The sequence below is a fragment of the Danio aesculapii genome, chromosome 7 (assembly GCF_903798145.1).
Source record: "Danio aesculapii chromosome 7, fDanAes4.1, whole genome shotgun sequence".
Lineage (NCBI taxonomy): Eukaryota > Metazoa > Chordata > Actinopteri > Cypriniformes > Danionidae > Danio > Danio aesculapii.
In genome coordinates this window covers 5,962,921-6,072,920 of record NC_079441.1, presented here as the reverse complement: position 1 = coordinate 6,072,920, position 110,000 = coordinate 5,962,921, and the positions used below count along the sequence as shown (strand labels likewise).

The 110,000-nt window shown below is 37.7% G+C and overlaps 4 protein-coding genes and 3 non-coding genes across 9 annotated transcripts in view; 4 read left to right on the top strand and 3 right to left on the bottom strand.

Annotated features, from left to right (window-relative positions):
• The window catches only part of cxcl19 (chemokine (C-X-C motif) ligand 19), a 4,691-nt gene extending 2,750 nt beyond the window's left edge, over positions 1-1,941 (top strand). The window contains exons 2-3 of the mRNA XM_056462661.1: positions 17-152; positions 1,517-1,941. Coding sequence (XP_056318636.1) covers positions 17-152; positions 1,517-1,625 — 245 coding nt within the window. The 3' untranslated portion in view covers positions 1,626-1,941. The remainder of the gene's footprint in view (positions 1-16; positions 153-1,516) is intronic.
• A 10,297-nt stretch (positions 1,942-12,238) lies between these two features.
• trmt10b (tRNA methyltransferase 10B) lies at positions 12,239-26,393 on the top strand. Its single transcript, XM_056462660.1, has 8 exons — positions 12,239-12,638; positions 14,866-14,971; positions 17,461-17,588; positions 19,826-19,978; positions 23,143-23,221; positions 24,032-24,099; positions 24,197-24,320; positions 26,202-26,393. The coding sequence occupies exons 1-8, from the start codon at positions 12,489-12,491 to the stop codon at positions 26,324-26,326; spliced, it is 933 nt and encodes a 310-aa protein (XP_056318635.1). The 5' UTR covers positions 12,239-12,488; the 3' UTR covers positions 26,327-26,393.
• Positions 26,394-29,637: 3,244 nt separating this feature from the next.
• LOC130233030 (small nucleolar RNA U3) lies at positions 29,638-29,850 on the bottom strand. Its single transcript, XR_008838171.1, has one exon. It is a non-coding gene; the product is annotated as a small nucleolar RNA U3 (small nucleolar RNA).
• A 706-nt stretch (positions 29,851-30,556) lies between these two features.
• On the top strand, positions 30,557-30,769 carry LOC130233031 (small nucleolar RNA U3). Its single transcript, XR_008838172.1, has one exon. It is a non-coding gene; the product is annotated as a small nucleolar RNA U3 (small nucleolar RNA).
• Positions 30,770-32,916: 2,147 nt separating this feature from the next.
• Positions 32,917-33,129, bottom strand: LOC130233029 (small nucleolar RNA U3). Its single transcript, XR_008838170.1, has one exon. It is a non-coding gene; the product is annotated as a small nucleolar RNA U3 (small nucleolar RNA).
• Positions 33,130-42,437: 9,308 nt separating this feature from the next.
• intu (inturned planar cell polarity protein) lies at positions 42,438-101,515 on the top strand. 2 transcript variants are annotated; one of them, XM_056460985.1, is made up of 16 exons: positions 42,438-42,894; positions 56,606-57,165; positions 63,607-63,692; positions 69,840-70,037; positions 77,249-77,367; positions 83,911-84,000; positions 85,550-85,627; positions 86,308-86,485; positions 88,789-88,842; positions 92,914-92,976; positions 93,172-93,390; positions 95,076-95,552; positions 96,837-96,931; positions 97,082-97,271; positions 99,240-99,376; positions 100,799-101,515. In XM_056460985.1, exons 1-16 carry the CDS (start codon positions 42,803-42,805, stop codon positions 100,908-100,910), a joined length of 2,748 nt encoding a protein of 915 aa, XP_056316960.1. In that variant the 5' UTR covers positions 42,438-42,802; the 3' UTR covers positions 100,911-101,515. The 2 variants fall into 2 exon arrangements, with proteins under 2 accessions (XP_056316960.1, XP_056316959.1); XM_056460984.1 differs by lacking the exon at positions 42,438-42,894 and adding an exon at positions 43,409-43,637.
• A 2,757-nt stretch (positions 101,516-104,272) lies between these two features.
• The window catches only part of ino80b (INO80 complex subunit B), a 12,195-nt gene continuing 6,467 nt past the window's right edge, over positions 104,273-110,000 (bottom strand). Inside the window, exons 4-5 of one of the 2 annotated variants that reach the window (XM_056460983.1) lie at positions 106,646-106,818; positions 104,273-106,427 (exon numbers count right to left, since the gene is read on the bottom strand). In XM_056460983.1, the coding sequence (XP_056316958.1) occupies positions 105,963-106,427; positions 106,646-106,818 (638 nt within the window). In that variant the 3' untranslated portion in view covers positions 104,273-105,962. The remainder of the gene's footprint in view (positions 106,428-106,645; positions 106,819-110,000) is intronic. The other variant, XM_056460982.1, reaches the window with a different exon arrangement.

Genomic DNA, 110,000 nt, shown 5'->3' with positions numbered 1-110,000 from the left:
GTGTGTTTGTTTTCAGCGGTGCAGCCTCTCGGTGCAGGCTACAACAGCCGCTGTGTGTGTCTGAAGCTGGAGTCTCGGGTCATCCCTCAGGATAACCTGCGGCGAGTGGTCATCCTGCCACGGGGCCCTCACTGCAAGACCACCGAGGTCATGTGAGTGTTTCTGGAGGAATGCAGAACTCTGTTACTCATCAACAGACGGGGCACTGTAGATGTCTGAGGAGTGATGTCATAAAAATGAACTATAGATAGATAGATGGAGAGACAGATATATTATCTATCTGTCTGTCTGTCTGTCTGTCATATGCAGTATCTATCTATCTATCTATCTATCTATCTATCTATCTATCTATCTATCTATCTATCTATCTATCTATCTATCTATCTATCTATCATCTATCATATGCAGTATCTATCTATCGTTCTATCTATCTGTCTGTCTGTCCATCCGTCCACCCACCCATCCATCCATCCATCCATCCATCCATCCATCCATCCATCCATCCATCCATCCATCCATCCATCCATCTATCTATCTATCTATCTATCTATCTATCTATCTATCTATCTATCTATCTATCTTATGCAGTATCTATCTATCGTTCTATCTGTCTGTCTGTCCATCCATCCATCCATCCATCCATCCATCCATCCATCATATGCAGTATCTATCTATCTATCTATCTATCTATCTATCTATCTATCTATCTATCTATCTATCTATCTATCTATCTATCTATCTATCTATCTATCTATCTATCGTTCTATCTATCTGTCTATCTATCTATCATCTACCTATCCATCCATCTATCCGTTCGTCCAGCTATCCATCTATCTATCTATCTATCTATCTATCTATCTATCTATCTATCTATCTATCTATCTATCTATCTATCTATCTATCTATCTATCTATCTATCTATCTATCTATCTATCTATCTATCTATCTGTCTGTCTGTCTGTCTTTTAATTTGTTTGTCTGTCCATCTATCTATCTATCTATCTATCTATCTATCTATCTATCTATCTATCTATCTATCTATCTATCTATCTATCTATCTATCTATCTATCTATCTATCTATCTATCTATCTTATGCAGTATCTATCTATCGTTCTATCTATCTGTCTATCTATCTATCATCTACCTATCCATCCATCTATCCGTTCGTCCAGCTATCCATCTATCTATCTATCTATCTATCTATCTATCTATCTATCTATCTATCTATCTATCTATCTATCTATCTATCTATCTATCTATCTATCTATCTATCTATCTATCTATCTACCTATCTATCTATCTATCTATCTATCTATCTATCTGTCTATCTATCTATCTATCTATCTGTCTGTCTATCTGTCTGTTTTCAGCATCTTTTCCTTTTGTACTCTTTGGTGTCACATAACAAATCATTCTAGACCTCTTTGGAGTTGTGTAATCCATCCTTGGTCGATAAAATATTTATTATTATATTATTTTGAAGTCTAACCTGTATGTTTTATTTTAATCTTTCAGTGCTGGTTTATCCAGTGGCGAGAGGATCTGCCTGAACCCCAGAACACAATGGGTTAAAAAACTCATCATGTTCATCGAGAAAAAAGAGCGAGCCAACAAGAAACTGTAGAAGACATTTATACTCTGATCAACATTTCTGCCAGTCAGAAAACAGCACATATACAGTATATATTCAGTTTTGTCTTGGAGAATAATTGTTTTGAAATTCTTTTTATATTGTGAGTCATTGATAATAATTAAACCAAGACACTATGAACTGAAATGATGTGTCTCTACACTACACACACTGTCTTTACACTGATTTATATATCGTTTTAATTGTTTACTAATGTAATCATCATGCTTTTCTGTGTTTCTTGTCATTGTTTCACTGCAGGAGAGTTATTAATGTTTTTTTAAATAAATATTTTATATGATAAAGTCAATTCTGCTCACTTTTATTGAACATCTGTCTCACATCGTCACCAGAAAACACATTTTCCACTGGAATTTTCATGCGTCTGAAATTTCTCAATGCATGGATTCTGTCCAGATAGAAGAATTTGATTCGAATCCAAAACATTATTAACCACTTAAATCACAAGCTTCAACAGCTCATAATGCTGGATAAATAAATCCACCTATTATTTTGGATTTTATTTATCATATTCAAGTTTTATGTGTAGCACTTTTTACAATAATTATTGTTTCAATGCAGCTTTAAAGGGCACCTATGGTAAAAAAATCTACTTTTCAAGCTGTTTGGACAGACATATGTGCATGTATGGTGTATAGACCGTCATATTGGGGTGATATAAACACACCCAGTGCTTTTTTTTCAATTTAACAACATAAAAATGGTGGACCAATTGGAGCGGTTTTCAAACCGACCACAACTTTACGTAGGAGTGCGGTCCCCCCGCCCACCAATATTGATTGACAGGCACGTCATCATATCCTCAGTTTGTTGATTCACGTCCGCCATTTTCAGCGTGAGTCGAAGCAATATCACTAAAGGAACACCCTTGCTCTATTTTTAGATGCAAGGCTCATTGGGCTCAACACAAGATCAATATTCTCCACATTATCGCTCTAATCGGAATTATTGGTTGTATCTTTAGGTAGGTTTGCAAACATGAGTACTTCTCATTGAGTCTACCTTATACTTCAGCCGTTTGCGTTTCTCGCGATCCCAGAAGCTCCGTGTGATCTTAACTAGCATGCGTTTTAGAATTCTGAACTTAGGTTTCTATCAGGGTACACTCAAGTTGACGGCTGGGCACCGCGGACCGCTGCAGAAACCTATGTTTAGAATTCAAAAATGTGTGGCGCGACGATTCGGGACACTTCATGTTTCTGCGCCACAGAGAGTGTCTGGTGTGCCGTGTCGTGGCTTCGAGCGGTGCATCCGGTGCCTCTGTCAAAGTTAATTCAGTGTGGGTGGTTATTAGTTTCTGTGTACAAGCTCGGCACTTGAAACTAGCACACAGTTGGCTGTAAAACTGTACAAAGACACATATGATTTTGTACTCTCTGCTTGGTCTGTGTCAGAGTCGTATATGTACGACTGATTGCTAAACCTCTCACTCCTGCTCCTTCTCGCAGTCTGCCTGTCTCTGTTGCAAATGCAGAGCGGGTGAGCTCATGGCCCCGCCCCCTTGTTACATTGGCGGGAAGCCGAAACTAATTTACATGTGAAGCAACACACCCCTAAATCAGCGAACTGTGGACACGCCCCCAACATGACACTTTTTAACACATTATAATAAAAAAATCTGAATTGTGTTTTAAACTGAACCTAAACTGGCACACTCAGAAGAACCATAATATTAATATTAAATCATAAAAAAGAGGTAAACTATGGGCCCTTTAAGAAAGGTGCACATTATTGCATTACAATCAAATATAAGTTATTATACATAAGCATATTTAACCTGCAGTTTTACATAGAAACAAACATATATAACGCATGAAACAGCAATATTGCCACAGCCATATCACCCTGCAGCCCAAGACTGGTTACTCACTGAAGATAAGCATGGCCGAGCTTGGTCAGTATCTGGATGGGAGACCACATAGGAAAACTAGGTTGCTGTTGGAAGTGGTGTTAGAGAGGCCAGCAGGGGACAGCTGGTCGCAGTCTGTGTGAGTCCTAATTCCCCAGTATAGTGAAGGGCACACCATACTGTCAGTGAGCACTGTCTTTCAGATGAGACGTCTCTGTGGTCATTAAAAATCTGGGACTTCTTGTAAAGAGTAGGGGTGTAACCCCGGTGTCCTGGCCAAATTCCCTCCATCGGTCCTTGCACATCATGGCCTCCCAACCATCCTGTGGCCGCCGTCGCATCATCCTAGTGGATGCTGCACACTGGTGGTGGTGTGGAAAGACCCCCCTCATGATTGTGAAGCGCATTGTGTGTAAATACATTACATTACATAAAAGGATTTCTAACAAAATGTCTGGCCCACTAAGACAGGAAAAGTGTGTCCAACGGGTTTATCAAGCCCACTCACCTGCATGGAGCACACTCACACATCCTACATTTATGTGATGCTTTACTAAAAATGTGATGCATTATTAGGAAGGCTTTTCCAGACTTTAGTAGCCATAAATGAGAATGCTCGACCTCCTTTAGTGGACTTTGCTATTATGGGTGCTACAAGAAATCCTGAGTTTTGAGATCTACTGCTAATCAAATCATTCTAGAAAAGGTAAGTGACATTCTAAGCCAAGGGTGTCCAAACTTGGTCCTGGAGGGCCGGTGTCCTGCTAAGTTTAGCTCCAACTTGCTTCAACACACCTGCCAGGAGGTTTCTAGTATATCTAGTAAAGGCTTGTTTAGCCGGTTCAGGTGTGTTTGATTAGGGTTGGAGCTAAACTCACCAGGCCCTCACCGGACTCACCGGCCCTCCAGGACCGAGCTTGGACATTCCTGTTCTAAGCTGAACTCTCGCTTGTATGTTGTATCTAGTGGGCGGCACGGTGGCTCAGTGGTAAGCATTGTCTCCTCACAGCAAGAAGGTCACTGGTTTGAGCCTCGGCTGCGTCAGTTGGCATTTCTGTGTGGAGTTTGCATGTCCTCCCCGTGTTAGTGTGGGTTTCCTCCAGGTGCTCCGGTTTACCCCACAGTCCAAACACATGCGCTATAGGTGAATTGAATAAACTAAATTGGCTGTAGTGTGTGTGTGTGTGTGTGTGTGTGTGTTTCCCAGTACTGGGTTGCAGCTATAAGGGCATTTACTCACCCTAAAACATATGCTGGAATAGTTGGTAGTTCATTCCACTGTGTCGACCCTTGATAAATTGACTAAGCTGAAAGAAAATGAATGAATGAATTCTTTGTAATAATTCTTACCTTCAGCTGTATTGTTGCATTCAGGACACAGATGTCTAGTTATAACATTTGTTATTAAGGCGTTTCTTATTAAGCAGATTATATATTCAGCTGGAAAATACCACTCATACCACTTTCACATCTCAGAGCTGAAACCAGCTTGTGTTTGTGTGTAAAGATCTGAGAACATTCAGCGGAAATGGATAATATTCATTCTTTACAAACACATTAACCCACAGCTTTCTTTACACAATAAACACGTCTGACTGAAATAACAACTGATTACGAAAGCATGTCCACTGGGGCTGTTTACATTCCTTTATTATCACATAGACGATCAGATCTGCAAATATTGCTGGCAGGACTTCAGAGCAGACGAGACACGTTTTTATGCTGGTTTGTAGATAAGCTTCTTTGTGAGGATTACACACTCTTTCAAACCAATTGAAAAACCCTTTAGTCAAATGAAGTGTGTGTTGATGATGTGATTCCTCAAACTGTAAAAGTCTGTCAAGTTTATGGTGAAAGAACAACAGCTTGCCAAAACTGCACTTTTACATGTCCCGTGAAATTAAAATGAAGTATTTTTTATGTTAGTATCAGTATGTTAAATTGAAGGATATCTATGCTCTAAAACCATAACAAAATTCAAGTTTGGAAGATATAAGGGAAGTTTCACAAACTAATTTCGAGAGGAGCACATGATATGTGTAGCTGCCGTCAGAAGCAATTCTTATTTATTACACTCTATAAACATACACTTTGTACAAAAGTTTGTTTAATTACTCTGTTTGATAACTGTTAATTCATTCTTTACTTGTTACGCTATTATGTGGGCGTGGTTAAGAGGTCCGCTCGCGAGTTCAATGAATAGCGTGAGAGTATTGGACACGGAAATGGAAGACGAACAGAGGAAAAGGCAGGTGCGCATTGTGATGCTCAGTCGCCAGTTTAGAGCATTACAGCCAAAAAACTGTTAGGATCGCAACTACAGCATTCCCAGAGCAAGCAGTTTGGCTGAATATTATCAGATGAGATGTAGGTGTGGTGTGATTTGCTTCGGAGTTCGACAGAACTTTATGATGTGCGTCATTGCAGAACAACCACACACATACATGCACAATCACCCACAACAACATAAACATATACAGAAACATTTAACTTCATCTGATCACCTGTTTTAACACACTCACTCCCCATAATACATTATACATTTATGGCATATGAAGATAAGACGCGGGAAAATGTGGCATACTGGCTGATGACATCATTTCGACGGATCGACTGCTGAAGTGATCACTGGACCTCCTGTTTATAAGGTGGACTTATTCTCTGAACCTATTGGGACTTATTTCATTGGAATTTATTTCACCACTATATTACAACTTCTCAGTATTGTAATTATTGTCATTCTTATATGATAATTGTTTGTTATTTACTTGGGCCTACGGTATTTATTTATTTTCTTTGATTGGTATTTTGATTATTATGTTTATGCATTAATCATAACTAAATTAATACATTGTTTGAACAAAATAATATGTGTCTGACCTCTTTACTCTTCTCCTATTCTTTGGACATCAACTGGATAATATATCCTTTAAGGTGGTATAGAACCGTACAGTAATCAGTGCATTCATACAGGCTTCCACACACACTTTACAGTTTAAAGGTCAATAAATAGTTAAAATGTTCAGAGTAATCATTAGAATAAATAAGTAATGTATATTTGTTGTTAATGCATGTTAATTCATTTAAAATTATTTAACTAAAACTATAAAGGGGAGGGGGGAACCTTTTCTTGTTTTGTTTAGCTTGGGAATTATTTCATTGTTGCAATCAAGATATTCTTGCGATGCACTACAAGTAGAACAGCCACGAGGTGCTGTGCTAATAACACCGATTAAGGATTAAGAAGTACAAAGAAGTTTGTTAAAGAGAAACTGCTACCCCTCAAGTTTATTCCTCTTGAGTTAGAGAGGCCAATGAGGTATGTGTTGTATAGTGTTAATGGATGTGAACATGTATGATTGTGTGTCCGTATGTTAATGTATAATTAGCCAATTAAGTGTATTTCCTTACATGTTGAATGTGCACTTTATCTTTTGGTTGTTTGTATGTTGTTCATTATGTGCAACATCACTTTTAAAGGGTTAATTTAAGTTTATGTATTTATTTTCATAGTTCTGACGGCATTATTGGGACATAAAGGAGTGCAAGGCTAGAATGTACAAGACATACTACAGACTCGCGTCCGAGTAAATGTCTGTTAAAATCAAAACGACTTGAGCCTTTGTTTCATCTCGAGGGGAGTAACAATATGATTGACTACAGCTGATCCTCATTGCTAATCATTAGCTAGCCTATCAGATCATTCTAAAACTACTATAAATATCCTGCCCCCCTCCCCCCTCCTCTTTCATGATCGGGCAACACGGTGGCTCAGTGGTTAGCACTGCTGCCTCGCAGTAAGAAGGCCATAGGTTCAAGTTCTAATTGAGCCAGTCGGCACTCCCTGCGGTTCTCCCTGTGTTTGCGTGGGTTGTCTCCGGGTCCTCCGGTTTCCTCCCACAGTCTAAAAACATGTACATAAGTGAAGCGTAATACAGTCACAAGCACTTAACGTATACATAGAAAAAGGGGGCACTCGAGAAACACCTGATCTCGTATCCTTCCTAATGCTCATTAGCCGCATTTCCACTATCGGGCCAGTGCGAGCCAGGGCTTTAATCGGGCCAGGCCGGGCCAATAGCCCGGGAGGTTGAGAAATGAGGCCGAAATCATGTCTCGTTTCCACTGTCGGGCTAGTTGCTCGCAGCGCGTCACGCAAACACCGCCCCCAGAACGTCCCCCGAATCAAACGTCACACAACCCGTCACACAACCCGCCCACTTCAGCGGGAACAAAAAACTCAAATTATAACCACAAACACAACCTGGCATCACTACGAGAGCTGGAAGATGGAGAACACTGAAGCGATTGCTTTTTTACTGTTTGTGGTCTGTTGGTGTAAGGCCAGACAGCGATCCCTGGATAAGGACATTCGAGTTCGGTGGCATTTACTTCCAACACAGATTTTTCTTAGTGAGTTGATCAAGCGCAATAGCAAAACAAATGTAAGGGAAGAAAGCATCTTGTCTCCTCTTTACCTGACAGGAAAACTCCACCTTTGTACGTAACCCCGCCCCGAAGCCCCAGTTGGCCCTCCTTGGCCCAAGGTATTCGGCGGGCCGAAAAAGGCCGGACGCTGGCCCCAAGGAAGCCCAGCTTTGGCCCGATTACGTCCCGGAAGTGATAGTGGAAACGCGACTGGCCTTGGCTCGCCCTGTTATAGGCGCGGTAGTGGAAACGCGGCTATTGACCAGGCGGGAACCTCGGGCTCATCTATCTCCGAGCTCAGGGTTCTCTCCCGGGACAGCATGCCAAACCTGCTATCATAGTCGAGCATTATCTAAGTGTGAACTCTTGAAACCTGACATAAACATCCAAAGCTTGCAGTTTTTCACTTCTGCCTAAATGAATTAGAGCTGTAATCGGGCCATAAAAGTTAGGCCCAACAGGACCTGAGCCCGACAAGTACATTTAGATTAGGTTAGGTTACTTTATTTACACCCGAAGGTAGAGTTGTTTTGCACCTTTTTAAAGCCAGAACCAGTTTAAGCCTGATTTTTATTGGTTTATAGTTCGCTTGAGTGCATGCGGCGAATGTGACGTCATCACTGTGTTTGCGGAGGTTCGCTTTGGGTGCGCGCGACATGATTTCGACTGGCGGAGCGCATGATTTTTTTTTTTTTTGAGACTCCAGCGAACTGTTCACGCGACGCCATGTTTGATTTGAGTTGAATATGAAACACTTTGAAGAGATTTTGTCTAAAACAGGTACGCCTGGACAGATATCTTTATGATCCGTGATCACTGAGATAACCAGATGATCAATAATTCTTCAGTGAAAAAGAAAGGAGGAAAGATTTTGTTAAAAAGTTTGGAAAAACCTTGAGGGATGAGTATGTTAAAGCCAGAACAATTTACCTGGGAAATAATGCAGGTAACTCAATGGTAAATGCCAAGTATTTATTAAAAAATACTTCCAGCAACCAGTAAGAAAACTGTAACTCAAAAGCGGCTACAACTTGAACCCCCTACAAAATCTGAATGGTTGAATATTGTTTCTAACGTTCAAAATATGGAGAGGACTTTTTCTTTAAAACTACAACTGGACAAATACTTCCAATATTGAGAGTATTTAGTCGAGAATGTAGCTATTAAGCAGTGCAATATGGCTGTATATCGTCACTGGTGGCACACAACGCATGCCTCCCACTAGTGCTGTTATACAGCCATATTGCACTGCTACTACTGTGATACTGCTCATATATATATATATATATATTTGTTTATTATTATTATTATTTGTTTTGTATTTTATTTTCCTTTTTTCCTTAAAGAAGAAATAAAAATAAAGTATAAAAAAGATGAACAAAACTCTGATGTGCATAACTCTAGCTAAAAGGAGCCGCAGTAATGTTAACGAAACAGCATATAAAGTGAAGAGTCAGGCAGGGAATTCTAAGAAAGTCAGTGTACAGTTATTCGCTGTATTTATTAAGGAAACTTACTGTTAACCAGGTTACAGATTTGTTTTACTGTAACATTTATACAGTTTTTTTACTGTTTAAACAAACAAACACATGAAAAATCCCTTTTTTCTGGAGTCACATGAAGCGTGACGACACTGTGATTTCACAATATGGACACGTATCAGAAATGATCAGCAGAATCATATGAAGAGTAATGGTGATGAATCACTATTGTTTACTGTTCTAGTTATATTAATATTAATATTATAAAAGGATTATAAAAGCAGCAAATGTAAATGTTAATGAGAATACAACACAATGAAAAGTTAAATAAGCGGGATAAATGAGCTGCATTTGTGGGGAGAGTACAGCAGAGGATTAGGGGCAACTAATAATAAAATAATAATAATAATAATAAAACCATCTCAAGATTATTATAAGATCTAAATAAATTCAAGAACAAATGACTAAAATATTGAGAAGAAACTCTTTAAATTTAGAGTAAAAAGTAGCTATTTAAAAAATAAAATTACAGAATAAAAGTCTAAATCCAATGTTAATTAATGAAGTCATTAAATTTTAAGAATAAAGTTGTTGTTTTTTAGGGGAAAAAAGTTACATTTAAATAATAAATTATAGAATAAAAGTCTAAATACAAGGTTAATTAATAAAGTCATTACATTTCGAGAGTAAGTTGTCGTGTTTCAAAATAAAAGTTGTTAAATTAGGAAAATACAATATGATAAATATGATGATAATAATAATAATAATAAAAATAATAATAATAATAATAATAATTTAATAAAATATGATGATGATAATAATAATAATAATAATTTAATATAACTATGATAATAGTAATAATAATAATAATAACAATAATAATAATAATAATAATAATTTAATATAAATATGATAATAATAATAATAATAATATTTTAATATAAATATGATAATAGTAATAATAATAATAATAATGATAATTTAATATAAATATGATAATAATAATATTAATAATAATAATAATATTTTAATATAAATATGATAATAGTAATAATAATAATAATAATAATAATAATAATAATGATAATTTAATATAAATATGATAATAATAATATTAATAATAATAATAATATTTTAATATAAATATGATAATAGTAATAATAATAATAATAATATTTTAATATAAATATGATAATAGTAATAATAATAATAATAATATTTTAATATAAATATGATACTAAAATTTTGTGTTTTGTGTTTTTTGTGTTTTGAAGAATAAGTAGTTATAATAAAAAAAGTATAAATAAAAGGTTAATTAATAATGTAATTACATTTCAAAATAAAAGTTGCTAAATTAGGAAAATATGATATGATAAATATGGTAATGTTGAAAATAATAATAATAATAATAATATGATAAATAATAATGATACTAAAAATTATAATAAAGTCGTTACATTTCGAGAGTAAGTTGTTGTGTTTCAAAATAAAAGTTGTTTAATTAGGAGAATATGATAATTATGATTATAATAATAATCATAATAACAATATAAATATGATAATAATAAAAACATTTATAATAAAGTCGTTGTGTTTTGAGGAATAAAAGTATAAAAAAAGGTTAATTAATAAAGTACTTACATTTCAAAATAAAAGCTGTTAAATTAGGAGAATATAATATATTAAACATTATGATAATAATAATAATAAAAATAATGATGATGATGATAATAATATAAATATGATAATATAAAACATTTATAATAAAGTTGTTGTGTTTTGAGAAATAAGTAATTACATTGAAAGAATAAACGTGTAAATAAAAGGTTTTTAATAAAACAATTACATTTCAAAATAAAAGTTGTTAAATTAGGAGAATATAATATGAAAAATAATAATAATAATAATAATGCTAATAATAATATCATAAATAATGATAAGAATAAAGAAAATTAAAATAAAGTTGTTGTGTTTTGAGAAATAAGTAGTTACATTAAAAGAATAAGCATGTAAATAAAAGGTTAATTAGTAAAGTAATTACATTTAAAAAAAATAATAATAATAATTAAATTTGGAGAAAAAACCCTAAGTATAAATTTTGAAAAAAAAAAAATTCATTAAGTTTTCGGTGGAAAATTAGTTACATTTAAAGAACAACTTCAGAATAAAGGTTTAATTAAAACAACAAATCATAACATCATCAAAACAATTTAAAATAAAATGTTGAGAATAAACTTACTACATTTGAGACTAAAGTCATTATTTTTGAAGGGAAAAAGTAGTTACATTTAAATTATAATTTAAGAATAAAAGTCTAAATACAAGGTTAATTAATAAAGTCATTACATTTCGAGAGTGAGTTCTTGTGCTTCAACAGAAAAAAAATTATATGAGAAGAAAAATATGATAAATAGTAATGATAAAAATAAAAAATTATTTATAAATTTGTTGTGTTTTGAAGAATAAGTAGTTACATTAAAAGAATAAAATAAATAAAAGGTTAATTAATAAAGTAATTAAATTTCAAAATAAAAGTTGTTAAATTTGGTGAAAAAAAACTCAAGAATAAATTTTTTAAAAATAAATTCATTAAGTTTTGAAGGAAAAAAATGTTTCATTTAAAGAACAATTCAAGAATAAAAGTTTAATTAAAAATAAATCATGCTTTACTGCAAGCACATCTCCTTTATAGTATAAGTTTACAAACAGCTATAATCAGGGCGCTATATTAAAATATAGAAATTTTACTTACATTTATACAGACATTTAACCCAGTTTACGAATTTTGCTACTACGTAGATGCGTGACGTCATAACAAAGCGCCAGTCTACCGACTTCCCAAAACACTTGCTGTTGCTGGTTTTCGTGTTGTTTACGATCCTTTATTTGTGTTACTTAACATACAATTGCATTTTTGTGGTTTATCAGTTACTCGTCGCTTTCGCGGAGACCTTCAGAAGTGTAAAAACACCGTACTTTCACTTTACCAGTCTCGTAATGTCTGTCATGACAGAAATATAATGAATTTTCGTTGTTCTCGGCAGAATATACGGTCTTTTATTTTCAGACATCCAACAGATGGAGGAAGAGCTTCATGTAAGCAGCTGTTCTGCAGACAATGGGTTTACTATAGTAAACGAGGCTCCGGTAGCGGATTTACTGGAGTTTCTGCACATTGACGTGGAGCTCGAGCACGCGCGTGACGACAGAGAAGAGACCGCGCGCTCGGTAATATTTCATAATGTATTTGAATATAATCTCTACCTCCAGCAATGTTAAAGCTTTAAAATCAACAACACTGTGTGAATCTTCAATTCAATTCACTTTTATTTGTATAGCGCTTATACAATGTAGATTGTGTCAAAGCAGCTTCACATAAATAGTAAATAGGAACAGTGTAGTTCAGTTTGTAGTGTTTAAGTTCAGTTCAGTTGAGCTCAGTTCAGTGTGGTTTAATAATCTTACAGTATTGTCTCTTTTCTACAATACCCAGCAGACTGTATTGTGTGTGACCTTTTATACATCACTGTGACCTTGCTTTAAGATAGATTTGAAGGGATCTTTGAAATTCATATTACCCCCTGCTTAATCTTTTGTTTCTCATTTTGTTTTGCTCTGTTGTCTATTTCTGTTGTTATAGGATTTATACAGTTTGTGTATATTTTTGTATTCCTCATGAACTTTCCAATAAAAATAATATATTTACATATATATATCATAATATAAATTGATCTTAAGAAATGTGCTTCTTTCTTAAGTAAATATGATGAGATCTTTCATACTACTTGAATCTTTATCTTTTTTATTGCATTATTATTATTGTTTTTTTTAATTATGTACTTTTTTGGTTTTGCTCTTTATCTTGTGTATCTAATGTGATTATTGTGTAAAAGAACCGTTCTCTTTTACTGTATTCTAAGTTGTATTATACAGTTTCTTGAAATTAATAAAAAATATTTCATAACATTAGTATAGATGAGAAATACCATGCACACAAACAAAAATGGTCCCATGGTAAACCCAAGATGTATTTGTTTAAAGTTGATCTTAAACAGTATATCGAAACCCTAAAAGACCTTAAAAAAAGCTACCAGGATAATAATTTGAGTCATTTGTAATTTATAGATCCCCTGTATTCTTGTTATTTTTTTATTTATTTTATAACTATATTTTTATTCTTTAGTGAGTTTGGGGTCAGTTTTTTTTTTTTTTTTTTCAGTATTTTTTATGATTTTTTTTTACAGAAAATGATTGTGTTTGGCGGCATTTATTAAATGTAAATATCTGATAAATATAAAAAAAATTAAATAACTTTTCTTATTTTATGTAGTTTCAACTGAAATTATTACTCTAGTCATTGTTGCTTTTTATTACTATTATCATTAATTATAATAATATTAATAATAATATTAATTATTATTATTATTAGAGTGATTTCTGAAGGATCATGTGACTCTGAAGACTGGAGTAATGAAGCTGAAAATTAATCTTTAAAATTACAGGAATAAATAATTAAATTATCTGATAATCAACTTTTGAACAGTTATTTTATAGTGCAATAACATTTCACAATTTTACATTTTGTACTGTATTTTTGATTAAATAAATGCAGCCTTGGTGAGCAGGAGAAGCTTATTTTAAAACACTTAAAAAGCTACTGACCCCAAACTTTTGACCGGTAGTAAATAAATGCATATATACAGTTAAAGTCAGAATTATTAGCCCCCTTTAATTTTTTTTATTTTTTAAATATTTCCCAAATGATGTTTAACAGAGCAAGGAAATTTTCACAGTATGTCTGATAATATTTTTTTCTCCTGGAGAAAGTCTCATTTGTTTTATTTCGGCTAGAATTAAAGCAGTTTTTAATTTTTTAAACACCATTTTAAGGTCAAAATGATTAGCCCCTTTAAGCTGTATTTTTTTTTTTCAACAGTCTACAAAACAGCTGAAAGGGCATCCGCTGCATAAGTAATATGCTGGATGAGTTGGCGGTTCCTTCCACTGTGGCAAATAAAGGGGCTAAGCTGAATGAAAAATGAATGAATTATTTATTATTTTTTTAATTTGTTATTTAATTAATATGTTATTTAATTTCTATTGTTCCCCATTGTTTTACTATTCTATGGCATCTAATGTCATGGTTATTAATATGATTGTATTGTTAAAACACATAATAAACAATTAAATATTTAATAATCTTCCACTAATGTTAGTTTTTGGTTGCTGTTTGGGTATTTTTTAAGGAGTTTTTTTAAGGATGTGCATTTAAAGTTTTGTTTTCCCACTTTGAGGTGAAGTTGGTTATATATTCACATTCAATAAAATAGTAAAGCAAAATAATAAAAAAAAAACATAAGAAAAAAAATTTCATTCAGACATAAAATAAAAAGATGCTGCTATTATGTCTGCTTTTGTGTGTCATTTAGTTGACAAATTATTTTTGCTTCTACAGAAAAATGTGATGCGGAAACAGCGTAACTGGGAGAGAAGACTGGAGGTGAAAAAAAGCAAAAGGAAAGAGGAGAAACTGCGAAAGAAGCTCAACAGACAAGATAAAGGTGATCAGACCATTAATACGTCACCTGTCTTATTGCGCTGTACAGTTTTATCATATCAAACTCACAGTTTTTAAGGGCACCTGTCATGCACAAATCACTTTTATAAGGTGTTTAAACACAGTTGTGTGTCAGCAGTGTGTGAATATAACCAGGTAATTATGGACACAATGTAATCATTCTGTTTGTTTATAATCAGATTCGATATAAACATTCTGCAGAAACACTTTGAATGACATTCTCCTTTTGCGCGTGTCATCAAAGGGGGAAAACCACGCCCACTAGTGACCCTCTCTCCCTCGTTAGCATAGAATGTCTTGTTTTTGAATCTGCCACTATGCTGACTCACAAGCATCTATAGCTCCGCCCACTTTTGAAAACAGCACAGTCTCCTTTGAATTTAAAGTGACAGTAACCAAAACGCCACGTTTAGGATCAGAGACTACAAGGGTCGGTTTTAAAGAGTTATAAAACATTATTTGTGGCATTTTTGAATCTTGATCATCTTATTATCATTGTTGTTGTTATTTGTATGGTTTTTTGTACAATGCATAATTATTTTAACACAGTTATGATTGCAAAGTAAAGCATTGCCATTATCATGCTGCTGATACGACAATTAAAATATACAGGTCAAAATTATTATCTCATATGTGAAATTTTAGTTCTTTTAAAGGGCACCTATGGTGAAAAATCTACTTTTCAAGCTGTTTGGACAGACATGTGTGTAGGTATAGTGTATAGTCCGTCATATTGGGGTGATATAAACACAGCCAGTCCTTTTTTTTTTCAATTTAACAACATTGTGGACCAATTGGAGCGGTTTTCAGATCGACCGCAACTTTACGTAGGAGAGCGGTCCCCCCGCCCACCAATATTGATTGACAGGCGCGTCATCATATCCTCAGTTTGTTGATTCACGTCCGCCATTTTCATCGTGAGTCGAAGCGATATCACTAAAGGAACACGCTAGCTCTATTTTTAGATGCAAGGCTCATTGGGCTCAACACAAGAGCAATATTCTCCACATTATCGCTCTAATCGGAATTATTGGTTGTATCTTTAGGTAGGTTTGCAAACATGTGTGCTTCTCATTGAGTCTACCTTATACTTCAGCCGTTTGCATTTCTCGCGGTCACAGAAGCTCCCTGTGATCTTAACTAGGTGCAGCTGGAAAGTGCGAGTGCGTTGCCTCACGTGCACGTCTCTCCATTAGAAATAAAATACTGAACTTGCCTGCAGGTCGCACACCAGAAGCGCTTCTCTGCGTAGCACCATGCATTTTAGAAATCTAAACATAGGTTTCTATCAGGGTACACACAACGGTGCCTCAAGTCATCGGCTGTCCGCAGCGCCCAGCCACGACTCAGAACACTTCGTGTTTCTGCCGCGCCACAGAGCGCCATCTGAATAGTTTCATTTTAAATAACATGCGAATGTGCATGTCTGGTGTGCCGTGTCGCGGCTCGGAGCAGCGGCTCTTGAAACAAAGCCCGGCACTTGAAACTACAAGCCCGGCACTTGAAACTAGCACACAGTTGGCTCTAAAACTATACAAAGACACAAATTATTTTGTACTCTCTGCTTGTTCTGTGTCCGAGTCGTACATGTATGGCTGAATGCTGGTCCTCACACTAATGTTGCTTCTCTCTGTCTGCCTGTCTGTTGGCAAACACAGAGCGGGGGAGCTCTTGGCTCCGCCCCCTTGTTACATTGGGCGGGAAGCTGAAACTAATTTACATGTGACGCAACACACCCCTAAATCTAAACTGTGGACACGCCTCCAAAAGGACACTTTTTAACACATTATAATAAAACAATCTGAATTGTGTTTTGAACTGAACCTAAACTGGCACACTCAGAAGAACCATAATATTAATATTAAATCATAAAAATTTTCCCAAGGGATGTTTAACGGAGAGCAGATTTTTTTCTCAGCACATTTCTAAGCATCATAGTTTTAATAACTCATTTCTAATAACTGATTTCTTTTCTCTTTGCCCTGATGACAGTAAATAATATTTGACTAAATATTTTTCAAGACACTTCTATACAGCTTAAAGTGACATTTAAAGGCTTAACTAGATTAATTAGGCAAGTTGAGGTAATAAGGCAAGTCATTGTATACCAGTGGTTTGTTTTGTAGACAATCAAAAAATAAGGGGGCTAATAATATTGACCTTAAAATAGTTTTTTTTATTTTTTATAAAAACTGCTTTTATTGTAGCCGAAATAAAACGCATAAGACTTTCTCAGGAAGGAAAAATATTCCTTACTTGCTCTGTTAAACTTTGCCTGGGAAATATATATATTTTCTAAAATTCACAAGAGTACAAATAATTTTGAATCAGCTGTAAATAAATAAATAAATAAATAAATAAAACAATTGCAGTCTTAGTTTTCATGAGAGACTAAAAAAACCTGAAACATGAACTATATGTTATATTATGTTCTGTTGCTGCTTTCTAGCTGACCTGTGTTCTGTCTTGCAGATGTGAATGATGTGCAGCTCAGTAAACGCGTCATTAAAGCCAGCGCCAAAGAGAGACTGGAGGAGGCGCGAGCAGCAGGACTGCGTCTGTGTGTCGACCTCAGCATGACTGAACATCTCACACACAAGGTCAGATTCACATGCAGGATACCTGTGCATGATGCTAGATGCACGACCTTCTATTTAAGCGCACCTATTATGCAAAAATCACTGTGATAAGGGGTTTAAACACAGTTGTGTGTCAGCAGTGTGTGAATATAAGCAGCTTCTAATGGTAAAATGTATTAATATTATTTGTTATAATCAGACTTGATAAAAACAGTCTGCAGAAACACTTTGATTGGCATTCTCCCTTTGTACGTGTCATCAGAGGTAGAAGGCCCCGCCTTCTTAAAAATATTTAATATTTAATATAAAATATTTTTGCCCTGCCTGTGACGTCACACATAGGTTTCTAAAGAGCGCAAAAGAAGCTACCAGTAGATGTGGCCAACTGTTGCCTTTTTGTTCGCGCATCATCGCACCGACCAGGGGATACCAAACAAGGGCAAAGAGGCGGAGCTACAGACGCATGCTAGCATTTTGCTTAGACAGGGTTTTCTATGGGAGAAATGCTTAATACTTCATTAACTACGACTCGTTTGTGTTCTGACCGCATGTGCCTGGTTGTATACTATAGCAATAAAGTGTTTAGACTTTTAAAAACACTGTTGTAATTAGGCTTGGGTACCGAAACCCGGTGCCATTATAGCACCAGTACCTTTGTAACTGGTATGTACCGGATCAAATCAGCATATGAAGGTGGCAGTCTTTGTACTTTATTTCGAAGTGCAGATTGCATACGCTTTATTAATATATATATATTTTAACTTTATATATAAAAAAATATATTTACTATTTTCCAAGTGTATAACTACTGTAAGAAAATATCAGCATTCTGTACATACTTTCAGTATTATCTTTGCTTGAACTGACCCGATCTAATCCTGTTTATATGAAATGAGCCTGCTCCCTTGCAGGTTTAAGCTACCAGAACTGTTGCTGACAACAAGTCTCAAATGAGTTTTGAAGAACGAAACGATCCTGGATCGTCTCAAATCGCGTCAATATCCAAATCCAGCTAATTGAGTAATCCACGTACGAAGAACGGACCCCAGGATGACCAATAACTCTCTGCAACTAATTAAATATAGAACAGAAGTGTTATTATTAGGTCCTGCTGCTACCAACGTTTCAATTAAAACGCAGCTAGTAGGAGTCCTAAATGACAATCTGCACAATCACGCCAAGAATCTCGGAGTTATCTTTGATCCACTCTTGCAGTTTGACAAGCATGTAAATGCAGTTGTGAAGAGCAGCTTTTTCCAGCTTAGATTGGTGGCTAAAGTTAAACTGTTTCTTTTCTTTAGAAATTGTAACACATGCTTTAATCTCCTCTCGGTTAGACTACTGCAACTCTTTGTACATTGGTCTACCTCAGTCAACACTCTCTCGGTTACAGTTGGTCCAGAATGCAGCCTGCAGATTAATAACAGGAACTAAGTAAGAGATCATATCTCCCCTGTCCTCGCCTCATTGCACTGCCTTCCTATAAAATTCAGAGTTGATTTTCAAATCCTTCTCTTCACTTATAAAGCATTGCACAATTCTGCCCTGGCCTATGTCAGTGAACTTATTAGGCCATATACAGCTTGTATACCGTTAAGATCCCATGACCAGTTTCTTTTGTCTGTCCCTCAGTCTTGCTGCAAATCAAAAGGTCATCGAGCTTTCTGTGTTGCGGCCACAAGGCTCTGGAACAGTCTCCCTCTGAACATCAGGATTTCTCCTTTATTGGATGCTGTTAAATCTAATTTAAAGATTTCATTTTACTCTCTTGTCTTTGAGTGACACATGCATGTTATTTCTTATCTGTAGTTTAGTATTACTTGTATATTTCCTTATATTTTTAATACCAGTGTTTTGTTTGTTTTTTTTTATTGTAAAGCGCTTTGGATCAACTACGGTTGTGTAAAATTGTGCTCTATAAATAAAGTTTGCCTTGCTTTGTCAGTGGGAATACTTTCATAGGGGTGTGAATAGTTGTGCTAGACCAGGGGTGGGCAAACTCGGTCCTGGAGGGCCGGTGTCCTGCACAGTTTGGCTCCAGCTCTGATCAAACACACCTGCTTATAGATAATTAGTGATCTTGCAGACATTGATTAGCATGTTCAGGTGTGTTTGATTAGAGTTGAAGCTAAACTGTGCAGGACACCGGCCCTCCAGGACCGAGTTTGCCCACCTCTGTGCTAGACAAATATTTAACAAAAGAAAAAACTGTGCTTGTTTTCATTAAGAGCGATTTTATTGGTGCTTTTGTCTCATAGGAAATCAGTCGTCTTGCGGCTCAGATCAGACGCCTCTATGGATCCAATAAAAAGGCCTTACAGCCGTTCCACATTTTCCTGACGGAGCTACAAGAGGACAGTCTGCTGTATAAGGAGTGTGTTCGGATGAATGACGGCTTCATGCATTATTTGGTGAGAGGATTCAGTCTAATCCTGGTTTAATATTAAAAATGTAGCACAATTTATAAAGCACAACTAACGTTGACCAGAGTGCTGTCTAGCAGTGTTTCTCAACCACATTCCTGTAGGACCACCAGCTCTGCATAATTTATATGTCTTCTTTACCAAATACACCTGATTCAGATCATCAGCTCATTACCAGAGACTGGCAGAACATTTGCAGTCCAAAACATGCAGTGCTCCAGGAACGTGGTTGAGAAACACTGATGTACGGAATAGATAAACCGCAAAAAAGCGTGATAAAAAAGCAACAAAGCATAAAGGAGAGTGTATTCTTAAAAGGGGCGTTAAAATCATGGTAATAAGCCAGATCAAATAGAAATCATTTTAATCTTTAAACATAAGATGGGCTGTTCCATAATTGATTAATCATTTTTGAGCACTTGTGCCAAAAGCTCTATCCCCCCTCGAATTTTAGTCTACTTCTGGGAACCACCAAGAGCCTTTAGTTGGCTTACCTATAGTGAAGTTGGCTTGTTCTATCAGCAAGTCAGAGAGATATGAGGGTGCTAAACCATGTAACTACTTAAAAACTAATAAGAGAATTTGAAAAAGAGTTCTGTATTGCACAAGTAGCCAATGTAAAGACAGAACAGGAGTAACACCACAATCTCTGTTTTACCCTTTTTAGACTTAAAAAGTTTAGAGACATCCATGTGTTAACATCCAAGAGGCAGTCAGCCACCTGGTCTAAATCACTCTTACGTTTTAGAGGAAGATATATTAGAGTGTCATCCACATAACAATGGTAGCTTAGCAATGGGGGCCTCAGCGAGCTTTGTGGGGGGTCGGGTCATATTTAAAAAAAGTTCTTAGCAGTGGACAATTAGGAGAATGATCATGTTGCCTTAGTTCATTTTATCCCCTAGCTCAGTGGTCTTCAACCACCGGTCCGTGGATCAGTTGGTACCAGGAAAAGAAATCATTAATTATTTCTGTTTTATTTATTATCTGAGTCTGAACGATCTTTTATTTTGAAAAGTCTTTTATTTTGAAAAATGACCGTATTGTTTCACTTGCGTCCAATGACTGTATAAACGTTTCGGTCACTTGAGCGCCCAATTTTAACCCACAAGCAGCAAAATGAGTAAGAAACCGGAGTCTTTAAAAAGTTTCTTTGCTAATGGAAAAAAAGCCAAGTGAAAGACCCGCGAGCTGCCAAGGAATAGAGCCGCAACCCACTTGTCAACAAATCAGGTGAATCCACCATGGCTGTGCAAGAAGATCAGCTGATGGAGATTGCAAATGATGGCGGCATATCACGTATTTCTAGACTTTGAACAAGTTTGTTGTTTCCAATGGAGGTGCGCGGCGTGACCATAGACTGTAAAATATATGGACGGAGTATCCGTGACGTCACCCATAGGTTTCTGAACTCTGCAAAAGAAGCTACAAGTAGGCGCGGCCAACCGTCGCCATTTTGTTCGCGCGTCATCGCACCCACGGCGGGATACCAAAGAAGGGCAAAGAGGCGGAGAGTGAGCGGAGCTACAGACACCTGCTGGCACTTTGCTTAGACCTGGCAGACAGACTTTACTTTGGGAGAAACGCTTGATACTCTATTACCTGCGACTCGTTTGTGTTCTGACCACATGTGCTTGGCTGTACACTATATCAATAAAGTGTTTAGACTTTTAAAAACACTGTAGTGAGCTACATTGAGCCACTAAACATTGCTCTTATGATGTTTTTCTACAGGAGGAAAGAGCGAATTACTTCCAAACACTTCAGATATAGTGTGTGTTAGTAAATGCAGGACTATTGATGAACTCCAGCATAACACTGTATGATAACGCTTCAGATGACTGTTCTAGAGCCTACAGCTAATCAATCTGTCACATTCTGGAGATGGTATACAAGTATATAACTTTACTCACATGGGAAACGGAGACCACATGAATGGTTTATGAGCACAATTAAGTGCACACAGCATCACATATCATCTGATAATTGTAAGAAATAAGTCCAAAAGGCAGCTGACTGTGTAAAGCCACACAAAACAGAACAAAAATACGATGAATATGCCGAGATCAGTGGCTAATCTGCCGGATTCAGCTGAGGTGAAGTGACGGCGACCAGCGAGACCTAGCTGTCACTCAAGTGGCCACGCCCTTAATTATGCAAATTAATTTAACCTAATATAAAGGAAATGGATGAGTTATAAAAACATTCACCCCCCTCACAGTTGTCATGGAGGGTAATAATAGCTATATGAACCAAAATCGTTCTTTGTACCAGGCTGTAAACACCTTTTTTTCTGCTGTAAAGTTGGCCATTCTAACAGTGGGCTCAATTGCAATTTGCTCTATTATGAAGCCAGGACTAGCGGAATTTTGATGAATTGCAGTTTCAGTTACTTCCGTATTGGCTTTCCCGAGGGAGAGCGGGAGGTTGCCGCTTGGGCGTGACACGCTCGCACCAATGAACCCAGGGCCGCGACGCGAGTGCACCGCGAGTCATGTGACAAGAATTGACAGATCAGCTTCAGCTTGTATGGAATATTCATATTTCGGTAAGAGTAATTTTCTCAGACGAACACAGAACACCCAAACGCTGCAGTACTTTGTAATTTTCTCCATAAATAAAACTTGTATCAGAGAGTGACAGCAATGTTTTGTCAGTTTGTTATCCTCTGAGAAAACGGTTGATGGTCACATAGCAACTTACGAAATCCCTTGTGAGAGCATATGCTAGTGTGTTTATCCCTGGGTTCCTCCTAATGGAAGACAATGCTAGATCTCATATGGCTGGAGTGTGTCAGTAGTTTTTGCAAGATGAAGGTATTAATGCTATGGACCGGCCCACCCCTTCCCCAGACATGAATCCAATTGAGCACATCTGGGACATCATGTCTTGCTCCATCCACCAATGCCACATTGCACCACAGGATGCTTTAGTCCAGGTCTGGGAGGGGATACAGAGGAGCAGTGAAGTTTGCCAGTGTTAATTGAGAAACTCCTGTTAGTAAGATAAGACTAAAACCAATTTAGGGCTGTACACCTGACGCCCACTACCTGCTCGAAGCGTGATTAAAGAACATTGTGGTCCACAGTATTGAATTCTGCGCTAAAAGTACCCGTACATTTATACTGTAATTGTTGCTTCATGTCCTGCAGATTGATGTGACGGAGGAAAGCTGGTTTCATCTGTTCCCCTCTGAAGATGTGATCTATTTAACTCCGGACGCAAGCGAAGGTTCGTATCATGCATATTTTAATTTGCATACAAACTGTATTTAAAGCCGGCGTGAAATCAAAGTACTTTTTAATGCACACTCTTTATTTCCGTCACCGTCCCGCCACCAGGATTAAGTTTACATCACTTTTTTGCAATTAAATCCTAATCTAATCATGACAAACGATATCATTTGAAAGGTCTGAGACTTCTGAATACATATTTCACCATTGTTTTTTGTTACATAAAAGGAGTAATTTATTAATACACATTTACTCTCACCCTACAACCTGTGGGACCATTTATGTATATGTTTTTAGACCATAATATTATAATCTAACCATAAAGCAATCATGACAAACTACGTATCATGTGAAAGCTTTAAATTTGTAGTTTCCAAATACAGCTTAATGGAGCCAATAATTTTGACCTTTAAAATGGTTTTAAAATAATTAAAAACTGCTTTTATTCTAGCTGAAATAAAACAAATAAGACTTTCTCCAGAAGAAAAAATATTATCAGACATACTGTGGAAATTTCCTTGCCCTGTTAAACATCAGTTGGGAAATATTTAAAAAATGAAAGAAATTTTAAAGGGGGTTTAATAATTCTGATTGTAACTGTATGCATATTTCATTGTCACTTAATTTTAATAGTTTTAATATTAGTTAACATCCGCCGTTGCTCATTGAATGTTCAGGTTCACTCCCAGATAAATTAGATTACTGGAGTAAAATATTGAGAGAGTGATATTAACCCAATTAAGTCATAAAATGAAGATAAACAGTGTGACCGCTGCATTTAATCGTTTCATTTTTAATGTCCTGTTAGCTCTAGAAAGCGTGGAGGAAGATAAAATCTACATCCTCGGAGGTTTAGTGGATGAAACCATTCAAAAGGTGAGATTTATGCTTGTGTTTCTATTTTAATTTATTAATAATAAGTTAAAGAGATTTTAGAAACCGCTAAGATAAAGATCTCACTGCTGTGTTGAAGAAAATAAGCTACACGAAGGCCAAAGACCTCGGTGTTCGTACAGCACGGCTGCCTATTGATGAGTACATGGTGAAGAAAGAAAACCCCAAAAACTTCCACTCCAAAATCCTGGCCATCAACCAAGGTATCACTTTCTCTGAGCTTCACATGCTACAGTGTATAATAACAACACCTGTTTGAGATAAAACTAGTAGAATATTAGTAATCTAAGGGGTTAAAAAAGTAGAAATATTGAGAAAAGTACCATTAAATTGTCTAAATTAATATATTTGCAATGCACATTACTAAACAACAGCTGAGTATTTACAGTATATTTACTGTGGTAAATTTATCAAATATCTTCACAGAACACAATCTTTACCTAATATACTTAAGATTGTTGGCATAAAAGATTAATCTATATTTTGATGCATGCACTGTATAATATGCCCATGCTACTTTTTTAATTTAAAGGAAAGCCCCTTGAGATGCAAATGTGTTTGAGATGTTATTTTTACTATTGTTTTAATTCATTTATTTATTTTATGTATAGTACATACATATTTTGTACAGATATTTTACTAATTTATTCATTTTATATGTGTATATCTGTGTGTATATATATATATATATATATATATATATATATATATATATATATATATATATATATATATATATATATATTAGTATATGTGTATGTGTATTCTGTATTTTTATTTCATATATAGTACATCTATATTTGTACTATGTTTATTGTTTTAATTAATTTGTTTATTTTATATTTGTATGTGCATATGTATCTTTTAATTTATTTATTTATATATAGTATTGTGTATATTTTTGCTATTTTTTCTATTATTTTAATTCATTTATTTTTTTAAATAGTAAATGTATATTTTTATTATATATTATATTTTTGTACTATTTCTATTGTTTTAATTTATTTATGAATAGTATATGTGTAGTATATTTATATTACTATTTCTTTCTATTGCTTTAATTCATTTATTTTATATATATATAGTACATGTATATTTTTACTATTCAATTGTTTTTATTTTATATATAGTATATGTATATTTTTTACTTTTATTTCATATATAGTACATCTATATTTTTCCTATTTTTATTGTTTTATTTAATTAATTAATTTATTTTATATTTAGTAAATGTATATACTTTTACAGTATTTTTATTTTTTATATTTTTCTTTTAATTTATTTATTTTTATAAATAGTATTGTGTATATTTTTACTATTGTTTTCCATTTAATTTATTTTATAATGTGTATATATATATTTTTTGTCATTTGTTTTAATTAATTTATTATATATGTGTGTGTGTATATATATATATCTCATATGTATATTCTTAACTTTTTTTATTGTTTTAATTTGGTTATTTTATAAATAGTACATGTATATTTTTACTATTATTTTAATTATTAATTTTATATATAGTACATGTGTATGTTGTACTATTATACTATCTTATTATTGTTTTAATAAATTAATTTATTCTTTACTTTTATTTCATATATAGTGTATCTATTTTTGCATATATATTATGTCAATATTTTTTACTATTCTTTTAATGAATTTATTATATATATATATATATATATATATATATATATATATATATATATATATATATATATATATATATATATATATATATATATATATATATATATATATAATACATGTATATTTCTTACTATTTTTCTATTTTTTTAATTCATTTATTTATTTTATATATAGTATAAGTTTATATATTTTTTTTTATACCTATATAGTACATGTATATTTTTGTTTACTATTTTTGTATTGTTTTAATTATTTCATCCATTTTATATATAGTAGATGAATATTATGTATGCTGAAAATTTGGTCAAATATTCTAAGTAGGATATTGAAATATTAATGTTTTTAAGATGAAGCTGAGCTATATTGCTGCTATCCTTCTATCCTGAATAAATATCAGTAACTCTCTGTATGCTGCTCTCTGTGTTGTCTTTCAGTGTTTGATGTCCTCCTGACGTATCGGGACACCAGAGATTGGACTAAAGCTCTTATGGCAGGAATCCCTCCTGGAAAAGGATTTGTTATAGCATCGGCAGCGTCTAAACCTCTGGAAGAGACGTAGACATTCACAGGCTGTCATTTCACAGCGTTTATCAGTATATATTAACAGTCAGTGTGTGTGTATGTGTATATGCATATATATATATATATATATATATATATATATATATATATATATATATATATATATATATATATATATATATATATACATATATATATATATATATATATATATATATACATATATATATATATATATATATACATATATATATATACATATATACATATATATATATATATATATATATATATATATATATATATATATATATATATATATATATATATATTGATATATATTGATATATATATATATATATATATATTGATATATACATATATACGGATATACTGTCATATCTGGCCTTTCTTTTATATTATATTTTTTTTATATTTTCTGACTATTAATGTTAAATATTTAGGTAGTTTGATTTTATCATAATTTATTTACAGTGATTAAATTAGCCCGAATGAATTGTTTTATTTCTAGTAATCTTGACTGATAATGTGTGTTTATTTGAGTATCATCATGTCTGAGACACAGACTTTCTATAATATAATATAATATAATATAATATAATATAATATAATATAATATAATATAATATAAAATAATATAATATAATATAATATAATATAATATAATATAATATAATATAATATAAAATAATATAATATAATATAATATAATAATAATATAATATAATAAAATATAATATAATATTATAATAATAATAATATAATATAACATAATATAATAAAATATAATATAATATAATATAATATAATATAATATAATATAATAATAATATAATATAATAAAATATAATATAGTATTATAATAATAATAATATAATATAACATAATATAATAAAATATAATATAATATAATATAATATAATATAATATAATATAATATAATATAATATAATATAATAATAATATAATATAATATAATAAAATATAATATAATATTATAATAATAATAATATAATATAACATAATATAATAAAATATAATATAATATAATATAATAATAATATAATATAATATAATAAAATATAATATAATATAATATAATATAACATAATATAATATAATATAATATTAAAAATGCATGTTTTGTATCACCTTTTATTTTACAGAAATGCTTTAAACCAGTTGTCTCAGGGAGTTTTATCACACACACACACACACACACTCATCACACCAAATGTGACATTTCTAGCCTTCCTATTATGATGATAATTTTATATATTTATTATCTAGTTAAGCTGACTAAACAGTCTTTCAATGTCAAATATGTCGGCAGTTAAATTTGAACTCATTTACTGCTGTAATTCAGTCTCAGGGACCTTTATACGTTCATTTATACAGATTTGTGTCTGCCTTTGTTTTGTTTCTTTTTTTATTTAAATTGAATTGTCAAATAAAATCAGAGCTGTTGTTTAAAGGGCACCTATGGTGAAAAATCTACTTTTCAAGCTGTTTGGACAGACATATGTGCATGTATAGTGTATAGACCGTCATATTGGGGTGATATAAACACACCCAGTGCTTTTTTTTCAATTTAACAACATTAAAAACGGTGGACCAATTGGAGCAGTTTTCAAACCGACCACAACTTTACGTAAGAGAGCGGTCCCCCCGCCCACCAATATTGATTGACAGGCGCGTCATCATATCCTCAGTTTGTTGATTCACGTCCGCCATTTTCAGCGTGAGTCGAAGCGATATCACTAAAGGAACACGCTAGCTCTATTTTTAGATGCAAGGCTCATTGGGCTCAACACAAGAGCAATATTCTCCACATTATCGCTCTAATCGGAATTATTGGTTGTATCTTTAGGTGGGTTTGCAAACATGTGTACTTCTCATTGAGTCTACCTTATACTTCAGCCGTTTGCATTTCTCGCGATCCCAGAAGCTCCCTGTGATCTTAACTAGCATGCGTTTTTGAATTCTAAACATAGGTTTCTATCAGGGTACACTCAAGTCGACGGCTGGAAGCTGCGGACCGCTGCAGAAACCTATGTTTAGAATTCAAAAATGCGTGGCGCGACGATTCGGGACACTTCATGTTTCTGCCGCGCCACAGAGAGTGTCTGGTGTGCCGTGTCGCGGCGCATCCGGTGCCTCAGTCAAAGTTAATTCAGTGTGGGTGGTTATTAGTTTCTGTGTACAAGCTCGGTACTTGAAACTAGCACACAGTTGGCTGTAAAACTGTACAAAGACACATATGATTTTGTACTCTCTGCTTGGTCTGTGTCAGAGTCGTACATGTACAACTGAATGCTGAACCTCTCACTCCTGCTCCTTCTCTCAGTCTCCCTGTCAGACTCTGTTGCAAACGCAGAGCGGGTGAGCTCATGGCCCCGCCCCCTTGTTACGTTGGCGGAAAGCCGAAACTAATTTACATGTGAAGCAACACACCCCTAAATCAGCGAACTGTGGACACGCCCCCAACATGACACTTTTTAACACATTATAATAAAACAATCTGAATTGTGTTTTAAACTGAACCTAAACTGGCACACTCAGAAGAACCATAATATTAATATTAAATCATAAAAAAGAGGTAAACTATGTGCCCTTTAATGCCAGACAAACAGGTAGTCTTTGATTATCAGCAGGGGGAGTTGGGGGGCGGTGAGAGTGCACTAACGTTTTCAAGAATTGATTGATTCTCCACTGGGGGGCGATCTGTGTAATGTAAAATCCACATGACTCATGTATTTCTCTCATATCGCCACCCAATGGTGAATCACTGAACAGGTTTTATACTCTTTCTTCTGATCTCCAGTCAGTTTTATAAATTCGAGGACAAACATGTAACGGGATATTAATAGACTTATATGAAAGTACAGCATAGCATCCGCTTATATTTGGCTTTGAAACACAATACAGGCCTGCATTATAAGAAATATTAATTACTAATTTCACGAGATATGAGGCGATTTACCTTCTATGTGTGATTTGATTGGACAGGAATCACAGGACTACTCAGCCAATGTCTATTGGAAGACATAATACAGTGACTGCAGATTCAAGGCAAATAGTGGAGTTAGAGACAACACTAACAATTCACTCCAGGGAAAGTAAAAGTTGACATTTATAAATCTACTTGGTAAAATACAACTTTTGAGGTACACTATTTGAGTATGAGTAATTTGATACTTTTCACTTCTGATCCAATCAACATTTAGCTCATATTAAGTAACATGTTAAACATATAACTGTCAATGTACATTTGTTCAGTGCTATTGTTTTAGATTATAGTTTTATATTTACCAGATTATTAAATGAACCACTCTGCTCGTGCCCTCCTCATCTTCGACTTTGTAAGAGTCGCAGAACGTTCATCAATGATAATTTTCTATGATGCAATCACAGACTATTATCTGATTTACGCTCAGAGGAGTACATCTTCACTCTTCATCGTGGTTTGGGAGACTCGACACTTTAGAAACACACTTCCTAGTTAAGAACTACAGAAATGATCCCTGTAAGTATAGTCTTAAATCAATTAGGCGCTCGGCAGCAGCCCCATCAATGACAACATCAAACTCGAGGACGGTGAGGCGATGACGTCAATTGGGAATCCTGGTGAGAAAAACAACGCCTCAAACTCTTCCGCTTAACAACTCAAGTTTCTATCAAGCTTTTATAATACTTATATGAATTTTCTCTGTGTGCTTGTGTGAGAGAGAGAAATAAAAAAAGAGTGGGGAATTTTATTGCCAAAAACAGGCCTATAGGTGATATAGGTTTAATTATTGTAAATGAGATAGGTACATTAAAGTCACATTTTAGTGGCAACTGTAGGCGTTTAAAATTACTATCTTTAAATTTATTTTGTGTTAAAAGAATATAATTAGTTAAACCATATTTGTCCAAACGAGTTGATAAAACTCTTAACCAATCATGATGCAATGCAGCGATTGAACCATCACAAAAACGTGCGTGGTCACCGCTGTTTCATCAAAAGCGAATTTACGCAGAAATGTGAGGATTTTATCTAAAATATCCACTAACAACGTTGCGTTTTACACTAAGCTCGTTCTTTATTTATGAGAGCGTGTTTCTGTAGAAGCTTGAGCTGTTAACCTGAAGAGTTTAAGGCGTTGTTTTTCTCACCAGGATGTCAGTTGATGTCATCGCCTCTCACCGTCCTCGAGCTTGATGTTGTCATTGATGGGGCTCCTGCCGAGCGCCTGTTGAAGTTAAGACTATACTTTCAGGGATCATTTCTACAGTACTTAACCAGGAAATGTGTTTCTAAAATGTCGAGTCTCCCAAACCACGAAGAAGAATAACGGTGTACTCCTCTGAGCGTGAATCAGATAATAGTCTGTGATTAATTTATGGATCTTTATCATTGATGAACGTTCTGCGATTCTTTATGGATCATGGAGGACGAGTAAACGAGCAGAGTGGTTCAGTATAATGAACAATAACAGACTGTACGCACTTACAGAGTGATTAATGATTAATAGTGTTTCGAATTTGCAAGTATCTCATAATACCTTCTGGTTAAAAGTATCGAAGTTACTCTCGATTGGTAGTAGTGTCTTGCTCGACACTAAAAGGTTGTGTAGTAATACAATACTACAGATCAGCACAACATTATAGCTCGCTTGCAAAAGCTCACATTGTTCCCAAAACTGGTCACTCGTTTGTCAAAATTATATTTCTTTCTCATTTAAAGTCAGTGCCCCCAAATTCCTTTGTCCCTTTGGCATTGTGTAAGCACTGCAAGTCAAAATGTTGAGTTGTTTTGTCACTATCGCAGAGGACCATTGAAATATCCCTTATGTCCACCTTTCAGTCTTAGCCCAGTTTTTGAAAATGGTTACTCTACAGCAGGGGCACCAATCTCGGTCCTGGAGGGCCGGTGTCCTGTAGGATTTAGCTCCAACTTTCCTCAAGACACCTGCCTGGGTGTTTCAAGTATACTTAGTAAGACCTTGATTAGCTTGATCAGGTGTGTTTGATTAGGGTTGGAGCTAAAATCTGCAGGACACCGGCCCTCCAGGAACAAGTTTGGTGACCACTGCTCTACGTCTATTGACAGCAATTGTGTATAAAACGAAATAAAATACATTTATAAGATTTAGGCAAGGTAAGTTTATTCATATAGCACATTTCATACACAGTGGCAATTCAAAGTGCTTTACATAAACAGAAATAAAATAAACAAGTATAAGAGAAATAAAAACAAATAATAAAAATTGTAAAAAGTAATAAATAAAAATAAAAAATAAAAAATAAGCATAAAAACAGATAAAACGTGTTATAAAAGAAGGAAAAGAGAAAAACATAAAGCGATCTGTCGGACGTAGCACAGTGCTCATTCAGTAAAGGCACAGCTAAACAGATGTGTTTTCAGTCTTGATTTGAACGTGCTTAATGTTGGAGCACATCTGATCATTTCTGGAAGCTGATTCCAGCAGCAGGGGGCGCTGTTAGTAGCTGAAAGCAGATTCTCCCTGCTTTGACTGAACTCTTAGAATTTCTAGTTTATTTGATCCTAAAGATCTGAGTGATCTGTTGGGTTTGTATTCAGTGAGCATATCTGTAATGTATTGAGCTCCTAGGCCATTTAGTGATTTATAGACCAGTAATAATACTTTAAAATCTATTCTAAATGTAACTGGGAGCCAGTGTAAAGACCTGAGGACAGGTGTGATGTGCTCTGATTTCCTGGTTCTGGTCAGAAGCGTTCTGGCCGCAGCGTTCTGGATGAGCTGTAACTGTCTGACTGTCTTTTTGGCAAGGCCAGTGAGGAAGCCGTTACAGTAATCCACCCTGCTGCTGATAAAAGCATAAACAAGTTTCTCTAAGTCTTCACTGGAAACAAAGCATCTAATTCTTGCAATGTTTTTGAGATGATAGTATGCTGATTTACTAACTGATTTGACATGACTATTGAAACTCAGATCTGACTGATTTATTAAAATGTACATTTATCAATAATTTATAAAATTATTTGTAATCAGTACAGAACTTATTAACAATTGTTAAACTGTTATTGTGTTACTGTTATTGTCTATAGTAGCACTTTCAGATAGATAATATAGTAATATGTACAGTAGAGCAACAGCACTAAAATATGTTACAAATAATAATTGCGTTATGTTTTATACATTTTTTTTAACATTTTTACCTAAACGTTTTTTATTTAGCCAGAAAACATTGCTAGAAATTTGTTCCAGAATGGTACAATAACACTGTAAATATAAAATAATGGCAACGTTTGACACTAATTTTGATCAAATCAAACACTGAAATAATTGTTTGTTAGTGTAATATTTTACACCACGTTGATTTATGCCATAAAACCCGGTCATTTTCAGGAATATCCCTTTAATAAAATCAACTTTACTCGCGTGTCTGATGCTGCTACTTGCTAGTAAGCGCTGGTCTGAGCGAGCAGCTGGGTCTCCGTACCTGCCGCTTCACCCAACTCAACAGCAGATGGCGCTGTTTGAGAAAATGATAAGCTGGGAAGTACAGATATAAGGCTATGCTTTGGGTCTTCAGTTTCATTTTCTCTGCATCTATTATTGACTTGTAAATAAATGAACCACTCTGCTCATGTACTCCTCCTCTATGACCCATTAAGAATCGCAGAACGTTCATCAATGATAAATATCCATGAATCAATCACAGACTATTATCTGATTCACGCTCAGAGGAGTACACCGTCACTCTTCATCGTGGTTTGGGAGACTCGACACTTTAGAAACACATTTCCTAGTTAAGAACTATAGAAATGATCCCTGAAAGTATAGTCTTAACTTTAGAAGGCGCTCGGCAGCCGCCCCACCAATGACAATAACACGCACGGGGATGGTGAGGCGATGACGTCAGCTAGAACAACCGGTAAGATAAACAACGTCTCAAGCTCTCCAGAATAACAGTTCGTAATCAATCAATACCGCTGACTGGTTTCCATAATCAGATCCTACTTTAATTAGGCTTAGAGACATAGAGATGAATGATCAATAATGCTGAAAGTTCAGCATGAGTTCAGTGTTCTCTGATGAAATAGCGGTGAGTTAAACAACACCCACATTTTTGCAGCATTACAATCATTGTTGCATTACTAAGCACTTTGCATCAGAAATAAATGTTATTTCGTCCTCAATCAGATGTAAAATAAAAATTATCTGCGCATAAGCTCCTACCCACAATCCTCCTCGGTGGAGCCCTTCATTTTCATTGGTTAGCAGTCTGCTTTTGCTATATGTCTTAAATTATATAGATCAGGCGCATTATAATTTATAAAAGTATATCTAGTGTAATATGTGTAATAAATATGCGCACCAGTACGATAGAAATACAAAGGAAACTATTTAAAAACTTTTTTGTCCATGTGTGCTAGAAAGGGATACAGCTGCGGCTAAAAGTTAACGATAATTATTTATATTATTTCTTAAAGTACGCATTAAATTGTCTTTTATTAAAGTCCACCCTAAACCCTAACCTCACAGTATTGTAATAATATGTATTATTGTTGTACAGTGTCATTAAAATTATACAGTATTGATGTGCTGTATCCCTTCTAGACTTCACCATGCATATGCGAATGCGTATTCCCATCATGCAACACGACTCCGAGAAACGTTCCGGGTGGAAATCAGCTTGTAGGTGCATTTTGCAACCGCTAGGTGTGTGGTTTACCCTTTTACAGACTATGGGTTTACCATTATTATATACTAAATCATATGTTGGCAAAAGCTGTTTTACTACGTAAACCAAGAGTAATAATAAGGCTATCCGTACCCTTTTCCAAAGAGAAATCATTCCAGTACCTTATATTCAATCTTTTTGGATGTCTTTATTAAAGGATCAACTGATTTGCTGGAAAAAAGTGTGGCTGTTACTACAGAAATATCATGTTAAAAATAAAATCAAAAAAATGTCCTATAAATTCTCCACAGATTTTATCCAGCAAAACATTATTTACAAAAATTTAAAAGTGGGATTGATGTAAATTGTATTTTATTATTATTATTATTATTTTTTGTAATGAATATGAGGAGACTGCTTTACATTTATTTTGGCATTGTGCATACTCAGTCAACTATGGAAGCCCGTTGCCGCCACTGACTAAAAAAATAAAATAAAATAAATTGGAAAAAAACAAAAGTAAAAAAATTAAATAAAAAAATCTGAATTCTGAGTTATTAAGTCAGAATTGCAAGTTATAAAGTCAGAATTCTGAGTTATAAAGTCCCAATTCTGAGTTATTAAGTCGCAATTCTGAGGTTTAAAGTCAGAATTCTGAGTTATAAAGTCAGAATTGCAAGTTATTATGTCAGAATTCTGAGTTATAAAGTCAGAATTCTGAGTTATTAAGTCAGAATTGCGAGTTATGAAGTCACAATTCTGAGTTATAAAGTCACAATTGCGAGTTAAAAAGTCAGAATTCCGAGTTATAAAGTCAGAATTGTGAGTTAAAAAGTCAAAACTCTGAGTTATAAAGTCAGAATTCTGAGTTATAAAGTCAAAATTCTGAGTTATAAAGTCAGAATTGCGAGTTATTATGTCAGAATTCTGAGTTATAAAGTCAGAATTGTGAGTTATAAAGTCAAAACTCTGAGTTATAAAGTCAGAATTCTGTGTTATAAAGTCAAAATTCTGAGTTATAAAGTCAGAATTCCGAGTTATAAAGTCAGAATTGCGAGTTATAAAGTCAGAATTCTGAGTTATTAAGTCGCAATTCTGAGTTATAAAGTCAGAATTCTGAGTTATAAAGTCAGAATTCCGAGTTATAAAGTCAGAATTGCGAGTTATAAAGTCAGAATTCTGGGTTATAAAGTTAGAATTGCGAGTTATTATGTCAGAATTCCGAGTTATAAAGTCAGAATTCGAGTTATAAAGTCAGAGTTCCGAGTTATAAAGTCAGAATTCCGAGTTATAAAGTCAAAATTCAGAGTTATAAAGTCAGAATTGCGAGTTATTATGTCTGAATTCTGAGTTAATAAGTCAGAATTCAGAGTTATAAAGTCAGAATTGCGAGTTATAAAGTCAGAATTTTGAGTTATAAAGTCAAAATTCTGAATTATAAAGTCAGAATTCCGAGTTATATAGTCAGAATTGCGAGTTATTAAGTCAGAATTCTGAGTTATAAAGTCAGAGTTCTGAGTTATAAAGTTAGAATTGCGAGTTATTATGTCAGAATTCCGAGTTATAAAGTCAGAATTCCGAGTTATAAAGTCAGAATTCCGAGTTATAAAGTCAGAATTGCGAGTTATAAAGTCAAAATTCCGAGTTATAAAGTCAGAATTGCGAGTTATTATGTCAGAATTCTGAGTTATAAAGTCAGAATTCCGAGTTATAAAGTCAGAATTGCGAGTTATAAAGTCAGAATTCTGAGTTATAAAGTCAAAATTCTGAATTATAAAGTCAAAATTCTAAGTTGTAAAGTCAGAATTGCGAGTTATTAAGTCAGAATTCTGAGTTATAAAGTCAGAATTGCGAGTTATTAAGTGAAAATTCTGAGTTATAAAGTCAAAATTCTGAGTTGTAAAGTCAGAATTGCGGGTTATTAAGTCAGAATTCTGAGTTATAAAGTCAGAATTGCGAGTTATTAAGTGAAAATTCTGAGTTATAAAGTCAAAATTCTGAGTTGTAAAGTCAGAATTGCGGGTTATTAAGTCAGAATTCTGAGTTATAAAGTCAGAATTGCGAGTTATTAAGTGAAAATTCTGAGTTATAAAGTCAAAATTCTGAGTTGTAAAGTCAGAATTGCGGGTTATTAAGTCAGAATTCTGAGTTATAAAGTCAGAATTGCGAGTTATTAAGTGAAAATTCTGAGTTATAAAGTCAAAATTCTGAGTTGTAAAGTCAGAATTGCGGGTTATTAAGTCAGAATTCTGAGTTATAAAGTCAGAATTGCGAGTTATTAAGTGAAAATTCTGAGTTATAAAGTCAAAATTCTGAGTTGTAAAGTCAGAATTGCGGGTTATTAAGTCAGAATTCTGAGTTATAAAGTCAGAATTGCGAGTTATTAAGTGAAAATTCTGAGTTATAAAGTCAGAATTCCGAGTTATAAAGTCAGAATTCCTTACATTTTTTTTTTTTTACGTTTTTTTGTTTTTACTTATTTTTTTTTCCAATTAATTTTTTTTTATTCAGAGGCAGGAACGGGCTTCCATAGTCAACTTATGGGGTGAGGTGCAAAAATGTATTAATAACAAATTGCAGTGTTCTAAACCTCTGTCATTGTTGAAGGAAAACGTACTTTTTGGTCAGAATTCTGGGTTATAAAGTTAGAATTGCGAGTTATTATGTCAGAATTCCGAGTTATAAAGTCAGAATTCCGAGTTATAAAGTCAAAATTCAGAGTTATAAAGTCAGAATTGCGAGTTATTATGTCTGAATTCTGAGTTATTAAGTCAGAATTCAGAGTTATAAAGTCAGAATTGCGAGTTATAAAGTCAGAATTCTGAGTTATAAAGTCAAAATTCTGAATTATAAAGTCAGAATTGCGAGTTATATAGTCAGAATTCTGAGTTATAAAGTCAGAATTGCGAGTTATATAGTCAGAATTCTGAGTTGTAAAGTCAGAATTGCGAGTTATTAAGTCAGAATTCTGAGTTATAAAGTCAGAGTTCTGAGTTATAAAGTCAGAATTCCGAGTTATAAAGTCAGAATTGCGAGTTATAAAGTCAAAATTCCGAGTTATAAAGTCAGAATTGCGAGTTATAAAGTCAAAATTCCGAGTTATAAAGTCAGAATTGCGAGTTATTATGTCAGAATTCTGAGTTATAAAGTCAGAATTCCGAGTTATAAAGTCAGAATTGCGAGTTATAAAGTCAGAATTCTGAGTTATAAAGTCAAAATTCTGAATTATAAAGTCAAAATTCTAAGTTGTAAAGTCAGAATTGCGAGTTATTAAGTCAGAATTCTGAGTTATAAAGTCAGAATTGCGAGTTATTAAGTGAAAATTCTGAGTTATAAAGTCAAAATTCTGAGTTGTAAAGTCAGAATTGCGGGTTATTAAGTCAGAATTCTGAGTTATAAAGTCAGAATTGCGAGTTATTAAGTGAAAATTCTGAGTTATAAAGTCTAAATTCTGAGTTGTAAAGTCAGAATTGCGGGTTATTAAGTCAGAATTCTGAGTTATAAAGTCAGAATTGCGAGTTATTAAGTGAAAATTCTGAGTTATAAAGTCAAAATTCTGAGTTGTAAAGTCAGAATTGCGAGTTATTAAGTCAGAATTCTGAGTTATAAAGTCAGAATTGCGAGTTATTAAGTGAAAATTCTGAGTTATAAAGTCAAAATTCTGAGTTGTAAAGTCAGAATTGCGGGTTATTAAGTCAGAATTCTGAGTTATAAAGTCAGAATTGCGAGTTATTAAGTGAAAATTCTGAGTTATAAAGTCAGAATTCCGAGTTATAAAGTCAGAATTCCTTACATTTTTTTTTTTTTACGTTTTTTTGTTTTTACTTATTATTATTTTTTTCCAATTAATTTTTTTTTATTCAGAGGCAGGAACGGGCTTCCATAGTCAACTTATGGGGTGAGGTGCAAAAATGTATTAATAACAAATTGCAGTGTTCTAAACCTCTGTCATTGTTGAAGGAAAACGTACTTTTTGGTCAGAATTCTGGGTTATAAAGTTAGAATTGCGAGTTATTATGTCAGAATTCCGAGTTATAAAGTCAGAATTCCGAGTTATAAAGTCAAAATTCAGAGTTATAAAGTCAGAATTGCGAGTTATAAAGTCAGAATTCTGAGTTATAAAGTCAAAATTCTGAATTATAAAGTCAGAATTGCGCGTTATATAGTCAGAATTCTGAGTTATAAAGTCAGAATTGCGAGTTATATAGTCAGAATTTTGAGTTATAAAGTCAGAGTTCTGAGTTATAAAGTTAGAATTGCGAGTTATTATGTCAGAATTCCGAGTTATAAAGTCAGAATTCCGAGTTATAAAGTCAGAATTCCGAGTTATAAAGTCAGAATTGCGAGTTATAAAGTCAAAATTCCGAGTTATAAAGTCAGAATTGCGAGTTAATATGTCAGAATTCTGAGTTATAAAGTCAGAATTCCGAGTTATAAAGTCAGAATTGCGAGTTATAAAGTCAGAATTCTGAGTTATAAAGTCAAAATTCTGAATTATAAAGTCAAAATTCTAAGTTGTAAAGTCAGAATTGCGGGTTATTAAGTCAGAATTCTGAGTTATAAAGTCAGAATTGCGAGTTATTAAGTGAAAATTCTGAGTTATAAAGTCAAAATTCTGAGTTGTAAAGTCAGAATTGCGGGTTATTAAGTCAGAATTTTGAGTTATAAAGTCAGAATTGCGAGTTATTAAGTGAAAATTCTGAGTTATAAAGTCAAAATTCTGAGTTGTAAAGTCAGAATTGCGGGTTATTAAGTCAGAATTCTGAGTTATAAAGTCAGAATTGCGAGTTATTAAGTGAAAATTCTGAGTTATAAAGTCAGAATTCCGAGTTATAAAGTCAGAATTCCTTACATTTTTTTTTTTTTACGTTTTTTTGTTTTTACTTATTTTTTTTTTTCCAATTAATTTTTTTTTTATTCAGAGGCAGGAACGGGCTTCCATAGTCAACTTATGGGGTGAGGTGCAAAAATGTATTAATAACAAATTGCAGTGTTCTAAACCTCTGTCATTGTTGAAGGAAAACGTACTTTTTGGTCAGAATTCTGGGTTATAAAGTTAGAATTGCGAGTTATTATGTCAGAATTCCGAGTTATAAAGTCAGAATTCCGAGTTATAAAGTCAAAATTCAGAGTTATAAAGTCAGAATTGCGAGTTATTATGTCTGAATTCTGAGTTATTAAGTCAGAATTCAGAGTTATAAAGTCAGAATTGCGAGTTATAAAGTCAGAATTCTGAGTTATAAAGTCAAAATTCTGAATTATAAAGTCAGAATTGCGAGTTATATAGTCAGAATTCTGAGTTATAAAGTCAGAATTGCGAGTTATATAGTCAGAATTCTGAGTTGTAAAGTCAGAATTGCGAGTTATTAAGTCAGAATTCTGAGTTATAAAGTCAGAGTTCTGAGTTATAAAGTCAGAATTCCGAGTTATAAAGTCAGAATTGCGAGTTATAAAGTCAAAATTCCGAGTTATAAAGTCAGAATTGCGAGTTATAAAGTCAAAATTCCGAGTTATAAAGTCAGAATTGCGAGTTATTATGTCAGAATTCTGAGTTATAAAGTCAGAATTCCGAGTTATAAAGTCAGAATTGCGAGTTATAAAGTCAGAATTCTGAGTTATAAAGTCAAAATTCTGAATTATAAAGTCAAAATTCTAAGTTGTAAAGTCAGAATTGCGAGTTATTAAGTCAGAATTCTGAGTTATAAAGTCAGAATTGCGAGTTATTAAGTGAAAATTCTGAGTTATAAAGTCAAAATTCTGAGTTGTAAAGTCAGAATTGCGGGTTATTAAGTCAGAATTCTGAGTTATAAAGTCAGAATTGCGAGTTATTAAGTGAAAATTCTGAGTTATAAAGTCTAAATTCTGAGTTGTAAAGTCAGAATTGCGGGTTATTAAGTCAGAATTCTGAGTTATAAAGTCAGAATTGCGAGTTATTAAGTGAAAATTCTGAGTTATAAAGTCAAAATTCTGAGTTGTAAAGTCAGAATTGCGAGTTATTAAGTCAGAATTCTGAGTTATAAAGTCAGAATTGCGAGTTATTAAGTGAAAATTCTGAGTTATAAAGTCAAAATTCTGAGTTGTAAAGTCAGAATTGCGGGTTATTAAGTCAGAATTCTGAGTTATAAAGTCAGAATTGCGAGTTATTAAGTGAAAATTCTGAGTTATAAAGTCAGAATTCCGAGTTATAAAGTCAGAATTCCTTACATTTTTTTTTTTTTTACGTTTTTTTGTTTTTACTTATTATTATTTTTTTCCAATTAATTTTTTTTTATTCAGAGGCAGGAACGGGCTTCCATAGTCAACTTATGGGGTGAGGTGCAAAAATGTATTAATAACAAATTGCAGTGTTCTAAACCTCTGTCATTGTTGAAGGAAAACGTACTTTTTGGCTTTACTATGTACCCTAATCAAGAGGAAAATAGTTTTTATTTAATTAATTTAATTATTTTGCTAACAAAATTTTACATTCATCAATGTAAATTTACCAACAAGACACCGAATTTTAAGATATTGATGACTGAATTATGTTTATATATTAGTAGTATCAGAGACCCTCTAAATAAGAAAGCCCTACGCACTTTAAACCTTTGTGAACTCTACAAAGTATTTATTCAATTATTACATATGTACATTTGGTATATTTGTATTTGATTTATGCTTACCCCCTGGCATCTATATTTTCTGTCCGGTTAAAATAAAATTCAATTCAACTTAATGTCTATAGCGCTTTTACATTGTAGATTGTTTCAAAGCAGCTTAAAATAGAAGTTCTAGTAAATTGGAACTGTGTCAGTCCAGTTTTCAGAGTTGAAGTTCAGTTTAGTTCAGTTTCTAAACTGTCCCCTGGTTATTTTTTTCTGAGCGTAATAAGATTAATACATTTTTACTAATATTTATAGACCATTTCAATGTGGTCATGTCATTTCCTGCTTGTTTTCAAACTGTTTCATACCTGAATCTAGAGTTATTTAATCATGACTTAATGTTAAAACAGCTCTTTATCATTATTTTACAATATGATACAATGTTTTACAGTATTATTTATCAATATGTGGCTCTTTTTGGATTCTCGGAAGCTGTAGACGAATTACCAGTTAGGATGCGTGCGCAGCAAGGTTACAAAAAAAAAAAACAGGAGTGCTAGCATTTACAGCCAGGGAATGACATCTGATGCGGTATACAGAGTTTGTTGTTGTATTAGAGATAAGTTATATTACATATTATATATATATTATTTACATAATGCTTTCAGCATATTATAACAGCTTGTCATCCAGTGATAAGCACAGTGATTCTGCAAAATTAACGTTTCAGTGAGCGGCGTTCGTCTGACAGGTGCATTTGCGATAGCACCCTCCCAATGGATACGAAATGGCCAAGCATCCAGCACGAAATATACAACTATCTCACTGAAGTGATTTTACAAGAGAGAAGTTAAAGATCTACAAGTCTTTGGATGCCTACAATTTTGTTCTCGTGGTCATGTGCAAGAAATAATGCTCCATGATTACCAGATTCAACACTGTGTAGTCCTAAAACCGGGATTCTGCCTAGCCAAAGACAAAGAAAGAAGACGGAGCTGTACAAGGCCTGGGTAATCATCAACAAGCAAAACAAACTGCATTCTGACAGCGAACCGCACCTGTATGGCAGGGTATGTGAACATACATTTGTACATTTCATTCTGAGCATTCAGTGTCCGCAGTTTAATTCACCATATTTAACTGTTTTCACTGAAATCATTGCTGCAATCAAAAGCAAGTAATGTGTGTGATTCAGCAAAGCGTCAACTTACCTGATATACACTGAGAACTGCAGAGTCCAGCATTTTAAATTAGGTCTTCACTCCATTCAGCTCTTATGAAGCCAAAAACGTCTGCGGTTGGCATTAAAAGCAGTGTGGTGTACAATAAAGTTTTCGATTTTGGCATCCTACACCACATATTTGCTATTGCAATAGTTTTTTTGTTGTTGTTTTTTATGAGCAGTTGAACCCGTGTGACGTAGCTTGGTAATTCCCCTACTGAAATTAATATTTATTTATATATTTGCGTATTTATTTATTGTTTTTGCAGGTTTTATACTCAGCCAGGTAAGAAGCAATGCAAAAGTAACGTAACGCATTATTTAGCCAAGTATAAAAAGTAACTAAGTAACGCAACTAGTTACTTTTTTGAGAAGTAACGCAATACAATCCGTTACTTTCCAAAGTAACTTTCACCAACACTGGTTACGAGTCAGTTGACACTTGACAGATATAATGTGTGACTTCTAGTATATAAACCAAACGCTCCGATGCCCACATATGTTTTACATTTACAGGCTATACTATGGATATATATGAAGATATATGATTTGCAGCAGATTAAATGTTGAAACGGGTAAACGATACGTTTCTGTGGCACTTATACTGGAGACAGATCACTCTCTCTCCCTCACACACACACACACACACACACACACGCTCCATTTGCTATGAGAGAAAGAGGCTTTGACGAGCATCGACCCAGTCAGTCCGTCAGTCGCAGTCTGGAGAAATACTCAAGACGTACTTTTTTATTTATATAGCCTATATTTTTAACAAACTGGATTGTCAATCGTCTGGTAAAACTGCAGCCTCGGATTTCAACAACATCTGCTTTTAAACGGAGAAAGCCCACCAAATACTCAACACTTCATCGTTGAATCCCGAATATATATATACATATATATTCAATGACCCAGGAGTTTGTTTATTATTATCAAATGATCTCTAATGACGGCGTCGATGATAATAATTAAATGCTAATTTATTCCTAACGGCGAAGCGGCTTGTTTTAAGCATGAGGCATAAATAATGTTCAGCACTTGCTCGGATGGGAGACCTTTCCAGTCTTTCTCTACAAACTTGGAGGATTTTGATTCGATAAGGAGTGTGCTTCTGTACAGGTTTGTACAAATTGTTTATTTCATCATCTCTTGTGGATTTGTTTGTTTATTTGTTGCTTTTTTCGGTTGAATTTTGAAAGCCGAGCAGTTTTTTTTCTTTCTGGCGTGCTTGAGGGGATTTAAAGACCTCGTGCGGTTTTTGGAGGCCACTCGAGTGCAAACTGAACCCACAATATATGTATATTTATATATATAATTAGTATTTACGACATTTAAATCGACATTTCCCCTTTCTTTATTTAGCATCGTCATATTGTATTTTTATGGTTACATTTAAATAACGCACACATTTTTCAGATTCAGTTTTTAATGATGTTTTTATTTATTTTTCTATTTTAAATACCGAAGTTTACTATTATAGATACCGAAGTCACCTGAGCTGTTGTCGTTTATCTTAACGCGTAACTTCTTTCCACGCTGTACAACAAAAGCTTCCGTGCTGCTATGGAAACGGCTCCATTCCACCAATCACAGTTTGAGTAGCGCGTCATGTGGCGTTCGGGCGAGACCCGTATGCTGATAACATGGCAGGACGTTGCTGCTGTTAAATAGCAGAATCCGCCTTACACGTTCATTTTAGTAGCTCCCAAAATGTTTTATTGGGCATAAAATGCTCTGATGGCTTCTGGACGGATTACAGAAGAAACCGGGACGGATTTACGCGAAAATGAGGAGGATGAAGGAGGAAGCGAAACTGATTCCGATGCATCAAGTTACAGTTACTCAGACTCAGATTACTCCGAGTAAGAAACATCAACAAACACCATATATATGCGTAAAACTTTCATTTTGTTACACTAATGAGTTATAGTTAGTCTGAATTGATGCTTTGCTTCGTGCTTTGGGTCATTTAAAGGGTTAGTTCACCCCAAAATGATAATTTTCTCATCATTTACTCACCCGCAGACACAAAAGAAGATATTTTGAAAAATGTTTCAGGTTTCTGATTTAAGGTAAAGTTGGTACTTTATATTCGCACATTAGTTCAGTGACAGTTTATGACATGCTCCCTATATTGTTTACCATGATACTTTAAATATTCGGTTTATTTTGTTGATTAAGTTTCATATTCTTAAGTGTAAATTGTCCAACAAAAAACAACATGTTTTACTGTGTTTTATAAGGAACTGAAAAATTACTTTTGTACTATTCAGCATAGTACTAATAGAAAGGCCATTAAAATGTAATGTAATGTTTTAACGTAAAGGTCCTGCTTGGTTGTAATTGTAAGAATTTTAGTTAAGTTTTTATACTCTTGTCTTTTTGTTTTATTTTATTTTTTTATGTGCTGTTGTTATATTTTACCTTTTATCACCCTGGCATTATTTTGTTTACTATATTGTCATGTATCTGTTGTTTAAAGCATTTAAAAAAAACTTTAAATATTCTGTCTGAAATCACATCGAAGTGTGACTTCAAAACAACATTAGCGCTATTTATTTGACTGAACAATGTTATACTTTGTCATTGGCTGCTAATATGATTTTACTATTTAGACAATATTCTGACATTATATTATTAAGGAGAAAGTCAGAATGTGAATATTGAACCAACTTTACCCTGATAGAAACCTTTAACCATCGACTTCCATGTTAGGAAAAACAAATACAATAGAAGTCAATGGTTACAGGTTTGCAACATTTTTCAAAATATCTCGTTTTGTTTTCTTAAAAGAAATTTTAAAATGTTTGCAGTAAAGGAAGGATTAATAAACAGTGACAGATTGTTAAGTTTTGGGTGAACTATGCCCTGTTTTTCTGTTTTCAGAAACCAAGACTCATATAAAGAGGAAGAAACATCAACAAATACCAACTATATATCAACAAATACCAAAAAAAAAAATATATATATATATATTCATAACTGCAGTGCTAATTTGGATGTCTTCAGGTTGCATGCTTCATTTTAATGTCTTTTACTTCATGAAGTTGTTTGCAGTCTGCAGTATTTAATTGGTAAGATAGATGTGTAATGATTATTTAATATGTAAAACATATTTTGTTACATTAAAAATGAGTTATAGCTAGTTTGAATTTATGCTGCACTTCGTGTTTTCGTTCATTTAAAGTTTTTTTTTCTTCGGTTGAACACAAAAGTAGATACTTTGAAAAATGTCAGAAACCTGATTGACGTAAAGTTAGTTTTATATTCGCACATTAGTTCAGTGACAGTGTGGCATGCTCTGTACATTGTTTACCATGGTACTTTGAATATTCGGTCTGAAATCACATCGAAGTGTGACTTCAAAACAACATTAGCGCTATTTATTTGACTGAACAATGTTGTACTTTGTCATTGGCTGCTAATATGATTTCACTATTTAGACAATATTCTGACATTATATTATTAAGGAGAAAGTCAGAATGTGAGAATATTAAACCAACTTTACCCCAATAGAAACCTGTAACCATTGACTTTCATGTTAGGAAAAACAAATACAATGGACGTCAATGGTTACAGGTTTCTAGCGATGTTTTAATTGTCTCATTTTGCTTTCAAAAAAGAAACTCAAAAAGTTTTGCAATAAGTGAAGGATTAATAAACGGAGACAGATTTTTCAGTTTTGGGTGAACTCTACCTTAAAGCTTTCCTATTTTCAGAAATCAAGGCTCATGTAAAGAGAGAGAGAGTAAGAAACAAATACCAGAAATAGATATATTTATTATAACGGCAACGTCTTCATATCGCATGCTTCATTTATAATTTTTTTGTCATTTACGCCATAAAGTTGTCTACAGTATTAATGAGTTTGAGTTCATGCTATGCTTTGTGTTTTGGTTCATTTAAAGGGTTAGTTCACCCCAACATGAACATTTCATCATCATTTACTCACCCTCAAGTGATTTCAAACCTTTATGAGTTTCGTTTTTTTCCGTTGAAAGCAAAAGGAGATATTTTGAAAAATGTCAGAAACCTATAACAATGGAATATATAATACAATGGAAGGCAGTGCTTATAGATTTGCAGCATTTTTCAAAATATCTCCTTTTGCTTTCAAAAAAGAAACTAAAAAATGACAGAATTTTCAGTTTTAGGTGAACTATGCCTTAAAGCCATCTTCATCTTCATGTAACTAGCCTTGGTCCATATTCTGCCCTCTCTTGTTTTTTAAAGGGGACTTTCTGTTTCCAATTTGGAAAGTCAGCCATCATAAATAATTATATGCTATTCACCATCTTTAGTGAATTTATGGACGTGGTTGCCAAGACCTAACCACCAAAGTAGTGTGGCTTAATTTAGAAATGGAGAGGAAAACATGAAGTCTGGCTGAATATTGGGTTTAGTTTTTCTGGAATGAGCGAGAGGATTCTGTTCCGGAGGTTTCACATGTGCGGCTTTCACTACTGCTGTCTGAATCACTGCTTATGGAGTGTTTAGTTTGCTCTCAGATACTGCTGTGCTCTGTATTATATTTTTATTATTGGGTCTTGAAATGCGTGTGACAAAACTGGAGTGACTTTAAAATTGAAACATTTTCACCGCTTATAAAACAGGAACGTTGTTTTATTACAGAATATAATAATGTAGGGCACAGTGACTCAGTGGTTAGCACTGTCGCCTCACAGCAAGAAGCTCGCTGGTTCGAGTCCCAGCTGGGCCAGTTGGCGTTTCTGTGTGGAGTTTGGATGTTCTCCCCATGTTGGGATGGCTTTTCTCTGGGTGCTCCGGTTTCCCCCAAAGTCCAAACACATTCGCCATAGAGGAATTGAAGAAACTAAATTGGCTGTATGTGTTTTAATGAGTGTGTATGGCTGTTTTCTAGTGCTGGAAGGGCATCAGCTGCGTAAAACATATGCTGGAATAGTTGGTTCATTCCGCTGTGGCTACTCCTGAATTAGAGACCAAGTCGAAAGAAATTAAATAAATGAATATAATGTAGTAAAAAAAATGTTGATTGTTTTTAAATAACACAACAATCATGTATAAAATAAATAAGTAAAAAAATAAGTAAAAATCATGTTGTATAGCTTGTCAGAATCAGAATCAGAAAGAGCTTTATTGCCAGGTATGTTCACACATAGGAGGAATTTGTTTTGGTGACAGAGCTTCTACAGTGCAACAGGATTACAGAGACAGGACAAAAAACAGATAATAAATATATTTTAAAAATAGAAGTAAGTAGTGAGTGCAAATATACAGATTGACAAGTGTATGTACGTGTTTATTACTATATACAACGTTATATGTGCAGCTGTTATGTGCAAATTGCCATGTAAAGTGTGTTGTTAAATAAGTGTATATGTGTATAAAAGTGTATGTGTTAGGGAAGCAGACGGACAAGTTAGGTGAGTATATAATGAAAGATGTTTATTACAGCAGAGGAGCATACGAGGATAACAAAGGGGATGTAATTGTAGTAATGTTGAGATGGTATTCCTTCTTCGGAGCAGGATGGATGACAGACACTGAGGGAGACCGAATGCACACACCAGAGGGCTTGAGGGGAAGACAGACTGAAGACACACTCGATACAGACAGGACACCGGGAACACTGGACAGACTGGAACGAGACAGAGATCAAGTAAGTTCAAGTGATTAGAGAAACGTGATAGTGACTACCAGGAGGTACTCGCTATGAGTCCGCTTCGTGGGAACGAGACCGGACACTGACTGAAGTGAGGTGTGTGCTTATATAGTGAATGGAAGTGATTGGGTGCAGCTGTGCGTGGTTAATACTCAGGTGACGGTGATCGTTGCGTGATGCTGGTGGAAGAGCCTGGCCAATCCGTGACATTACCCCCCTCCCCAGGGCCCGCTCCTGAGGGCCTAGACCGTCGACGCCGTGGTGGTCTACCTCGTCCACGAGGTGCTGGGAACTCGGGGTGATTGGAGTGGAACTCCTCCATGAGTGCGGGATCTAATATATCGGATCTGTGGACCCAAGACCTCTCTTCTGGACCATATCCTTCCCAGTCTACGAGGTATTCCAGATGACCACCACAACGTCGGGACCGTAGAATGTCCTTGACCTTGTATATGGACCCTTCTTCTGAAATCAGTGGGAGAGGGGGTTCCTCTTCATGGCCAGGCTCTGTGGAAGGAATCAGAGGGTCGTGAAAGGGTTTGAGGAGTGACACGTGGAATGTGGGGTGAATTCTGTATTGTGGTGGTAGCTGTAACTTATAGGTGACTGGGTTGACCTGTTCCAGGATGGTGAAGGGACCAACAAATCTGGGACTAAGTTTTCGGGAGGGCAGTCGCAAGCGGATGTCTCTGGTGGAGAGCCAAACTTTCTGCCCCGGAGCATAGGCAGGTCCAGGAATCCTCTTCTTGTCTGACACCTCCTTGGCTCGGCGAACTGCCCTCTGGAGATGGTGATGAGCATCGTCCCAGACCCTCTCGCTCTCCCGGAACCAGTAATCCACTGCGGGGACGTCAGAAGGTTCGCCATCCCAGGGAAAGAGTGGAGGTTGGAAGCCCAGAATACACTGGAATGGCGTAAGTCCGGTGGTAGGTTGCCGCAGGGAATTCTGGGCGTATTCCGCCCAGCCCAGGAACTGGCTCCAGGAGTTCTGATGACCGTGACAGAAGGTCCTGAGGAACCGCCCCACTTCTTGAATTTTCCTCTCAGTCTGGCCGTTGGTCTGTGGGTGATAGCCAGACGAGAGGCTGACGGTCACACCTAGGAGTCTAAAAAAGGCTTTCCATAGTCTGGATATGAATTGGGGTCCTCGGTCCGAGACTATGTCTTCAGGTAGCCCAAAACATCGAAAGACATGGTTAAATAGGTTTTCAGCAGTTTCTTGGGCTGTGGGTAGACCCTTCAGAGGAATCAGACGACAGAATTTGGAAAATCGATCTACAATGACTAATATGCAAGTATTACCTTCAGACGATGGGAGGTCTGTCATGAAGTCAACTCCTAGGTGTGACCAGGGGCGGTTTGGGATGGGCAAGGGATGGAGTTTTCCTGCAGGTAGATGACGAGGACTCTTTGACATGGCACATTCTCTACAGCCTTGGATGTATCTCCTTACATCCCTCGCCATGTTCGGCCACCAGAAGCGTTGGGATAGCAGCGAGAGGGTGTTGTTGGCCCCGGGATGCCCTGTGCCCAGAGAGGTATGACTGGAGTGAATGAGATCTACCCGTTGATTTTCAGGGATGAATCGTCGATTGGGGGGACAGCCCGGCGGAGTTCTGGACTCTGGGGTGGCGACAACTGTTGGAGCAGACCAGGTGATGGGACAGACAGTGATCTGATCTGGGAGAATGTTGGCCGGGGTCTCACTTGTTTCCTGTTGGTCATGGATTCTGGAGAGTGCATCCGCCCGGATGTTTTTGGATCCTGGTCGATATGATATGGAGAACTGAAATCTGGAGAAGAATAAGGACCACCGGGCTTGACGAGGACAGAGTCTTTTCGCTTCTTTAAGGTACTGTAAGTTTTTATGGTCGGTAATCACCTGGAATGGGTGTTTAGCTCCCTCCAACCAGTGTCGCCACTCCTCCAGGGCGAGCTTGATGGCTAGAAGTTCACGGTTCCCGATGTCATAGTTCTTTTCCGCCGGGCTGAGCTTACGGGAGAAGTAGGCGCATGGATGGAGTAGTGAGGGATTCCCATGGAGCTGGGACAAGATGGCTCCTACTCCGGTGGTCGATGCATCCACCTCGACCACGAAAGGTAAGTCGGGATTGGGGTGAGTCAGGAGTGGAGCCTGCGTGAAGGACTTCTTGAGTCTTTGGAAGGCTGCGGCCGCTTCGGGTGACCAGGATAGTGTTTTGGGTTGATTCTTTAGGAGGTTGGTAAGTGGAGCGGTGATAAGACTGTAATTGTTGATGAAACGGCGATAGAAATTGGCAAACCCTAGGAATCGTTGGAGTTCTTTGATGGTTTTTGGTTCAGGCCAGGAGATGACGGAAGTGACCTTCCCCTCGTCCATGCGAACCCCTTTTCGGTCAATGATGTATCCGAGGAACTGGACAGATGGTAAGTGAAATGAGCACTTCTCAGCCTTGAGGTACAGTTTATGGTTCCGTAGGGTTTGTAGGACCTCCGCAACGTGGTGGCGATGTTCGGCCTCACTCCGGGAGTAAATCAGGATATCATCAATATAGACAATGACGGAGATATGGAGGAACTCCCGGAGGACTTCGTGTATGAAGTTCTGGAATACGGAGGGGGCGTTGACCAGACCATAGGGCATGACCAGATATTCGTAGTGTCCAGTAGGGGTCACAAACGCCGTCTTCCATTCGTCCCCCTCGCGTATTCGTACCAGATTGTAGGCGCTGCGGAGGTCCAACTTAGTGAATATCCGGGCAGATCGGAGTTGTTCCAGGGCCGCAGGGACGAGAGGAAGTGGGTACCTGAACTTGATGGTACCTTGGTTTAGAACTCGGTAATCTATACATGGCCGCAGCCCTCCATCCTTCTTGGCCACGAAGAAGAAGCTTGAAGCAGCGGGTGACGTGGACTGGCGAATATACCCCTGACTCAGAGCCTCCTGAATGTACTCCTCCATGGCCTTAGTTTCTGGAAGGGACAACGGGTAGATCCTACCTCTGGGCATAGGAGCATCAGGAAGCAGGTCAATGGCGCAGTCCCATGGCCGATGTGGAGGTAGCTGGGAAGCTCTCTTGGGGCAAAATACGTCCTCGTATGAGGAGTAGATCTTCGGGATCTGGATGGATTGTTTCTCAACTGGACTTTCGACAGACGTGACATAGACATTTATGGGTCTCTGGATCTGCAAGGGTAGGTCAGGAAAACAGCTGGAGACGCATTCTTTACCCCATCTTTTGATTTCTCCGGTGCCCCAAGAGAGGATGGGATCATGCTTCACCAGCCACGGGCGCCCTAAGATGATGTCCATTGATGCTCCCTCCAGAACCAGAAATTGAATTTCTTCTTTATGAAGTAACCCTACTCTGAGGGTGACGGGTTCACATTTACGATGGATACGTGCCTGGGAATGGATATCGGTGGTTATAGGTTGAATCTGGTAGACGTGCGTCGAGGCTTCGGTGTGGACCTGGAGGCGGCGACAGAGGGCGTGCGAGATGAAATTTCCGGCTGACCCGGAGTCGATGAGAGCCGTGACTGAAATGGAGACAGAATGGGCAGTTAACTGAACATTGGTGGTGAGAGGGTGCATTTTTTCAACGGGAGAACTGAACACACTCACCAATGAACGTACTGGACGAATGGGACAGTCCAGCCTGACATGTCCTTCGGCACCACAGTACATACACAGACCCCGGGTCAGCCTCCTCTGTCGCTCAGTAATCGTAAGTCTACCAGACTCGACAATCATAGGTTCTGGTTCTGGAGGGACGACTGGCTCTGGCGGACGAAGGAGTGCTTGTGGGATTGATGGGAGATCATGCTGGTAGACCTTCAGACGATCAGAACATCGAAGTGATTGTTGGATGAATTTTTCCAACCCCATAGTATCGTCGAGGGCTGCCAGCTGTAACCTCAGATTGGGCTCCAATCCGAGCCGGTAAGTTGTTAGGAGAGATCGCTCATTCCATCCACTAGCAGCAGCCAGAGTCCGAAACCGGAGCGCATAGTCCTGGGTGGACATGGCTCCCTGCTTAAGATGATATAGTTGTTCTCCGGCTGCTACTTCTCCATCTGTACGACCAAAGACCTCCTTGAAATATGTGGTAAAGTTATGAATGGAATTGGTTACCGGCCCAGCTTGCTGCCAGATGGTCTCAGCCCACCGGAGAGCCGACCCAGAGAGAAGGGAGATGATGAAGGCAATTTTGGACCGATCTGTGGGGTATAAATCTGGTTGCATTGTGAATATCAGAGAACATTGTAATAGAAAGCCATTGCACTCCTCCGCCCCGCCAGAGTAGGGCGCTGGTCGAGCCATGGGACTGGATGAGTGGGTGGACGGTGAAGAAGTGCTCGGTGCTGGTGGTGCTTCGGGAAGTGGAGTAGCTGGCATTAAAACTCTCTTCAGGGAGTCCACCAACTCCTGAATGGGATCCGGAGTGCTCATGCTGTAAACTGTAGGGTCCGGTCTTCTGTTAGGGAAGCAGACGGACAAGTTAGGTGAGTATATAATGAAAGATGTTTATTACAGCAGAGGAGCATACGAGGATAACAAAGGGGATGTAATTGTAGTAATGTTGAGATGGTATTCCTTCTTCGGAGCAGGATGGATGACAGACACTGAGGGAGACCGAATGCACACACCAGAGGGCTTGAGGGGAAGACAGACTGAAGACACACTCGATACAGACAGGACACCGGGAACACTGGACAGACTGGAACGAGACAGAGATCAAGTAAGTTCAAGTGATTAGAGAAACGTGATAGTGACTACCAGGAGGTACTCGCTATGAGTCCGCTTCGTGGGAACGAGACCGGACACTGACTGAAGTGAGGTGTGTGCTTATATAGTGAATGGAAGTGATTGGGTGCAGCTGTGCGTGGTTAATACTCAGGTGACGGTGATCGTTGCGTGATGCTGGTGGAAGAGCCTGGCCAATCCGTGACAGTATGGCAAGTAGTGATGTTGGTTCCACAATTATTATCATCAAGTGTTCATGAGATGGATTGCCTGAGGGAAGAAACTGTTTCTGTGTCGGGCTGTTCTGGTGCGCAGTGCTCTGTAGCGTCGACCAGAAGGTAAAAGTTCAAAGAGGCAGTGTGCTGGGTGTGAGGGGTCCAGAGTGATTTTGGCAGCCCTTCTGCTCGCTCTGGATAAGTACAGTTCTTGGGGAGTAGGAAGGGTTGTGCCAGTGATTCGCTCAGCAGTCCGAACTATTCGACGTAGTCTTTGGAGGTCGTATTTAGTAGCTGAGCTAAACCAGACAGTTATTGATGTGCAGATGACTGATTCAATGATGGAGGTGTAGAACTGTTTCAGCAGCTCCTTTGGGAGGTTAAACTTCCTCAGCTGATGAAGAAAGTACAGCCTCTGTTGAGCTTTTTTGACAATGGAGTCAATGTGAGTGTCCCACTTCAGATCCTGAGAGATGGTGGCGCCCAGGAACCTGAATGACTCCACTGCTGCCACAATGCTGTCCATGATGCTCAGTGGGGGGAGAGCAGGGGGGGTTCTAGCTGAGCCACCGTGCCGCCCACATAATGTTAATTAACACAATAATATTGTGTTAAATAATACTAAAGTAAAAAATACATGCAGTCAATTTCTACATTTTCTTTATTTTTTTTATTCATAGATTTTTATGACAAATTACAGTAAAAAAAAAAGACAAAAATAATTTTATTTAAAAAGTATAAATGGTATCAACTGAAGCACATACAATTTAATTTCATATTTTTTTTAATTCAGGTAATTAAATTGAATAGTTAGTAATATACTAGCAAGTGACATGTTAAACATGAAATTAAGAAAACTGAAATATATAAAAACCTATTTTTATTATCCAGGTAGTTGTGGGATTTATTCATTATTTTTATTTTTTTAAATTCTGTTATTGGTGGCACAGTGGCTCAGTGGTTAGAACTGTTGCTTCACAACAAGAAGGTCACTAGTTGGAGTCCCGGCTGGGTCAGTTAGCGTTTCTGCGTGGAGTTTGCATGTTCTCCCTGTGTTGGCGTGGGTTTCCCTTCGGGTGCTCAGGTTTCCCCCACAGTCCAAACACATATGCTATGGGCCCATCATACACCTGGTGCAATGCGGCAAAGGCGTGACATAAATGTTATTTGCTAGTTTCAGCTCGACGCAAGTGCCATTTTGATGTTTAGCGGCCTGCTGTTTAAACAACAAATGCATTTGCGCTCATATGTGCTCCCATAGGCGTTCTGGTCTAGAAAAGGAGGTGTGTTAAGGCGCATTGTTGGCACGTTACTATTTTGAGGAACTAAAATAGACTGTTTAATAGACCAGCTGAGAGCAGGTCTAGAGTCCAGCGCAGAGCGCGTTAGTTGTGCGTCTCGCTTACACATTGCTTAATAAACACAGGATGTACAGCAATACGCAAATATATTAACAAATGAAAAAGAATTAAAGGATTAAAATATTATAAAAAATGATTATTTTCTACATAAATATAAAAACCACTGCCTCCATGCCTTCTTACATTTACATTTAGTCATTTAGCAGACGCTGTTATCCGAAGCGACTTACAAATGAGGACAAGGAAGCAATTTACACAACTATAAGAGCAGCTGTGAACAAGTGCTATAGACAAGTTTCAGGCGTGCAAAGTCTAAGAAGCAAAGCATTAGTACATATTTTATTTATTTATTTTTTTTTTTGAGAGAGAGAGTACAGTTAATGGTATAGCCAGAGAGGCAGTTACAGATTAGGAAGGAAAGTGGAGACTAAACAGTTGAGTTTTTAGTCGTTTCTTGAAGACAGCAAGTGACTCTGCTGTTCTGATGTAGTTAGAGAGTTCATTCCACCAACTGGGCAGATTGAATGTGAGAGTTCGGGAAAGTGATTTCTTCCCTCTTTGGGATGGAACAACGAGGCGACGTTTATTCACAGAACGCAAGTTTCTGGAGGGCACATACATCTGCAGAAGTGAGAGCAGATAAGAAGGAGCAAAGCCAGAGGTCGCTTTGTAAGCAAACATCAGAGCTTTGAATTTGATGCGAGCAGCAACTGGCAGCCAGTGCAAACGGGTGAGTAGCGGAGTGACATGTGCTCTTTTGGGTTCATCAAAGACCACTCGTGCTGCTGCGTTCTGAAGCAGCTGAAGAGGTTTGATAGAACTAGCTGGTAGCCCGGCTAGTAGAGAGTTGCAATAGTCCAGTTTGGAGAGAACAAGAGCTTGAACAATGAGTTGAGCTGTATGTTCAGATAGGAAGGGTCGGACCTTTCTGATGTTATAGAGTGCGAATCTGCAAGATCGAGCAGTTCTAGAAATGTGCTCAGAGAAGTTTAGTTGATCATCAATCGTTACTCCAAGGCTTTTTCTTCATCTCGGGGGGCTTTTTTTTAGTTTGTTCATGATAATTTGCTTTTGTATAATGTTATTATTAGTAGTATTATTATTTATTATCTGCTTATTTATATTTGTTTTATTAAAAAACAAGCTTAGATTTGTCCACCTGTCAGGTTTCAGACTATATGGGGGACAGCATGTGTGTTTTGATATAACTTAGTTTTTTGACCACACTTCGTTATTATTGTGCATTTATTCCTTTGCTGGAAATTAGAACTGAATTTAGTAGGGGTGTAACAATATTACAAACCGAACCGAAATATTGCGATACGACATCCACGATACCTATCGCGAAACTCTCGTGGCGTACCGCGGTACTCCCACTCCCCCTGCTGCCCATTGTTGAGGTTGATGTCACTTGTCTCTAACCAACTGAAGCAATTTAAACACATCTTTATTTTATCACGTTTGATTAAATTGTATTAGTAATGATGAGCTTTTGTTCTAAATATTATTGTTACGGTTGCCGTATATTGGTAGGATTTTTGCCCCCTGTTCTCTCTCTCTCTTACTCTCTCTCTCCCTCAGCCTGTCATATCCTTTAGGTCCGCCTTCGCGACAGCCGATTGGTTGGGAGACCAGTCACTCATCATTGGGTGACGTGGCGCGATCACATAAAAGGACGGCAGGGAGAGCGGCAGGGAGAGCGGACGAGAGAGCGCTTTTCCTTTGATCCAGTTTTTGTGTGTTTTTCCCGACATGATTTTTTTATTCGTTGTTTTTGCTTAACTTTCGTTTAGATAAAATTATTTGTTATTATTTCTGCCCATTTTTTTAGCTACTTTGTGATTTTTGTACATCTTAATTTCGATTGTTTGTTTGTTACTTTTTGGTCCAGCTCTTACCTGGCAAAATCAAGAGATTGCATCGAGAGTGGACTTTGTCCTCAGAGTAGGGGGGATAGGGAAGATGTCGTACGACTTCCATTCTGCAAACACGTAGTCAGTCCATTGTTTAAAACGCCAGGTAAGAAGTGAAGGCCATTTGTGTATTTATATTTTTGTATATATAGTTCAGCATAGGTAAGATTATGGCGCTTGGTGCTGAAGATTTTTCTTTTCTTTTTCTTTTCATGCTTCTAGGTAGGTAAGGGGTTTGTTTATGAGTTAGAATTGTTTTGTTATATTTGTTTCTTTGATTTGGCTTCACTAGCGTCCCCTTACTCTTGAGTTGACCTAATTTTGTTTGATACTTTGTTTCATTTGCTACTTTATTATTATTATTATTATTATTTTTATTATTATTATTATTATTACTATTATCATTATTATAATTATTATTATCGTAAATATTTCTTCCTTTTGTAAATATACAAACTCATTAAAAGAAAAAGCTCAACCCTGTTAGACCACACGCCGTGGCGCAGAGCAGATTTTTCTATCCTTAAAATAGCAAAAGTGGATTCTGGCACACCCTTAATGCTTTTGCACCCTGCACTTTGGACTTTGCGCCTAGATCGTTAAAATAGAGCCCTATAGGTGAATTGGAGAAACTGAAATTGGCCGTAGTGCATGTATGTGAATGTTAGAGTGTATGGGTGTTTCCCAGTACTGGGTTGCAGCTGGAAAGGCATTCGCTGCGTAAAACATATGCTGGAATAGTTGGCTGTTCATTCCACTGTGGCGACCCCTGATAAATAAGGGACTCAGTCGAAGGAAAATGAATGATTGTAAAAATGTGTGTGGTGCAAATGTAAAAAAAAATCTGGTGCAAGTGTTTGTTAAAGTGTCAGAGAGATGAAAGAGTGTGTTTTCTGCAGGTGGTTTGTTAGGCCCACTCACCTGTGTGAGGCATGTTTCTCCAACGTTTGTCTCTCTGTGTCGTCTCGCAGTGATCTGGAGCCGGAATGGCTGGATGACGTCCAGAAGAACGGTGAGCTCTTCTATCTGGAGTTGAGTGATGGAGAAGAAGAGGCTCTACTGGCTCAGGTCTCCGCCAATCACTCCGCTGCCACCAATCATGTGCGCTTCAGTGAAAAGGAGGCGGAGATTATCACGGATGATGCAAAAAAGCAGTCAAACTCCGGCAACAAATCTGAAGCAAAGCTCAAAAAGCTGACGAAGATCTTGAGACGGAAGCGGCGACCATCTCAGAGAAAAGCTGAGGGGAAAGACTCTTCCCAGCGTCCCGCGTCCATCCTGAAGAATCAGGCGGGACAGAGGCCTGGAGTGGTGGTTCAGCAGAAGCGTCTGAAGGATGTGTGTGTGTATCTGAACCCCAAACGCCTCAGCAGCGTCTCGTCTTCATCTGGTGACAGAGGCGGACTGCTGGAGGCTTTACTGGGGGTCGTTCACAGACCTGGAGGAAATACGGGGAAAAGAGGAGGAAAGCTCATCATCCATGGACTCATCCCTCATAGTCCTGCTAGCAAGTGTGCCGAGATTCTTATTGGTAAGAAAATAAGTCTCTGTTATATATAGTGTGGAGCTGTAATTCGGCCAGAGCCTGACAAGTACATTTTTTATTTATTTATTTATTTATTAGCATTTTACATTTTATTACAACCCACAGAACAATCCCCAAATAAAACAATCAACATTTTCAAATTCAAGAGTTCACACTTAGCTCATGATTTACGAAGCTTGTTTGGCATGCTGTCCTGGGAGAGAGAGCCCTGAGCTCAAGTGATCCTCGAGTCCAGGGCTCCCTCCCTTTGCGGGGCGAGGGGAGATTGAGCTCAAGGCGATCTCTAGGCTCCCCCGCAGCTAAGGCCAAGATGAACTTCCTTAGAGCGAGATGTCTAGTAGAACAGACTTGAGAGCCTATTTGGCTTTGAGAAAAACCGGGGGATCCTGGGAAAACCCCTGTGGACGCGTGACAGCTCCACCCCGAAATGCCGGATGCTATGGCAAAGAGCCAGAGCCGATGGAATTCCTGCTGGTTGCTAGGCCACCTATACTGGATAAAGGTGGAAGGAGGGGAGGGGGGGGGGGGGGGGGTTCTTCAAGACGAAGATAGTTGCGAAGAGAAAAGAGGATATATATATATAGGAACTTATGATGCTTTGATTGGAGGGTTGTGATTAGCTAATATGAGCCAGCTGGGTTAATCATGAGCACGTACTCCTCTCGAAATTAGTTTAAGATATTAAATTTCACTAAATAAGTAAATAAATAAATAAGATAAATAAAATACAGAGAAAAAAAAAATAAATAAATAAAAATTATAATATCAAACCATATACATACATACATACATACATACATACATACATACACATATACCTTCACTCAATCCACATCTAAGGTTTTTAAGTGATTAAAAAATGCAATAAATTGTTGCCATTTTTCAAAAAACTGTTCTCCTCTACCTCTGATATTGTATTTAATTTTCTAAAGTTTTAAAAAGAAGACCAAATCTTTGAGCCACAATGAGATAGAGGGGGGTTGTGGGGAGGTCCAAGACAACAGTATTCTGCGTCTAGCGAGAAGAGATGCGAAAGCCACAATGTCAGCGTGTCTCCGGTTTAAAGGTTGACACTGAGAGGGAACACCAATTAACAATTAAAATGTTACAAAAATGATTATTTTCTACATAAATATAAAAACCACTGCCTCCATGCCTCCTCTCGGGGAGCTTTTTCAGTTTATTCATGACGATCTGCATTTGTAGAATGTTTATATTATTATCAGTATTATTTATTATCTGCATATTTATTTTTGTTTTAGTTAAAACAAGTTTAGATTTGTCCACTTGTCAGGTTTTGGAGACGTCTGCATCGCCATATGGAGCATAAGAACAGGACGTGTGTTTGGATATAACTCAGTTTTTGACCACACTTCATTATTATTGTTCATTTATTGGTTTGCTGGAAAGTAGAACTGAATTTAGAAATAGTTTTGAAACAAATCTTTGCGCTTAACAAACTTAATTAAACATGTAGGCTAATGCATGTCTTCAGTGGAGTGAGTACAACACCGTTTTATTACTCCACGAAAGTAAGAGGGTAAAGAGTAAAAGTAAAGAGGCCGTATGGAGGAGGCTTGTTCTTTATCCTCACGCTGCAGATGCTCTGTTTAACTGTTTTCTCACTAGTGAAGCGTTCAGTTTTTTCACTTACAAAGTCCGCCATGTAAATAGTAAATGCGCCATGGTGTGACGCACTGACTCTTAAAGGGAATGGGCGATGAGACTCTGATTGGTTTAATGCACTTTATGCTCAAAACACACCCAGAACTCACTAAGAGAATAAGCTCAACCCTGTTATACCATGTGCCGCGGTGCAGAGTGGATTTTTTCACCCTTAAAATAGCAAAAGTGGATTCGGACACGTCCTTAATGCTTTGCGCTTCAGACTTTGCGTTTAGATAATTTAGATAATTTAAATTATCTAAATGTTTGACCTCTGACAGTTCTGAATTAGAATGAATTAAATCAGAAAAATATCTTTTACCTGTTTATTTTAATATCATTACATAAATAATTTTAAAACAGCTAATAAAAATAGAATTTTTCTAGGGAAATGTTATACCATAAGAAGTATCGTTATAACAAAACTCAACAGCAGTAATGCATAATGCATATATTTCCAGTATTATGCAGCTGTACTGTTTAGTCAAGTTGTGGTTAGTTTTACTCCTATTCCCACTCACATCTGCACTTCATTTTTACACTCGTAACACATTTGGTAATGAAATCATCAACTGGAAGTCAGAGGAAAAAAAGCTTTTCCTTCAATTTCTCTGTATTTACAGCGAATATCTTTCTGTTGATGTATCAAAGCGACATTCAATGGGAACCGCAGTCGCTTTCTCCTCGAAGACACCAAAGAAATTCCAGACGGGTTACACTCTCCCACTCTTTTTACCCCAGCAGCTCTTTTTATGACCGTTTCTCAAACATACTAAAGCAATTAGAGCGTTTATCTGGAATAACTGAACGAGATCTTTAAATGCAGAGTATGCAGATCTGCAGGTGGAGCTGCTGTTTGATGTGCGTTTATCTAGAAATACAGTTTAGCAGAGCTATTCTTGCACGATCCAGAACTGCAGATGTTTATATGCAGTTGAAGTCAATTATTAGACCCTTTTCTTTTTCACATATCTCCCAAATGATGTTTAGCAGAGCATTTTCGCAGTATTTCCTATAATGTTTTTTAGGGTTGTGACGAGACACAAGATTGGGTTCACGAGAACGAGATGAGACAAGATTTGTAAGAAATCGTCTTTTTATTTAACTGAAAAAAAAGAAATCACAAACTGGAAAACAATTTATTTCAATTCAATTCACCTTTATTTGTATAGCACTTATACAATGTAGATTGTGTAAAAGCAACTTCACATAAAAGGTCATAGTAAATTGTAAATAGGAACAGTGTAGTTCAGTTTGTAGTGTTTAAGTTCAGTTCAGTTGAGCTCAGTTCAGTGTGGATTAATAATCACTACTGAGAGTCCAAATATTGAAGGGCAGATCCAACGATGCGCAGCTCTACAGATCCCGAACCATGCAAGCCAGTGGCGACAGCGGAGAGGGAAAAAAAAAAAAACCTTCACTAATGGCGGAAGTGAAGAAAAAAACCTTGAGAGAAACCAGGCTCAGTTGGGCACGACCATTTTAATTTCTCCGCTGGCCAAACGTCTCGTGCAGAGCTGCAGTCTCAGTGGCGGAGGCTGGAAGCTGGCCTCAGCGAAGACTCGTCTGTCTCTGGAGCGTCACAGGAATCAGTCTCATGTTCTCCACTCCTCCATGACCACCACAGAAGCTGCTCAGGATACGGCCTGGTCCAGGATATGGAAACCTTGGGATCATCTCGTCATTGGTCGTGGATCAAATCAGTGACTCTGCATAGTCTGAGGGCCTCGGGAAGAGTATCCCCAGGTGGAAATGGAGAATAAAGAACACTGTTCACAGTGTATATCAACAAGATGCATAACTTGTGTGTAAGCCCCCTAAGTGGTGCACTAAGTGTATGCTTTACTGAACAGATAGGTCTTTAATCTAGTTTTGAATTGGGCGTTATCAGGAAGGCTATTCCAGAGTTAAGAGCTATAAATGAGAAGGCTCGACCTCCTTTACTCGACTTTGCTATTCTAGGTACTACCAGAAGCCCTGAGTTTTGAGACCTTAAAGAGCGAGTTGGATTGTAGCGAGACAGAAGATTGGTTAGATAAACAGGAGCTAGATTATTTAAAGCTTTATATGTAAGAAGCAATATTTTAAATTTAATACGAAACTTAACAGGCTTAACTTAACTTATTTCTATTTGAATTGATTCTATGTCGTAAAGCAGTGGTTCCCAACAGGGGGGGTCGCTGGCCTCAGCAAGCTCTGTGGGGGATTGCGTCATATTAAAAAAAAATTTAATAGTGGACAATTCATTTTAGTTTAGTTCATTTTATCTTGTGGCTGACCAAAAATAGACAAATTTGTAATTCGTCCTCCACAAAAAGACTGATCACTGAAGTCTCACTGATTTGCCAGCTAATAGTAATGACCCAAGCATACTGGACCCAGGTGAGGAAGCTCCAAACATTTTGGGTCGCAGCGCTAGCAATACTGGAAACACGAAATGCAGGAAATACCAAGATAGTTACCTGAACCATGGTTTTACTTTATGGTTTTAGTCCCTGACCTAGTCACAGTGCATTATCTGCGTCAAAGTTCTTGCTAACGTGTCGGCGCCAGTGGTGTAGTGGTTAGTGCGTCGACACATGCATTCCGGTGCTCACGGCGACCCGAGTTCAATTCCCGCCTCGCGGTCCTATGCCGATCCTTCCCCTCTCTCTGATCCCCACACTTTCCTGTCAATGCTCTCTACTGTCCTGTCCATTAAAGGTGAAAACCCCAAAATAAATAAATAAATAAATAAAATTTGCTAACGAATGCATGAGGCCATCCAAATTAATAAGACATTTGCAGACGACTCATCCCAAATACCACAAGGTGTACTTAATGCAAATGGCCTACTGATGTTTTGTGTTTATATTTTACATTAGGCTATTATTGTGCATGAACATATCTAGATATAGTAATAAACACCATTTTGTCATACCTACTGCAAACTTATATGAGCTATAATATTAATAAATGTGGAGGGGGCTTTACAAAATTTTCCAGGGGAAAAGGGGGTCTCAGGCAAAAATGGTTGGGAACCACTTTCGTAAAGGACATGCAAACACTATATTTAGCTCTAAACTCTACTGACTGGCTTCTCCTCTGTACAGTTTCACATGAGAAATCAAACTCCTTTCCACTGTTGTGAATTTCTCTAGTCTGGCTCACGGCACCAAATCTGTTGTGAAATTCTAAGACAAGCCAAAAACCAGGGAGAACTTTTGGGTATCTTCAAAGCAGAATCCTTTAATAAGAAGAACTCGGCATCGCTGTGGCGTCATCGAAAGAAAACTGGAACAGCAGGCACTCAGTTTAAAAACATTTTCACTGACATTGATACATGTAGGTGGAGACAGTCTAAAACAAAGCATGCAAATGAAGTGTTGTTGTCAGCAGGGTAAATTGCCTTTCCAGGCCCGATCTCATCAGCATATAAGTACCCATTCACGAGACATTTTAGCATGAAAACAGAGTGTGCAAATGGTTCGACCAGTTGACCGACTTGAGAAGACAGTAGACACAGCTCTGCTCTGAAACTAACAATTTGCATTACTTTGGAGAAAGTCAAGGCTCAGGAAACCAAGACATTTTAAGGTCTGTCACACCCTAAAAACAACTTTCAGTTATATATAGATTATATACATTTATATTCCCACACCACAAAAAAAAATCATGTATTTTTGGTATTTCATTTTTAACTTAATAAATCCGTTTGACTTTCATTCAGCAACATTTCATTCATGCCCTCGGGACTCACTCTAAGCTACTGGATGCGATCATGTCAATATGAACTGATAGGAGAGAGTTGTTTAATTAAAAATCATCAGCTTTTCCCGGACAGCATAAACGTGTGTTACATGATGATGAAGACGGGTGTCTCGAGTCTCCAGGAGTTCAGTGTGTGTTTGTGTGTGTCTGTGGTCCTTTACTCACTCAGTACATGCGGAAAATAGTGTCAAACAGCTGTTTAGTTTATCCTGTCGCAAAATGCGTCTGAAAGTCCTACACGATGGTTATAGTTTGATTACAGTCTTTACATGTCTGTACTGCACTTCAATAATGCCACTAAAATAGGAATACTCCACTTGTCTTAATTCCATTAGTGTTTACAACGATTATGACTTTAAGCATATCTAAAGTGCTATTTCATCGCATGTTTACGAACCATAATGTGTGTGGCTGCAGTTGTGGCCTGTGTTGGATGCGGCAGCCAGGTGCCAGGTGTGTGCAAAGCACTTGATTTACAGTTCAAATCCTATCCTGCCTCAAATCTTCAATACATCTCACATCTCAGATACACATCTCACTAGACTTCTTGTCGCAATTTAATCTTGCGAAATCTCTTCATACGAGATCTCGTCACATCCCTAATATTTTTTTCTTCCTGAGAAAGTCTTATTTGTTTTATTTCAGCTAGAATAAAAGCAGTTTTAATTTTTTTAAGCCATTTTAAGGTCAATATTATTAGCCACCTTAAGCAATATTTGTTTTCGATTGTACAGAACAAAACATCGTTATACATTGACTTGCCTTATTACCCTAACTTTAACCCAATTAACCTTGTTAAGCTTTTAAATATCACTATATAAAGCTGAATATATCAAAATTTAAAGGTGAATACCAGTATCTTGAAGAATATCTAATAAAATATTATTGGCAAAGATAAAATAAATCAGTTATTAGAAATGAGTTATCAAAACTATTATGATAATTGGGGAAAAATATACAGGAGGGCTAATAATTCTGACTTCACCTGTATTATCTGTCTTCTTTCTATAGGTGATGCTCTGGTCGCTGTGGATGATGTGGAGGTCACGTCAGAAAACATCGAGAGGGTTTTATCTTGTATACCAGGCCCCATGCAGGTAAGAATACCATCTAGATACCACCCAGAATCCCTTAGAAACAGCAGAGCAACCTGTTTAGTTTTAAAACGCATACGTTTTGCTACGGTTACACCTTTCGTCCACACTACCCCAGAGTTTTTGAGCCCCAAAAATGGAGTGTTTTGAAAAATACTGAAGAGGCCATTTTGGTTTTAAAACGCTGCTCCGTGTCAGTGTGGATGAAAACGGAGGTGAAACGGCTCTGATTGGAGCTTTTTCTCAATATTAAGTAGGCTAAGTCTTGAATTCATTCCTTGTAAGACTTTGCAAGTTTAGTATGGAAAGGACACGTCGGGTGAATCTTCAAAGGGAACAGTGTACAACTGCCTAAGTAAATGCCTATTTTTATTTTGATATTAACTTAACAGACATCAAAAATGTTAAAGAACTCCTATTTTGCATTATGAAAGGTCATATTTTGGTTTTGGTGGTCTCCAACAACAGGCTGATATGCATGCAAGGTCAAAAACGCTTTCATTGTCTTATAATATGCATTTTTTTTTACCTAATTATCCCAACGACTCTCATATGATTCGTTCAGCGATTCATTTGTTCTCAAACCTCTCTTTAACACGATGCTAGTCTGCGCTGATTGTTCCGATGACCAAGTCTATTGCGATTGATCGACTGCATTTAGCGTGAGACAGAGAGAAAAGCCCAGCGCGGCTTATCAACAATTGTGAAGTAGTCAGAGTGCAGAGTGTATGTGTGAACCCAATGCAGTTCAACACCAGCATATTGCTCCGTTCCTAACCATGACACACATTCAGTATTGATCCACACAGCGGCAAAAGCTGAACTGTTTTGAAATTGAACGCTTGTTAGGTCCCGTGTGGGACCTGTTTGTTGTGGTAGTGTGTTGTGATTTGCCGAGCCTGCATGATTGCCTATTTGTGGGTGGGTCATCTCACCTGAGACCCATCATGTGGTGCCTATAAAGAGTCCAACATTTGACATGAGAAGAGAGCTGGGTTAGCCGGACTGCCCTGCCCTGGCGTTTTTTATTTATTTTAGTTTGTTTTGGATCATGAGCTCAGTTCGCTACCATGCTCATGCTTTTCACCACATTTATACTGACTTTGATTGCTTTAAATACTTCTGTTAATTATGCTTTTTGTTAATAAAACATCTCTTTTCAATTTACCTGGTCCGTATTCACTCTCTGTTGTTGCAATTTTGAGCTGGTTGTAACATACACGCTTATTTCATGCGGCGGCCATTTTAAAGAACCAAAGCGAGGCTGCGGTGGGATTAAACCCGGAAGTATAGGAAACACTGTAAACATTGCAGTAACATGCTGTGGACTACAAACCTCCAGCTGTTGTTGAGATTTCAAAATGCAGAAATGGTGTAAACATCACTTTAATATCAGTCAGTAAGTTTATTTTAGACAATTAAAAGCAATTTGGCATCAAACAACATCACAATCTCTTTAAGAGGAATACGCTCAAGTGTCCTCCTAGGCTTCAGTTCATAGCATCAGTTAAACACCATGGGGACGCTTCCCTGCTTCAGTCTATGTAACCCGGTAAGCAATAAAATGCTGCAGTCCTCTGTAGCACATCCTCGTGTTGTCTGTAATAGTGTTGTCCCGGTACTGAAGTTTTAAAACCGTCTATTTCTCGCTAACATTGAAGCGCCGCTGAGCGCGGATGACTCGACTGATCTTTACGGCTGCTTCGAGCTCCATTTTCCGTGTATCTGTGTTTGCACTCAGTTTACCGCTCTTCACCCAGTGCAAACACGGATACACGGAGACTGGGGCGCGAAGTAGCCGTGAAAACCAGTCGAGTCATCAAGCAGATCGCTCGTCTGTGTTTGTGCTCAGAAAACAGCGGAGGGTGAACTGATGACCTTCTCGGCCAATCACAAGCATTTCTGTTGAGCACGTGAACACAATGGCAAATCAGCGCTGTTTAAGAAAGACATCAACAGTGCCTTAAATGTTAGCGGGAAATTGACGTTTTTTTCTGTAAATTCAGTATCGTGACAAGTCTAATATAGTGAAAGAATCAGTTCATAAAACGTGTGTTTGGGAAAGAAAATGTTATCTAACTAGTGCCATTTCCCTTAACTTAGCTGCACACACTCATACACTAAGGCCAATTAGTTATTCCAATTCACCTATAGCGCACGTCTTTGGACTGTGAGCTAAACTGAAGCACGCCAACACAGGGAGAACATGCAAACTCCACATAGAAATGTCAACTGGCTCAGCCGAGACTTGAACCAGAGACCTTCTTGCTGTGAGGCGATGGTGCTAACCACTGAGCCACCGTGCCCAGAAAATCAAATCCAAAAAGCCTAATTAAGATATTATTGTTATGCATTGTATGATATTTGCACCACTCACAGCCAACATTGACATGTTTTTTGGTAACTAAAGCTGGAAGCGCGTCATTCGTTTGATCACTTTTCAAGCTGCATTTTTTTCCCTCTCTTGAGTAAGGAGGAATGTAGAAATGACAGAGTTTGTTCTCCGCAGAGCGACGCTGGTTACGGTAACTCTTGTTTTTATAGGCCACAGGAAAAGAGCCATTACCCTGCGGAGAAGAGAGAGGAGAGAGTGATTAAAGGGCCAAAACCCGTAGCAAATTACACCGTAGCACAAAAAAGGACAGAGCAGGCTATAATGATATTAGTGCTGAGGAACTGAGCTCTTGTGAGGTTAACACAAGCTCGCCAAGATTTTAAAATGAGCTGGTGATTATGAAATTATAAGGTGAGCGTATCTGAGGTTGTTGATTTTAGATGTTCAGACTGATTTTAAAAGTCACTAAACCACAGGAACAAAACCATCATGTCCACTGGAAACTGCCTTTCTCTGCACTCTGGCAATGGCAGAAAAAAGAAAGGATGCTTTTATATAAAATCACGCACATTATACTGCATTACTACATTGTAGAGTATAAAAAAAAGAAGAACTGCTTTTATTCATTCATTTATTTTCCTTTTGGCTTAGTCCCTTTATTATTCTGGGGTCGCCACAGCGGAATGAACCGCCAACTTATCCAACACATGCTTTACGCAGCGGATGGCCTTCCAGCTGCAACCCATCACATGGAAACACTCTACACTTTTACATTCACACGCATACACTATGGACAATTTAGCCTACCCAACTGACCCTTTGCTAAGCCCCGCCCTCCTTAGTTACTGTTGCTACGCCTGTCAAGCTTTCGTGCCTGGCACATCTTTTACAATGTGTATGCGCCGTGTCAGACATTCCTAGGGATATAGTTAGTCATTTTTGGCGAACAGGTGAGATGTCCGAGAACGCCAGACAGGGGTATATTCACGACATAATAGGCGACCGATTAGAGAATAATTCTATCAAAATTGAAGCTAGCTTAGCCTAGCCACCTCATACGCTGATCATTCAGTCAACAGCTCAGTTCATGCACAGCAGGAGAGATGAAATTTAAAAATAATCTAATAATGACTAATTAAACTGTGATTTCTCTATTTTTAGCCAAAAAGTCTGATAGACTAATATTGTGCAAGGAAATATAGCGTCACTAACCGACGAGGAAACACACATGGACAGTGCTTCTACATTATTCATTGAAAGAGCAATCAGAAAGGGGAAATTGATGGACTTGTGCCAAATATTAGCATCATTGACCCATAACAATGTACAGTAAATGACCTATTACTGTCAGTATGTTTGTGTGCTCTTTATAAATGACTGAAAAACAGCTGCTGGTAAAGTATATTGATCGTAAGTGCTCAGTTTGTGATCACATCTCTGTTTTGTTCTGTTGATTTGTAATTTCAAATATCCGTAGCTTGAAACAGATGGAAATATGAAGTTCAGTACAGATTCGTATTTTCCGGATCAATAACTCGTCATGACCTATTCGCTATTAGTATGACTACCTCCTCCTATGCTGTTTCTTTAACCTGCAAGTCTTTACTTTACAAATGATATAGATCATACAGTACTGTGTGCTTCTCAAGCTCTTTGAGGAGTGTCATTCATGTCTGGTGCACTCAGAAGACAATCGCCTGTGATATCATGTCATTTGGTTTTTGATTGTCAGGTTGTTGTAGGCCTAGTTATAATAATTTTTCTACAATATAGTTATAATGATATTTATACATGATCAAACTAGTGTTACTTCGCTTCAGTAATGTCTAGTGGCAGAGTAACAGCTCGTGCAAAGGATGAGATGGACAAAACTAATCAATGCCCTTCTTTTATTTATTTACGTGTTGTCAGGTTCACAGTGCAAACAGCTCCTTGGTGGAATAACTTGAGTGAACATAAAACAAAGCCGAATGAAGCTGTCTTCCTCTGCTTCAGCTGCACAGCACACAGCGAGCTCACATCATCCAGCATGTGTGTCGAACTACACTACCCACAATACACTTCGCTATGGACTACAACTCCCGTAAATAAATATTTCGGGCCTAAATAAATGTTTGTTGCAGTTTTTAATCGTTTAAATTAATTTGATTGACTATATATAAATCACAGGATATTATTACAGCATTTATTGGGTAAAATTTATACTTTTTACTGTCATTCAATGTGTTTTGTTCATTATCAATGCACTGTCACTTTAATTGAGCGTGAGCAGCGCGGCAAAAATAGACCCAGCGCTGAAACTATCGCGACACTGCTGCTTCAGCGACGCTCACGCCTCACACTGACGCAATGCTGCTGCGTGCAGTATGAAAGCTCTAATCTGTTAACATGGACGCCGAAAAAACACGCGCTGCTCAAGCTCTGCTCACGCGCTGCTGACGCTTGCGGTGTGAAACAGGCTTAAGTTAGTATGACGAAGGCTTAAACGGAGCATAATGAGTGGAAAAAAAAGAAAAAGACAGCTGTGAAACAATATTTTTGTAGGAAACACAGTTTAGATCTGTTTAGAGCAAGAGGTGTGTGAGTTATTGCCGTCTATCACTGAATGTGTCAGGAATATCAAAACAAAACCAACTTAACTCCGCTCCTCACAGAGTTTGATCCACGCTGGCATTTCTCCTCTTGGCTTTTTGGTTTTGAAAAGGGAAAAAAAATTCCACCATCCTGTCCAAACTTTTAGGATACCGGGTGTCAGATTTGCACAATCCATATGCACAACGCTATGGCCTGTTTCCCTCGCTCGAAAGCTTGACAGACCCCCTGCGCGTAGCTACAGTTGCTAAGCCACGATTGGTGGGTGGCGGTTTTTGGGTGTGGCTTAGCGAAGGGTCAGTTCACCTATACCACATGTTCATGAACTTGTGGGGTAAACCAGAGCACCCGGAGAAAACCCACGCGAACACGGGGAGAACATGCAAACTCCACACAAAAACGCCAACTGACCCAGCTAAGGCTCGAACCAGCGACCTTCTTGCTGTGAGGCGAAAGTGCTACCTACTGCGCCACCAAAAACTGCTTTTATTCGAGCCAAACTAGTAGAAAAAATATTGCATGATAGAAGTCTGCATTCCTGCTGCTGTGCCACAGGAGCTGCGGGACCCGACTAGATTTCCTACAGCGTGGGAATAAATTTCCAAATAAAACCTTGTATCAGTCGGTAACTCTGGTGTAATTTGAATAGGAGAATATCTGTGATTTCCTCATTCTTATTGAGCACCGTCGTACTGCCCCATAGCATTCGTTTTTTAAAGATGAAATGCAGCCATTTGTAGCTCTGGCTACATAATCTGCGCTCTTCAGAAATGTATACAGGGGTACATATCCACAGTGAGCCTGAGTTGATATAAAAGGGTTTTTTTGTATTTGCAGATGAGATTTGGGTTATGAAAGTGAAAGCATCAGAATTTATGTCATTCGCTGTGGTTTTTAATGACGTGCGACTTTCATTGACAGGTGAAAATCCAATCCACCTGCTTACACTGCAGACATGAGGGCACAGATCCGATTCATATCCGATAAATGTCCACATATGAACAAAACCTCAATCTTATCTGAGTAAATCAGAATGGTTTGTTTTTCCTGCTTACACATACATGGGCTATATTTGATCTGTGCCACATGGGAGAAAATGATCTGAATTGGGTCACTTGCAGTGTAAATGCAGCTTTTAAGGTCTCTTTTTTGCAGACTGTTCTCCACTGCAGCAATCATGCTAATATTTGCCTGTGCTTTCTGATGGTGTGTGTGTGTTTTAGGTGAGGTTGACCCTGGAAACGGTGTGTCCGGCCGGCGTGTCTCCAGACTTCAAGGTTCCAGCATCTCCTCAGGTCAGTCAGCTCGTGCGTCTGCTGTGGGGCGAAGACACGGTGGAGCTGCAGATGTCCATCGCCGACGTCCCGCACATCGCCATGTTCCTCTCGCTCAGACTGGACTCAGAGACGCAGCAGGATGAGGTCAGTCTGTTTGAGGTTTCATTTATTGTGTAGCAATACCAAGAATGAGTTATGGCAGAAACTACATTCATACATCAATGCAAAATATCAAACGAATTACAAATGAAATCAAAACTTATAGATTTCGTGAGCTCACATTGCTAGTTTTGTGGTGAACAATTCATGTCATTAAAGGGCCATAAAACCCCCCTGTCTCAGCAGGGTGTTTTCACAACTCTAGTCCAGTCCAGCTCTGTTTATGGGAGTGTTGAGTGGTGAAAGAGGGAAGGGTTTGCATGAAAAGGGGAGTTTCAGTTCGAGTTCTGATTTTCACAGAGGCAAAACAACACACAGACACAGGGGAGAAAGACAGTGACTGTTTACATGGACCTCAGTAATTTAATTATTTTCCAAATTCTTAATTTGTTGCCTTTGAATGAAAGTGAAAGTGCCAAACTGTTACATTTCATGCATGCCCCCCGTGACAAACAAGATATTGGATGCGAGGAACTGCTGGAAGAGTGTTGTTGTAATGGAATGTCTGATACCGCACGGCGAATAGGAGATTAAAAAAACCTCTGCATTTCTCTGTAACTTAGATGCACTCGGTAGGTAGTGTCAGAAAGCCATGTGTATAGACCAGTGTTTCCCAACCCTGTTCCTGAAGGCACACCAAAAGTACACATTTTCCACCTCTCCCTAATCAAACACACCTGAATCAACTCATCAGAACATTAGAAGAGACTCTAAAACCTGAAGTTAATGGGTCAGATAAGGGAGACGTACAAAATATGTACTGTCAGTGTGCGTCCTGGAATAGGGTTGGGAAACACTGGTATAGATTATACTGTCACAAAATGCAGCAAAAATCCTACACGACGGTAATAGTTTAATTAAGGAGTTTACATGGTTTTTTACATGTAATTAAGGAGTTTACATGTTTACACTCGGAGAGCCGCATTCACAGCGGATCTTTCAGCCCATAATATTGTAGTGATATTAACATGCTGTAAACTTAGTGACTAAATAATTTTGACTAAGGTCTGTCTTTAAACACTGAAAGAGTACTGCTGACGATACGAACTAACTTTGCCTCTGAATGAACAAACAAAGACCACTGATCACACACTTACCAAATCTGTAGAGACAGGACAATCAACACCAACTGGAGCCGCGTTGACGAGTGGCAAATCCGGATTTCACCATTTGCAAATGAGAAAAGCTCTCGGGTAAAAAATGTTCCTTACAAACGTATTTCTGTCACGTGTAGCGTTAACTGTAATCCACACGTGAGTCCAGCGGCGCTCTCATAGTGGGGAAATGAAAAGAAAACCTTTGTTGCGGCACATTTATAAACGCAACACCGGCGTCCCATGTCTCCAAACAATACTTCCTCTTTCACTTGTTTTAATTACGGTTTGCAACACAACATGGCGTCTCTGTGCCGTCTGAACACTGTAACAGGTAAAGGTTTTTGAAGCGCTCATGCATGTTAATGAAGTTGCACCTCATACACAATAGAGCGCGCTGATTGGTTCGAACCAATCTCATGTATTAATGCTGAAAGCTCAAAGACTGTACTCGCCGATGTAGACAGCCAATCTAGAGGCTAACGCAGGCTGTGACGCAGCTTCAAAATTAATTTTCAAACCAAAAGAAGGAACTTGCTCAAAATAAAGCAAAAACAAGCAATTTTTACTTGTTAGTGAAATATACGACTGTTTTTTACTTGTTAGACACGTATACGACTGTCAACATCTCAAATGTGTTTTGGTGTTTGGTGACCCTTTAAGAAAAAACAATAGTTTGCCCTAAAATTTAAATCTGAAAATGCACTTCCTGTTTGTTTTCAGGTAAATTCTCAAATTACGTTTGTCTAAGGCAGGGGTCGGCAACCCAAAATATTGAAAGAGCCATACTGGACCAAAAAAACAAAACAAGTATGTCTGGAGCCGCAAAAAATTAAAAGCCTTATAATGAAGGCAACACATGCTTTATATATCTATATTAGCCTACTATCAAAATGACTAAGTTGGCTACAAATACATAATGAGCCTTCATGATTAAATGTTTATTTTCTCTGCAGCGCATCCTGTAAAGAATGACGCACCACGTGACTACTCTGTTGTACGATGCCGCCTCAAGTTTAACTTCTTTACAATATTAATGAACCATGTTTCATTGCTTTAATGAAATTAAAGAAATGCAATAAAGAAATTCGATTTTTGATGTCATTTTTATTTTGAGGATTCGAAAAAACAACAACAAAATGGAACGTGCATAACGTGGCCCTCATCGGGGCAACAAACAGAGTGCAATAAAACGCAGCCTGCATTTATAAAAATAAAACAGCAGCCTTTTGAAAAGATAAAGTATATAAAATCAAATTAATACAGTTTGAGTTTGATTTCTGTGCAAATGCCAAGCAAGTCAGTGCAAGGGTAAAACGCAGCAGCATCCTCTGTTCTCCTCAGTTATTTTTCTCTTTTTTCCTTTGGGATCCATGACCCATCACTCAGCCGCCGGTTTGTTTACAACAGCCACCTGCCTGGCATCCCGCCCTGCTGATAGAAACGTGTGTCGCAGGCTATGATGCAAATCTTCGTTGACAAAAATTTTGAAATTTAATATTTATTCTACACATTTTACAGCATTAGAAAACGTTAAGAATGTTTGTGTCATGTTTGTCCTTCTACAGAAACTATATTAAAACAAAAAATGTATTTCCCTCCCCCATCTTTTTCCATTTTCAAACATTCTTGAAAAAGCTCCAGGGAGCCACTAGGCAGCGCTAAAGAGCCGCATGCGCCTCTAGAGCCGCGGGTTGCCGACCCCCGGTCTAAGGTATTGGGCGGGGCTAACATGCTTAACCACGCCCCTCCCGCTGTCAGTGTTGACAGCAAACAGAAATGGTGAGCAGGAGGAGGAGTCTGTTAGGTTGTAATAACTCTCCCCAAACACTTTTCCAGATCTCTCTGAATGACTCACCTATTTTACTACATCCAATCAGCTCGCAGTAGAAAAAACAAGCCACGCCCACTGTTTACTTAATATTCTGTTTCTCTAGGAACAGCTTCACAATACAATAAAAAAAACAGTCGCAGCTTCCAGTTCATGCGGACTTTAAATAAATAAATAAATAAAGTAAAAAAGCTAAATATATTCCACAAAACCATTTCAAGTAAAACATATGCTGGATAAGTTGGCGGTTCATTCCACTGTGGCGACTGCTTATGAATAAAGGGAGTAAGCCGAAGGAAAACGAATGAATGAATATGAGCATAGATGACAACTACAGATGTCATTTCAGCTCTTGACAAACGGGCAGAGCTAAAACAGCTGTGTGTGCATGTGTGTGTGCATGTGTGTGTGTGTGTTTTAAATGTTTAATGTGTTTGCATGATTTCACCGTCCAGAAGAGTTTCCCTCATTAAATCTGTCAGGACGGAGCATGAATGGCTCGGCTGTGTTTATAGCAGTTTTAGTGTGACGTAAGGAAATTGGAGAATTAAAAGAGAGCGAGAGAAAGAGAGAGACGTTTGCTTTCGTCTGGCTGAATTATTCACATTCCCATCAGAAAGAAAAAAACACTCGTAAGGACTGCGGAAACGTCTCTATTATCAGTTAATGAAGAAAGAGGAGAGGAGGAAATCGCAGAGTAAAGCTTATACAATTATGGGGATTTTCCAAGAATTAGTCTGGATCAATAGCAGTGTAACAAAAATGTTAAATTGGGCGGCATGGTGGCTCAGTGGTTAGCACTGTGGCCTCACAGCAAGAAGGTCGCTGGTTCAAGTCTCGGCTGAGCCAGTCGGCATTTCTGTGTGGAGTTTGCATGTTCTCCCCGTGTTGGCGTGGGTTTCCTCTGGCTGCTCCGGTTTCCCCCACAGTCCAAACACATGCGCTGTAGATGAATTGGATAAGCTAAATTGGCCGCAATGAATGAGTGTGTGTGTGAATGAGTGTGTATGGGTGTTTCCCAGTGCTGGGTTGCAGCTGGAAGGGCATCCTCTGCATAAAACATATGCTGGAATAGTTGGCGGTTCATTCTGCTGTGGCAACCCCTGTTAAATAAAGGACTAAGCTGAAGGAAAATGAATGAATGAATGTTTACAGATCTGATCTTCTGATCTCTTATCTCTGGGGTTAGCTGTTTTGCTAAATATAAGCACAAGTTTTAATCTAATAATCTTCACATCTTTTACATTCTCTGTAAAATAGCAGGGTGTTTTACTGCAAATCTCACATGCATAACACTGGAATTGCTCTAATACAGTTCAGTTTTATTTCTATAGTGCTGTATAGAGTGCAAACTGTGTCAAAGCAGCTTTGGAAAGAAAAAAGACAGTAATTGAAAATCAGATATGGAGGGGTCTTTGGGTCTGAAAGCATTTAAATGTTGCTGCTCTGCATACTAATCAAAATGACAAAAGCTGTGGCTCCGTTCATTCATTCAGACCTCAGACTGTCTCACACTGATGCGGTTTTGCAGGATTATAATGATCCTTCATTCAGCCTCAGGCCAGTGCGCGGTTTTTGGCAAACCCCTGAGCTGTGAGAGACTCGTCATTTAAAGTCTTTGTGTTTTCTGTTGTCCATTTTTTTGGAGTCGTATTTAAAGGAGTTGGAAAATATAAAAGAGAAAGCTGGAAAATGTGCACTAAAGATTTAAGGATTTTGATTTCATGATTTATCAAAGGGGTGGCGCAGTGGGTAGCACTGTTATCTTACAGCAACAAGGTCGCTGGTTTGAGTCCTGACTGGGTCAGTTGGCATTTTTGTGTGGAGTTTGCTAAATTGTCCGTAGTGTTTGTGTGTAAATGTGAGTGTATGAGTGTTTCCCATTGATGGGTTGCAGCTGGATAGGCATTGCTGTGTAAAACATATGCTGGATAAGTTGGCGGGTCATTCCACTTTGGTGACCCCTGATTAATAAAGGGACTAAGCTGAGAAGAAAATGAATGAATGAATGAATGAATGAATGATTTATCAGAGTATTAGCAATAACCAATTTGTGACATATTACAATCAGAAATGTTCAGTAGTATTTCAGTATGTCATGCCTCTTGTTTGTCACACGCTGTAAAAATAATAATTAGTAGTTTTGTACTGTAAATACTTAATTTTAGCTTAATTTTGGTTGTAAATAAACTTGCTTCTCCAATCTTCTATTGTCCAGTTTTGGTGAGCCTGTGTGAATTGTAGCCTCAGTTTCCTGTTCTTAGCTGACAGGAGTGGCACCCGGTGTGGTCTTCTGCTGCTGTAGCCCATCCGCCTCAAGGTTGGACGTGTTGTGTGTTCAGAGATGCTCTTCTGCAGACCTCGGTTGTAACGAGTGCTTATTTGAGTTACTGTTGACTTTCTATCAGCTGGAACCAGTCTGGCCATTCTCCTCTGACCTCTGGCATCAACAAGGCATTTGCGCCAACAGAACTGACACTTGCTGGATATTTTCTCTATTTCAGATCATTCTCTGTAAACCCTAGAGATGGTTGTGCGTGAAAATCCCAGTAGATCAGCAGTTTCTGAAATACTCAGACCAATTTGGCACCAACAACCATGCCACGTTTAAAGTCACTTAAATCACCTTTCTTCCCCATTCTGATGCTCGGTTTGAACTGCAGCAGATTGTCTCGACCATGTCTACATGCCTAAATGCATTAAGTTTCTGCCATGTGATTGGCTGATTAGAAATTTGCGTTACCAAGCAGTTGGACAGGTGTACCTAATAAAGTGGCCAGTGAGTGTATATCACACTAGAAAATAAGTTTGTTAGTTAGTTAGTTAGTTCATTGCACAGTTACATAAACGATTGGTAAAAGAGAGACAAAAGTAATAATAAAAATTAGTGCTGGGCTGTTACCGACGCTAAAGTGCTACGTTAACGCGAGACTCTTATCACGCGATAAAAATATCACTGTTAATCTATTCTCAAAGTTGGGTTGGGAGCTGGATCTATTCTAGGCAAGCTATGATGACTTTCACCTTGATATTTTAGCACGGATGTATACCTGACCGGTGAGCCCTCTGACAAACAAAGTGCCCTTCTGAATCAAACTAGCAGGATGCCTGACTTTAGCTGCAGTTCGACAGTTTCACTTTAACTCATGAACATTTCATTCATGTAGTTCATAGTTTGATTGCGGTGTTTACTTCAATAATGTCACTAATATATGCTCCACTGTTAACCTTTCCTGCACTGTCTCTTTGTTGTGTTAGAGATAGCGGAGGAGATTCATTTAATACTCCAGGGCCGAGTAATACTCCCTTTTCTTTTCGTAACTTGTCGACACATGTAACTTGGTCCAATCATTTATTACTCTCCGTGTGGTACAACAAAGTCAGTCACCAAAGAGGGAACATCACTGAAAACAGTCTCATTGCGAAAAACTGCTCCTCTTCTGTCTCTCCCTCTTCGCTCCACACACACACACACACCACAAAACTGCAGCCCCGCCCCTTAAAGGACCCGCACATTTTACAACACCACGTTAATTCCATTTCTGTTTAGTTCAGTAATGACTTTAGTCGCATTAAGGTCATCAAAAATCCCTGTTTGGAGCTTATGTAGGCCTACAGTTCAACATTAATGTTTAACTGAATAAACAGTTAGTAAACACAAGTACATCTTATTGAACATCATTTATTTTCATCACCAATTATCACAGTAGAGCAGTTTCTCAAGCAGTTTGTGATGCATTTTGGAAACAGGAGATAACCCCCTGGTCTAATGCGCCACCTGGCTTGAGAAACCTGTTCTCAAAGACTTATTATTTGGGTAGCACACATATTCTGAATGCCTTCGGCAGAATTCAAACGAGCCATTTTAATCTAGATTAATCTAGATTAATTCAGAGATTAATATAGATTAAAAAAATAATCTATGCCCACCTATAATAAAAATTAATTTTCCCCACCATCTATAAAAAACAAAACAATGTGTGTTTATGAAGTGAGGCTCACGCAGGTGAGTGGGCTTGACAAACCACCCACAGAAACACTTTTCACTCTTTATAAAAACTCTCCCCCTCCTTACTCCAGCACTTGATTCTCTGAGCACTAACAGTTGCTTTGTATAATCAGCTCTTGTTGTTGTGTGTTGCCTCTTCTTGTCGAATCACTGACTGCCTCCTCAGTTGTAAGTCACATTGTGTCTGCTAAACGACTAAATGTAAATGCATATATGCACTGAGATGTCAGCTGTGAAAGTGACGTGTGTTTCCTCTCTACAGCAGGAGATTGTGTACCACTATCCTCAATCTGAAGCTTCCGCTCAGCTCAAAGCAGTGAGAGGGATTTTCCTGACGCTCTGCGACATGCTGGAGAACGTCACCGGCGGGCAGATCGTCAGGTCAGATACACAAGACTCTCACTTCAGCATTTAGGAGATTTATTTGCATGTTTTATATCCTATTCTGGGTTCGAGCCTCGGCTGGGTCAGTTGGCATTTCTATGTGGAGTTTGCATGTTCTCCCCGTGTTAATGTGGGTTTCCTCCGGGTGCTCCGGTTTCCCCCACAGTCCAAAAATTTGCAGTATAGGTGAATTGGGTAGGCTAAATTGTCCATAGTGTATGTGTGTGAATGAGTGTGTTTGGATGTTTCCCAGAGATGGGTTGCAGCTGGAAGGGCATCCGCTGTGTAAAACATGCGCTGGATAAGTTGGCGGTTCATTCCGTTGTGGCGACCCCATGTAACGTCTCGTCTTTAAATCAACGGGATACACAAAAATAAAAATTTAAAAAATGGTTCAATTCTCTAGTTCCTGTTTTCAAATGTTATCATGGATTGATAAAGGATACTTTATGTATTATAATTACACAGTTCTCTGAAAATGTCCTCACAATCAAACATAAAAACAAACAACATTCATACAATAACACAATACAAAAATGGCGAATCCCCGTTTGTGTGTAAAGTCCAAAAGTCCGTGGATGAGTGTACGTGCAAAATGGGTCGCGCTCACCCCAAAGTTTGAGTCCGGATAATTGGAACCATGTCTTGTTGCTGTACCTCAAAGGTCCTCCTAGGATAGTCTTTACTGTGGGTAGGGATGGCTGACGTGAAACTGACGGTTCGACACAGTATCGAGATCCCGAAGCGCAAGTGTTTCGAAATACTGCACCAAACCATGATCCAAAACACACAGGTCACGTGACTAAAGTGTTTCGAAACACCTGGTCACGTGACAAAAGCGATTCAAAGCATCGATCAGTTTAGAAGCGTTTCGAGACTTGGAGAATCTCCATTTGACTGACAGGGTAAAATTAACGTATTTGACACGTTTGGCCTAATGGACCGTGCGTGTGTATGTTGTTACAAGCTTCAAATGACTTTTGGGTTCGAATCCCGACTTGTACAGCTACTCCAAAATCATGATTTTATGTATTTTAATCATGTTACTGTTTATGGTGTAGTCTAGATAGGATACAGCTGCAGATACGCCCTCAATTTAGCATCATTTTTGTAACTGTAAAACAATAATTAATATTTTACAGTACTGTGATGGTTGGGTTTAGGGTTGTGGTAGACGTTAAAAAAATACAATAAATGGGAAATTTAATGAATAATATAAATAATTCTTGTTAACTTCTGTCCACAACTGTATCTGATCTAGCAACAGGCCTGTTTTATGACCAAAACAAGACATATTTATTCACAAAGTGTTTATTCGGATGTCAGACCAATGTTAAAACAAAACGGTACACAAACAAAGCATCTCAAACTGATATTAAAGGATTTCAAATTAACTGTATCAGCCTGGATTCGAACCAACGATCCCCGCATGGAAGACAGAAACCTTAAAATAAATCACGTGAAGGTTCGATCCTACAAAGTGGCATTTAATACCTCAATTTTCTCAACTGTGCTTTGCTGAAGCTGTTCCAGTGTAATACAAAAAAAATGACCACTAGGCGTCACTGTAGAGTGGGGTTTCGAAACGTTTCGAAGCTTCGACACATTTGCTTCAACTGTTTCAGTGTTTCATGAAGACTCGCTTTGCCCACCACTAACTGTGGGTCTGCAAGACTAATGAGTCCTAAAAAGAGCAAAAAATCCACGCAAACAATTGTCCTTCGCCCACGAATCAAAAAAAAAAAAAAAAGGTATATTTGGCAAACTCCTACTCCATGTGCTCCTCTGGCTTCTTCAGATGTCACACTGAGCAGTGTCCATGTGCCCTCTATCTCCCCCATGTGGTGTGTATGTTATGTAAATGTGTATTTATAAAAAAAAACGGCAACAGTTAGAACAGGAAATAGACTACAGACACATTCACTTCACCTCATCACTTCAAAATAAAGAATGTAAAATAAGTCCATTACTCAATTATATATTTGGGCTACAAAAAAACTAAGTGCGAGTATGCTTAACCGCATGGCCTATTCACACATTTAATGAATTTAGCAGTCAGCATAAACTCAATTATGTGGCAGCGCTACACCCAGATTAATAAAGGGACTAAGCCGAAAAGAAAATGAAGAATAAATATCCTATTCTGGTCCTTGAAGGGCTTTTTGACCTGTATATGATATTTGATCAAGGGTGTAGATTTGCCTTTGACATTGGTGGCGACACACAACCCTACAGCACACGTATTGAATGCAAATTCTGTTTGGCGCTTTTAAAAACGTGATTAAAGGCTTTAAACACAATAACATGCACAAACAACAATTAATGAAGCACAGCTCATGCTGCAGAAATCAATTTACATGTCATTTTTATTGCTATTTGACTTTGAGGACGTATGAATGTAAAGAAATTTAGAGAGAGATGTGACGCAATTTAACCATTTCTTATTTAACCCAATTATTATTATTGTTTTTCAGAATCAAAGAGGCCAAAATCAAAACTGATCTTGCTCTAATCTTGCTGAGAGGTTGACAGAGCTTGATTTTATTTTGAAGACAGTTCAAATATGGAGGGGGTGGGGACTTTTCAGTAATTGGTGGATATTGGTGGGGACACGGCCAATTCTTCGCCCTTGTGTTTTTCATTTAATTCTTTCATTTTAATTCTTGATGTCCGAATGGTATCAGCCCAGGCCCATCATAACTGAGGGGGCATTTTAATCCCATAGGGGTGACTGATTTTGGTCGTTCTCATTCCTTTCATTAAGGCTATTTATTCACTTAATTATTATTATTTTGCATTACTGCCTAAGTTACTGATTTGAGGCAGTGATGTACTTCTTTATAGTAATAAAAATATGCACAGTTACGCTCTTACTGATTTTATTAATGAAAGTTGTCGGATCATGGCTTCAGTGCCAAACGAGTGCTTCAATCATATTTTATTCTCCTTATTTCTTTCAGTTTTATTTCAAATACTATAAATGTTAAATAAGTTTTAGGTAAAGACGTCAAACTATGCACACACATGCAAGCTAACCCACAGTTTGATTATAACCGGTAAATAAACATAATGAAATCAGCATAACCGAGTCATCACGCTTCACGTATAGCCTATTACCCAACCAATATCAGTGTTAGGAAAAAGTTAAATGTTACAATCCAACGTCATTTAAAAAAAATAGTAGCTAAATGTGTTACTTAGTTACATTTTAAGGCACCAGTGTGGCAAAACAGAGAGTCTGTCTACCTACCTCAAAAGAAAAAACAAAGTAAAAGAAAAAAAATGTTATTACCGTGAAAACTGGTTACTTTTTGGCATGAATAACAGGTAATTCAATAGGCATGACTTTTATTATCATTTTAAAGGTAAAAAATAAAGATTTATGTTAGGCTATCATAAGGGGTTTTTTTTCTTGAAATTGTCCGGTGTCAGGGTTCTGCCACTCTGGTCTTGTTAATTCTTGTTTTGTGGCAGAGTCCGGACACTAGCTCTGTCTTGTCCTGTCCTGTTAGTGCTCGGCTCGAGTTTTCTTGGGTCAGCACTTGTTTTGTCATTGTCTGGGTGCGCGTCGTCATAGGTGCGTGCGGACCGTGCGCGCTCCCGCTTGTACTCGTGTTTGTGATTTGTTTTGTCAGCATCGCGCTGTTTCATTCTCAGGCTCTCCATCTAGTTGGTTTTGGTTTTGGTTGGCGCTGAGATGAAACATGCGCGGTGCATTTATGTGAGCGCACGGTAAGATGTTTTCACTTATCGTGTGCTCGTGTCCTGCGTCTGTTGTCAAAGCACGTGGCTCTGTGTTTTACATTGGTCGCTTGCTTTTGTGTGCTTCAGTGTTGTGTTTTGTCTTGTCATACGAACACGCGGTTAATGAGTTCTCTCATTGGCTGCATGTTCTAGTCTTGTTTTATGTGAGCACCTGGCTTGTTGTCTCTTTGTGTCAGGTGCTCTCCCGTCTATCGTCTAGTCCCACCCTCCTTGTTAACCCATTATTAGTTAATTATGTTCATCTGTTTGTGTGTTGATTTTACTCCTGCTTATATTCTCCTCATGTCTGCTGTCCTGTGCCAGTTGGTCATCGTATGTTGCCTCATCGTGTTACCTTGTCATGTGTCTGTTCCACTTCTGATCCCTGCCAGCCTGCCCAGTCTAGTTTGGTTTGTTTGTTTATTTGTTTTGGTAATGTCGGGGTAGTTTGTTTTGCTGTTTTTGCCTTTTTATTTTTGTTTTGCCATTTAATATTAATAAAACCCATATTCTTTTCTGCACCTGAGTCCTCACTCCCTTTTCCTCTACACCGACCGTGACAGTCCGGTTGGCATTTGTAAAAACGCGACCATAAACCTTTAGGCTATTAGGCCGACTAGTCATTTTATTTATTCATTTAGCCTATTTTAATAACTTGTTTTCAGGTTACATTTTCGTTTTTAGGGCCACAAGTCAAAATAAAATCGATATGCTAGCTGTATTCTAGCCGTTAAAATAGGCCTACAATATATTTTCTGGTGTTTAATTTTGCAGGAGCAAATATCAGTATAGCCTATATTGCATATTCATTAAAGATTATCATTCAGCCTACCTGCAGTGCATGTGAGAGGTTGATCTGTGGAAAATCCATGTACTCACGCACTATGTAGCCTACGCTGAAAAAAATATTCAAAGATGATTCATTGGATTTACTCAATTTTTTTACGTTAAGTGGTTGTAAACAATTTATTTGGGCTGAATTTAAACAAACAAATTAAGTTGAACATTGTTAAATTTAATTTGTTTGTTTAAATTCAACACAAATAAATTGTTTGCAACAGTTTTGCATGCAACACTTTTTTTTTCAGTGCACCCATTTTATTTATAACACTGCAAGGTTCAAGGCTAAGGATTTTTTCTACTGGCCCGATTGGACCAGTGGTTCATATTTTCCCTGGCCCCACCAAAAGAAGTTAAAAGCTATTTTTAGCCACAAATAAAAAAAAAATGTGTCAAATTGTTTGTAAATCTAGAATTTTAGTTATTTAAAAATGTTAATAAATGTATAATGAGCAAAACTCATAGTGTTATGCAAACAGAAGTAGCAAAATGGGCAGGTATTTTATTGCAAAACAAAATGTGGCTGACCTGCCAAACTGATCAGTCATGGTGAAACCTTGTAAATGTCTGCTTCCAAGATGTTAGAAACAAAGGTTTTCTGTTAGCATCATCATTTGATGTTGCCGCCATGTTGCTGTCACTTCGTGGTACTGGTTGTTACGGAAAAAAAACATGCTCACAGCATCCAATCAGATAAGAGAAACAGAGAAGGTAGAATTTGAAGGCTTAAAGACACAATCTGTTTCTCAATTCTAAAACTGTATTTGAAGGCAATTGACAAATAGTTGCAGGTAAATTAAACTTTAGTGACAAGGCATCAGTGGCCCGATCTGGCCAATAACGATCCTGTCTACTGTAAAGAGCATCTCACACGCTGGCCCCATTCCATTCAGCAGTCCATATTGTTGAGCCCTGCACTGTAAACTTGACTTCACTGGCAGATCATCTTCAAACTCAAAAGCCATTTGTTAAGGGTTCTAATGCTGCTGCATAATGGGAAGTTTCTTTTCACAGCGGTTAAAGTGCGCTTTAGCGATGTCTTAGCGAAGTGTTCTCTGTTTTGTCAGTTTTATAGCTTCATTTTAATAATATTAGTAATAATGAATATAATCAATTATAATATTAATTGTAGTCTGTGGGACTGTTCAGTGTCCAACCAAACGTTTTGATTAGGCTGCTCTAATATTAATCCCTAGCTGAAAAACGAATGTGAAAATGACCGGCAGTTTCGTGTCTGCTAAAACTAATTTAACGGCAGATTTCTTCTTTTGCGTTTGTTTCCTTTAGAGCTCAAGAGAGCTGTATTTAAAGAATTAGTTAACCAAAACATGAAATGAATTAGGCTGCTCGTCTACATGTCAGCCACTAGTCCTCCTGTGTGAGTTTAGACTTTGTAAAGTGGTCTACATTTCATAGATCTACAAATGAACCATTTTAATTAAATAATTGGATAAATAAAATGTAAACCATTGGAATGATCTTCTGTTATAACATTATGGGGAAACAGTCAGCCTTTAGGAGACTGTCAGCAAAGCCAAAGTCATTTTATTTCTATAATTGTGATTTCATAATGTGTACACTGTAATAAAAATATCTGTAAATTAGCAGTTTTCCATATTCATTTTATTTTTCGCTATTTATTTCTGCTTGAATTCCACTTTGGGACCTTGATCTGTCTTCGAACAACATTTAACTTTAAAAAAAGTGACTTTCATGGACATTTTTAATAATTTAAAGTGCTATATTTTCAGGGCTGGTGTTGTATATAACGCTACAGAAACATTGTAATATACAATTTCTGCTATTTTACAGACTTATTTCTCTAGATGTAATATAGTTTTAGGTATATTATATAGTTCTGATTTGTGTCCGGTCAGTCTGAGCATCTCTTCTCTTTTTCCTGTTGTAGTTTTACAGTGGTATTAACGGTGTAAATGATGTCTGTTTTCCCCCCAGCTCCTCTCTGTGGCTCCAGCAGCAGTTGGTTCATGTGGGCTACTGGAAGGAAGAGTCCAATCTGCTGGTCATCGCTGTACCGGCCAGCAGGTCAGTCTCATCTCTGTAACCGTAATCTAAGTAATAACTATAGAAACCATCATTTATAATCAGTCCAGCTCCAAAAACGGAAGCATAACCTCGTCCCGTCTGCATACACAAACATTTGCCTCTTAGAAAGTTTCTGAATGTACTTGAAAAACACATAAAAAAGACTCTCTTGATTGATTTGCTCAGAATTTTTTTTTATTTTATTTTTAAGTTAATTTGTACCGAGCTGTATTTGTAATTCTTGTTTATGTATTTAAAATGTGTTACTTTTTAATTTGATATATTTTATTAATTTTTGTTTAAAATGTGTTACCCACTATACACACACACACACACTCACACACACACTGGCCACTTTATTAGGTACAACTGCTTTTTAACGCAAATTTCTTATGGCATATAATCATATGGCAGCAACTCAATTCATTTAGGCATGTAGACATGGTCAAGACGATCTGCTGCAGTTCAAACCGAGCATCAGAATGGAAAGAAAGGGGATTTAAGTGACTTTGAACGTGGCATGGTTGTTGGTGCCAGACGGGCTGGTCTGAGTATTTCAGAAATTGCTGATTTGCTGGGATTTTCACGCACAGCCATCTCTAGGGTTTACAGAGAATGGTTGGAAAAAAATGCCTTGTTGATGCCAGAGGTCAGAGGAGAATGGCCAGACTGGTTCCAGCTGATAGAAAGGCAACAGTAACTCAAATAAGCACTCGTTACAACCGAGGTCTGCAGAAGAGCATCTCTGAACACACAACACGTCCAACCCCTGTCAACTCAGAGCAGAAAACTGAGGCTACAATTGGATAACAGAAGATTGGAGAAACGTTGCCTGGTCTAATGAGTCTTGATTTCTGCTGCAACATTCGGATGGCAGGGTCCATGACAATGAGTTCACTGTACTCAAATGGCCTACACAGTCAGCAGATCTCAATCCAATAGAGCACATTTGGGATGTGGTGGAATGGGAGATTCTCATCATGGATGTGCAGCCGACAAATCTGCAGCAACTGCGTGATGCTATCATGTCAATATGGAGCAAAATCTCTGAGGAATATTTCAAGTAGCTTGTTGAATCTGTGACATGAAGGATTAAGGCAGTTCTGAAGGCAAAAGGGGGGTCCAGCCTGGTACCTAATAAAGTGGCCAATGTGTGTGTGTGTGTGTGTAATTTAGAGAATAAATTAATGTGAGAAATCAAAAGCTGAAAATTTCAATGAACTAAAATGTAATTATTAAAATAGCTATTATTAATAATAAATATTATTATGATTATTACTTTTTTCAATATTTTAGCTTTTGTTTATAAATTCTGTCAGTTTTTACTCTTTTGCGTTAAATGTATCAAAACCATTGAAGTGTGTTGATCTAGTTGTCAGTGTAGTGTGTGTGTGTGTGTGTGTGTGTGTGTGTGTGTGTGTGTGTGTGTGTGTGTGTGTGTGTGTGTGTGTGTGTGTGTGTGTGTGTGTGTGTGTGTGTGTGTGTGTGTGTGTGTGTGTGTGTGTGTGTGTGTGTGTGTGTGTGTGTGTGTGTGTGTTTCGGTCCACAGGGTTCCTCTGCTGTATCTCCAGACTGTGGTTGAGGGAGTCGTGAGAACACTAAAAGTCATGTACGGCTCTCTAGACAGGTATACGTGTGTCTGAATATGCAGTTATACACATACAGATTAGAGTTGGAGTCAGAATTATTAGCAGCAATTTCTGTTTAATGGAAAGAAGATTTCAACACATTTCTAGACATAATAGTTTTAATAACTCATTTCTAATAACTGATTTATTTTATCTTTGTCATGATGACAGTAAATAATATTTGACTAGATATTTTTCAAGACACTTCTATACAGCTTAAAGTGACATTTAAAGGCTTAACTAGGGTAATTAGGTTAACTAGGCAGGTTAGGGTAATTAGGCAAGTTATTGTATAACGATGGTTTGTTCTGTAGACTATCGAGAACATATATAGCTTAAAGGGGCTAATAATATTGACCTTAAAATGTTTTTCAAAAATTAAAAACTGCTTTTATTCTAGCTGAAATAAAACAAATAAGACTTTCTCTAGAAGAACAAATATTATAGGAAATACTGTGAAAATTTCCTGAATCTGTTAAACATCATTTGGGAAATATTTGAAAATTCACATTAATAATCAATAAGTCAATAATTTTGACTTTGACTTTACATAATACCAGACAGCTGTATGTGTGTGTGTGTGTGTGTGTGTGTGTGTGTGTGTGTGTGTGTGTGTGTGTGTGTGTGTGTGTGTATGGACGGCGAATGATGAATGTTTGTGAATTGTGTGTCTCTCCAGAGGCTTCAGCGATGTGGAAAACGCTCCTCGTCTGGATCATTTCTTCTGCCTCTTCTTTCAGCAGCTCATTCAGCCCTCGCGCCTGATCCACAGCTCCAGGGCACCTGACCTCTCCGGGTCGCTGTTTTTAGATGGACTGCCGGCCGTCCGCTGGCTCACCTTACCCCCGGACATAAAGGTAGGTTTACTACTCTTTTATGAGTAGTTAAAGAAGACCTATTATGCAAATATCACTTTTATAAGGGATTTACACACAGATGTGTGTCAGCAGTGTGTGAATATAAGCAGCTTCTAATAGTCCAAATGTATTAATTCTATTATTAATAATCAGGCTTGATATAAACAGTCTGCAGAAACACTATGATTGACATTCTTCCTTTGTACGTGTCATCAGACGGGGAAAGCCCCGCCCACTACTGACCATCTCTCCCTCATTAGCATAAACAGCCCTAAGTGAGAAGCAGCCATCGGCCATTAGAGTTTTGAGCTGCTGAAGATAATGTCAGCGTAGACTAAGAGGATTATAAATGTGGAGTTTTAGATGAAGCACAAATGAAGATCGACAGGGGTCTCCATAGCCTGACACATTCTGAGACACACACTTTCAGATCTTCACACAGAGAACGCGAGTCCTGTTTTGAATCTGTTGCTTTTCTGATGCATAGGCATTTGTAGCTCCGCGTTGTTTTTCAAAGAGGGCGTGGATCACAAGCTCATTTGAATTTAAAGCGACAGTCACCAAACTGGCACAATTAGGATGTTCACACAGAATGAGTTTTTCCTCTATAACGCACTACTTTTTTATTGTTTATCGATGTAAACGTGCTTGACGGAGGTATTTAATTTTGAAGCGCCGTGCATGTGCTTTACAAAATCTAAAATCAATCTGCATGAATCCGCAGATCTTTAATATGTCTGCAGATTCTGTCTGGCCATACCTATACGTCACAATAGGGTTGAAAATGCACACAAACGACCTGTTTAATGTTCAATTATGTCAACCAAGCATCATTTAAGGCCCCGGTATACTTCCTTTTTTTTCTTTTTTTTCTTTTTTTTCTTTTTTTATTAGAATATACAAAAGGTACACAATTTGAGCTAATGCAAATACAAAGAAAAATGAAACAATAACAAAAATACAAAAAACAACAACAATACAATCAAGTACCGGCAGGTGCGTGTGTTTGTGCGTGTGTTTGTGCGTGTGTTTGTGCGTGTGTTTGTGTGTGTGTGTGTGTGTGTGTGTGTGTGTGTGTGCGTGCGTGCGTGCGTGCGTGTGTGCGTGCGTGCGTGCGTGCGTGCGTGCGTGCGTGCGTGCGTGCGTGCGTGCGTGTGTGCATGTAAAGGTAACATGGTAAACAGGTCAGAGTACATACAAAAGGAACAATAACAGTCACAAAATGAAGCAAGTAACTTATTTAAGGATTGACAACAATGCTAGTGATATAATGATAGTAATAATGACAGTAAACAAGCAAGAAAGGACAACAGTAATAATCATTAACAACAACCACTACAATAATAAAAATATTAATAATAAAAATAAATCCCAAGTACTACACCAACTACTACTACTACTACAGAGAGTTTCTAATGCTACAACTATTACTACTGCTACTACAGCCACAACCACTACTACTCCTACATTGTGTACTACTACTGAACCTATTACAACGACTACTACCACTGATACTACTACTACTACTACTACATCTACTACTGATACTACTACAGGAATGACTGCTACTACAACATCTACATCAACAACGTCTACTGCTTCTGATACTACTACACAGACAACGACAACGACTACTACTACTACTACTACACATTCACTACGTCTGATACCACTATACCAACGACATCTACTACTACAGATACTACTTCAAAAACCCAAACTACAACTTCAACCACTACTACTACAACTACAGCAACCTGAATAATGACAATGGTAGAGATACTTGTAATAATGATAATGAGGAGATAACAGGACAAGTCAGGACAGTACTAATAATAATGATAACAAAAGTAGAAGTAAATACTTCCAACAAAATCAAAACTCTGAGTCTTGAAAATCTCTCTGCGAGCGATAGTACAGGTGCGGATATATCTGCACCAGCTCTGCTATATTACATTTGAAGAGCAGGGGGTTGGAAGATTGGATTAGAAAGAGGTTGTATCAGTATCACACACCATCACAACAGTAATATTACAGGACTCCTTACATTCCAGGGCCATATGCACTCATTCACGCTTCCCCGACCCCAATTACAACACCCCTGACAATTGCTACTTTACAACCCACCCACTGCAGGTTTTGGAAACAGTGTAGTGTCACTCAGCATTTTCAAACATCTTTTTGTCCTCAAATGAAGAACGACAAAAATAGCTTAGTTTGAAGTGTATCTGGGCATTTACTCACTCTCATATGCTGTAATGTGTAATAAGTGACACGTCTTTATGTTTTGACTGATTCTGCAGGTCGAGGTGGACACTGTCCTGTCAGACTTTGAGTCGTCAGATTTCGGGGACATGGTGAGATTATTGTGCTTATATAACTGGCCAGTCGTCTGTGATAAAATGTCGTTTTTTGGGGGGGGGGGGATCATGATGTCTGGAGTGAGGATGCTGAAAATTCAGCTTTGCGTTACATTTATTAACAACTGGTGTAAATTTAAGTACTAAAATAACTACATTTTTAGACAGCACAATAACAGTGTTATGTAATTACATAATGCTCTAATGTAATGAGTTTCAGTCACATAATATTAACACGTTTGATAGTCTGACCAATCTAAAATTCGTATTTGTTTTTGTGCAATATATTTATTACTTAAGTTGCATATCACAACAGATTACACAGTTACAGAATAATAATCACGAAGACACAGCAAACATATCCCTCCCATCAACCCATTCCCTAAAAGAAAAGAAAAGGGGATATGTTTAAATCAGGTAAAGAGTGTTTCCCGAGTCTATGTTTAGACCATGATACTCCCCTACTCCCTCAGAGCTTGTTCTTGTTGTAGCAGACTGCCAAGATTTATATTGTACTTCAGGAAGTCATTAAAAGGTCTCTAGATATCTTCAAACACATTTTGTTTCTTTTTATTATTATTTTTAGGGGTATTCACCTTTATTGTAATAGGACAGTGGAGATTTAGAGACAGGAAAGTATTGGGAGCAGAGATAGGGGAAGGGTCTGTGAAGGATCTCGAGCCGGGAAACGAACTCGGGTCGCCGTGAACACTTCGGTGCCATGAGTCGACGCACTAACCACAAGGCTATTGGCGCCGACAACATTTAGTTTCTTTTGACAATGTATGTGATCTTTTCTATTGACATATGTGACGCCATTTCTTTAATCCACTTTCCAATTGTAGGTTCATTTATATTTTTCCAGTTAAGAGCAATAATACGTCTAGCTTGTGAAATACACATGTCTATGTATCTGACCTCTTTGCTTTGTAATAGAGACCTGACAGGATGTATACCCATGTTAAAAATTTTAGGATCCAATGGAAATTTCTTTGATGAAATTTGGTCAATTATTTCAATAACACCTTGCCAAAAAGGTTTCACTTTCACACATACCCATATACAGTGGTAAAGTGTACCTCTTACCTCATTACACTTCATACAGGTCTCTGGAATATTATCGTTAAACTTGTGCAGTATACCTTAGTAACACCTTAGTTTTGATTCTGAGGATTCGTTAAGAGCCAGATACGATCAATCCGTACAAAGAGGAGATTGAACTTTTATCGTAACAGTGTCCTCTAATGAGGAAATGTTAGGATTATCTAATTATAGATTATAAGATGAGGATATAAAACTTATAAGTTGAAGATATTTAAAAAATAGGTCTTTGGATTGTCAAATTTGTTTGAAATTGCGGCAAAGGACATAAATACTTCATCCTCACTGTACATATCTTGTACTTTCCTTAACGCTTTATCAGCCCATATCCGAAATCCTGCAGCGCTTTTTCCTGGTTTAATAATAACATTACCCCAAATAGGACTAAAACGTGACCAGGAGGGATTTATATTCAGATATTTACTAGAATCAAACCAAATATTAATCATGTTCAATACAATAGGGTTGTCTGTGTTTTTTCTGGTCTGCCGAATATAGAAATAAGTGCAGTGGGATTTGTGGTGTAACAGAACAGGATTCCAAATCCATCCAAAAAGGAGGACTTTCAGAAGACAATTAAAACATAATTTGTACGCAGCTGATTTCCCAGTGATGGGTTGCAGCTGGAAGAGCATCCGCTGCGTAAAACATATGCTGGATAAGTTGGCGGTTTGTTCCGCTTTGGTAATCCCTGATTAATAAAGGGACTAAGCCAAAAAGAAAAGGAATGAATGAATGTATGCAGCTGAGTTGCCCAGTAGGCATGGGATGATAATTCAAGGTATACCGTGGATTGGAAAAGTCAAGGTTTTAAAACCGCCAACATTTTCTGTAATACCGTATGTGTTTTTACCCAGACATTTAAAAAGAATATATTTTAGAGCAGTGAGCACAATACCGTGATATTGTGAAACCGTGATATTTGTTTGGACGCCGCCCGCATCTCATCTCTCCAACTCTCCCATCGATCTATTCAAACATCTTGTGTCCTGGCTAGCTCTCTGCAACTCTCCCATAGTCACCCACTGAAGCTAAGCAGGGCTGCGCCCGGTCAGTACCTGGATGGGAGACCACATGGGAAAGCTGGGTTGCTGCTGGAAGTGGTGTTAGTGAGGCCAGCAGGGGGCGCCCAACCTGTGGTCTGTGTATTTCCTAATGCCCCAGTATAGCGATGGGGACTCTATACTGCTCAGTGAGCACCGTCTTTCGGATGAGATGTTAAACTGAGGTCCTGACTCTCTGTGGTCATTAAAAATCCCAGGATGTCCTTCGTAAAAAAAAGTAGGGGTTTAACCCTGGCATCCTGGCCAAATCTGCCCACTGGCCTCTATTCCTAATCATCCTCATATCATAATTGGCTTCATCACTGTCTCCTCTCCACCAATCAGCTGGTGTGTTGTGTGCGGTCAAAATAGCAGCCGTTGGATCATCCAGGTGGATGCTGCACACTGGTGGTGGATGAGGAGATTCCCCCCTCTGTGTAAAGCGCTTTGAGTGCCCAGAAAAGTGCTATATAAATGTAAGGAATTATTATTATTATTAATTATATACATATTTTTGCACTTATTATTATCACTATCTTTGTAAATAAACTCACTTCATTGCATTTAGTTAGTCTTGGGATTTTGTTCCTCACGTGTTGATCTGTGTTTGCTTATGTGTTTCACCCAAAATTAATGTTACTCTCCTTCCCCTTGACTCACCATCTTTAAAATTGTAACAGTTATCATACCTTCAGAATCTTATACCAGCACCATGCCTACTGCCCAGTAATACCACTGAATGTCCTTTAAGTGACATTTAAGTCCTCCTCGATCGAATGGTAGATATAATAGGGTTAGACGTAGTCTGGGACGTTGATTTTGCCAAATAAAGTTGGTAAACTGAAATTCTTACTAAAGGAACAAAAGGAGTGGAGTTTTTATTTGATCATAATATGGGGAATAAGTAATGGAAAAACAAAAGAGTAATTGATCAAATATAAACAAACTAAAAACATTAATGATAACATTAGAAAAAAGAAAAACACAGAAAAGTTTGCAAAATTAAAAACAAAATTAAAAAGAAAAATGCAAATATGAATGCTAATTTCAAACCTACAATAATTTAATCTTAATATTAATTAAAACTTAAGTAACTAAATCAATGTGACATTTTTTTAAAATCCTATTTGCTAATTTAAAATAACCAAAAATAAAGTGTTGTAAAAACAACAGGAGCATTAGAAAAACAATAAAAACACAGCAAAATTACTAAAGCCCTAAATAAGTGTGGTTTATTCATAAACTAATTTCGAGAGGATCACGTGCTCATGATCAACACGGCTGGCTCCTCATTAGCTCCGTAATCTGACCCATTAGATGATTACGGAAGCATTATAAATAACCAGAGTTTTTCACTCCAGTTATCTTCGTCTTGAAGCTTCCCCCCCCTTCCACCCCTACTTCCTCCCCCTTTTTCCGATAGGGCGTCACGGTGGCCCAGTGGCTAGCACTGTTACCTCACAGCAAGAACACCGCTGGTCCAACCTTCTATCAGGCTATTTGGTGTTTCTGTGCGGAGTTTACATGTTCTCCCCGTGTTCGCGTGGGTTTCCTCCGGGTCACCCGGTTTCCTCCCACCGTCCAAAAACAAACCATAGCCAATCGACTAAACCAAATTATCACCGAAAACAACTCTAGTTCACACTTCTCACGCGGCGACAATCAGGGGAGTCCTCGAGACCTACCTGAGCTCGAACTCCCCTCTCGCCCTTCTAACAGGAGGGAGCCCCGGGCTCGAGGATATTACGAGCTCAGCGCTCTCTCCCAGGACAGCATGCCAAATACGCTTTATTGATTATCAGCTAAGTGTGAACTCTTGAAATGGATATAAATGTGATATGAAAGCTAATTCAGCATGTTTTCAAAGCTGTAACATTTCAGTGATGCTAAAATAACCCTGTGTGTGTGTTTTCTCATGGGTCAGTCTGAGGATTTCTACGGCATGAGGCGTCTGTATGTCATTCTGGGCTCCTGTCTGTTTTATAAGGTGAGTGTTGAACCTCTTGTATATCATTATTATGCATCACATAGAAAATGTTGCAGTTATTATAAATTCAACATAGGCTCATTCTGAAAACGTAGCCCCATGTACATTTCTGGAGATCGTAAACTATGTAGCCAGAAGTATGTATGGCTGCATTTCCTCTTTAAAATGAACGCTACGGGGCGGTCTGTGTTTTAGGGATATCTGATCGCAAACCACCTGCCGAAAGAGGATCTCCTGGACGTGTGTCTGTACTGTCAGCACTACTGTCTGCTGCCACTGACATCAGAGCAGCGCGTGGCACAGCTGGTGGTGTGGAGAGAGGTGTTTCCTCAGCGCAGAGAGACCAGAAACAGCTCTGCACATCCAGGATACTGCCAGCCGCACGCTCGACACTTCCTGCTCATAGTGGGCCTGGTGAGAGAGTGCTGTCTTAAAGCGTTCTGGGTGTTTAGGACAAGGGAGCCTGGTTCCCATTGATCTCTACTGATTTAATGTTTCATATATACACTCATCAGCAGTAAACTGTAAGCGCTGGTACTACAGGTAATGCAGAAAAGCATATAAAGGAATGTTTTTTGCGGCAGCTCATCGATGCCCTGTTAGTTACAGATCCGCTCCCTCTGCGTCTGTGCTCAGGCTTTTCTAGTTACACGTAGCCGTTGGAGATAAAATGTTATGAAATGTATATTATCAGCTTCTCAGACACATAAAGAGCATTCATAAAGGTATATACACACGTTACTCCCTTTCATTCGGTGTGGTTTTTCAAAAGGCAGTACTATAAAATGGTTGCTTTTTCTGTTGTGATTTCCGCTTGTTTATACTGTGCGCTCCTGCGTTTGTCCACAAACATTGCCGACCGCAACTTGCCATGACGTAAGCTGCGTCTTAAATGTCACACTATGTACTTATGCACTTACACACTTAACAGCATGGTATATGTATGTAGTAGTGATGTGACGTTGTGCGCCGAGGCTTCGAAGCATGTATCAAAAAAACGATACATCTCGCAGTGAAGCAGTGTGCCGGAGCTTGATTCGTTTTGCCATCGCCACGTGAACAGTGACGTCCGACGCTTCACTTTCGCCTATACCCACGTGACTGCTTCGGATTTTGATTCAAAGGTTTAAACGCCCCCATGGGTTAGTAAAGTGTATAGCGAGAGATTAGCCGTCGATTACATATGTTTCTACTGTTTCAAAGCCCTGCACTGGTCCCATACACCAGTAATTAAACTAAAATACTATAGTAATTTATAGTAAAAAGGTTTTGAAGCATACTAAAGTATATTAGCGTATTTTTACAACTATCTTTAACGAAAACCACAGCATATCGTAGTATAGTGTTTAACGGAGGCCAGCTGACAAGCACAGCCCGAAAACCTCACTCACATAGCCTCCTCCTTAGTGCATTCGCCTCCCATGCAGGAATCGCTGGTTCGATCCCCGCTTGGAACTGGTGGGTGGGTAAATGACTAGTTGGAATGAGATGTAAATACTTTTAAATACCTTGGATTTTACTACAGTCATCTGTGGTGTAATGTAATATACCTAATGTGTAAAAACTACAGTAATTGAGTAATTTGTTTATATTAATGTTGTTGTATTACTACATGAATGAGTTGGTCAGTTGTGAACAGTTGACATTATTGCAACACAGTGCTTTCCACACTTTAGCCAGCAGAGGTCCTCATCGAGCTCTGATTTAGAAAGCTTCGAATAACGGACCTTTTTCCAATACAATTGAGTCGAGCGCTTCACTGGTTCAGAAAGCTTCAGTTCACCATCACTAGTATGTAGTGTCGTCCCAAATGGAGCACTAATGTTTTTTACTAAGCGTAAATTCAAACCGTTCAAATTCGAAACTCAACAATACACTCTGGGCAGATTGACTACCCTTCTGTTATATTGGTGGCTGTTTTTGCCCCATTTGCTTCCATTATAATGACATTTTTGATGGCAAATCCATGACAGCATATAATCATGCATTCTTGATTGTTATTCGTTAGGTAAAATGTGTAATTTTTACTGTTTACTATGTGAAATTTCACTTATGTATCGCGTTATACCAATTGTTTCTGCTGGTTTGCATGTTTGCAGAGGCACTTCATGCAGTGTGTGCTGCTGGAGGCGGGTGGCTGTGCGTCCTCTGCTGCAGGACGTCCCGCTCCAGACTGTGTGTATGTGGATCAGGTGAAAGCCACGCTGCTTCAGCTGGAGAGTCTGGATGCCGGCATCGAGGAGCGACTCTCAGCTCCGCCCACCCCATGCCTCTCCTGCGCTGACTGGTTCCTGCCTGCTGGTGGGCGGAGCCAGCAGGACATTATCGGCAGCTCCCCGATCCTCAATAGGCTGACGGCAGCAATTAAACCCCCGTCACCAAGTGGAATAGGGCGGAGTCTGTTCGGGGAGGCGGGGCCAGCCGGTATAAGAGGACGCAGAACGAGTCCTCAGAGGAGTCAGTCTGACAGCGGCAGCGAGGGTCACGCTGACGGGGCGCCCTCTAGTGGAGCTCGCAGAGATTCACTCGGGTCTGGGGGGTCGGACGGCAGCTTGGGCAGCGCTGGGTTTCTCAAGGTGTTTTTCTGATGTCGTTTATTGTTTATGACTTGCTGTTTGACTAATATTAAAGCAATCAGACTCTATATCAAAAGGATAAAATAATTCATTAACGATACGGGTATATAAAAGAAATACTATGTAATGGTCAATAAGTTATGATAATGCTGATAATTTTGATTTATTTTATTTCTTAATATAATATATAATATTTAATATTTAAATATTACTATTTTATTATTATCTATTATTATCTTTATGCTGTTATTATTGAATTGTTTATTCTTAAATTATTTCCCAAGTGTTGTTTGGCAGTTCGGTGTTTCTCAAGGTGTTTTTCTGATATCGTTTATTGTTTATGACTTGCTGTTTCACTAATATTAAAGCAGGCAGACTTTATATTTACATCTCAAAATCATCAAAAGGATAAATAATACATTTATAATACGGATAAATAAAAGAAATACCATGTAAATAGTCAATAAGTTATAATAATGCTGAAATTTTTTATTTTATTATTATTTTATTTCTAAATATTATATATAATCTTTCATATTTAAATATTACTATCTTTATTATTATCATCTTTATAATATTATTATTGACATTTTTATTCTTTTTTAAATTTTCCTAAGGGCTGTTTGGCAGTTCTGGGTTTCTCATGGTAATTTTCTGGTGTCGTTATTGTTTAGGACTTACTGTTTCACTAATATTGAAGCAGTCAGACTCTATATTTACATCTCAAAATGCTAAAATAATTCATTTATAATACTGATAAATATATTATTTAGATCATATTAATCATATTATTTAGAATATATTAGAGCAGTATTTCTCAACCACGTTCCAGGAGGACCACCAGCACTGCATGTTTTGTCTGTCACACCCAATACAGGTCTTTCAGTCTCTGCCAATGAGCTGATGATCTGAATCAGGTGTGTTTGTTTAAGGAGACATGGGAAATGTGCAGATCTGGTGGTCCTCCAGGAACGTGGTTGAGAAACACTTTATTAGAGTATGTAATCTATATAAAATATATAAATATACACACACTATATATACACATTTTACACACACACACACACACACACACACACACACACACACACACACATATATATATATATATTATATCATAATATTTTTTTATTCTACATGTAGTATATATTTAAATTTTGTTATCAATTATAATTATATACTGTATATAAATATAATTTTCATTTATTTGTTGATTTGTGTTGGTGTAAATTGCAGATTGAAATGTAATTGAGATGTGTTTTGTTTTGTTTTGTGTTGTTGCAGATGCCCAGGTTAAAGCATCCGAACCCATTTTATCTGGGCTCTCTGAGGAAGAGTCTGAGCGAGCGAGAGACGGAGGAGATGCAGAGCGTCCTGCAGTGAGTCAAACACTGACTGTGTGTGTGTGTGTGTGTGTGTGTGTGTGTGTGTGTGTGTGTGTGTGTGTGTGTGTGTGTGTGTGTGTATGTGTGTGCGTGTTTATACTGTTGTGTGTGTTTATGCTGTTGTTGTGTGATTGTTTTTGTCAGAGTGACGGCGGGTGCGGAGAACACGCTCTTCCACTATGTGCTGATGGAGTCAGTGCAGGGCATCTTCATCGCTCCCACACACGCAGAGATCCATCATCTGAGCGGCTCCATCCACCCGCAGCTCATACACAACTTCCAGCACTGCTGTCTGTCCATCCGCCAGGCCTTCCAGCAGAGCCTGCCCACACGGGTAATGACCTGCACTCACACTTGCTGCCTCCCGATTCGGATACAATCATCCTAAATGGTATTCGAAGATAGAATTAATACACTACCTGACAAGAGTCTTGTCGTCTATCCAAGTTTTAGGAACAGCAAATAATAACTTGACTTCTAGTTGATCATTTAGTATTAAAGAGGCTTGTATGAAAGGCAAAGGCCTCTAGATTACGTTTATTTTACCAGAATAAAACATGATCATGCCTTAATTTTTAATGATCTCATTAGGACAGTAAGGTTTGACTCCGCTTAGACAAGACTCTCGTCACTGAACAGAAATAATGTCCAGTATAGAATATGTCGTCATGCTGCAGTGGAAACAGAATGAATATTGTGTCTGACTCCATCATGAGCTTGGAGGACTGCATCCATACATCTCTGCAATGACTCAAATCACTGATTAATAAAGTCATCTGGAACGGCAAAGAAAGCGTTCCTGCAGGACTCCCAGAGTTCATCAAGACTCCTTGGATTCATCTTCACTGCCTCCTCCTTCATCTTACCCCAGACATGCTCAATAATGTTCATGTCTGGTGTCTGGGCTGGACAATCCTGGAGCACCTTGACCTTCTTTGCTTTCAGGAACTTTGATGTGGAGGCTGAAGTATGAGAAGGAGCGCTATCCTGCTGAAGAATTTGCCCTCTCCTGTGGTTTTAATGTAATGGGCAGCACAAATGTCTTGATGCCTCAGGCTGTTGATGTTGCCATCCACTGTGCAGATCTCTCACATGCCCCCATACTGAATGTAACCCCAAACCATGATTTTTCCTTCACCAAACTTGACTGATTTCTGTGAGAATCTTGGGTCCATGCAGGTTCCAGTAGGTCTTCTGCAGTATTTGTGATGATTGGGATGCAGATCAACAGATGATTCATCAAAAAAATCTGCCTTCTGCTACTGTTCCAAACAATTAAGTTGAAGTCAAGTTATTATTTGTTGATCTTACAACTGGAATCGACGACAAGACTTTAGTCAGGTAGTGTATGTCCCAAACCATAGTTTATTAAAAAAAGTACACCAAAGGTTCCCGGATAGTCTACTATTTACGATAACATTTCGAGTGTAGAAGCGTCCATACTCTAATTGTTAAAATTGCCCACAATACATTGCGTGTTGGATGTGAATTCGATTAGAACTACAAACTTGAGTAATAAATGTAAATAAACTACAAACATGGCGGATGCGTGAGACCAACCTTCAAGTCAAGTAAAGAGGCTTCGGTAAAGCTGTTTGAATGACTATTAACTAATATCTAGCCAACTGGAATATATTTAAATATTGTTTTCCATGTTATATCTCATCTGCAACAACAATGTGGACTTCAATGTGGAAATTAACTTCCGAATGCATAATTATTGAAAGAGCTGAGGAGATTTCTCTGCATAAAAGACTACAGAATGGCAGATTAATCTGAATCTACAATAAGATAGGAAATTAAATATGAAAGAAAAGTAGATTGGGTGGCACGGTGGCTCAGTGGTTAGCACTGTGGCCTCACAGCAAGAAGGTTGCTGGTTCGAGCCCAGGCTTGGTCAGTTGGCATTTCTGTGTGGAGTTTGCATGTTCTCCCCGTGTTGGCGTGGGTTTCCTCAGGGTGCTCCGGTTTCGCCCACAGTCCAAACACATGCTCTATAGGTGAATTTGGTAAGCTAAACTGGCCGTAGTGTGTGTGTGACTGAGAGTGTATGGGTGTTTCCCAGTACTGGGTTGCGGCTAGAAGAGCATCCGCTGCGTAAAACATATGCCGAAATAGTTGGTGGTTCATTCTGCTGTGGCAACCCCTGATAAAAAAGGGACTAAGCTGAAGGAAAATGAACGAATGAATGAATTGTACTCATTGGTAAATCATTTTTATGTCATTATCTACAGTTGAATCCTGCAGTGTTGTTCGTCAGTGTTGTGATGATGGTTTGTTGATGTGTGAATGTGTGTTTCAGGAGCGTCGAGGGCCAGAGCGGCACAGCACTGCAGGTTTGGGTCCCGTTAAAGAGCACGGAGTCCTGTTTCAATGCAAACCCCAGAACTGGACCGATCAGAAGAAACCAGCGCCGACCATGACCTACTGGGTGATCGGGTACAGCATCTCACACACACAGAAACACACACACATACAGTTGAAGTCAGAATTTTTAGCCCCCCTGTATTTTTTTTGTTCATCCAATTTCTGTTTAGCGGAGAGCAGATTTCTTCAACACATTTCTAAACATAATAGTTTTAATAACTCATCTCTAATAACTGATTTATTTTATCTTTGCCATGATGACAGTAAATAATATTAGACTAGATATGTTTCAGGACACTTCTATCCAGCTTAAAGTGACATTTAAAGGCTTAACTAGGTTAATTAGGTTAACTAGGCAGGTTAGGGTAATTAGGCAAGTTATTGTATAACGATGGTTTGTTCTGTAGACTATCGAAATAAAATAAAGCTTAAAGAGGCTAATAATTTTGACCTTAAAATGGATTTTAAAAAATTAAAAACTGCTTTTATTCTAGCCGAAATAAAACAAATAAGACTTTCTCCAGAAGAAAAAAATTCACAGCAGGACGATAAGCAATTTGGCTGTTTGCACCAGAGGAAACATGACAGAAATGTAAATACAGCCATTCAGAAGCACAGAATAGTGCACTCACTGCACTCCAACGACATGGTATAGTTTATAATCGAATTAATACATATTAAACCTTTTTAATATGGCAATAAATGTCATGTGAAATAACATTCAAACTGACATTATTAGCATTTAACACTGAATAAAGCACATGAGCTGTACCTGAGCTGATCATTGTCTGATCATGTGTTTTAATGACCTAACCATAACCCTGTTCACAGAAATGGAAAGCCCTTTCTAAAATATAAATTTCAGGTGTTGGTGAAGAACTAAACTCCTTTTAATATGGAAAAAATTCCTTCTACGGCATGCCGTTGCTTTTATTTAAAACACGACTTAAATCAGGCTTTAGGACAGATAGTCAGGCTTGCTTCTGTTGGTGTCATCAATCTGACAACCTGCGTGTGTTTTGAACCAGGAGTGCAATACCTAGTTCAACCACCGGGTGTCAAGCTTACATACTGCACCTTTAAACAATTGAGGTGTTTTTATAACAGTAATCCCTAAATGAAACGAGGAACATAATAATAATAAAATATATTTTTTAAATATTAAAACAGCCAAATTAAAATAAAACTCGCCAAAACAAAAACCAAAAAGCTAATTAAAATGTTTGGACATATTGTATTGAAAATGTTTTTGTATTTAAGATTCAAGCTGCAGGTGATTTTCAGATGTCACTCCTGTATTAATATGTGGGACTTCTTAAAAATATTTCCAAACAAGCACGAGTATTTAAACATCAAATATTAGCTGCTATTTTTTATTATATGTATGAAAGCATACACTAATCTGCATACATCTGAAAACATCTGCGTATTTTACAACTCTGATCAGCTGTGTGTGTGTGTGTGTGTGTGTGTGTGTGTGCGTGTGTGTTGCAGGCGAATGCTCCTTGAACCAGTTCCTCAGGAGTTTTACGTCTGTTTTCATGACTCTGTGGCCGAGGTTCCTGTGGAAATGGCCTTTCGCCTGTCTTTCGGTCTGGCCGTGTAGCAGAAACGGGTTTAGATCGAAAACACCATCAAAACATACTTTCAGACAGGTATGGAGGATACAGAGAGAGAAACCTGCACCGCTGGTTCACACATAAAGGGAGAGTTCACCTAAAATTCAAGATTTATTGACTTCTCTTTCACTCACAATCTTGTTTCTTTGTATTTTGATGATATTACAGTGAATGACAGCCATTGACTTCAATATAAATACTTTAATAGGGATACTTTAATCAAATAATAGGAGGGAACCTGCAAAAATAAGGTTTTTTTTACTCAAGAGTTTTTGTTTCTTCTTAATAATTATTTTTTAGGGGTTTTTCACCTTATTATGATAAAGTATAGTACAGTAGTAACAGTAGAGATTTCAGACAGGAAAGCATTGGGAGCAGATTGAGGGGAAGGATCGGCAAAGGACCTCGAGACGGGAATTGAACTCGGGTCGCGGTGAGCACGTCGGCGCTATTTGTCAGCGCACAGTACCACTAGGCTATTGGCGCTGACTACTCAAGAGTTTTTCTCTCATTTCTAGTTCAGATATCTAAAAATTCTTAACTCAAGGAGGGTTTGTTGTACAATTAAATCGAATTGTTAATATTGTTTGTATGTTTATTGTTTACATTACAATGTTTTAATATTATTTATATATATTTAGTTTACATTAAAATATTGTATTATTTTTTAAATTATCTATAATAAATAAAAACAAGTTATTTATTATAAATTATTTAACATTATTACTTAATAATAAATCAAAATTAATATTAGTTTTATATTTTATTTATTTTATTATATTTTTTAAATATTATATTTATTTTATTATATATATATTTTAAATATAATATAATTTATTATATTATATTTTAATAAATTAAAAATTAATAAGTCCAAATTAAATGTGTTTGTCTTTACAAGTAAAACAATTTTATTTTTGGTTTGGAATAAGATTATTTTGCTTGTTTTAAGCAAAAACTCACTTTATTTTACTTATTAATTCTGAAAACAAAACATTTGTAGTTGTCTGGAAAATGTTTCCTGATATGAGATTTTTATTTCTTCATTTTTGGACTAGAAATGAGACTAAAAGGTGTCTTATCTTAAATAAATGTAAAGAAAATCTTTTGTGTTCATTAGAATAAAGAAACTTGATTGTGAGTAATCGAGGAGTAAATCTATAATATCCAGTCATTAGCTTTGTGATCAATTCTTTTTGTGGCCTTAAAGATTTTACACAGTCTGTAGCAATAAACTAATGAACGAGTAAGAACAACTTTAATACCTCAAACTATGCTGGACTTACATCAAACTCACAAACACTTGCTGCAGAAAGAACATGCATTTGTACGATGTTTTTATATATATTTGCATTATTTTCTGAGCTAAGCTTTGTGATATGAAATGGTTTTGTATTTTATTGTATTTAAGACACGGAAATTGATGTTAAAATGTTGTGCATCCAAACAAAACGTGCATCATTTATCAAATAAATGAAGGCAGATTTACTACACGAGCTGTTTATTTCAGTGGTTTTTTTAATTATTAAAATAATAACAATAAAGACTAGAAATAATAATAAAATAAACAAATCTCTGGATGTTTTCGGTACGTTTGTGGCTTAAATGAGCTTCATTCATTAAACACAAGCAGAGTCAATGTCAGGAAACTTTTATTATGCCCATATTCAAATGCAACCATTTTATTTGCGTCAAGTCGTTTTATGCAATATTTCAATATAAATGTATCTTCATGATTCATGCACTTCTTTGTGCATCGCTTTTAATTCTTAAGTGTTGCATTGAATTGAATTAAATGCAAATATAGACATTATTTAATGCATTGCAATTCTTCAACTGTGAAAAATACGTTAATAGGGTTTTCCTTAAAGGGACAGTACACCTAAAAATCCTAAACCTGCTGTATTTTATCTTATTATTATCCTAAATGTAGGTCAATTTTAGTTTTTCTTGTGTACAACATGAATAATGTTGTTTGTTTTTAGATGAAACTGTGATTATTTATATAATGCAAGTCAATGATTACCGGCACTTTGAGAGTCAAAAAAAGCACATAAAGGCAAAACAAAAGTAATAACTGCGGCTCTTATTGATACATTGATGTCTTATGAAGAGAAATGATCGATCTGTGCACGACCTGTAGCTGAACTTTATTTACAACTTTAATCTTGTCAAACAGTGCTGAGTGTTTAAATCTGAGTTTGTTGTGGATTAAAGAATTAATAAACTCATAAATAATGTTTCTTTTCCTGCGCAGATCAATAACGTAGCTTCTTTATAAGACCACAGTTATATTTATTTTGCCTATATATGACTTTTTTTACTCTGGTATCTGTTGACTTGCACTATACGAATCACAAATGATCGTATTTTTGTCGCAAATTCGTATTCAATGTTGTACTCCACAAAAACGAACATCTTAAAGGAACAGTTCACGCAAAAATTACAATTCTGTCATCATTTACTCACAAATCTGAGTTTCTGTTGAACACAAAAGAAGATATTTTGAAGAATGTTGCGCGGTCTTCAACCAATTGAGTAGTTTACAGGTTTCCAACATTCCTCAAACTCTCTTGCTCAAACTGGTTTTTAACAGCAGACGGCGCTCTAGGCTATTTATTTCACCAGCAGTTTGCAGTCCAGGGTAATTTTTAACAGCGGATGTCGCTCTAGGCTAGTTTTTTTTAAACTGCAGACAGTGCTCTAGGCCAGTTTTTGACAGCAGACGACGCTCTAGGCTAGTTTTTAAACAGCGGATGTCGCTCTAGGCTAGTTTTTAACAGCGGATGGCGCTCTAGGCTAGTTTTTAACAGCGGATGTCGCTCTAGGCTAGTTTTTTTAAACTGCAGACGGCGCTCTAGGCTAGCTTTTAACAGCGGATGTCGCTCTAGGCTAGGTTTTAACAGCGGATGTCGCTCTAGGCTAGTTTTTTTAAACTGTAGACGGTGCTCTAGGCCAGTTTTTGACAGCAGACGGCGCTCTAGGCTAGTTTTTAACAGCGGATGTCGCTCTAGGCTAGCTTTTAACAGCGGATGTCGCTCTAGGCTAGCTTTTAACAGCGGATGTCGCTCTAGGCTAGCTTTTAACAGCGGATGTCGCTCTAGGCTAGCTTTTAACAGCGGATGTCGCTCTAGGCTAGCTTTTAACAGCGGATGTCGCTCTAGGCTAGATTTTAACAGCGGATGTTGCTCTAGGCTAGCTTTTAACAACGGATGTCGTTCTAGGCTAGCTTTTAACAGCGGATGTCGCTCTAGGCTAGCTTTTAACAGTGGATGTCGCTCTAGGCTAGCTTTTAACAGCGGATGTCGCTCTAGGCTAGCTTTTAACAGTGGATGTCGCTCTAGGCTAGCTTTTAACAGCGGATGTCGCTCTAGGCTAGCTTTTAACAGCGGATGTCGCTCTAGGCTAGATTTTAACAGCGGATGTTGCTCTAGGCTAGCTTTTAACAGCGGATGTCGCTCTAGGCTAGCTTTTAACAGCGGATGTTGCTCTAGGCTAGCTTTTAACAGCGGATGTCGCTCTAGGCTAGCTTTTAACAGCGGATGTCGCTCTAGGCTAGTTTTTAACAGCGGATGTCGCTCTAGGCTAGTTTTTAACAGCGGATGTCGCTCTAGGCTAGCTTTTAACAGCGGATGTCGCTCTAGGCTAGCTTTTAACAGCGGATGTCGCTCTAGGCTAGTTTTTAACAGCGGATGTCGCACTAGGCTAGTTTTAAACAGCGGATGTCGCTTTAAGCTAGCTTTTAACAGCGGATGGCGCTCTAGGCCAGTTTTTAACAGTGGATGTCGCTCTAGGCTAGCTTTTAACAGCGGATGTCGCTCTAGGCTAGCTTTTAACAGCGGATGTCGCTCTAGGCTAGTTTTTTACAGCGGATGTTGCTCTAGGCTAGATTTTAACAGCGGATGTTGCTCTAGGCTAGCTTTTAACAGCGGATGTCGCTCTAGGCTAGCTTTTAACAGCGGATGTCGCTCTAGGCTAGCTTTTAACAGCGGATGTTGCTCTAGGCTAGATTTTAACAGCGGATGTTGCTCTAGGCTAGCTTTTAACAGCGGATGTCGCTCTAGGCTAGCTTTTAACAGCGGATGTCGCTCTAGGCTAGCTTTTAACAGCGGATGTCGCTCTAGGCTAGTTTTTAACAGCGGATGGCGATCTAGGCTAGCTTTTAACAGCGGATGTCGCTCTAGGCTAGTTTTTAACAGCGGATGTCGCTCTAGGCTAGTTTTTAACAGCAGATGGCGCTCTAGGCTAGATTTAACAGTAGACATCTTAAAAGAAGTTATTTTGAAGAATGTTGGAAAGTGGTAACCACTGACTTCCATAGTATATATTTTTCCTACTACGAAATTTTCTAACAGCAGATGGCGCTATAGGCTAGCTTTTAACAGCAGATAGTACTCCAGGCTAGTTTTTAACAACAGGTAGCGCTGTAGGCTAGTTTTTAACAGCAGATGGTGCGCTAGGCTAGTTTTTGTAATGTTGGAAACGTAACCATTGAATTCTATAGTATTTGTTTTTCATTTTACGGAAGTCAAAGGTTATAGGTTTCCAACATTCCTCAAACTCTCTTCTCTTGTGTTCAACTGTAAAAAAGAAATTCATAAAGGTTTAAAACCACTTAAGGGAAAGTAAATAATGAGTAAATGCTCATTTTATCCTTTCAAATTACCTGAGGGTGAGTAAATTAACATTAGATTTCCATTTATGGGTGAACTATCCCTTTAACAACACGAGTTAACTAATGTAAATGAACTACACCTGATCATAAAGTCACTGCTTGTGTTTGGTGAATTGTGAACGCGCACAAACTAATCTCCACCATGATTTCTCTCTAATAGTCTTTGTTTTTTCTGTCCTGTTCAACATAATTGCACAAAATATTTATATTTAAAGGCTCAGTTCACCCACAAATTAACATTAGGCCATGATTTACTCGCCCTCAACGCATCCTATTGGTGTATAGGAGTTCCTTCCCCCAGCTATACAGTAAACCATGTCTAATTTTATTTATGGGTGAACACACACACACACACACACACACTCTAAGCGACTCCCTGCAGCAGGACGAGGTTTTTCCTGTAGCACTCCAGACTGCAGAGCGGCGTGCCAGTCCTGGAGCAGCAGTACTTCTTCAGGTTTGCGCATCCCTCTACGCCGCAGTTCAGAGGCGCAGATGGGGGCGCGGGCGGTGCTGTGGGCGTCGGGACGGGGATCCCGGAAGGGTATGAAACACATGATCCCTGAGCACTGCTGCTGTAGCGCACCATCGGCACCTGCGTCTGTCGGCCCCTGCGCTCCTTCAGGCTCTTGATCTTGGCCTTGCTGGTCTTGGTCAGCCTCTCGATGGTCTGGTTCTTGTTCTCCTCCGCCTTCTTGGCCGCCTGGAGACGTCTTTTTCGAGCTCGTTCCTCTCGTTTCTGCATCATCTCAGCCGTCAGCTCTTTCTCTTTGTAGCCCATGGGGAGCTCCAGTAACGGCTGGATCTGCTGCTTATGTAACAGCGCTTTCTGTTCACACGGAGAACACACTCAGTCAGTCAATCCAAAACTGTTCAATCAAATCAGTTACAATATATACAACACTATGAATTCAGACATACTACTCGGCTTGCTTACTATATAGTAGGGAAGTATGCGGGTTTGGACGCAGGCCTTAGGTTTGTTTGTTTTTTCAACACAGATGGTTTGGATGTTTAGTATCTCCATGCTTATTCTGTGTGTCTGACCTGTCTGGCGGTGAGCAGAGACTCGTCGATCTCCTTCTTCAGCTCTCCGTTATCGTCCAGCTCTCCTTTCTCCAGCGCGTCCAGCCACTGCTCCTCCTCGTCCACCGGGCCCAGCAGAGAGTCAGTATCCATGTCCGGCAGATCTCCGGACGGCTCCAGGTTACTGTCCTCATCTGAATATCACAAACACACACACAGTTATACACACACACTCACAGCCCAGACCGCCTGTATTAACAAAACACTTCAGCTTAACGCTAAGATTTAGAGTTTCTTCATAAAAATACTCCACTTTTTATGGAAGTAGGCTCATTTTACAGCTCACATAGAGTTAAGCTGTTGAATTTTACCATTTTTTTTTAATCCATTCAGCCATCTTCGGGTCTGGTGGGTGAACTTTTAGCTTAGCTTAGCATAAATCATTGAATCGGATTAGACCGTTAGCATCTCGCTCAAAAATGACCCGAGTTTTGATCATTTTCTCATTTAAAGCTTGACACACACACAGTCATACACTGGTTAGTGTGATTTCACAAAGTAGGACATGTTCCTGGACCAACAACTGTGTTGATCTTAGAACAACATTCCAATCAGCCAATCAGAATTCAGGGAAATGTTTACAGTTTATGTTAAGTTTGGGGTTATGTGCCTCTACATGATTGCTACCCAACTGTCATTCCCCTCTGATTTCGGGAATAACTTACAGTCAGGGTTGGGTTTAGGGTAGGAATTAGATTACATTTTCGAACATAAATAACGTTCCAGGAACAACTTCGGGAGCACTTTTAGCTTAGCTTAGCTTATTGAATCGGATTAGACCATTAGCATCTCGCTCAAAAATCAGCTCACATAAAGTTAAACCGTTGAGTTTTACCATTTTTGAATCCATTCAGCCGATTTCTGGGTCTGACACGAGCACTTTTAGCTTAGCTTAGCATAGATCATTGGATCGGATTAGACCGTTAGCATCTCGCTCAAAAATGACCCGAGTTTTGATCATTTTCTCATTTAAAGCTTGACACACACACAGTCATACACTGAGGTAAGTGGGATTTCACAAAGTAGAACATGTTCCTGGACCAACAACTGTGTTGATCTTAGAACAACATTCCAATCAGCCAATCAGAATTAAGGGAAATGTTTACAGTTTATGTAAAGTTCGGGGTTATGTGCTTCTACATGATTGCTACCCAACTGTTATTCCCCTCTGATTTCAGGAATAACTTACAGTCAGGGTTGGGCTTAGGGGTAGGGATTAGGTTACATTTTCGAACATAAATAACGTTCCAGGAACAACTTCGGGAGCACTTTTAGCTTAGCTTAGCTTAGCTTATTGAATCGGATTAGACCATTAGCATCTCGCTCAAAAATCAGCTCACATAAAGTTAAACCGTTGAGTTTTACCATTTTTGAATCCATTCAGCCGATTTCTGGGTCTAACACGAGCACTTTTAGCTTAGTTTAGCATAGATCATTGGATCGGATTAGACCGTTAGCATCTCGCTCAAAAATGACCAGAGTTTTGATCATTTTCTCATTTAAAGCTTGATACACACACACAGTCATACACTGAGTTTAGTGTGATTTCACCAAGTAGACCACTTCTATGTTGATCCTGGAACAACACTCCAATCAGCCAATCAGAATTCAGGGAAATGTTTACAGTTTATGTTAAGTTTAGGGTTATGTGCTTCTACATGATTGCTACCCAACTGTTATTCCTCTCTCATTTTGAGAATAACTTACAGTCAGGGTTGGGTTTAGGGGTAGGAATTAGATTACATTTTCGAACATAAATAACGTTCCAGGAACAACTTCGGGAGCACTTTTAGCTTAGCTTAGCTTAGCATAGATCATTGAATCGGATTAGACCGTTAGCATCTCGCTCAAAAATTACCAGAGTTTTGATCATTTTCTCATTTAAAGCTTGACACACACACAGTCATACACTGAGGTTAGTGGGATTTCACCAATAAGGACAACTATGTTGATCCTGGAACAACACTCCAATCAGAATTAAGGGATACGTTTACAGTTTATGTCAAGTTTAGGGTTTTGTGCTTCCACATGATTGCTACCCAACTGTTATTCCTCTCTGATTTTGGGAATAATTTACAGTCAGATTTGGCTTTAGATTAGATTTTCAAACATAGATAACTATCCAGGAACAACTTCAAGAGCACATTTAGCTTAGCTTAGCATGGATCATTGAATCGGATTAGACCGTTAGCATCTCGCTAAAAAATGTCCAGAGTTTTGATCATTTTCTCATTTAAAGCTTGACACATACACAGTCATACACTGAGGTTAGTGTGATTACACCAAGTAGACAACTTTTATGTAGCTCCTGGAACAACACTCCAATCAGCCAATCAGAATTAAGGGAAATGTTTACAGTTTATGGTAAGTTTAGGGTTTTACATGATTGCTACCCTACTGTTATTCCCCTCTGATTTTGGGAATAATTTACAGTTATGGTTTGGTTTAGGGGTAGGAATTAGATTACATTTTTGAACATAAATAACGTTCCAGAAACAACACGACGTTAATCCAGGATTGCGTTGTACTTCCAGTCCAGACCGCCTTATTAACAAAACATTTCTTCTTATAGGAACACTGTATAAAAATTGTAAAACAGCATAAATTCTGTATTGGAAAACATGAACTTATCAGAAATAAATCACAATGCTTAAAGTTTTTATAAAGTTTTTCATTGTTTTGAAACTAAATGTACAAATCTTCACAAAAGGCACTATTTTTTCACAATATTAGGCTGAAAGACTAGAGAAAGCCCGTGCAGTATGATCAGAAATGGGCAAAAGGCTAAAGCATATAAACAGCATGTTTTTAAACTGGAATGTGCCACTCGTGTTTACCTGTGATTCGATCGAGCCAAAGGTGTATTATTATCGTGTAAACAAGACAGCATGTTAAATTCGCCATCCCCCTCTGTCTCATCTGCGTAGTCATCCTCGCCTTTCTCATAGTAGTCTTAGTTGAAAAAGACGAAACATAGGTTTGATTGCATGAAAATGGATTCATATTGCGCAATGATGCGACGCAGTGGCGCAGTAGGTAGTCTGCTGTCGCCTCACAGCAGGAAGGTCGCTGGTTCGAGCCTCGGCTTGGTCAGTTGGCATTTCTGTGTGGAGTTTGCATGTTCTCCCTGCGTTTGCGTTGGTTTCCTCCGGGTCCTCCGGTTTCTCCCACAGTCCAAAGACATGCGGTATAGGTAAATTGGGAAGGCTAAATTGTCCGTGGTGTATGAGGGTGAATGAGTGTGTATGGGTGTTTTCCAGAGATGGGTTGCAGCTGGAAGGGCAACCGCTGCGTAAAACATATGCTGGATAAGTTG

What these genes read in the sequence shown, in the direction of transcription:
- trmt10b (XM_056462660.1), top strand. Translation starts at nt 12,489, where the DNA reads ATGGAGGAAGAGCTTCATGTAAGCAGCTGTTCTGCAGACAATGGGTTT. An exon ending in GCTCAACAGACAAGATAAAG is followed by an intron (nt 14,972 to 17,460) that starts GTGATCAGACCA and finishes TCTGTCTTGCAG; the next exon opens with ATGTGAATGATGTGCAGCTC. An exon ending in TGGATGAAACCATTCAAAAG is followed by an intron (nt 24,100 to 24,196) that starts GTGAGATTTATG and finishes GCTGTGTTGAAG; the next exon opens with AAAATAAGCTACACGAAGGC.
- intu (XM_056460984.1), top strand. Translation starts at nt 43,513, where the DNA reads ATGGCTTCTGGACGGATTACAGAAGAAACCGGGACGGATTTACGCGAA. An exon ending in TCAGACTCAGATTACTCCGA is followed by an intron (nt 43,638 to 56,605) that starts GTAAGAAACATC and finishes GTCGTCTCGCAG; the next exon opens with TGATCTGGAGCCGGAATGGC. An exon ending in CAGAGACGCAGCAGGATGAG is followed by an intron (nt 70,038 to 77,248) that starts GTCAGTCTGTTT and finishes TCCTCTCTACAG; the next exon opens with CAGGAGATTGTGTACCACTA.